The 144,179-nt window shown below is 31.1% G+C and overlaps 12 protein-coding genes, 1 long non-coding RNA gene and 1 other non-coding gene across 19 annotated transcripts; 7 read left to right on the forward strand and 7 right to left on the reverse strand.

The window, feature by feature from the left end:
• The first annotated feature begins 857 nt into the window (after positions 1-857).
• Positions 858-6,990, forward strand: MAP1D (methionine aminopeptidase 1D). 2 transcript variants are annotated; one of them, XM_068611260.2, is made up of 10 exons: positions 858-1,314; positions 1,425-1,494; positions 1,794-2,022; positions 2,391-2,552; positions 2,628-2,669; positions 3,108-3,179; positions 4,573-4,652; positions 5,408-5,505; positions 6,028-6,075; positions 6,769-6,990. In XM_068611260.2, the coding sequence occupies exons 1-10, from the start codon at positions 1,197-1,199 to the stop codon at positions 6,912-6,914; spliced, it is 1,065 nt and encodes a 354-aa protein (XP_068467361.1). In that variant the 5' UTR covers positions 858-1,196; the 3' UTR covers positions 6,915-6,990. The 2 variants fall into 2 exon arrangements, with proteins under 2 accessions (XP_068467361.1, XP_090154184.1); XM_090298058.1 differs by having other exon boundaries at positions 1,108-1,314; positions 2,373-2,552.
• Positions 6,991-7,726: 736 nt separating this feature from the next.
• Positions 7,727-9,885, reverse strand: PLP4 (PATATIN-like protein 4). The gene is made up of 7 exons (XM_068611259.2): positions 9,621-9,885; positions 9,329-9,516; positions 8,976-9,162; positions 8,719-8,883; positions 8,334-8,633; positions 7,986-8,161; positions 7,727-7,899 (listed from the first exon to the last, which is right to left on the reverse strand). Exons 1-7 carry the CDS (start codon positions 9,753-9,755, stop codon positions 7,830-7,832), a joined length of 1,221 nt encoding a protein of 406 aa, XP_068467360.2. The 5' UTR covers positions 9,756-9,885; the 3' UTR covers positions 7,727-7,829.
• A 3,488-nt stretch (positions 9,886-13,373) lies between these two features.
• On the reverse strand, positions 13,374-16,328 carry LOC137810126 (patatin-like protein 3). The gene is made up of 7 exons (XM_068611261.2): positions 16,117-16,328; positions 15,823-16,013; positions 15,157-15,343; positions 14,911-15,075; positions 14,448-14,747; positions 13,732-13,907; positions 13,374-13,643 (listed from the first exon to the last, which is right to left on the reverse strand). The coding sequence occupies exons 1-7, from the start codon at positions 16,246-16,248 to the stop codon at positions 13,586-13,588; spliced, it is 1,209 nt and encodes a 402-aa protein (XP_068467362.2). The 5' UTR covers positions 16,249-16,328; the 3' UTR covers positions 13,374-13,585.
• A 7,370-nt stretch (positions 16,329-23,698) lies between these two features.
• On the forward strand, positions 23,699-28,553 carry LOC137810127 (uncharacterized). Its single transcript, XM_068611262.2, has 6 exons — positions 23,699-24,153; positions 24,947-25,182; positions 25,258-25,516; positions 27,355-27,534; positions 27,609-27,764; positions 28,077-28,553. Exons 1-6 carry the CDS (start codon positions 24,124-24,126, stop codon positions 28,242-28,244), a joined length of 1,029 nt encoding a protein of 342 aa, XP_068467363.2. The 5' UTR covers positions 23,699-24,123; the 3' UTR covers positions 28,245-28,553.
• A 27,093-nt stretch (positions 28,554-55,646) lies between these two features.
• LOC137810129 (uncharacterized) lies at positions 55,647-61,608 on the forward strand. Its single transcript, XM_068611265.2, has 3 exons — positions 55,647-55,932; positions 56,615-58,463; positions 59,583-61,608. Exons 1-3 carry the CDS (start codon positions 55,919-55,921, stop codon positions 61,581-61,583), a joined length of 3,864 nt encoding a protein of 1,287 aa, XP_068467366.2. The 5' UTR covers positions 55,647-55,918; the 3' UTR covers positions 61,584-61,608.
• A 2,472-nt stretch (positions 61,609-64,080) lies between these two features.
• Positions 64,081-65,857, forward strand: LOC137810130 (uncharacterized). The gene is made up of 3 exons (XR_016518336.1): positions 64,081-64,692; positions 64,791-64,907; positions 65,092-65,857. It is a non-coding gene; the product is annotated as an uncharacterized LOC137810130 (transcript).
• On the forward strand, positions 65,857-67,950 carry LOC150028932 (uncharacterized). 2 transcript variants are annotated; one of them, XR_016518337.1, is made up of 3 exons: positions 65,857-66,041; positions 66,620-66,706; positions 67,544-67,896. It is a non-coding gene; the product is annotated as an uncharacterized LOC150028932 (long non-coding RNA). The 2 variants fall into 2 exon arrangements; XR_016518338.1 differs by lacking the exon at positions 65,857-66,041 and having other exon boundaries at positions 66,669-67,130; positions 67,544-67,950.
• On the reverse strand, positions 67,628-86,793 carry LOC137810128 (uncharacterized). Of its 2 annotated transcripts, XR_011080837.2 has the most exons (25): positions 86,484-86,793; positions 85,580-85,689; positions 83,776-83,941; positions 83,570-83,670; positions 83,352-83,424; positions 83,116-83,251; positions 82,788-82,945; positions 82,482-82,606; positions 82,306-82,405; positions 79,813-79,909; positions 77,649-77,700; positions 77,356-77,457; positions 77,119-77,265; positions 75,102-75,264; positions 74,793-75,023; positions 74,190-74,350; positions 73,267-73,395; positions 72,872-72,989; positions 71,753-71,948; positions 71,543-71,654; positions 71,310-71,464; positions 69,837-70,962; positions 69,564-69,748; positions 68,755-68,949; positions 67,779-68,499 (listed from the first exon to the last, which is right to left on the reverse strand). XR_011080837.2 is itself a non-coding variant. In XM_068611264.2 (24 exons), the coding sequence occupies exons 1-24, from the start codon at positions 86,614-86,616 to the stop codon at positions 68,029-68,031; spliced, it is 4,830 nt and encodes a 1,609-aa protein (XP_068467365.2). In that variant the 5' UTR covers positions 86,617-86,793; the 3' UTR covers positions 67,628-68,028. The 2 variants fall into 2 exon arrangements, 1 of the variants encoding a protein (XP_068467365.2); XM_068611264.2 differs by having other exon boundaries at positions 67,628-68,499; positions 69,564-70,962.
• Positions 86,794-87,569: 776 nt separating this feature from the next.
• Positions 87,570-89,146, forward strand: LOC137810131 (uncharacterized). Its single transcript, XM_090298063.1, has 4 exons — positions 87,570-88,186; positions 88,283-88,376; positions 88,466-88,577; positions 88,784-89,146. Exons 2-4 carry the CDS (start codon positions 88,295-88,297, stop codon positions 88,980-88,982), a joined length of 393 nt encoding a protein of 130 aa, XP_090154189.1. The 5' UTR covers positions 87,570-88,186; positions 88,283-88,294; the 3' UTR covers positions 88,983-89,146.
• A 1,940-nt stretch (positions 89,147-91,086) lies between these two features.
• On the reverse strand, positions 91,087-93,743 carry LOC137810132 (SAP domain-containing protein). 2 transcript variants are annotated; one of them, XR_016518331.1, is made up of 8 exons: positions 93,428-93,735; positions 93,222-93,339; positions 92,883-92,944; positions 92,744-92,795; positions 92,416-92,655; positions 92,066-92,164; positions 91,862-91,985; positions 91,087-91,761 (listed from the first exon to the last, which is right to left on the reverse strand). XR_016518331.1 is itself a non-coding variant. In XM_068611268.2 (8 exons), exons 1-8 carry the CDS (start codon positions 93,678-93,680, stop codon positions 91,292-91,294), a joined length of 1,284 nt encoding a protein of 427 aa, XP_068467369.2. In that variant the 5' UTR covers positions 93,681-93,743; the 3' UTR covers positions 91,087-91,291. The 2 variants fall into 2 exon arrangements, 1 of the variants encoding a protein (XP_068467369.2); XM_068611268.2 differs by having other exon boundaries at positions 92,550-92,655; positions 93,428-93,743.
• Positions 93,744-95,734: 1,991 nt separating this feature from the next.
• On the reverse strand, positions 95,735-101,219 carry LOC137810133 (CDPK-related kinase 5). Of its 2 annotated transcripts, none has more exons than XM_068611269.2 (11): positions 100,321-101,219; positions 99,268-99,398; positions 99,061-99,102; positions 98,816-98,924; positions 98,229-98,307; positions 97,852-98,148; positions 97,666-97,775; positions 97,069-97,176; positions 96,931-96,993; positions 96,674-96,841; positions 95,735-96,361 (listed from the first exon to the last, which is right to left on the reverse strand). In XM_068611269.2, exons 1-11 carry the CDS (start codon positions 100,843-100,845, stop codon positions 96,224-96,226), a joined length of 1,770 nt encoding a protein of 589 aa, XP_068467370.2. In that variant the 5' UTR covers positions 100,846-101,219; the 3' UTR covers positions 95,735-96,223. The 2 variants fall into 2 exon arrangements, with proteins under 2 accessions (XP_068467370.2, XP_090154187.1); XM_090298061.1 differs by having other exon boundaries at positions 98,229-98,327; positions 100,321-101,167.
• A 7,525-nt stretch (positions 101,220-108,744) lies between these two features.
• LOC137810138 (peroxidase 10) lies at positions 108,745-114,430 on the reverse strand. Its single transcript, XM_068611282.2, has 5 exons — positions 114,264-114,430; positions 110,186-110,342; positions 109,888-110,079; positions 109,454-109,616; positions 108,745-109,299 (listed from the first exon to the last, which is right to left on the reverse strand). Exons 1-5 carry the CDS (start codon positions 114,332-114,334, stop codon positions 108,890-108,892), a joined length of 993 nt encoding a protein of 330 aa, XP_068467383.2. The 5' UTR covers positions 114,335-114,430; the 3' UTR covers positions 108,745-108,889.
• Positions 114,431-119,121: 4,691 nt separating this feature from the next.
• Positions 119,122-122,923, reverse strand: MAPKKK5 (mitogen-activated protein kinase kinase kinase 5). Its single transcript, XM_090298062.1, is given in 9 exon segments — positions 119,122-119,421; positions 120,003-120,128; positions 120,198-120,257; positions 120,396-120,471; positions 120,633-120,796; positions 120,896-120,958; positions 121,162-121,249; positions 121,362-122,027; positions 122,372-122,923. Coding segments are annotated over 9 exon segments (1,821 nt in total). The 5' UTR covers positions 122,791-122,923; the 3' UTR covers positions 119,122-119,262.
• Positions 122,924-134,623: 11,700 nt separating this feature from the next.
• On the forward strand, positions 134,624-138,262 carry LOC137810135 (protein ASYMMETRIC LEAVES 2). The gene is made up of 3 exons (XM_068611271.2): positions 134,624-134,891; positions 135,421-136,589; positions 137,969-138,262. The coding sequence occupies exon 2, from the start codon at positions 135,632-135,634 to the stop codon at positions 136,529-136,531; it is 900 nt and encodes a 299-aa protein (XP_068467372.1). The 5' UTR covers positions 134,624-134,891; positions 135,421-135,631; the 3' UTR covers positions 136,532-136,589; positions 137,969-138,262.
• Positions 138,263-144,179: the final 5,917 nt, after the last annotated feature.

Here is a 144,179-nt window from a genome sequence, read left to right on the forward strand (position 1 = left end):
CTTCTCATTACAATTAAGTGGTGTTCGTAACAAGGGACGGAGTCAATCAGTCGTCCTATCAGATACCAATTTCTTTATAAACACTTATTCATTAATAATAAATAATATATATCCACCAAACTAGTAAACAAGGTCAGAAACATCCACGCTTTCGCTGAAATATTCTATACAAAAAAATTCGTGACAAACAAAAAAGCTGAGTTGTTCTTGTGTTTATTGGCGTGCACGTGCAAGCCTTTCGCGTCAACAAAATTTTGATATTTTAATTTTGTTAAACTCTAAGAAGTATTTTATATGGGGATTTTCTTTTCATTTCTTTATGTTATGTAGTATATGTTATAGATATTCCTTTTTTAAATCTAGAGGGTCTATAACCCCGACAGAATTTCAGTCTACATTTTTTCATCAATGGGCCACTCTTTAAGGACTTTGGAGCAATTTCTTCCTGTACCTCCATGCTTTCTTCCTGCACCTCCATATAACATGTGAAATAATAATTTTGCCATTTTTTTTAATATTTTTTATTGACATTTCTCTTTTTTATTTTATTCACACATACAATTTTGTATTTCAAATTCTATAATTTAGAATAAATTTTCAAATACAGAAAGTACATCCTGAACTTTAAAATTTTGAAATAGAAAATTGTATTATGAATTATAGAATTTAGAATGTATTCCTTGTATTTTAAATTTTAGAGTTTGAAAGATATAAATTATACAATTCGAAAATAAAGAAAAAACAAATCCTGCATATTTTGGAAATGAAAAATTTGTGAAGATACAGGAAAAAAATTATGGAGTGGAGGAAGAAATTCCCGGAGTTGGATTAAGCCTTGTTTGGGCCTAGACGGTGATAGATAGATTGAGTTTGTGCTTCACGCCTCAACCTCCAGAACAAACTAAACACTCCAAAACATACATCAATACCTAAGTTAATTTTCAGAAAGGTAATTTTGGTATTTTAGAAAATACAGGGTGGATGATGAAATCATGGAAGTGTATGAAGAATTTGCCCATTTTCCTATGAGCATAAGATTAGGGCCCACGGGGAGAACCGAAAATGGTCTGGGCAAACAAAAATAATAAAGATTTAAAATATGGAAAAGAAAATTGAAGGGACCAAAAAATTTACGCTAACGGATAACAAGAATGGAGTGAGAGGAGCAGCAGGGAAGAAACTAGAAAGGAAGAAGAATGACTAGTGGAGTGTCACCGCAACTGCAAATGAGGTTGAAATCCTCCTTCATCGGAGATCGATTCGTACGGTGTTCAAGGCACCAATCACTTCCTCAACTATTCCGTTTCAACCCTGGTTCTCCCTTTTCCCCGACCTTCTGCTTCTTCTTCCATTTTTTTTTCTTCATTTTAGCTTCTAGGTTTTCCTTTTTTTATTTTAACATCGATGTGTATCTATTTTAATAGGAAGCAAGCATGTTTCGATGCAGTTATCTCGAACGCTTTCTGGCTTAACCAATCTCTTTTTCAATAGAAGGTATGTGCGCGTATACGTTTTCTGCAAAAAGAATGGACGCAACTAATGATGTTTGTGTTGTAGTGTAATTTATATTGTTCAAGGATTCTATTCCCTGATGTCAAGTGTTGGTTTACGGCACTGCTATTTTGTTTTTCGATTTCTGTTTCTTTTTTCTGTAGGATTTAAATTGTAATACCTTTCAGAAGTTTATGCCAGTCAATTTATTGAACTCTTGGATGAAAGGATCTTTACATTTTGTCCATTTCACAATGCTTGCCTTTTGGTTATGAAGTTTCTGGTGATGGCTGGCTTTGCAGAAATGTGGATGAAGTGCCTAACAGCAATCGTAAACGACTGAGGCCTGGAAAAGTTTCTCCACCGCGACAGGTGCCGAAGCATATACTGAGGCCTCCTTATGTGGATTCTATGGTTCCTGCAGGGATTGTGAGTGGACCTCAAGTGCATGACAAGAAAGGAATAGAATGCATGAGAGCTTCTGGAAGGCTTGCAGCTCAGGTTCTTCAATATGCTGGCACCCTAGTCAAGGTGAGCTCCTCATTCTTTTGTTTAATAATTGCACATTCTTTAATTGTATACATCCTACATAAAAGCTTGGCTGTTTGCTATGAAATGTTTATGTAAAAAAAAAAGTTTATTCATTCTTTTTGGATGATATATTATCCTTTCCACTCCCTGGTCTCGCTCTTTGCTTATATTATGAGGGTTATAAGTCCAAATTACCTAAGGAAGTTAGGAAGGAAACACTGTCGCTTGTTATTGTTGATTAGTGCAGGATATTATAAGTATACAATTTTTAAAGAGTAGTATAATATAAATCTATGAAATCCTCATCATTTTGTATAGTAATGCCTATTTTATGTTTTTATCCAAAAAAGTTGTACTTCTGTTGACAGCCAGGCATAACAACAGATGAAATTGACCAAGCAGTTCACCAAATGATAGTTGATAATGGTGCATACCCATCTCCTCTTGGCTATGGTGGTTTTCCAAAGAGTGTCTGCACATCTGTAAATGAATGCATCTGCCATGGAATACCAGATTCCCGTCCCCTTGAGGTGCTTTTGGTCAATTTCTTTCCAAATTAAACATCCTGTGTTAACAAAAATTGTTGACGCATTCTTTATTTGCAGGATGGTGATATAATCAACATTGATGTTACTGTTTATCTAAATGTAAGTTTTTTTTTTTTTCCGGGGGTGGGTTATGGGGCTGATTTTGCTTTTGTGAGATGGTGAGAATGGAATGGCCATAAAATTTCATTTGCCATTTGGCTTGTTCCCATTACATTTTTCTTTTCGTTAAGCCATCCTGATGACATCATCAACATCTCTGTTTACTATGTTGATACCCTCTTGTGTATTGTTTGGGGTTGTAGAGGCTGCAATTTATTTATTATGCGCACATAATTAGTTTTTTTTTCAATTAAACTTTGTACTGTATCAATTTTTGTGAAAATTAGAATTCGAGTTGCATCTCATTATTTGAGCTGTTGAGCATACTGCTTTGTCAGTTATTTTGCCATTCTTTATTTGTTTTGCAATTACATCTTTTAATATTTGTACATTTTAAGCTATAGCTTAGTGAATGAAATGTAAAGATTGGAATGGCAGGGCTATCACGGGGACACATCAGCAACTTTCTATTGTGGAGGTGTTGACGATGAGGCTAAAAAACTAGTTCAGGTACTGATTTGTCTTCATGCCACCAATGGCTGTGATTTGTTTCTTCATAATGCATCACACTCTTTATAATTCTGAAATTTATTACTTCAATCTGTTTCTTAATATAATGTACTTCTTTCATTGTTTCTTTCTTCCTTTATTTTTTAAGTATAATTTATGTATTCTTTCCCACCAAGAGTGAAAAAGCTACACAACTATATTTACTATTTATTAGCATGGTAGTAGAATCGAGATACAAGTAGTGTATCGGAGAGCTGATATATGAATCGTAAATCGTTTCGTATCGTGAATCGTAAGATTCATAAACATTAAAAAATTTAATATATACTTAAATATATAAGATATGTATACATGCAAGATACAATAAATTATATATATGTATATATATACCACACAATTTCACCAAAACAACCTCTATGGTGCATACATGTTATTAAACAAATTATCTCTATCTTTTTTTATTTACTCATTTTTTAAAATCCACACTGATTCACACAATACTGAATCGTTTCGTTTCGGGATTCAGCGATTCTTTGTGCGAATCACATGATACAACTAAGATTCAGGGACGAAAAAGATTCTTCACACGATTCGTATCGTGGGAGGGTGAAACCGTATCGTTTCGTAAGATACGTATCGTGAATCGTAAGATACTAACTACTATGTTTATTAGTAGTGGCATGTGAGTTGTGACAAGCAAAAAAGGCTGAAGCTTTCTTTTTTTCGATTCTGGTGTTGCTGGGTTATGGAGGAAATTGGAATTTCAATTTTTAATTTTGAACGGGTTGGCCTGGAATTCTTATTATTTTCTGCTTTGGTTTTCATTCTAGAAAGAAAGGACTGACTGTGAAGTGGCTGGATTTTCTTAGGCATAGATAACTGGTGAAAATAATGTTAAGTTTTGTTTTAGAACTTTGTAATATTAGCAGAGAAAGAGAGCTACTTTATTGAATTTGATGACATTGTTTATGTTACCATAGCAGAGCAGTAACTATAGGTACCAAGATGTAAAGCTATAAGGTAGAATATCCGGTATTAGATTTTTCATATTATTGTTCTTGTTGTATTCAAGATCCATAAGGAAGACTATCCCTATTATTTGTTTATGGCTTTATACTGTCTAATCACATTATGACATGCCACTTATTTATTCCTATAAGTGTTATTTCCCCATAATATTATTTATCTGACCTCTGGTCTACTATTATGAATTTTGTTTATACTTTTCTTTTACAACGTACAGTGTTATGCTTCTAGTTGAATTAAAGTACTGTTCTAGAAGTCTCTTATGTGGCTTTGCTTTTGTGAAATGTTTTATTTTTGTTCTTGAGAATTGAGATATTGTCCTCGTCATTTTTTTTGCTTAATGGGGAATGTTTATTTGTTAATACAGATAACTAAAGAATGCTTAGATAAAGCAATATCAATATGTGCACCGGGAGTGGAATTCAAGACAATTGGCAAAACAATTCAGTAAGATGTCACTCCCCTTTTCCATTTGTTCTCTCCCTTGTTCCCTCATTTTCCCTATACTGCAGAAAGCCAGAAACACTTGAGCAATAAAATTCAATGTAATAAATAGCTTTAGAGTCATGACCCTTAGTTTTCTTTTTACATCTAACTTGTCAGGAATAATTTTAGTTCCCAAAAACCACCTTTTCCACTCTCAGACTCAGTTTAACAAAATTAGCCGATAATCTTATAAACTGCAAGCTAAAAGTTGAGCTAGCTGAGTATTTGGTAAAACTAGTTGAAGTAGGTGATATATGTTAAACGATATAAAAAGACTTATTTATATTTTTTTGTATAAATTGTTATATATTTTCTATGAATTCCCTTCTATATTTTTTATTAATTTTAATTGTTTAAGATCAAATAGCTAGTTTACTAAAACTGTTAGAGCGTAACATAAAAATCATTAAAAAGGTATAAATAGATTTAAATGGTAAGGATAAAAAAGTTGCAAGCATAACAAATGAGTTTACTCCATGTCTTTGTTACATCTTTTATATCTCTGCTAGAAAACGAGAAGCTAGGAGGAGTTTACTTCCTCCATGAATGGCTTCCTCAAGCTATATCCACCTTGAACTGTTTCTTCCTCAAGCAGTATCTAAGCTATTAACTCATTCGTGTCAATATGAGCTAGTATTTTTTGACTGTAACTCAAGTAAAAGTTTATTCTTAATTATATAATGATTCATAATTAACGTCTTCTCTTTTCTTTTTAGTGATCATGCAGATAAATACCGTTATGGTGTTGTCAGAGACTTTGTTGGCCATGGAATTGGACGTGTTTTTCACGCTGATCCAGTTGTTCTCCATTATAGTAATTAACTTTATTCCTTTTGTCATTATTAGCTCTACATAAATTCTATAAAGCAACAAACCTGTGCTTAGTTTTGTGAATATCATTTTGGCTTAAGGAATATTGAAGTCAGTGTGTGTCTCTTAATTTGAAAAGTGATTATCATTAATAATTATTGAAAAATTAAGTTTAGATTTGGGATTTGTCAAATTATATTGTGTATTGATTAATGAATTGAATAAGTCAGAAGTTATTATTTTTCTTCGAAAAAGTTTATTGTAAATAATATAATTAATAAAACATATTATATGTTCTTGTTGCTCCCTTTCTGTAAAACAATTTAACTTTCACTTAACTTCCATTGCTGTTTGCAGATATTACTTAATTTAGCTGTTCAGTTTTAAGTTACTAATTTGTTCATGGAACTATTAGTGTTTCAAAGGTTTTTTTATTGCCACCCTATTTTTTATATTTAAAATGTTAAAAATTTCATCAGCTTTCCTAACTATTGGTGTCTGTAACAATCACTGTTATTTTCTGCAGGAAACAATGGAAGTGGACGAATGGTGCTGAATCAAACCTTTACAATTGGTAATTTTATTTTGTACAACATAGAATGCTATGAAATCTTGAGATTTGTTGTTTGAGGAATTAGAAACTGTGCACACTTTTGCCTCTTGATTATGTTGCATGGAATGGGTTCTAGTATAAAAAAAGTCAATTTTGTTGGCACTGATGAAAATGACTTCAGTTAAAACACTTTTTTCCAGTTCATTTTCCCATTATAGAACTAGTGGAATGAAATTGTGGACCTAAAGTGAAATTGGAGCTCACATCAGTCCACTTCCCAACCACCTCAGATGTTTTCTCTGTTTCACTGGATCTGCTGACCCAAGCTTCTCAACAACTTGAAATTTGCTTGTTTAAATTTATTTATAAAAACTTTCTCGCATTTGTTTCCTTGAGATTTGTCTTTTTAATTTATGTGCAAATTAATTTTAGTTTTATAAAATGTTTATTTTTTAATTTTATTTTCCTGGAAGTGTTTATGGAAAATTTACGTTTATACGGCCAAGTTTCTTGTGATAGGTCTTGTTATAGGAAAAATGTATTTTGACAACTACATTACAAATCCTTTTAATAATAAAATATTAAAATATAAATTAAATTATTCAATAAATGATTGTAAATTGGTGGTATAAAGTTGTATGGTTGGGAACCTATCATCATTCTTTTATTATATCACTATCGGTAACTCTTTTGTGTACATGGTAAATTTTACAGAACCAATGCTGACTATTGGCAGCGTCAATCATGTGACGTGGAATGACGACTGGACAATCGTAACGAAAGATGGAAGCCTTTCCGCACAGTTTGAACACACAATTCTCATAACCCCCGATGGGGCTGAGATTATGACTCAATGCTGACAGATACAACATTTCATAATTGTGTATCACATGTAGAAACTTCATTATTTAGATGCAATTGGTTTAATTACTTCTAGTTCCAGATCAATTGTTTTTTCTGCTGGAACTTACCAGGGCGGGTGGCGAGGGATGTTGGTGCTCTTGGAAAAGCTTATACCAAATGGATTGTTCAATGGCTGTAGGTCTACACACTGGGGTTTCATGGGTTTTGTGCATGCAAGGAGATAAACTATTAAAAAATATACTGGTACAAATGTGGCCAGGATGCATGAAGCTGCTGGCAGAGTGGGCTGGGGTGGGGGTGATGGGAGAGAATGGGTCTAGGAATATTGAGTGATTTTTAAGAAAAGGGTAACCAAATTGATTGTTGATGGTTTTAGAAATAGTAATAGGAAGAATTTAGAAAGAGCTTGATAGTGAAGAAATGAGCAAGATATTAAATTCTATAACATGGGGAGATAATTTTACCATGGCATTTTTTTTAGACATTGAGAACGATTGCAAACATTTAGATGTCTCATGTTCAACAATTTGAAATTTTCAACTACGTTTCAGCAAGTATTCTGAATCACAACTATAAAGCATAATTATTTACAAAAGTTAATTAAGTACAAATTCATGTGCTATTTCCTTAATTAAGATAAATTTATTTAAATGGATTAAAAGTAATATGAAATAGATTTGAAAATTTGGATTTTTTGCGGGTAAAGATATATAACCAACACTTTTAGATTAAGTAAATAAATTATATGACAAATTAAATAATCTTTAACATTATCAACAAATTTAAATTGAATTCTTGTATTCAAGTTTCGAAAGTAGCAATATTTAAGATAGTAGCAGATTTAACACTTATGCTGTAATCTCAGATATTGTAGCAAATCTATGAGAAGCCTCAACCAAGGATGGTCATTATCATGTTTGATGCCCATCTTGTGAGTTGGACTTTTTCTTCTTTCTTACATCCGACAGTGACTTTGCAAATCTGCAAACATCAATCAAATTTGTTTTGATGGGTTGCTTACTGCTACAAAATAAATTAAATTAAAAAAATTTACAAACAAAATGAACCTCTTGAGTGCTTCCTCATTGGTGCCTTTATCTGGAACTGGTTCATAGAGACCTGTATCAAGATTCACTCGCGTAACTCTTTTCTTCAGTAACTGCTTCCCAACATTGACCAGATTATTCAAATTCTCTGTAGTAGCTATATCCACAGATGCTAAATCCCCCTTTAATGTATCGTCCTGATTGCACCAACCGAATTAATTTATTATTACGACCATTATTAAATACACAGACAGCAATAAAACCAGACAAAAGTACTTCAAAAATTTATCTATAAATGCCCTTAATTTAACATTGTACTGCCATAAGATTTAGAGAAAAAACTTGAGCACAGAACTTCATCTAGCTTACTTGAATCCGGAGGTAGTTGTCTTCAGATTGAAGCGCCCTAAAAACCACGCAGTTGTGGTAGTCAACCATATCACTGCTTGCTTCGCTGAAACAATCTATAATGGGCGTTAATCCAGATCTGAATACCCAAGTTAAAATTCCCCATTTTGACACCATTTTGGCGTCGTATTTGTGCTCGTTCTTGTTCGACCCAGTCCCCAATGAGAGAACAAGAAAGCGATCATAGTTCAAAGGGCTGCTACTTATTTCATTTGGCTTCCTTATGATTTGCTTCGTCACTTCTCTAATTGCAACCAAAGTCTGCACAACCATTCATTATATATTATTAGCAGCTATATAGAATAAGCCTTCATTTATCTCTTTTGTTCTGTCTCAAGAGTCTCACCGGATTATTTGCAGCCACACCACCATCAATGAGGTTGAATTCTCTTACGACATTTCCTTGTTCATCTTGTTTTGTAAAATAATGAGCCGGTAAAAAGGTTGGAGCAGCCGAAGTGGCTATACAAATATCTGACAGTCCTACATCCAAAGTTGCCTCCGTGGCAATCTGCACAACATGATTCCATTCACACAATTTCAACAACATAATAAGCTAACTATATATATGTATAACTAAGCATTCAAAATTTCATTAATGACCTTAAACGAGGAAAAGATGGTAGGTTGAAGTGTCTTGATGTCAAAAGTTGGAATAACAACGTTTGTCAAGGTTTGGTGAAACTTTGTGTCCCCTAACTTCTTTCTTATCAACTCATGCAGATACTTCCCATCGTACTTAGGTCCTGTCAATGCTTTCACTATGTTTTTCAGCCACCCAAATAGACCCCTGCATGCACGTGAAATATGAAAGAGTGTAATAACCAAAGGATATGTGTACACGCACACTCATACCATATAATTGTTAAGTCTATGCACTATATATTTACACAACAGTGTCAGTGAATAGGAATTATGTGCATGTGATGATAAGAGTAATATATATATTATTGGACCTTGTCTGAGGGAAAATTTGCGGAGAATTTTGGAGGTAAAATGGCACAATTTCATTGGCAGCAAATAAAGGGTGCTTGTTGGCATTTGGATTGGGAGCTGTTAACATGGCAGCAACGAGACCCCCTGTACTTGTCCCAGCAATCACATCAAAGTAATCTGCAAGCCTTGCATCCTCACCGTCTAACTCCTACACAAGTATATGCATGCATACACATTCAGAAGCATTACTTAGAATTAAACATGTGTGTGTGTGTGTGCTGATCAGTGCCATTTGCTTATGTACATATTAACCTGAAGTTGAGACTCAAGGTAGGCAAGAAGAACACTGGGAATGATTCCTCGGATACCACCACCGTCTATGCTAAGAACCGTAATGAAGTTCTCGTATTTTGAAACCGGAATTTCGGGAGAAGATGGATTTTCCATGGCTCTTTGGAAACTAGAATGGACAAGACTTGAGGAAACTGTACATATCAGTTAAAGAATTTTGCAATTGGGTTTGCTTTGTTTTTGTTTCTTTTCCAGAACTCTGCATTTCAGTTTAGACTTAATCATGTTGTTCTTGATGCAAACTTTTTTTCGGTGTCAAAGTAAACTTCTCCTGAAGAATAAGATGACGTGCTAAATGACAACACATAATAATTCGAGCTGTTATGGCATTCACGTGAATTAAAAGGAACACACTAATCAGACATTCACGCTTTCGTTCCACTCCTATTTCGTTTCCTTTTCTTTATTACAACATTTAATATTTTCTTTTTATATTCTATCTCTTTAACTTATGTGATTTATATAATTAATGTACCTCATGAAAAAACAAGACTCCATAATCAACTTCTGATTAATGATGAGGTGAGGTGGACGTAATATTTAAAGGTTTATCAATACTATAATAAAATCATTACATATAAATCAATTTTCAAAATAAAAAATAAATTTATATTATATTAATTAAATTAGATATTATTTTAGAAATTAAAAAAATTATATTTAGTAATCTTAAAAATTAATTAAATATCAGTTTAGAAACTATTTATTAATAATTGATAACTAATTAAATACTAATTTAAAAACTATTTATTAATAATAGAAACTACTCTATCTACCCATCATTCTTTTAGTCTTTTGAATATTATCTAATTTAGTCAATATAGTGATTAATATTTTTTATCTTTAAAATTAATTTTTATTTAATAATTTTCTTGTATCCATTAGAAATAACCGATAAAGATGTTTAAGTATCTTGTTTAATTATATATATATATATATATAAATAAATAAATAAAATTATTAAAAAAAGATTAATTTTAAAAACAAAAAATAATTAGTTAGTATATTAATTAAATTAGATACTAGAATAACAAATTATTAATATATCTAAAGTGATTTTTATTATTAATAAATAGTTTATAAATTAATTAACTACCAAAGTTTTAGCTACCAACTAATTAAATTCTAAAATTAAATGCTAAAATTTTGATAGGTAATTAAATATCAATTTAAATCTTTTTATTAATAATAAAAATTATTTTAGATATCTAACAATTTTTTTATTTTATAAAAAAAAAATAGTTAATGTAGTGATTAGTTTCTAAAAATTATTTATTTAATGATTTTTTTAATGATTATCCATCATTCGCAGCTAGATGTGGTTTTATTGGTTGTCCGTAGCTTCTTTCTCAAGAAATCAGATATAGCTGAATTCTACCGTGCATATTTTATAATTTCACATGTCTCATTGTTATAGAAATTTTGTGGAACACTATCCTAACATATATATTGTGTAGAATTCAGATGGAAAGACAAAATAAAGAAATAAATAGCACTTATCATTTATTTAGGAACTGTTTGGTGTGATTTTCTTTAATTGTCCCGATTAGAGTGTATGTTAATGACATCCCGAGTACATTATTGAATAAAGAGCATTTTAAAATTTTATATAAGTCAATGGTATATTGAATAATCACATCTCCCTTTTCTAGAATAAAAAAATTAAGTTTTTTAAACTAAAATTAATTTATGTATTAGCTAATTTGTTGAAATATTCTTGTAAAATTTAAATGTATAAACTAATTTTAGTTTATGAAAAAATTTATTTTATATAGGACACGTAACTTAGGTCATCGCATCCTCTTTGAGCTTCTTCATCCCATTTATGCTTACAATTTGTGTCATATTTAATTGCGTTTTTTTAATTTCTAATATTATTGTCGTTTTTCTTCAGACCTCTTAAGTCGCATGACTTCTTTTGCTTCAATATGTAAAGCTGCTCTGACTTGGAGTTTGGCTATGAAATTAACTTTATTCTGAACTAATGATTCACTAAAAGGATTAGTTTGGAGGCCTTTTACAAAGGCATCAACAAAGAAATACTTATTGGACGAGTTTATCTTAACTGATACTTCACAAAAGATAACTCTTCAAAAGCTCACATTCTCCTTATAAAAAAGGTAGGCAATTTTAAGGGATTTCACCTTGTTGGTCGTGATTTGTTCCAAAATATTTTTATGGAACGAGGGAATTGAGTGGTTAGATATGTTGTTAAACCATTGTAGGGCAGTTCCCGCGAAGGCTCTTACAAAAATCCTGCATCGCTATGTGTTTGAACCATTAGAGATAAGCATTTGTGTTTGGAAAGTCTTGAGATAAAGTCCCAATCACCTACTCCGAAAATAGGAATAATTTTATGTACCATGAAACTAGATGAGACCTGTTCATCCATGTTGTTCTGCATGAATGATTTAGGGTCATCCCGTGGGTGAATTTGAAGGGATTCACGGTTCCCTTATCGTACCATGGACTTCCGTACCGAGCTTTGCAACTCATCATAAAACACATTCAAATGAATAATCCCAAATCAGGCTCTTCAGATCTTATTATCAGTGGACCTCATAAAGGATATCACATTAAAAATGGCAGTTCAGAAGAATATTAGTCGTATGTTGAATTATATAATAAATCTGACTTTTTTAACTAGTTTTCAATAGTTTTCGTTTTGTAATACTATTTACTTTTAATTTGAGTACAACTCCTTCTTAAACTATGTATCTGAAGTTCATTCCTATTTAACTTGATTGAATTTTAAGTATCTATAAGCAAGTTTGAACTTTTTTATAAAATGGTCAAAATACCATTTTAAATAGGTATTAATAATACATATAAAAATAACCACCGAAACCGATTTAGTAGCCATATCTACAAAGTTGTTATTTAGCAACTGAAACAAAATCAGTCGTTGTAATTAAAAAAAATATTTAGCCACCAAAATTAAATTTGTCGTTATAGGGGTCTTCATTTAGCCATCGAATTAGTCACAAAAAGTTTTTTTAATTAATTATTTTAATCCACTTGCGATCGAAAATTGTGATCGCAATCACCTTCTATTTTAGCCACTGATTTAGCCATCGATTTTTTTTATAAAAGTTTGGTTGCTAATTTGGTTTTTGAAATTTGGTGACCAATTTTTCTACGATCAATTTAGCTACCGAAATTTCAGTTGCTAATTTTGATTTCTAAATTTTGGTGATCAAATTTTCTACGACTGATTTAGCCACCGAAATTTCGGTTGCAAATTTATGACCACTTTATAATTCAGTCGTTAAATGCTTTGCGACTAAAGTTTTTGTTTCCATCTTTATTTGGTGACGGTTTCGGTCGTAGATATGTTTAGCGACTAATTATAGTGTTATTAGCGACCGAATTTGGTGGTAGCTAAAAGTGATTTATTTTTTAGTGTGATAAGATTTATGATAACAACTTAATAAAAATGTTCCAAATATATAACATTAATAATACATATTTATTTTAAGGTTTTAAAACTAAAAATATTAATAAACCTCATTGAAGTTGATATAAGATTAGAAGGTATATGGAACTGTTGTTTAAAGAATGTTATTTAAACGAAAGGTAGGCTTAAGCAAATTGGTAAATGATAAATTTTACTTTTACTTTTAAGTTTAATTAAGGAGTGATTAATAATATAATAAATTTTATATTTTAATAAAATTATTATACAATTTCTTGTTATACATTTCTCTCTCTATATGACACACAATATATATTATTTAAAGATTAAAAAATACATAAGAGTATAACTGATAAAAAAAATATTAAATGCAAATAAAAATTTTAAAAAAAATATACAACATTGAATATAGTAGAAAATTTAACACTTATATTGTAATTATATAGGAATTATAGTAAATATATGAAAAGCTTGAAGCATGGATTGATTCATTGTTCTCTTCATTCAATTCTCATGTTGTGGAGTTGGACTTTTTGTTCTTTCTTGCATCCGACAGTGATTTTGCAAACCTGCAAACATCAATGAATTTGTTTAGATTTCGCGGTTACTGCTACAAAATAAATGAAATTAAAAACAGATTATACAAATAAAATGAACCTTTTGAGTGCTTCCTCATTGGTGCCTTTATCTGGAGCTGGTTCATAGAGACCTGTATCAAGATTCACTCGCGTCACTGTTTTCTTCAGTAAATTCTCCCCCACTTTCACCAGATTATTCAAATTCTCTGTTGTAGCAATATCCACAGATGCTAAATCTCCCTTTAATGTATTCTCCTGAGACAACCAACCATTACAATTCATTTTAAACAAATTACCACCGTTATTAAATATACAACAGAACCACACAAGTAATGAAAAAAGTAATATGGAAAAAACGCAAGGAAGCAATACATAATCACAAATCAACTGTAAAAATATAAATAACATAGGATTTAAAGTGGTTCGGTCGCTAACTGCAACCTACGTTCACACAGACAACTATTATGTTGGGATCCCACATCGACTAGAGATTAGGACATTTCATCGTATATAAGTGGATGCAACACTCACTCCATGAACCGGTTTTATGAGATTGAATTAGGATTTAAAATCCACTTCTTAACTATCATAGCCATTTTCAAGCCTACTCGCTATTCTGGTTTCATACCCAACAACAACCATACGTACTGTTTCAAATATGATCATCACCTTTTTTCTCTACGAAACTATACAAGAGAAATATAATAGTGACTTCATTTATTTGCTTAATTTTACTGAAGCAAACTCAACACAGAGCCCCTCTACCTAGTAAAGAAAGTGTGCAAGGTAACTTACTTGAATCCGGAGGTAGTTGTCTTCAGATTGAAGCGAACTAAAAACCACAACGTTGTGGTAATCAACCATATCAGTGCTTGCTTCGCTGAAACAATCTATAATGGGTGTTGACCCAGAGTTGAATAACCAAGTTAAAATTCCCCAATTCGAAACCATCTTCGCGTTGTATTTGTGCTCGCTCATGTTTGATCCAGTCCCTAATGAGAGCACAAGAAAACGATCATAGTCCAAAGGGCTAATAGTTGTTTCATCTGGCTTCCTTATGGTTTGCTTCGTCACTTCTCTAATTGCAACCAAAGTCTGCAGATATATATATATATATATATATATATATATATATATATATATGAACAAACATCTTAAGTCTTATATTAATAACATCAACAAAAATTGCTTACTATTATAGTAGTATATATATAGTAATAATTTCTCCCTCCTTTTTGTCTCAACTCAAGAATCTCACCGGATTATTAGCAGCCAAACCACCATCAATGAGGTTGAATTCTTTTATGACTTTCCCTTCTGCATCTTGTTTTGTAAAATAGTGAGCCGGCAGAAAGGTTGGAGCAGCCGAAGTTGCTATGCAAATATCAGACAGTGGTACATCCAAAGCTGGCTCAGTTTCCAACTGCACAACATGACCGAATTTACAACTATTTCAAGGAAAAAACAAGCCAATTATACATAAGAAATAGAATTAACTAATGACCTGATACGAGGAAAAGATGGTAGGTTGAAGTTTCTTGACGTCAAACGTGGGTATAACAACGTTTGTCAACGTTTGGTGCAACATTGTGTCCCCTAAATTCTTTCTTATCAACTCATGGAGATACTTCCCATCGTACTTAGGTCCCATCAATGCTTTCCCTATGTTTACCAGCGGAGTGAATATTCCCCTGCATGCACGTGAAAATATATGAAAGATTACACACAAGGAAATAATAGGTTTTTGAACCTTATGGGGTTATTTTTTATGTTTTTTACCAAAACGGAGTCCGTTTAAAAAGAATTACAAATTTAGACAAGTCGTGTTAATTCGTCATGACTTCATATACACAAATCGTCCCAATTAGACACGACTCTGCCATGTTATACTGAAATCGTGCCAACTCGGCACGACTTCAGTATGACATGGCAGAAGTCGTGTCAGTCGTGTTAAGTTGACACGACTTCAGTATGACAGGACAGAAGTCGTGTCTAATTGGGACAATTTGTGCATATGAAGTCGTGCCGAATTGACACAATTTATCTAAATTTGTAATTTTTTTTAAACGAATCTCATTTTGATAAAAAAAAAAAATCCCATCATGATAAAAACCCGAAATAATAATGTGTAAATATAGCATAATGATCATATGTATGTGACAGTACGTACCTTTTCTGGGGAAAAATTTGTGGAGAATTTTTAAGGTAAAATGGCACTATATCTTTGGCAGAAAACAAAGGTCGATTATTGGCATTTGGATCTGGAGCTGCTAACATGGAAGCAACGAGACCCCCTGTACTTGTTCCAGTCATTACATCAAAGTAATCTGCAAGTCTTGCATTCTTATCATCGTCTAACTCCTGCATATATATTAGTATGGATACACATTCCAAAGCATTAGGAACAAGTTAATGAAGCAGGTGTGTGCTTACTGCAAATATTTGCTTCTACATATACATTAACCTGAAGTTGAGACTCAAGGTACGCAAGAACAACACCGGGAATGATTCCTCGGATACCACCACCGTCAATGCTAAGAACCGTGATGGTATCATATTTTGGCGCCTGAATTTCGGGTGAAGATGGATTTTCCATGGCTGTTTGAAAAACTATGTCAAACTCAGTGATTAACAATATGGATATGTGAAGATGTTCCTTGCAAGATTATGTGTAGACTTTAATAATATATATTTCACGCAAACCATGAGGTAGCTAGTGGCAATTAAAAACCTTCTGAATTTGGTTTACATGGTTTTTGAGTTCAAATTTTATGAAGATACATGTTTATCTGTGTTAGAAATTTCACATCGACTAGAGATAAGAACATTTCATTATTATTGTATATAATATATATAAGTGGTGAATCCTAACAAATATATTAACATAAATAAATATATGTGGAAAAAGAAAATAAGTTAAAGCAGACGTTCTTTCATCTAATTTTTTAAAATTAAAATAAATAAGTATGACTTGTAATAAAATAATTAATTTTATAAAGTATGTACGAAAAACTTTGTCCTGCAAGTTGGAACTAACAGGGATAATTAGTGATGATAAATAATATGAGAGAATGATTATGTGAAGTCATTGACTCTTTAAAAGATTATCCCGTGAAAAAAAAACCCTAAAAATTTCCCAGATCTGTGCTTAAATTAGTAGTATTATATACATACACGCTACCAGCTAGTCTTTCATGTAGCTTAATATGGTTTATCTCAGAGTCAAACAATCGTTTCAAGTATAATTAGCCTCCAGTTTAATAATAATAATAATAATACTTAATTAAATTTAAGGCATTTTATAAGGAAATTTTCAATTAAATTTCTATTGAAAAATTCATTTTAGTAAGTGTTTAAAATATATTTTATTTTCTTCTTGGTATTATGTTGTTTAATTGTTACCGTTAAAGAGATGACCTAATACTTACTTTTTCTATTTCTATCTAAGTCACCAATCATTTTGTTTCTTTCTTTTTCCTAATTTTATTCAAGTAGTAGAAGATTTGATCAGAGGAAATGTGGGAATGTGGATATGCGAAGATGAAAACAATTATTAAATTATCTCATTAACAACAAATTTAAATGTCATATATATACTTTAATAAAAATAAAATTTATTTTGACTATTCAATAAAAATGATATTTAAAAAAAACTTAATTAAAAATACTTCAATTTATAAATTATTTAAAATTTAATTAAGATAACAGATTTGAATAATTCCATTACAAAATATTAGGGATGGATGAAAATGCCTCTCTCAGAAACAAAGATCAGAGTGAATGATCATATCCTATGCCCCAAAGATGTACGAATAACATCTGTTGTTAATTTATAACTAGAATTATAATGTTCATAAGTTTATGACTATAAAAAATTATTAAATAAAAACTAATTTAAAAAATATAAACAATTATTTAAATTAAATACTATTTTAAATTTAAAAATTATTAATATTTAAAATAATTTTTATTATTTATAAAATATATAAATTACTTACCATATCTAATTTAGTCAAAGTAATAATTAATTATTTTTTATTATAAAATTTAATTTTTATTTAATAATTTTCTGTGTTACTTATAATTAATATGTATAACTGAATATTTATAATTCCATTAAACAATTTAAATTGTGATATAAATATCTTTTTAGCTATTCATAATTGTTTTAAAATTTATTGGAATTTAATTTAGAAATAAAGATAAAAGAGGACAAATTGAAAGAAAGTAGTGTGAAAAAAGTCCATTTGTTTAAAAGTTCTTTTTTACAAAAAATAATAATAACATTTTTGTTTATTTTGTGTTTATAACATTTTTTAAATAACCAGAAACATAAAATAATTTCTCACCAAAAAGAGAAACATAAAAGAATTAAAAATGTTATTAATCAGAAGTTATTCAAAGCCGCCTCTCATTAAAATATTTATTTATTTTCTTAAAAAATTTACTTTTGCTTATTGTAAACAAATATGAATTAAATTTTATTATTAAAATCTCCACACAAAAAAAATAACCACTAGTTATTTGATATTTAAATTAATTCTTATTTAATTTTAAGCAAATGGATCCAAAAATGCACCTTCAAAACAACAATATCTAATTAAGAAAATGTAAGGACTCTAAAATATTCATTCTAGTCTATATCAACCAATTTAATATGACATGATCAACCATCATATTTTTATATTTAAAAAGAGGATAAAGAGGTAAACAAATAATTATTTATTGTAAGAATAGTGTCAAATCATAATAAAAAGAAAATGGATGTTGATTAATTATTCAGTAGTTTATCTGAACTTTCTTCTCTAAATTTGGGATGCAGTGGATATAAAAGAAGTATAGCAACTAACAATGTTACACAATGAAAGAACCTCATGAAACAGTTCATCATAAAGTTAATAAAAAAATCTTATGGATTTATGTTTTACATCATATAATTGTCACAACCTACCAAAACAAAATGAGTTGTGTTTGAAATAGTTGTGTTTGGGGAGATATTTTTTTCTGATGTTTTATTAAATTGAACTTATAGAAATAGATGACATTATTAAAATTTATTATATAAGAATTAAAGTATTATTGAAATATTTTTTATTTTATTTTTTTTCTGATAAAGAAAAGAAAACCATATAAAGTTTTAATTGTATGTGGAATATCCTTGATCACCATGTGTATAAGTATATAGTTATAGTAGGATTTACGTGTACCACAAATATAAAAACTATATATATTATTGTTCCTTACTCATCCATTCTGTCTAATCCAAAGTAAATATTAAAGAATTTAGTGGAGAAGGAGACCTTTTTTGTTTACGCTATCTATAAAGGGATATTCTCTCTTTTTTTTTGTTAAGAAGAACATTTCAATTCCATTGTAAAGTTTGGATAATACTTTTTTTTTCAACCCACTTGTTTTCTAGTTTCTACCAGAAGTTATATTATCATGCAAAAATAATAAAAGGAAAAAAAATTAAATTTAACTTACTTTCACAAAACTATTTTAACACGTTCTCATGTTGAGAATATAAAATATAAGTGTACAAAAATATCAATAACAAATAACAAAGTGAATATTTAATAGGATAAACTTAAATAAGACTCTTCCACAAAAATATATATATATTTAGTTTTTAATAGGATAAACTTTAATAAGACTCTTTGATAAATAAATAAAAATATATTTAATTGTAAATAAGAGTTGAATACTTACTTTCAATTTTTAATTTATTACTAAACTATTTTGAGTATTTGACTCACTTCATTGTATACTTTTTATATGTGTAACAAAAGTACACGTTACTCCAAACATTCTAAAGGTGGAGAAGCACAACGCGCGAGACATTATATTTATATATAAAAATTTTATTTTATTTATTATTAAAAGCACAGGAACAAAAAAAAGTAAGAGATAAATTAATATTTATAAAAACATATTAATATTTTATACCATATTAATATAAATTGAGAACATTAATAAGAGGAGGGAAATGCTAGGGTTAAATCAATTGATAAAAAGGTTAGAGTTAGAGTTAGAAAAGTACCTTCAAAAATTATTTTTCAGCTAAAAATTAGATTTATAAAATCATTATGTTGGGATAAATGTATACGTTTAAGACCCAATACATGATGTTATCAATCTAAAATAAAAATTATTCTTTGTTCTATTTTTATATTTCATTAAATCATTTGTAATTTGATAAAACGGTTTATTAAAATTAGAGACTTCTCATTATGGTAAAATATATGATATTGAGAAATATTTTACAGTTGTAATCAAAATGGTTATAAATAAGATGTCAACAAATTGGACAAGTCCACAAAATATACATGTATATAATATGATAATCATAAATATTAAAATAATTTATTTATTAATTTACTTATAGATTATGCACATATAGATGTGATAACTCAATTTCAAAATCTCTAATGATTAATATTATTACAAATTATCAATACAAAATGTAACAATTTATTTTAAATTCAAAGTACCATAACTAATAAATATTTATCATACTTTAATACCACACCTCTAACGTCTTAGTACATTATTCAAATAAAAATTGAATTTTAGTAAAGGCTTATTAAATTAATGATTAGTAAAAGAATCAATCAATATTCTTGTTAATGTGTTTAAGCTTTATAATAAAATTAACAATTGGTCATGACATTAAATAAATAAGTTTTTTAAGCCATGCACTAATCAAATATATTAGGTTAGATTTTATAACAGTATCATATTCTATTGTGAATTTGAAGTTCTAAATAATAGAACAAAAATTATATTATTTGTTATTAGTTTTTGAAGATAAATATCGTAACTATATTATTCTAACGTGACATCTACCTCATTAGTTAATTAATTATTAATTTACTATTGACTTGATATTAAAATTACTGGTAACACAAAAGTCTTAATCTCATGTTTTATTTGATAATTAAATTTAAAAGCTGACTTTTACAAATAAAATTTTAGTACAATATTATTTTTATCCCTTTAAGCTTCTTAAATATAGTGAAAAAAAACCTTGTTCTAGTTTTTTTAGATTAAGTCAAACTGTGTATTTGTCATACTGAACCACTTTAAATTTAATTAATGTTTAAATTCAAAATATTGATCCAACATTTTATTGAGCTGAGGCGTGGATCAAACAAGTTGCTTGCATTTTTTCTCAGACTGTTTTTTTCTTGCACCTTCATAGGTTCTTCTCTCACCTTCATACACAAGGTTAAAATTCTTTTTTAACCTTCTTGTGTCACCCCTATAGAGTAGCTTCTGGATTATGTAATCCGAACACGTATTTGAAAAAAGACTTTCGGATTACATAATCCAAAAATTAATCATACATCTGAAAAAAGTTTCTGGATTACGTAATTCAGAAGCTAATTATGAATTTAAAAAAAGACTTCCAAATTACATAATCCAAAATATTAGAAAGATATTTTTGAAAATATGAAAATTTATGGAGGTGGAAGAAAAATATATGGAGGTGCAAGAAGAAACAGCGTTCTCTCAACCCATGAACAATACCTCCAAAACATTTCTTCTTGCACCCTACTATTTTTTGAAAAGACTATTTTATTCTTTTTTAAAATAACTTACAGCTCACTCTTTTCGAAATGTTTCGGTAGCATACTTTTTTAAACATAATTTTTTTAACATATTTTAATGAATTCTAGATTTATCTCTGAAAGTAAAAAAATATGTTCTGAAAAAATATTTTGAAATGGTTTTTTTATTTTATGAAATTTTTCTTTCAGACACACATTTTGCTTACAAAATTGTATTCAAGAATCACTTAAAACTGTCAAAAATAATTTGAGTATAAGAGTGCAGAAAAAAAAAACATACATACATAGTATAAATACGAAGTCACATAAATATTTAAGCTTTTTTTATCTGTATTTTCATAATTGCTAATTACACTCCCATAATTTTTAAACTAACCTCTTACTTTTTGTAAAAGTGACTTTTTCTAATTACAGATTTTCTATTTTGGGAATTTCCAAAATAATTTTTTTAGAATTTTCAACTGGAACAAAAGTTTTAAAACAGGATTCTTAGAATAAACTTTTTGAAACACATAAAATATATTTTGGAATAAATTTTCCAAAAGTTTTCCGACTATAAATAATACCTTCTCGAATGATTTTTTTTGGAATAAGTTGAAATGCGTTCTAAAACAAATTTGCAAAACAATTTTTTTGGAACATATATCATAACTTCCAGAATGGCTTTTCAGAACGAGATTTTTCTAGAACGAGTTTTATCTTCTTCCTCTCAAACAGTACGTTGGAGAATGGAGGTGCACCAACGATGATGAAAGCGATAGCAGAGACAGCAACATTGGTACGCCAACACTAACTTGGTCCAGTGAGAAAGGATATTTTAGTTTGTCTCTGTTTCTATGTGGATGCATTAGTAATAATATAGGTGCATGAAGTAAAACTCAATATTTATTCATATGAAGTAAAACCAAGAAAAATTAACATGCCAAGACACATGAGCTTCTAAACTTCCAGGAGTTAATAAACAGCCAAACACTGTCCACGGTCTAGACATCACTCAAAAACTATGAAACTGAGACACTCCTCTTAAATGACGTGTTGGTGTCTGATACTCGTATTGGACACCAACACAAACATGTAGGACATGTATCCGTGAAATGTCCAATTCAAAAAGTATTTGTTAGATTTTTTATAATTCTAGTACGGTTTTAACACAATTTTAAAAAGGAAAAATACAATAATTTTCTAAAATATCAAACTTTATTGTATAAATTGTTATTATGATTATAAAAATAAAAAACAAATCCCTGTGAATCAGTCATGAAAAATAACTTTCTGCTCCAAAAAATAATTTGGAACATACTTATGCACATAAATATTTATTATCAATTTATATAATTCATAATTATATAATATATAGATTCGTGTCTCCGTGTCCTACATTTTAAAAAATTTACGTATGTCTGTATCCGTGTCAGTGTATAGTGTGTGTTACATAACTAAAAATGAATATTTCAAATAAACTTATTCAACTCAGTTGGCCCCTTTTTTAGCAAAGATAAATTGAGAGATAGAAATAATTTTAAAATATTGATAAAAATACTGAAAGAGACTAAACAACTTCTAACTGAAAATCAGAATTGGAAAAACTATTTTTAATAAGAACGAGTAAAAATAATTTTAAAATTTATATAAAATGTATCTCAACTCTTTTATTTAAAATATTTCTATACATATCGAAACATATTTCGTTTTAATTTATTTACAGGTCAATCAATCACAAGAAAACTCACCATCCATCACCCTCCAAACGAAGACTAATTATTTGTTGTTTTTTTTTTTTTTTTTGTGTTATTCAACTAACTCGTTTTTCTGACCACTTCTTTTAAAGACTAGTAAATTTATATTTAATGTTTGCTCTGTGTGTCAGCATTTTACGAAGGATTTAATTCCACAGAAGACTTGTGAAAGGATCCATGTGATGTAGTAATATCATTCATATGAAACTAGCACAATAATATTCATACTTTTCTTCATTTTACTTTATAGTAGTTAGGAGCAACACTTATCCACGTAACACCTTTCTACAATAAAGAAGAACACGAAATCCAAATCTACTCAATAGAAATCATTACTTATTTAATACTATATTTCTATTTGGATCAAAATCCCGTCAAAATTAGAATCCAACACGAAATTAACAATAGGGCAAAATAAGAAAAGAAAAAGTAAATTTTGCGCAGAAATCATTGTGAGGAAGCCAAAGTCAAAAGATCTGGTCCGAGTAAGCAAATTTTCTCCTTTTTATTTCTATTTTTAAAATTCAAAATAAAAAGGGTTTTTTTTTTCTAATTATACCCTGTTTTATATTTTTAGAATGTTTCATAAATTATTTAAATAAAAACTGAAAATAAATAAGTAATTTATTTAAGAATATACTAAAAGTAGAAAGTTAAATTTTAATTTAGGTGAGATAGTATTATAAAGAAATAGAGTAACTCTTTCTTCTTTTTCTCTCTCGTTTTCTTCATAATTGACACGCCTCTTGGCTCGCATGTGGGACTCCACCCACCTACCAAACCACCACCGTTATGCACGCCAAATTTGTTACTGATATTTTAACTTGTTAATACTACTAATCATCGCCATCGTCATGATAATAAGATTAGTGAAAGAAGATAAAAGAAAGGAAAGAACGAAGAAGAAGATTAATAAAATAAAAGTATTTTGATTTTGAGAGAGAGAAGAAACAAGACAACAAGCATAGGGAATCGTGAAGAAGGGCACATTGTTGGTGCTGGTATTGTCCTCGTCGTCTGCTTCGCTTGGGTTGGCTTTAGGGCTTTGAATGCCATTTGGGGTTCCGTTCTCAGGCAATCAAGCTCCAAAGCTGACCCCTTTCTCTCACTTCTCACTCACATACCTTCTTCTTCTTCTTCTCTCTCACTCTCTTCAGAACTACAATGGTAGAAGACATCTGTTTGTTCTACAAGGTACTTGCTCTCTAGTTCCGTATTTGCTTCTTTCTACTGTTAAACCCAGATGTACTTTTTGCACAATGTGTTTCTTCTCTTGCTTCTCTTGTTTGCCAATTATTCTAACTTTCTACCATTTTGGGGGGTTTCTCTATGTTAAAAAATTCAACTTAGAGTGTCTTCTGCTACTTTATCCTCTAATTCTGGTACCCTGGGAGTTTGTTGTTACAAGGGGAAGAGGAAATAATCACGCGGGTTCATAGAAGACTGGTTTGAATTCGGGAAAAGAGAAATTCAAAATGATATATGGGTTTAAAGTGGAACACTTTAGCACCAAAAGAAAAGAGGAACACTTTAAGCTCCTTTGTATGTTTCTGGGTTATTATTATCTGGATGTGGGTGCTCATTATACTCTAAAATGTTTATTAATTGTTGGCAAATGCGTGCATCTGTTGTGTCAGGGACTTGCCTTGCTGGATTTTTTTTGCTTCATGCGTTACCGAGACTAATTCTTTATGCCTCTAAAGTTTTCATTGTTGATATTTTTTTGGTTGTTTTCTTTTAATTACTAATATCCTAACAAAGCCAAGAATAATATCTTCTTTTTTTGGAAAAAATCCATCTGGATGGTATTAGACTGGGCACCCTTTTGAGAATATCCAGTGTGTTTTTTTTTCATTTATGTTCTTCTGGGATTTTGAGTGAAGGAAGGAAGAGGCTCCATGAAGTTACCGATTTGACGCCTTTCCTAGCAATGGAAGTTGTCTCATTATTTGCATTTTAGTAACTTTCTCCGTGTATGTGGTTGCAGGAAGTTCTCGTTATGAAGCCTCCAAAGAGATCACCGATGTTGTTAAGGACAGCAGTTGTAATGTTTTCGATGGTTTGTGGCGTTTTTATCTTCTCTGCATGTCTAAAGCAGATAAGCACTCAAGCTAGGACTACATTTGTAGATTTTAAAGTCATTGACAACCATGCTCAGAGTAGATTGAAGCTAATGAATACTCCTCACCTACTACATTATCCTAAACCCTCATCCTTTAGCAGGTAGTGAGAAGCTTCTGTCAATCTTTATCAGTTGGCTTTAGTTAGGTGCTCATAGATTGCCATGTTGTTTGCCAGGAACGAGTGTGCTCATAATCCTGTACTGTTCTTTGCCATATTGTCCAATCAGAGATCAGGTAGTGGGTGGTTTGAGACCCTTTTGAATAGCCACACCAATGTAAGCTCGAATGGGGAGATATTTTCTGTTAGAGAGAGAAGAAAAAATGTGTCTTCAATTTTGCAGACTTTAGATAAAGTTTACAATTTGGACTGGTTCAACAGTGCTTCGAAGAACGAGTGCTCTGCTGCAACTGGATTGAAGTGGATGCTTAATCAGGTATACATACTTTTTGTTAAGTTTTCTTAGTAGTTACTTACAGTTGTCGAAAGATCCACACATTTATTGATTTAGTTAATGGCTTGGGCAAGTTATGTCGTTTTCTTTTCCTGCTATAGATACTGCCACTAAACATTGCCTGATTATCTGTCAAAGGGATTTTGTAAGGTTATGCTGTAGTGTTGTGTTATTTTCTGCAGTTGAACATGTACTGCCCTAAATGTTTGTCTATAAATTTTACAAAACTGTTTTGAAAGTAATTCCCCATTCACCTTAAATCTTACTAGAATCACATGTGAATCCTAAAATATGTTACAATTTATCAACTCATTGGTTAAAAACTGAACTCCTAGAGTCTGTTGAAGTACAATTGAGCTTATGTTTTGTTATAGAAGCTTCAAGAAGAAAAACACTAATAATGCTATTTCTTTTAGTAGGCATAGTTGCCTTGCATTATATGTCACTGGCTTAGATTGTATTTTCTGTCCGGGAGGATTTAAGATAAAGAAAACCTCTGGATACTTTAGCTTCATTACGATTTCACCCTTGGTATCTGGAATTAGCCATTTCTATTGTCACCATGAGCATTGAATAGAAATGGGCTACGTAGTTGCACATGAATATAATCTGAGCTGTGAAATTTGTAATGCAAGTATTACACAGCAGTGACAAGTTTTACTAAAAGGAGATTGAATGAACTCACGAAATCTTGATGATTAATTTTTACATAAATTTGGTTAAATTTAGTTAAATTTGGGTTGATAGACCTGATCAGCTTTATGAAAATATTAATAAAAGTACTTCCAAAAAGATTGGAGACTGCAACATCTTGTTCTTCAAATTTTTCTTACTGGCATTGAATATTAAAATGATTTTACTCATATGTCTGTGCTGCAAACTTGCTTTTTAAATATTTTTGTATACTATTTAAGGAGTGTAGTACAGGTGACCTATCGCCCTATTTTTTTAGAAAGATGAGAATATGCCATTCAAGTATTTCTGGTAGTTATTACCATTGGATGCTTCAAGTGGAATTGTAGCATCTCCTGGATTCCCTAAGACTAAGTTCTACATATTTATCCTCCTTAAGTGCTCTTGTGAATTTGTGTAATGCCAAGAAATAGTATTAAGAATGTTTGGTGTGAAGAATTCTAGTTTCTTTTCTGTTGTATGTTTACTTACATAGTGTTTAGTTGGAGGAAAATGGAGAGGAGGGAAGAGATTATTTTAAACTTGTGTTGTTTGATTCAATTTTCAGAGGGGAGCAAAATCCATCTTCATCTAATTTTTGCTCCTTTCCAATGTTGGGGGCATTTGAAGGGGAGAGGAGGAGGCTTTAAAACATTTCATCTATAATGATTAAAATACCCCTACTTATGTTTTGAAATTTAAAATTGTAAGGATACAAAAGTAAATTATTTTTTAAAATCCGTCTCCTCCTTGTGAACCAACCCGAAACTGACTCTCTCATCTCCCTCCCTTCCTCTCCACCAAACATAATGTTTAAAATTCAAAGTTCCTCTATAGTTTTGTTTTGCTTTACTTATTTCTTTGACCTTGAGTCATCTTGTGTTTAAAATGCACTTCTAGTTCTACAGTTACTTCAGGATCAGGAAACGTAAATGTGAAAGCAATCATCTTTAGGATGAATTTATGGACTGGAGTTTTCTTGTGGCTATGAAATTTGTGGAATTTGGCATATGCTGTCTACCTCACATCTACCTGCTGTCCTGCTCTTTCTCCCCTCCCTATCAGACTCTGTTTATTTCCATCTAGTTTATGTTGATGTTTGATCTGTCTTGAAGTAATAAAAGAACTGAGAAATCTGGATTTTGCAGGGATTGATGGAACACCATGAGGAAATAGCGGAGTATTTCGATCGTAGGCGTATTTCTGTTATATTTCTTTTCCGGAGAAACTTGCTACGCAGGATGGTATCAATGCTAGCCAATTCATATGATCGTTATGCCAAGCTATTGAATGGAACACACAAGGCTCATGTGCACTCTGCAGAAGAGGTCTCTCGATCCATCTTTCATTTGATTTTTCTTATTGTAGTCATGGAATGTGGCTCATATTTGGTTTCTTTTAGGCGGATATTCTTTCAAAGTACAAGCCTATCATAAATTCGACATCCTTGCTGGATGACTTGAAGGATATGGAGATGAGATCTGCTAAAGCTTTAGAATACTTCAACAGCACTCGGCATATTATTGTGTACTATGAGGATCTTATGAGAAATCACACTGTAAGGACCTCATCATAAAATCTTAAATCATTAAAAGGTTGCATAATCCTTTTGGATGTAATGCTATCACAATCTGCCAGTGATAACTTAAAATTTTTAGTTTAGCTAAATACTTATCTATTTTCACAGAACTTTTTTTTCTATTTTTCACTTATTTCTACTCTACCAAGCATCTAAAAATTACATGTTTCAATTTTTTCAACATATTTCTTCTATATGTTTTTCCTCCACCAAACACTGCATTATTCATTTCTTCCTAGTTTTCACTCTTCATTGCATCATGGTGGTATTCACTGTGTGTGTTTCTTGCAGAAACTAAAAGATGTTCAAGGGTTCTTAGGATTGCCACAGATGGAGTTAACGAGCCGTCATGTTAAGATACATAGAGGACCCTTGTCAGACCACATTCAGAACTGGGATGACGTTAACAAAACGCTGAAAGGAACCGTTTATGAGAGTTTTCTTGAAGCTGACTATTAGTGGTAGTCTCTTCTTCTATTCTGACTGCTGGAGAAAGGTGTAAATACCATTACCAACATCGCTCATCTTTTGCCCCAGTAAAGCCTCAGGGTTCAAAAGTTTTGCTTTGGTTTCTGGAACATTACCTCAGTGTTCTGTGCCTATTTTGGTCTCCCCCTCGTGATCTACTAACCTCGTTGATGAAATGAAAGGCTTCTTGTTCCTTTGTAGTCTTTTTTGTTTCTTTCTTCCTCCCTTTCCTCTGTGAAACATGTACATGTCTTTGCCAGCTAATTGATTTAAGTAAAGATCATCATTGTTTTGTTCAAACCTGTGTTCAGTGATTTGTTTGGTTTGTTGTTAATTTTAACCCTCTGAAATGGCAGTTTGGCATCCCATTTTTAGGCTTTTAGCTTCTCAAAGTCACGGGCATCAAGTCCTTTGTAACTCTCTTCTTTTCCACTCACGTCATGTTCCAAGACACTATTCAAAATTAAAAGTTGTTGAATTCTAAGAAAAAATAGTCTATTGATCTTGGTGCTCCTCTATGGGTCTGAACAAGCAAATACCAATCGGGCTTCGTGCTTGATTAAAATATCTTAGTAACGTCACGTGAAACCATTTTTCGTGGGAAAATTTTGAGAAAATCTAATTGTGTATGTAGAATTACATTAGGTCAAGTTCATTAGGTAGTGACCCTAATGACATTGGAACATATGTCAGCAAATGAATACCACCATAGGTGACGTTCATTCTTTATTTTTTGCATGTGAAGATGGTAAAAAAAGTTACAGCAACAACCATGGCTACTTGCAATCATTAACCAACCACAGCACAAATTCTATTTAACAGTTGGAAAGCTGACTCTGAGTGAAATCCTAACGGAGATCCACTCTCCATGTAGGTAAACAAAATTAAACTAAAACACAGAATATACTTTTGCAAAAAATAATACATGTATAATAAATATTATGATTCTATAGTTAACTATGAGTTTAGATACAAAGTTAACATTAATCTTTTTAAAACAAGGTTCATGCAAAAGTTAATTTTAGTTTGTGATTAAATTAATTCTATTTCTTTTAGAAAAGCTTTATAGAAAAGTTGTTCTAAATATATTCTTAAAAGAAAGAAAACTGGAACATTAATAAAACAATAGTAAAAGTAACTATTCGTAATTCGTAGATTTGAATAAAAAAGATACCTAGTAAAGAAACTTGAATGGAAGAAAAGTTGCGTTGAAATATACATCAGCATTGCTTTTGATTCAAAAACCCTGTTATAGTTCTTGTCACAAAAAGTAATTTGCCTCGTCATTAAAACTCATTAAACAACTTAAGAATATACTTATTCAGTTTTATTATATATTGAACCCATGAACAGGTGACAAAATGTAATTAATCATAAAATTAAATAATAAACCCATCAATTTACGTCCCACTTTTCTTCTTTTTATAAAACAATAAATCTATTCAACACCCAAGCTTTATACAGATGTGGCCATGAATATTTAAGTTTTATTAAATATTAAATTAGATAACAATTTTTTATCATGATGCCTATGTTTAATTGTATATATAATTTCTCAATTATTTTTACTCAAATTTTTTTTTTTAATATTACTATCAAATGCTTTTATTTTTATTTTTATTTTTTATTATTACAGCTAAATATTTTTTATATTTTTCCTAAAAATTTGCATTTTGATTTAAAAAATATGAATTAGATGAAGGGAATAAATTCAGACATAGTTATTAAATTATATGTATTTCCCTTCTAAACATAAATATAAACACACACAATTAATGGGCTATAAGTATCTTTGAATTCTCTAAATCTTATTTAATTTCTATTTCAAAAATATCCTTATTTCTAATCCCAAATATTATTTTCAAAAAATAAAATTTGAGGATAATTTAAGAAATACATATCAAAACAAAAACATTCAATGGACTTAACTATTATTCTTAATGTACTTTTTTGAAGGTGGAAAAAAACTACGTCTTTTAAATTTAGAAAATTGATAAATGAAAATTCAATGACCCAAATCACATTTGAAAAAGATAAAAAAAATATAGATTTCATAAGCGTTAGTACTGTGATAAGAAAAAGAAAAAAATATGGATTAGATGTTTAAAAATAATATATATATATATATATATATATATATATATATTATTACTCTTAAATTTATTATGATGTATGAAAATATTCACTGCAGATCAAAAATGTTAATTACTATTATCAACATTTAACCTTCTTTTAAGTTTTTTTAATCATAAAATTAATTAATTATCTTATATTAAATTCTCTGAGAATTTTAAAACACAAACACCATATAATACCATACAATTTTTTTTTCGTATTAAATACAATTTTATAAATCCATAAATGGATTTTGTTCTCCATAATTTTTTGAACTAATAATTTTAATACCTACACAGATTTAATTATAAGTCGTCCAAATTTTAAGATTCAGCCATTCAACTTGATTGTTAATGTTATCCAATTTTTGACAAAAATACTAACATGTAATTATTAATATTTGACGAAATTTAAAATTTAAAAAATTAAATGTATTATTAAATTTTTGTAATGATAAAAAATTTATAATAATTAAAAGTAGATTAAGTCTTTGAAAAATGTAGTTGTAACATTTTTTTCAACAATTAATACCTGAACTATAATTAGTTTCATAATTAAATATGAGTTAAATATGCTTTTTTTTATGTACTATAATAATATGAAAATGATTTTTATTTTATTTTAAACTTTTAGATCATTCAAAGATATCTATAATATAACAATAATTAGAATAGAGTATATGTAAAATAATTATTAGTTTTTTAAAAGATTGTTAATTTTTTTTTTAAAATTTAATATTGTTTTGATTATTTTAATTATTTCATGTTTAATTAGTGTTTAAAATTTATACTAGAAATAAAAATCATTTATATATATAAGAAAAAAATATTTAAACATTAATTTTATAAGATAGTTAAAAAAATAATATTTTTTATTGAATTAAAAATTTATAAAGAATTGCATATATATTTTTATATTAAAAATTAGAAAGTAATAAAAGTTGCAGCATAGTTGGAGAATAACAAAGTGAAGCAGAGGAAGGAGACAAAGTTTGCAACTTGGCATTTTAGTGTTTATTGCTAACACCATACCTTAGCTGCAGTGCACACATTATATTATAATTGTTTGAAGTACAATGTTTCAGTTTTTGTCCCTTTATATTAATGATCTGAACTCAACAGAAGCCTGAACAATGATTACAAAATGGCTTCAATGCCCAAGAACAATAGCTTTTTGCAGTCATGTGATGTAAATTTAAATTTGTGTTGACCCACAAATTAAAGGCAGAAAAGTGTATAACCACCACCACTTAACTGCCACTCACCCATGCATCTGACACCCATTACACCAGTTCTACCAATACATTTATTCCATTCGAATATAGACACAGACGCACTTCTTCCCACTGGAGTTTTCTGGAAATACAAATAAATTTTAATATTTTATAACATAAGTTTTTTTTATTTTTTAAATTAAAAAGTACACATAGTTATTAAAATAAAAGTAAAAAATGTGTTATTCAATTTTATTTTAATCAATGAATTTAAATTTTACTTCTTTCAGCAAAAGTATATTAAATTACAAAAATTAATATTAAATATTAATAAATACTTATTAATAATTATAATTAAATTTTTTATTTATTTATTTTATTATAATATGAAAAGAACTTGAGAAGGTAAAAGTTGAAATTGGAGATAGTTGTTAAAAGAATTTTATCTTTTTCTTCTTGCATTAAAGTTGGTGAGATTTTTTATACATTATTTAATTATAGTTCTTGGTTCATCTGCCATTTAAAACTATCCTTAGTTTAAGGACGAGTTTTTGTAAGTTGTAAGAAAAATTTTGTAGTTGTTTGAAATTTTTTACTTATTTAGATTATTAGATTTGGGTTAAGATATACTTTCTTTTTTTTTATAATGTGTGCGTAATTCTTACTGTAACTAAGTTACTTTTTTTTACCAACTAAATATAAGGAAACAGAATATCTGAGGAATGTTACAATTTGTATAAAAAAAATTAGAAAACTAATCAGTCTCTTAAGCAGTATACAAAATAGATTGAAACTATTTCCATCTCCCGTGATATGTTGATCATGTTCAAAGATTTATTTAACTCACAGTAATTACAATAACATGATTTATTCTTAAGCCATCCCAAAAACATACCAAAAAAAAAAAAAACTCCCCACAAATAACACATAATAACCCTTATATACCACTTTCTGAAATTAGTTATAACTAAGTCTTTTTTTATACCTTCAACGAATTTCATTATAAAAGAAATAAAGAGTAAGACTCATTTAATAAAACTTTCATGATGAAATGAATGGAAAACAGTGTGAGAGTCTTGAAATCCATAATTTATGGCAATATAGTTTGTGATACTTTTAATATTTTTAAAAATGGTTAATTGAAGTGATAGTATTATTCACTAAAAAAAATCATCAAATAAAAACTAATTTTTAGAGACTAAAATAATTAGTTACAATAGTAACTAAATTAGAAACCATTTTAGAAACTAAAAACAAAATTGGTTTCTAAATTAGTTTCTATTATGGTTAAATAGTTTTTAAATTGGTATTTAATTAGCAACCAAAGTTTTAACTATTAATTATTTAGTTTCTAAATTTGGTCTCTAAAATCTTGATTGCTAATTAGATACCAATTTAGAAATTATTTAACAATGAAAACTAATTTAAAAACATTTTTTTTTAATTTTTAAAATGGTATCTAATTTAGTTACTATTGCAACTCATTATTTTTGTCTCTAAAAAATGGTTTTTATTTCATGATTTTCTTGTAGTGATTCTTTTTATCCAACATACAAATAAAATGAACAAATTTTATATTTTTCAATGATTGAAAATCATTAAAAATATATCAGGTGAAATTATTATTATTATTTTTTTTAGCATTTAGAAAAATTATATTTATAAAAATCAATTATTTACAGTATAAAATATTTATATTTCTAATTTTTTTTGGGCTTATTCTCACATATATTTCTTTTTCTTTTTCAGCCCACTTCTTCCTTTATTTATTTTTCTCTCTTAGCAAACACCCTTCGGTTGAGGTGAATTACTTAAGTAGGTGAAAAAACCCTAATTTATAACTATTATACCAAAGACTTTATAATTTTTTTCATTAAATACTTTTACCTTTTTTGTTAATTAATTAGTATTCTTCTATTTAACTTCTCTCATTGGTACATTTTTTTAAATACAGATAGGCTGAAGATGCCTCATTTCTTTATATACATTAAATTAAAATTGTTCAGAAAAACTATATAAAATGTGCTGTTAAAAAATACTTCCTCTTTCTTTCTTCTTCAGAATCTAAAGTAATTAAAAAAATTGCCCACAACAGTAGGAGGCCACAAGTGCAGGCGTAGGTCTCCCGCGCACTGTTCTTTAGCTTGTGAGCTCTATATAAGGCCTCGATTCTGTCAAAGCAACTCAATTCATACATCAAACCCCAAATCATTCTTCAACACTGCTTCTTAATTATTACTTTGGTTTTTAGCCTTCCAAATATGGCACAAAACAAGTTCATGGTGTCTTTCATTTTGCTGGCATTAATAATTTCGTGGCAGGGATTCCAGTCCATTGAAGGAAGGCATCTGAAATCGGAAGAAACCATGCATACACGCATTTTGGCCACAAATGTGGCGCCGCTTGATGCGGATGTTTCTCCACCAACGCCACCCTCTGCGGCGGTTCCAGGTCGCGACGTTGATAGTTTTCGACCCACCGAACCCGGTCACAGCCCCGGAGTTGGACACTCCGTTCACAACTAAATGTATGTGGATGATTTGAATTTCCCTGTTTATTTTTGTTATGAAGAAAGAGAGGGAAATAAAATCTGAAAGCACTGTAGCTAGTAATGGTTAATATATATCTTCGCAGCTTGTGTGGATTAGTGTTAGAGATGCTGTTGTTCTAGATTTAGACATAGCTGCTAAAAATTTATTATTACATATGTACTTAATATTACTAATTTTATAATGTTTAGTATTATTGTCTCACCTTTAATATTTTTTTATATTTTTGTAAGTTTGTTAAATTATTTTTAGAATATATATCACATCTCATAAGACAAAATACAACTATTTTTACAATGATCGAAAACTGCTTCACAATACCAAAATCATCTCTTTCACTCATATATTTATTAGAATTTTTTCCTCCTTAATGTTTTGACACTCCAGTATGTCTTTTTTCCTTTTGTCTAGTCACCCGATTGATGGTATGCCTCTAATAATACTCTCGTGCTATTTTATATAGCACAAACACTGATACAACACGGATACGAAGATATGTAAAATCTAAAAAATATAAGATACGGGGACATGGATCTATATATTATATAATTATGAATTATATAAATTGACAATAAAGATTTATGTGCACAAGTATGTTCTAAATTATTTTTTAGAACAGAAAGATGTTTTTCATGACTGGTTCACAAGAATTTGTTTATTATTTTTATAATTATAATAACAATTTATACAATAAAGAAAATTAATGTATTTTTCCTCTTTAAAATTGTGTTAGAACCGTACTAGAATTGTCAGAAATCTAACAAATACTTTTTGAATTGAACACTTCACGGATACGTATCCTACAAGTATCATACGAATGTCGGTGTCCGATACGAATATCGAACACCGACAGACCATTTAAGAGGAGTGTCCGAGCTTCATAGAGCTCATGTATTAAGATAAGTTAGCAAATAAATAGACAAAGTAATAAAAACATAATAGATATCATAACACTTGGCCTATTTTTAATATTTTAATGATTTTTTTATCTGATTAATTTTCTAACTCATCATAATATTAAATTAACATCTGATTTAGTACTTAAACACCTAACACTAACCTTAAACCTTAATATTAATATAATATTATTGTAGTTTGGATTGTAATTTATAATCATACTCGTTTATAAGGTTGGATATGCATTAAGGAGTGGAAGTATGGAGATTTGAAATAAAAGTTTTAAAAAAATGAGTATGTTTAGATTGAGATATATTAAACGAGATAGGTAAGAAAAAATGATTGAGATTTAAGAGTCACCTCATAATTGTATAGAAATTTTTTAATTTTTTAAAAATATCTAAAATAAAAGTTTACAAATTTACCCTTATCTTTAAAATATTTGAATAACAAAATATAATGTATTTTTTATATATTTAAATTAATTAAAATTTTGCAAATTATTTTCAAATAGCGTTGAATAATTATTTTTAATTAATACATTATTTTCCATATGGTGTAAGAGCTGACTACGGAAAAAAATACGATTTATGTAAAATTATCGAAAAAAAATTATTAGATAAAAATAAAAAATCTTTTAATATTTATAATTATGAAAATTTAATTAAAAAAATTATATTAACTTTAAATGATAATAATATTTAATATTTATTTTTGTAATTAATATAATAATGATTATTTTATTAATAATATTAGTAAATATTTATTAAAATAAAAATAATAATTGTTATTATTTAATCATTATTAATTTATTAATTTATATTTATTATTATTATTTAAAATTTATTTTAATTAATATTATTATTATTTTATAAAATTTAATACATAACACACATCAAAAGGGTCTTGCAAGTGTAATGTTCTGCATAAAACTTTGACTCCATTGAAAATAAAAAAACAAAGCTATATTGTGCAAAGGTTCAAGCAAAGATTTAGAGTAAAGATGTAACTCCACATTGTCTATGTTACTTTCATTGTTTTTCATATGGAAGAAAGAATCATCATAAAGCTACTCACTCACATGTAACTCTTACACCCATGAAAACAAACACCCAACTTACTCTCTCTTCCATCCTTACAAATAATAAAATTATGGAAAGAAACACAATGTAAATGTACATCGATCACAGGTTCAAAGGTTTTTAGGTGTGCTTGATTGGAAGAGGATGAGGATGTGTATGGATTTGAGAAAATAGATGTATTGTGAATGAATTTTGAATTATTTTTTTAAATATGTAAAATATAAGATTATAAATTTATTTTATTTTTAAAAATATTTGAATGATAAGATACGAGATATTTTTGTATTGATTTGAGTTAATTAAAATTTTCTAAATTATTTTTGATACGGTTGAATAACTATTTTCAGATACAATACGAGTTACTTTAAAAAAAATTAGATGTAAAATTATCAATATATGTTAATTTGTAAAAATTTATATAGAAATAAATAATTTAAATGTTTATAAATTTAAAAAATATAATTATAATATAATTTTGTATTATAAATAGTATTATTTATATAATTTATTTAATATAAATAACTATATATGTTTATGTTATATTAAAATTTAATTGTATTATTAATTTTATTAATAATATCATTAAATATTTGTGTTAGTTAAATTTATGTAATAATTAATATTTTATTTAAAAAATTTTAATATTATTTCATTTATATTATATTATGTGTTTTATATATATAATGAAATAATCTGTTTACATGACATTTTTCACAAAGTTCTTTGAATTTGAAGTTCTTTGCATCTGAAGAGGATTTCTAAAACATAAATCTCTACAACCAACATTCAATTAAGAAAAAATAATACTAATATAATTTTATTAAGTTTAGTGTAAAAATATTAATTATTACATCATCAATTATTTTATAAAAAAATTATCAATTCAACTATTGAACTAATATTATGAAAAAAATCATTAAATAAAAATTTATTTTAAAAGTAAAAAACAATTAGTTTTTATATTTATTAAATTAAATATTATCTTAAAGATTAAAAAATTATTGATATCTAAATTAATTTTATTATTAATAAAAAAAAGTATATATTATTATATACATATTTTAAAAAGAAAATATTAATTATCATTAAATACTACAAAAAGTTATATATTGTCGATAACAGTTTTATAGGAAGTCTTTTCCATCCTTAATCAATATTTGTGTTTTATGTCAATAAAGATTGAAATTTGATAACTTTCCAAATATAGTAATATTAAATAATTTAAAAACAATAATCAATCGAACTTATAGGGCCATTTAATTATTACTTTTAGAAAAGAATAATGTAATATTAAAATATCTCATTTATAAAGTAAAATACTTTATGTACTATATATGAATAAATAAATAAGTCATTAGGGTAAGTAGTGGGACAGTGGCATGGTTAATTATAATATTATTTTCTCCTTAACATACTTTACCTAATTATTCGAAAAGAATAGCTGATCCCATGTGTTCTGTTCTGTGGAGAAATATGAGTAAACTAGGAGTTCCCCGGTACGAGGAGCCATCCTTCTCGAAGTTTGTGTCGATTATTTCCCACCATCCGGGATAAATTATATAAATTTTGTTTTGAATGGTAATAAATAAGAGATAAAAAGAAATTTAATTGATCTAAATTAATAGTATTTTTACGGATGAATATTTAATTTATTTCTACAAATTACATTGAAAAATAAAGATAAGTTTTTGAAATATTTTTAAAAAAATGTGAAATGAATTAAGAGTCACAAGCAAATATTTTAACTTCAAAATAATTATCTAATAAAATTAAATGCCATGACTTTTAGAAAAGTATGAAAGTAGACATTTGTGTTCATAACTGATCAAAAGCTACACAATAATGGTATTATTACAAAGTGGACTTCACTTTGTGTATGGAATAAGATGTAATGAGTGGTCTGACGCCTGACAGCGGATGATGATACGATAAGTCCAATAAACACTAATTATGATAGACTTTAAATGACTCTGATACCATATTATAGAGTAGACTTTAAGCCTAACTTAATCTCATAAAATCAATTAATGAAGTAAAATTTACATCCATTTATATACAATGAAATATTCTCATCTCTAATCGATGTACATTAACACGAAAACACTAAAAATACCCAAAGATTCCTGGACCTATCATCATATCATTTCCATTTGCATAAGCCTCACTAAAAAGCCCCTCACAATTACTTCCTTGTTCTCTAATGAACATAGGTGACTTTCAGAGCATGCACAAATATTTTACCATTTTTGTTGTACTAGTTGCCTGCCATGGTTCTCTTTTCAGGCATGGAAGGCACATTAAACCACTGGGACCAACGCTCATTGCTAAACGGAAACCCTACACTGGCCTCACTCAGAGCCACCATTATGTTCCTGTTCCTTCAGAAGATCAACTTACAGTAACTGAGGCACTAATTGCACAGAATTACGAATTTGCTGATGTTGATTGTGGAGGTTCAGGTGCAGACTATGCAAATTCCTCTCGACCCACTACTCCAGGAAAATAGTTCTGGTGTGTTGTTGGTCACAAAAAGGTTGAAGGAAAGGATAATAAAGACGTAAAAGTGACGCGCATATTTGTTCTTGGTCCACATTTAATGTTTCTGTGGCCGAAGGATCATTTGAAAACGATTTAATACCCACAAGGTCACAGTCCTGATGTTGACCATGTTAAAGCCAAACTCATAATTAATTAGTATTACACTCTATTGACTTTTGGATATTTTATTAGAATTTTTATAAGATTTAGTTTGATTTAATATTATTTTTAATATAATATAGATATATTATTTATTTTTGTTAAAAAAATTCAATATTTTACAAATATAATCAATAATTAAAAATTAAATTGTGTTACAATTTATATATATATATATATATATATATATATTTTGTTTATCACAAACAAACAAAATTGTTTTAAAGATAATTTGTGGAGGTGAAAATCTTTGAACTCTCAAATTTGAATGAAGTTAGGATAACAAAAAGCATTAAAAAATTATATAATAAAACGTGTTGTTGTTATGAATATAGTAGATTTAAATTTGCTACAAAATTTAAGGATAGATAGTGTTAATAATTTGTTAAGAATATTATACCAGAATTAAAGATAGAGAAACATGGGGTAAAAAGGTGATAATGTAATGAAATTTGTTATAAACATAAATTACAAAACTCTTCCAACATGTATAATAAGAAGTGTTTTACTATTTTAAGTTTAACAATATAATATAAGAAAATTATGAAATAGAATCCAATTTTTAGATACAAAAAATAATTAGTTGTTATAGTGACTAAATTAGATACCATTTTAGAGACTAATTTTTTTTAAAATTAATTTCTATTATAGTTAAATGGTTTCTAAATTGGTGTCTAATTAGCCATCAAGGTTTTTGCTACCAATTATTTAAATTCTAAAAAAAAGTTAATGTCGTCTGTTGACAATGACTCATTCTAATAGTTTCTTTATTGCAAGTGCTCTCGTGGTCTAAAGTTTCGACTAGAGATGAAAATCAATTTCACGTTATAGTGCAGGTTGAAAAACATATTTAACCATATAAAATGATATTGCTATGTAAACCGACTAGTGACTTTTATTGCTTTTATTGAAAATATGTTGGATAATAAGGTCGACATGCTCTCTTATGACTTCCATGTCATTGCCTACAACAACCAAGGGAACATCGCCATCATTACCAGTGAGGTAGGTGACATCGACAATTTCTTGTTATCTAACACGTTTTCAATAAGAAGTTGTTTTGTTATTGTGTATTAACCGCAATATAATTTATATTCATCACAAAATATCATATTTCTTAAGAAGAGACAATTAAGTAAGATGATGTAATAAGATAACAATCACATCTCAATAAAATTAAAGGATAATAATAAAAGTTTAGATACTCAATAGATATTTTTTTAATAAAAAATCAATTAAAAGTACTAAGTGACCAAAAATGTGAGAGACATATAGTTGTATATATATTTGTGCTAATAGTGAAAGAAAAAAAAAAGAAACTAAGACAAATGACACTATAAGATAAATCATTAAATGGTATCTAATTTGAACACAAAAAATAATTAGTTATATTGACTAAGTTAGGTATTATGTTATAAACGAAAAAAAATATTGGTATCTAAACTAGTTTTTATTATTAATACAATTTTATAAAGTTGTTTCTAAATTGGTATCTAGCATTTTCTACCAATGTTTTAGCTACTAATTACTTTATATTCTAAATTAATCTTTAATTATAAATTAGTGATTAATTTAGAATATAAAATAGTTAGTAGCTAATATTAGATACCAATTTTTTTTATATATAAAAAGCTTTCATGTTAGGCATCACTATGCTACTTGACATCTCAGTTAGGCTAACATCTCAAGTAACAACAATCATTTGTCATCACGTGAAAAAAGTATTATTAAAAAAAAGAAAAAGAAAGAAAATATAAAAATATGGGGGACTAGACCAAAACTCATATGTTAACAAAAACGATACATAGGTAGACTATACCTATTAATAAAGAATTCTAAGAACATACTAGATGGAAGCTTGTTGTACTAATGAAAGAATTCTATATGAACAAATCCTAAATTAGCCAACTTATCAGCACACGCATTCTCTTCACAAAAAATATGAGTAACCTTAAACCTGATTTTTTCACAGTAATTAAGACAAGTATTTCATCGATTATGAAGCATCCAAAGAACATTTGTCCTACCTGTAAACGCAACACAAACCAAGGCAGAGTCACATTTCAGCCAGACATTAGTAAGTCCCAACTTTTGAGCTTCCTCCAAAGCATATATAACTTCATAAAATTCAGCAACTAAAGCAGTTTGAACGTCAAGAAACGCAGAGAAAACTCCAATAAACTCCCCCATACTCCCACAGAAAATACCTCCACAAGTGGTAAGACCTGGATAACCCCTAGTAGCCCCATCAACTTTAATTTTAACCTAGCCTGGTGAAGGAAACTCCCACGTAATAGGAAGAGGACGAAAAACTTTACCAATACGAGTATAAATACTAAAAAACTTAATCCCACTAGAATCCATCATATCATTTTTCATTGAAGCTTTAGACGACTTTCCCACTAGACAAGTTAAATCTTTAATAACTGAAATAGTCCTAGAAACTTCAATCTTATCATGAAAACGAGCATAATTCCTCATACGCCATAGCATCCAAATAGAAAAAGTTATCGCAGCAAGCTCAATCAATTTAACCAAAGGATTACCATCACTCTTAATAAAAGAAAAAAGATAATCCTTATTAGAGAAATGAGAAGCAGGAAAAATCTGTCGAACCCAACTCCAAATATACAAAGCATTAGGGCATTCAAAAAATAAATGATGAATAGATTTCTCATGCTTTTCGCAAAGCGTACTCATGTAACAAATATGGAGACCTTTATTTTGAATATGCTGCTGATATGTAGGAAGCCGCCCATGAAAAACTTTTCAAAGGACAAGAGTTTTGGAATGTGAGATATCTGAAGACCAAATAAATTTACCCCAACCACAGGGAGCTCCTGGTTCCAAGAAAAAAGTCCTAGCCGATTTAAGAGTGAACCAACCACACTCATCTAGAATCCAATTAGGAACATCCTGATCCGCCCTAACCATTATATGACAAAAGATGAGGCATCTGCCGCCGTATAGACAACAGAATATTTCAATTACAACCTGTCCAAAACTAAGAAACTGTATCCGGAATGCTAATACCATAAGATAACCTTGCAATATGTGCTAAAGGAGTAGTAGAACACCATTTATCATTCCAGAAATTAATAGAAGCACTTGTTTTTTTTTTTTATCAACAATAAAGATTGTATAGAAGCACTTGTACCAACAATCCAGGAAGTATAATCAAGTATAGTAGAATAAAACTACTTAATCTTAGGCTAAAAAGACGAGAATCTATAAATCATTTTAAACTCGTATTAGATACCAATTTAAAAACTAATTTAAATATCAATAATAATTTAATTTATAGAATTATTTATTTATTAATTGTTAACATAATTAGGGGTGTGCTCCTCAATCCAGCCATCAAGCTCAAGGGCTGATTGTGTACGGTAATGCATCCCCTTGCTTGCCATAAAAAAAAAGTTTAACAAACTTACAATTAATAAATTAGTTTAGATTTTAAATAATCTTTTATTTAATATCTCACTTTTCAGTTTTAAACAGATTATTTTATTATTTTTTATTGAAATATAATCTCCAACATATGACTAAATCTGTACTATATTTTTAAGATAATATATATATATATATGATTTACTAGTTTCTTATAGAAAAATTTACACGAATAATAATTAAGTTTATACTTCTTCTGATTTTATATCTAGTTTAAATATTTTTTACAAAATAATAATAAGTATAAATTTAAAGAATTTTTTTATTGAGAAGTTAAAAACACGCTGGTCTACATTTTTTTTATGTCTTCACGTATTATTTTTAAACTTTATTTTTTAATTTTTAACTAATATCTTTGAATATTGGTTAAAAAGAGAAATCTGAAAATAGTGATTACTAAAAAAGCAAAAAAATAATTGGTGTAAAATTAAGTAGGGGGTATTGTGGTAACTTGAGCAGCCGCAAATATGAAAGAGTGGATCCTAGTAGCCTATGGTGTAAGCTAGATTCCTTGTTGATTGGTTTAAATATTTGTTGTTTCCGATGGCTTTTGTTTTTTGAGGATGTTCTGATAGCTTAATTTATTGCCCAGTTCTTAATAACACAACACCATGCTAACTTTAAAAAAGGGCGGCTATGTTTCCAAGGACAAAAGGAATCGAAAGAAGGACAGTTGCAGAGCCAAGCTTCGCACCATGCATGTGCACCTCTCATCTTTTCACACTCTCACCATAGCTGCTACGCAACTTGCATCACAAACCTTCCTTTCTGGTTGTATTTAACTGCAGATTCTGCTGTCATATATTCATTTTCTATTTCATTTTTAACTTTAAACACAAACCAGGCCACAGAGAACAAACAAACACATCTTCTGTGTACACTGCCAGAGACTAATCTATATTCTAATTAAAGAATTTTCTAAGTGTAAACTCTCAAAATCTTTGTAAACTTTTCTTTTAATGTATTAAATATCATTATCAATGTTGTGTAACATGATCAACATAACTTTGTCTCTTAAATTAATAAGGATTCAGTGTTTAAATCTGCACGTCATAAAATAAATATCTGCTAAAAAAATTAAATGCCATGTATTTCAGACAATTAGTCATTGGTTGGAGGGATGCACTTGCTTTAACATAAAAAAAGAACACTAATCATAAAGCTAAATATATTTTATGTGCCTATAAAGAAAGAGAGAGATATCTATTTTTGATCCATCTATAGTGTTTAATGTATCATAAATGCACTACTGATACACATAGACTCAAACTTGCTGGAATTTCACCCTGAAGGGTCCAGAATGCAAAATAGGTAGAGCAAAATATATACTGTAGAACCAAATCTAGCTTATCTAGATACGTATGTTTCTTCTGATCTTGAAATATATGAACCACTAGGCAATTAATCACTTACAGTAAACGCAAACGTAAAGAATGGTGTATATTTATTATTCTTCATATATTATCTGGCTATTCTATAGTGTTTGCACAAATAATGGTCCTGCATATGCTTTTTTTGTTAAAATGTTTTCTCTCCATTAAACATGTTATCAACCTTATAGTAACAAAATCCCTTCCACTTCTTCCTGCCAGCAGAGAAAAGAAACACAACCAAATGAAATTTAAATTCTAAACTTGAACTTATTTCTCATCTTACCTTTGCAATGGTGTACTTAATTATCTTTTACTCTTTACTCTTTTTAAACGTTAAAAGTTGTAAAAGTTGCATTAAAAGAAAAAAATTATTAATAAATAAACTTCAACCCTATAAATTTTTTGACTTATAAAATAAAAAATTTCACTTATTTATAAATTATGAAATGGATTAATCACTACTAATTTCCAACAACAAAAACTTGTGGCCATAACTTCATTGCTTTCACCCAACTACCAAGTTTGTTTACTTTATGATGCCTTTCTTTTCGTTGTATTCCCCATAGAATATTATTTATTTAGGCTTGAAGTCACGAATATCAATGGCAATGGAATCTTCCCTAGTTTGATTCCTGGCTCTTCATTTTTTTTTTAGTCTTTCCCTAAGTGTTTGGAGCACATGCTTCCCCTCCCCTTTTCATGGTCTATAAATAAGCACCACTGAAGTAGTGTTCATTCATATATAAACTCCTTCCATTTCTTCTCTTCAAGCAAGCACCTCCTTCTTTAGCCTTCATTCTTTACTTTAACCTGAGTTTGCCATGGCAGATTTGACTCGCACTACTTATTACTTGCTTGTTGTACTACTGTTCCTATCATATGAACTACTTTGCATAGAAGGAAGGGGTTTGAAAGCAACCACAACCACCACGTCCCCAAAATCTGTCTCCGCCGTCAGGGCAACGAGCACTGCAACTAACACTACAAAAGGTGTTGTTGCAAAGCCAAACCAGTTGGAGAGTTTCGCTAAGAGTTTGAATGGCTATGTTGAAGCTTTTCGACCCACTACTCCCGGACATAGCCCTGGTGTTGGTCACTCTATTAACAACTAACGAATAAGTAACATGCAAATGCAACAGATTACAAGTGCTCTTATATATGTTCCTATCCTTGTAATGTTATTTCATTTCAATGTTAGTGTTAGGTAGGCATATTCTGTGGTGGCACCAATCCATATACCTTCTAAGTTTAGTTTCTTATTATGCATGTTTGTATTAATGCAGCTTGTTATAAGCTTTCTCCATGCAGCCACTGGAGATTATCCAAATTGATAATAAAATTCTACAAAAATATCACGTTTCTCTATTATTTTTTCGCTTTCAGCAAATAATAAACTTAATCTTACTACGGTTGCACAGTTTATATTTGTTCTGGGTATTCGGACCTAAGAACGATTACCTTGCTCCTCTTTTTGATTGGTCGTTATCACTCTCAGCTTCCTGCTTCACCTTCCTCTTCTCGATGGTGTGGTAGCACAGGCTGTGATAGTACCTGAAGAAGGCATTCCGGACGTTCAAGTCAGTTAGGGTGTCGACACTCGTTTGTCAGAGTACTATAGATAATGACGTATCTGATTCTTGCAATCTGCACTATTTATATTACCTTAATGGATCTTCGTTAATGGGTCGGATTAGGATGTTGGTTCTCATTTAGGGTTATACTAAACAATTCTTAATTATGGATTAACCCTATTAACTTGGTCAACCTATGATTCGTCATCATGAATTGATCGACCACGTGTCGTTGCGTAACCTTTTTATGGTGATAAGATGGTTTGAGTTTCTAATCGACGATGTTGCCAATAGACTCCCAGTAAAGTATTCTTTAAGAAATACTCAAACAAAATCTTCTGATGTATATACGTTGATTGAAATAGATGAGAGAATTTTTTTGTAGGAACTTATAATCTAGAATAATTAACCATGACCCTTTTTTGTTTCAATAAATATTGGGAAGTGAAGAAATGGGAGGAGCAATATGATATATATCTCCAACAGTTAGCGTATCGATTTTATGGTATGAGTGAGATTTCGATACACGAAAATTTCAACGCAAAGAGCAAAACCTAACAATATCTCATATGCATGTGCTTTGCATGGCATGACAAGATTGTATTTCATTATTCTTCAAAGACAAAGAAAAAAACAATAAGTTAGAGTGTTACAGTGGTAACAAAAACTAAAATTAAAATACGATTCAATCATAATATATAAGCTTTACATAATATTCAAAATTGAATTATAATGTTACATTATATTAAGGAAACTGTTTTTTTTACATCCATGTTTTACCCTATACTTCCATAAATATTAATATTTTAATTTTTAAAATTATTTTAACATTTTATATTTTATTTATATTTTTATTAAAAAGATTTTTTATTTTTTATTTTTTTATAAATATTAATATTTTATTGTAAATGTGTATATAGTAAATTTTTGGAGTGTGCCACGCCCCTTTTACAACAAATCCTAGGTAGTTAGTCCCCCTTTTCTTTTAGCACCATTATTGGTTGGTTATATACACTTTTTATTGTAACTTTAATGAGTTTTAATTTTAATAACAGTTTTTATTTAAAATATTTAAACTTGAAAATTTATTTAAAAAATCAAATTCAAATCCTCTATTTGTACACACTTTTTTGTTTAAGTCTTTATATCTATATAAAAACTTTATATATTACGGTCTCAATGTAATAAAAAATTACAATTTGAATCATTAGCTTGTCAAAACTCTGTTTTTACATATTTAAAATATTTTTTTTTTCTCCACATAAATAATTATTTTATATATTAGTATTTTTTTATTAGTTGCTAAATAATTTAACTTTAGATATTTTAAAATTACTACAATTGAAATTGACGATGTAAAATGATAGTGCCACCATGCATCACCCTGAAAAGCAAATTTGGCAGTAGACTATTACCTCTGTGTTTTGTTTTTTTTTTTCTTCATAACATTCAAGTTAAACTTGTTGTACCCTTTAAAAATCTCCAATAAAAACTCAGGTTGAACAAATTTATGGTCGTTATAAATAATTCAATTTCAAGATTCAAAAATAGCCAATATCAATTCTACATGTAAGAAATGTCTTTATTTTGTACTTTCTTTTAATCTTCAACTCTTAAAAATTCTAGTATAACAAATTGTCAAAAGTTTTATAACAATCTACCTCGTTTATTTTATTTTTATAAAATCAGGTTTAGACCTACTTATATTTTATGATAAATTCTTATTATTTGTAGTAAATGTGAGATCTCTAACACATTTTCTCATATCGAAACTGTCAATTCGTATATGAAATTATACATTCATAATGGTTTAATAGCAACTTATAACAGATAATCCTGATAAGTCTAATAAACTTTCATTAAAATAAATTATAAATAATTATGTTGGAGATCCCATATCGACTAGAGATTATAACCTTTCATTGTATATATGTGGGTGCAAACCTCACCCCATTAAGCCGGTTTTATGGGGTTGAGTTAGGCTTAAAGTCCACTTCGTAATAAATTATGATAGTATACTTTAAATCTAATTCAATTTTATAAAACAAATTTTATACCAAATTATACATATGAGTATAAAGGTTTCTAAGAATTTAAATTAAAATACAGTAGTATCATAAGATACAAATATGCTCATATAAAAAATAAAATGTAGTAGGATTTTATAATGGAAGGGTTTAAAACGAAATATATATACAAACATTAAAAAAATTATTAAACATTAATTTTTAGTATTATATGTCCTTTTCACACTCATATCAATGACGCAACCCGCTAATTAATTCAGAAAGAGAAATGAATCAATGACGCAAGTGAACCAAATTAAAAAGAAATATTTATTTATTATATTTCCCCATTTTCCATCACATTAATCATTTCTTTCAGCTTCACCTATCTTATAACTTTTTTTGTACGAAATCTTTGTACTAGCTAGTGCAATTTTTTTATTGGAAAAGTATATTATTTTGCATAAGCTGATTCATCGTCTTGTTTCATCTGCCTAGACTAGGTTTTTTTATCAGCTCTACCTAGGCTAGGTTACTGTAAAGATATGCAATAGTTTATTAACCCTTTTTCATTAACAGGAATATAGCGTAATTAATAAACTAAGTGGTTGAGGATTTAAATTCTGGGCATAAAAAAATATTGAATTATTCGTATTATGTTTCAAGATAAAAAAATTTATTTAGTGATGAATAATCTGTATTAATACTATAATTAAGAAATGTATTTAATTTTGAACTATAATTTGTTTGTTCAGCAACCAACGGAGAGAAATTATTGAGAGGAAGTGAAGAAGTAAGTAGCTTACTAAACCTAAATTTGAAATGACGTGAGTGATGAGTTGACATGCATGGATCCTATCATCCCATGTTGGTTTGCTGACAATTAATCAACTGTCCCCTTCCTTTTCCTATAACTAACAATAGAGGCTGCAAAAAGTGGTAGACTCAATTTCTTTTATAAAAAAATTAATTGATATAGTGATTAAATTAAAATTATTTTAGAAATTAAAATAAATTTTGGTTTTAAATTAGTTTATATTATTGTTATATAGTTTTTAAATTTGTATCTAATTAACAGTTAAGATTTTAACTACCAATTATTTAGATTCTAAATTTTGTAACAAAAACTTGGTAGCTAATTAGATACCAATTTAAAAATCATTTAACAATAATAGAAATTAATATAAAAATTAAAAAAAATAGTTTCTAAAATGGTTTATAATTTAGTTATTATAACAACTAATTATTTTTTGTCTCTAAATTTGGTTTCTATTTATTGATTTTCTTGTAGTGATGGATATGTGTCTGTTATTCAAGTTTGATGTTTCGTTCCCTTTTAAAAAAATAATTTTAAGTTGGAAATTTGTACAGGTTTATATATTATAAAATAATTCTATTTTAATGTGAAATTTTTAACATAATTTCTACACATCAATATTGTGAAATTCTATGTGAGATTAGATATTTATAAATAAATAATTTTATCATCTAAAATTTAAAAACATCGAAATAGGTGTATTTTTAATAATGAGAGATGACTATATAGAAGTGTTTATGGTGGCTAAAAAAAAATCTAAACTTGGATAATCAGTAAAGAAAAAGATGCAGAGTTCACTTATTCTAATTGGTATTTGGAACCTCTGGTATGTATGGAAACTATGAAATAAAATTTTTTCTTTTACTTTAGTTTGCCTCTATAACTCCTTGTTTAAAAAGGAAGAAGTTGTGTGTTTTGCATAATAGTCTTAAGCATCATTTAGAGTTTTTGTCTCGTTTTTTAGGATTAAGAGACTTTAAGGTAGAGTATATGTGATGTGAAAAGGATTACCTTTGGTTTTTGTTGAGGGTAGTGATTTACAATGTTGTTGTGTTATTTGTCAAGAGAATTTTTATCAGTTCCAAGATTTGTGTTTGGTGGTTTGTGTTTTTTATTTTTTTGGAATTTATTGTGATGATATAGTCTGGTTGTTGTTAAGGATGAGTTCATGTTTACGTGATATTATTTGAATTTATGTTAATCGATATATTTTGTTAGGAGTGAAGAAGCACAGGGAACAGTTTGTGATGTAAACGAAACTCATACTTGTTTTATATATTATATTATATTATAGTATAGAGGAATATTGAATTGAATAAATAAGATTAATGAAGGGTTGGGGTGGTGAACACAGAACCCCATGCAAGTGAAAACAGAATGGCGCATGTGGGCGAAAGCAGTGTCAACAGTGGCCTTTCGAAAAGAAGTGACCCTTCAGATGTATGACGAGAAAAGGTCGTTCTTACGATCAGTAACTAATTTAGGTAAGGCTCATGCTTTAACTCCCATCAAATCAAAAATATATATTTACTTTTTTTTTTCTGGTTTATTTTACTTTTAATTTAAAATTTTAACATATATTATTATATTATTAAAACAAATTGTCAAAATGAACGTAACTTTTTTATGGTGTCAAAAGAACACTTTTCTTTGGGTAACATTTTTTTTCTCTTACATTGATTTAATAATAAAATATTATATTTAATTAATAAAAATAAATATAAATAACATTTTAAAACAAAAATAATAATATTTATGATTTTTAAAAACAATTAATCTTCTTCTCTTCTCGGTCTCTCGCGTTTTTATTTTGATTTTTCAACTATTTTATCTTTTAGATTAAATTTTGATATATGAATTTGGACTGATTATTGATTACGAGTTTTAAAATGAATTTATATATATGATAAATGCATTGTGATATGGTTATGTTATAGGTATATTTGTTTCAACTGTGAAAAGTAGAACAAAAAAATCATTAATAACACATTTAGAATATCCATTAGTTAAGGGAATAGAAAAGGGTTATGGAAAAGAAATTTAAAGGTATAACTGTGTGAGCAAAATCAAGTAGAAAGGTGAATAAAGAAAATAAAAGATGAATGGGTGTATGGTGAAGTTAGAGTGAAGTATATTATCCTATTTAAAAATAGTGAATTAATGGAGCATGTATGTTTGAGCTGAAGCTAGGTGGTAACAGAAGTGTGTATTAGATACCTAATGACAGTTATAGTAGTTTAAGAGTTGAAACCAAACAACTCTAGAATCTGACCCCACAAATCATATTCCTTTTTAACATTCAACACTCAATAAAATGGAAAGAATGATGTCCAAAGTGAAAGGCCAGCTGTTCTCTAGATTTCCCAAATCAGATTTTTTTTTTCCATGTCGAAGAAATTTTAATTACTAAATAAATTTTTGATTTCTAAATCAGTTTCTATTATTATTAAATAATTTTTAAATTGGTATCTAATTACCCATCAAAGTTTTTACTATCAAATTTAGAATTTATATAATTAGTAGTTAAAACCTTAATTGTTAATTAAATACCAATTTATATATTATTTAAACAATAATAAAAATTAATTTAGAAACTATTTTTTTTTAGTTTTTGAGATGGTCTCTAATTTAGTTACTATTGTAATTAATTATTTTGGTATCTAAAAATTGATTTTTATTTCATAATTTTCTTGTAGTGTCCATATAGATTTTCTCCCTTTAGTAAACTACAATTTTACTTCTGTACTATTTTTTAATTATAAAGATATCTTTCACATCTTTCAGTTGGATCATTTTATTAATATTTTTAATTATGATATTAAATATTCACAGAATAACTTTTTTATTAAAGATTTAATTTCAGACTTAGAACTACCTTTATCAGTGTTTAAACAAAAGAGGTTGGTACTAATATTATTGATTACTTTACTAGATTCTTGAGACACTGAGCAAATGTCAAAGGTCTTTATAGGTTTTCTTGTTTGGTTATTATTACATATGTACATCTAATTTTTTAGACTTTCAAGAGCATGAAAGGATCAAAGTTCCCCCTAATCATCATAAACAAGTAATTTAACTTTTAAAATCTTAACTAAAGTGTAGGAATGCTTAAATAATGTTTACATATCTGTACTCTTTTCTGCACATGATGCATTGTGAATCAAAACTACAATTCTGTTTCTATACATTCTTGATTTTCCATTTCATTATTTTAGTTAAGTATGGAAGAATATCCACTGAATATTTTTGGAGCCTGTTTATATAACTTACACTCCACAAAGACGTAATCGGAATAAACACAAATTAGCTAGTCATATACTATAAAAAAAACTATTAAGTAAAAACAAATTTTAGAAAAAAATAATTAATTAATATATTAATTAAATTATATATTATTTTAAATATTAACAAAATTATTAATATTAAGATTAGTTTTTATTATTAATAAATAGTTTCTAAATTGATATCTAATTAATTATTAATTTTGGATGTAAATTTCTAGATGTAAAGATAATGAATCACAAATTAAAAGAATAAGACATTTGTTTTACTTATCTCTATTTGTTTATCTATCTATATATAAAAACGCATTATTTTGATACATAAACTTAATTTAAAATAATAATTAGATATTTAAAAATTTATTCACGTGTTTTAATTAAAATATTATTTTTTTCATTACTATTTAAACGTTTTCAAAGAATAATATTTTGATCATAATATTAAAATGTTAATTATGATTTTAAATTATTTTATAAATAATAATAATGATAATATGAAAAGTAGCTGTATAAATAAATTATAATTTTGTATACTTTGTAAAAAATATAAGTTAGTGATTATAATTTTCTTGCTTTTTTCGTATAATATCCTTATCCTGTTATTTTTTTTTTATATTCTATTATCTCATATCCATCAATAAATGAGAACACATTTCTATAGAGTGTAGATTTGTCGAAAACTTTGGGAAAGTTGGAAGTGAGGCAAGCAAATACAGAGTTGGGAATAGCAAAGCTCCTATGCGTTACTGTGAGATGGGCTTTGAACATAATTAATCTTAATAAAAAGCCCTAATAGTATTGGACTAGAAAAGGAACCTAGTATAGTGTTCGCTATTTGCATAGCACCATAGCTATAGTAATGTCTATTCAAACCGTCACCTTTGCTAACTAGATCACCCCTTCTTTTTTAATTTTCTATTTAAAAAATATACCTATTAATTACTTATTTCACTATAGTAGTCATTCCTCAATAGTCTAAGACCAACTCTTTTAACACCCTCTACTAAGAACACCACCCTCCATTTAACTACATCGGATAGAAGAAATCTAGTGTAAAATCTATTAGTTAATATATAAGTATTGCCATGGTAGGCCATTTTTATTTAGCAAGGTAATTTAGTTTAACATAGTTCTAGAATCAATGAAAAAAATATTTTGAAATTTGAAATAAAAAGTAAACAATTTAGACATACTATCATATGTACATGGTTTATGCAATTCTTCATCCGAATTAAAATTTAACAAAATTATTTATTGTGTAAAACGGTGAAATAAAGAGTTAAATTAAATTAAAAAATAATATGAATAAAATGTCTCTAATATTATTTTTAAAAATAGTTTTTTTAAATAAATATATTAACCTAGTATTAAATAAATACTAAATGTTGGGGAAAAGTTACAACAATGATACTTGACCAGAAAATTATTATGAAAATGGGAAAGTCATAAATGTGAACGACAATTTTCAACAATAAAATTGTCATTTCAAACGACTTTGTTTAAAACTTTAATTAATTCTTTTTTTTTATTTGAAATTGCCATAATGAATGATGTTTGTACACCTAATAGATTGAGAAGTACATAATGTATTCTAATTTTGAAAAAAAAAATGTATTTTTTTATTTAAAAATTTATCTATACAGTAAAATTATCTTTTTAAATGTGTTTTTTTATTAATATAATTTATATTTAATGATTATATTTAATAATTTTATTTTTATACATTTATTTTAACATAAATACATATCTACCATTTTTTATATATTATATAGTTTAATATAATCTATAATTTTATTAACATTCATATTTATTTAATAATGTACAAAATTATACACAAATTATATTTCATTTATCTATAATTATATCAACCCTAATCCACATATCACGCTCACATTGTTTAAATTTTTTGAAATATAACACAAATATTTACAGTTTTAACAATATTTAAAAATAGTATAATATTTTAATTTATCCACAACCTGTTTTTCACTCAATTTATTTTAAAATATTTAAATTTTTTAATATATTAAAACTTAATATAGGGTAAGATTGTTTTTTCTAAAAAAAAGTTATCTTGCATTATTGATTATTGTAAATAAAACAAAAATACATTTTTTAAAATGATAATATATTATGTACTATCTTTTATTAAACAATATATTCCAATTACGAATAATTTTCACCAATGTTGTAACTTTTACGAATGTTGGTTTGAATATGAGTTGAAATTGAAACACATCTTAAATTATGAACAGCAACAACTGCTCCAGATTCCGGAACCTTCTATTAAGGGTCTAAAACGTTTGAGCCAACACGTGCGGTATCAGTGGCTTAGGTGGACCTTTTACTTCAATCCAACGGTGAAGATTGCGGTCAATATGATCTAACGGAGCAGATTGCATAAAGTGATGAGCATCTGTGTGATGGTGACAGCGCCGCCAAGACATTACTTAACAAGTTTTTTCCCACTACAAGAAAACAAATGAAATATTATAAATTCTCCATGTTTCATGACTCAGCTTTGTTTAATGCATTTATTTTAAGAAAATCTCAATTTTCACTTTCTCCCAATTAACCACACTATAAATCTTTTTGCATTCTCTGTCCATAATTTTTTTAAATAGATATTGTAATTTAAAAAAAAAACATTATTAGTAGTCATGTTATGTGAAAAACAGAATATGAAAACTGATTTTTTCAAGTCAACTTTGGTCACTTGTGGTCCTATGTACTAATTTGGTAATCTTGTCGAAATCTATACGTACGATTTTTTTTATTTTTTTTAGAATTAATTTTACTCAAAAGTTTTTTAATATAACATTCAGTATTCACTGCTTAGATTTATTAATTGTTTCATACTTGAAAGTTATGTAATTTTTTTCCCTTTGTGACTTGTGTCATATTTATAAGTTCTTTTAAGTATTTTTTAAAGTTTTATTTGTTACTTTTTAAGCATCTGTTATAATAACTGTTTTTAATCTTATCTTTTGAGAGATCATTCATAACTTCTCTTACTATATATAGCCACAAATACCTTAAGTAAATAATGTACTTTTACATAGAATTCAATCATTGCATAATTTGGTTAATATCTTGAATGATTTAAAATCAATGTATTATCTAAATTTTATGAGTTCACAACAAATAATTGAATGATGCATAATCTTCAAGTTTTGAATCATTTTTAGTATTAAAAACAAATTTTTAAATTGATGGCAATAATCATTTGTATTAAATTACTTGTTTTTGTTTTAATTAGTTGGAAAATAGATTAATATTTTTATTTACTTTGTTGATTTTTTTTCCTTTAATTTTTTGTCTTTATTCTTGTTGAAATCGATAAATAGATGTTCATTATATTTAGAGGTAATAATATATAAGAGGATAATTTATGTGATATTTATAATTTTGAATATTAATAAATGGAAACATTTTATTTTAAAAAAACAAACTTGGAAGACCAATATATGACACTGTTTAGATATTTTGAGTAGCTAATTTTAAGAATTAATATCATAGAATCTTTATACTCCACGCACTTCATTAAAATGTTAAGTTCTAATATAATATCTTAACTAGTTTTCCATTAATCCTTCTATTAAATAACAACTTTCGAATAGAGTGAAATTATATTATATTATGTTATATTATATTGTATATTTATTATATTATATATATTATGTGAATTTATATTGAGAAAAATAGTTATATTACCTATATAATAAAGTATTAATTAGAGTAAAAAAAGTTTTATTAAGATATAATTTTTTTTTAGAGTATGAGTATTTAGTTAATGAAAATATTTTTGTAAATATTGGTTGATATAAATGGTAATAATTTATTTATGTATTTTAATTCTATTTTTGACCAAAAAAATAAAAGAAAGTATTAGAAAACAAATAGAGTGATAATTTCTTTTTCGTAAAATTAAAAGAAATTAATTTTTCATTTAAAAAATAATAAGTAAATAAATTAAAACGAAGTAATTGTGCAGTTAGATATTACCATATTGTCATGGAGAAAGATAATTTAAAAAAAAAATACAACTCTTCCTATTTTCTATACATTTTATTTCTTAAATAATTACTAAGTTTAAATAATCATTATACAATTAAAAATAGAATTATTTTATAAAACAGTATTAACATTATCATATTATTAATATTTTAACAAACATTGTTATTAAGTTATTAGCCAATATATGTCAAATTATTATAATTAAGAATTTAACAATAAATATAATATGTTAAATTGTGAAGTTATTATTAATTAGAAAATTTCCCTAATATATCTTTGAGAATAGTTATTATATATTTAAATTTTCTAGGGTTCATGAATGAATAATAATTTTATAGCAGAAACTATGAAATGCAATCTAATTAAACCCTAGAGAATTGAATTAATTTAGCTAAAAATGGTATATGTGTAGGAGAAGGGTTTGGTTTGTTTCTGCAAATTTGTGTAGAAGCATCGGGTTTGTGTGGACACTAAGAACATCCAAAAATTCGCTCTAACTTGTGTCTGTCGCATGGGTTCCACACCACTTTCTCTTCCCTTCAAACCCTAATCATCAACCCACTCTCACTCTCCTTTTCCCTCTTCATCTCCATCTCCATGTTCCGCCTCCGGTATACTTCCTTTCCATTTTCTATAATTTTCAACTTCATCACTATCTTCTCTCTATTTATCCATTTTATATACTGTGTTCGGTTTCTCTCTATTTTTGGTCTTTCGTTATCCTTCTTCGCATTCTCTTTGAACAGATGTTTCCTATTTGTAGTTTTGAGTGGGAGCACTGTGATTTTTGTAGGTTGAGCACGTGGTGTGTGTGTTTTTATTTATTTATTATTTTTTAACATTTGGGTTAATGGTTCGGGGAAGCTAGATTTAGAATGTTATCCTTAAGTCTTTATTACGTTTTTGTTTATTTTTTTTTTCGCCAAATATTGGCTCTTGCATGGTTGATAACTGTTTAAACTTTTCGCGCAACGCTGCGGATAAGGATCCTTATCTTTTCTATTTCTAGCTTACGAAGGCTGAATTCTAATATTGCTTGATATTGCTTTCTTTGCATATTTGTTTGTTTGGACATTGTTTGATTTCAGTCTAATGTGAAACACAATAAGCTCGTGTCAATAATCTGTAATCAATGCTACAAGGTGTAACTGCGATTGGTTAAATTTGTTCACATGTGTATATGTTTTGTATTTGCACTCAAAGCATTTTCAGTCTTGGTTGTTTGCACATAATTTATGCGTGACGTGGAAAAAGAAAAAAAAATGCTCTAACCAGTTTTTGTGGTTCAACCAGGGGATTGTTGCACAAAACATTCACTTCTTATGTGGTTCTGTTGTGCATCTTGTTCTGGCTCTCTGGATATGGACTGTGCTCTTTGAATGGGATAGAAAATTCACCAGATTATGATGGTTGTGCATCTTTTGAGAAGAGTTATGATTGGGGTTCTTCGGATACCATTGTTAGTGACTCTAGTTTAGGCTATGGGTTCTCATCTTCCCATAATTTTGAAAACGTGTGTCCGAACAGTCATTCGTTCTGCTTTCCATCAATGTTGTCTGAATTTTCTCATAAAGAGAGAATTGTGAAGGAAGCTTCTAAAGGAGAATCTGGCCGTCAATACAACAGTCCATTTTGTGTAGAGTTATCTCAAGATAGCAGGCAGACAAGTAATGAAAGCTGGTTGTCTGAACATGGCGTCTTCAGGTTACTTAATGGAGGGGTTGTCTCGTGTTCTTTGAACTCCAGAGAGGGAGTGGATGAGGTACCACCTCGTCAAACAGAGGTTCCTTGTACAGATGATATTTCTTCCTGTGGAGGTTCTTCCCTTAAGCAAAAGACAACACGCTTTTGGTCAAAGAACTCTGAGGTTTCCAAATCAAATTCTTTTGATGGTTCTGTCTCACCCAATGTAAGGATTGGACCGACTGTACTTGACTGGGGAAAAAAGTACTTGTATTCTTCTTCCGCAGCTTTTTTAACTGTGACAAATACATGCAACGATAGCATATTAAACCTCTATGAGCCATTCAGCACGGACTTACAGTTCTATCCTTGTAACTTCAGTGACATTTCACTGAGACCTGATGAATCAGCTTTAATTTGTTTTGTTTTCTTCCCTAAAAGTCTTGGTTTGTCATCAACTAGCCTGATTTTGCAGACAAGTTCTGGTGGATTCATAGTAGAAGCTAAAGGATATGCTACAGAGTCTCCTTTTGGAATTCAACCCTTATCAGGTATGCAAATTTCTCCTGGTGGAAGGGTGAGCAAGAATTTTTCACTGTTCAATCCCTTTGATGAGACCCTCTATGTGGAGGAAATAACTGCCTGGATATCAATTTCTTCAGGGCATTATTCTGTTGAAACCGAAGCAATTTGTAGGATAAATGATTTTCAGGTTTTTGATGCTTGGCTCTTCCCAACTATTAAGGATCGGTTGGTTGCGAATACTGGCCAAGTTGGTTCACCAATTGTAGCGATCAGACCCCATAGGAATTGGAGTATTGCTCCACATGGCTCTGAAACTCTCATGGAGATGGATATAATGGTTGGATTTGAGGGAAAAATCCTTGGTGCATTTTGTTTGCATCTACTGAGGCCCTCACAAGACACATCTGATATTATTATGGTTCCCATTGAAGCTGAAGTGGATAGTCATTCTGCCTATGATACTGCTGGCATATTCATTTCAGCAACTCTTGAGGGTCTAGCCTCATGTGATAGTGGTGAAATTGCTATCACTATCTCTCTTAGAAATGATGCTCCTAATATTTTAAGTTTTGTTAAGGTCATAGAAGTTTCTGACACCGAGCTTTTCCGTATTAAGTTCAAAGAAGGTTTACTGCTTTTCCCTGGTACTGTTACTAAAGTTGGCATTATTTACTGTAGTCACCTGCACTTGGAGTTACATGACTTTTCACCTAAGTCCAGCTTGCAAGAGAACTGCAAACTTCTGATTCTTACTAATGACTCAAGTAGTCCCTTGATTGAGATTCCATGTGAGGACATATTATATATCTGCTTTGAACATCAAAGGAAAATATATTCATCTGTTCAAGTAGAAGGCAAGTCCAAGCATACCCAACCCGACAATATGGGAACAGGGTATATGGGCAGAAGCATGCACTTGCAACCAAATGTCAAGGTAAGTTGGTTCAGCTCTTGCTGTCTGTATTCTGTTTGAACACAAAGGTTTTTGAACTGTTTATTTTGCAAATAAAAGTTGGAACCACTGAGTGATGAATATTGTCTATTATTTATTTATTCACTGATTTTTTAACAATGGGGGGCTTCAGTTAAATCTAGCGGCATATTTTGTAAATGCCTTGGAAGTATTTTTCGTTGATTATTTTTTAGTTTTTCATCTGGTATTCTAGTGCATAAAATACTGAACTTGATAATTACGCTCATCTATATGCTTATATTGTTGCATGTTAATTATGTGGCATGGGGAATTTTAATTTAAATCAATTGTGGGCATTATTAATATGTCTTTTAATGTTTTTGTTTTTGCGATTTGTCCCTCCACTCCTTTGAGAATTTAGTTTGACAGGTTTGAGAGTTGAGAAATAAAATGGTGAGGTTGCTCTAGGATAAAGATTTTAAATAATAATTTCAATAGAATTAACCAATTAGTTTTTAGGCATGGGAAAAAGTTGAGACAATAAACAAGCTTATCTCTTTTACATTACCCCATGATACATATAAATGGATATCTCTCTCATCAACTTGTACAGTATGCAGAAATAGTTTGTATCAAATAGTAGGGTGGTGCCCTTCTTTACCATTGTTTGAAATTTCTTTCTAACGTATTCTTCCCCTACTCTGTTTTCTTCATTACTACTTTTCTTTCCATTTGTCTTTCCATAATTAGCTGTGTACAAGCAATTTTGGTCATTATATACAGTAACAGATACTATTGGAAACAATTTTACTTGGTTTTCTTTAAATTAACCCATTTTTGGATAAATTACTCCATAAGCAATTATAGGAGAAAAATAAGAAGGTAAATAAAATAAATTGAGCTCCCGTGAACTATCTGATGCACTTTAGCTTTTTAGAGAAGTTAGACGAGAAAAAAACTTCTATGAAAGTTAAGTGCATAAGTTGATTTTTATCTTACGAAAGAAGTTCAATTCCTTATTTTTCCTAGTAGCATGGAGAAGTTTATTTAAGCAAGGCCTTAGCATACTTGATTATCGATACTTATTTCTAATTTCAAATAGCCATTACAGTGAAGTCTTTCTACTACTTTTCTTTGAAGGTTTTAGAGACAGAAGATGTAGATGAACTGGTTCTTGCAAACTGGAAGTCTCAAGGAACCATGGGTGGCATGTCTGTGCTTGAAGACCGTGAAGTGTTATTTCCGATGATTCAGGTTGGAAATTATGTCTCTAGGTGGATCACTGTAAAGAATCCCAGTGAACATCCTGTTGTGATGCAGCTTGTCTTGAACTCAGGAGAAATAATTAATCAATGTAAGGGTTTAGGTGATTTATTACACCCTTCTTCATCTAGTCACTTGGTTCTTGAGGAAGGTGCTACTCCAAAAAGGTATGGGTTCTCTGTACCAGAGAATGCGCTAACAGACGCATATGTGCAACCTCATGATCATGTAACTTTGGGGCCAATAATTTTTTATCCATCTGATCGATGTGGGTGGAGTGGTTCAGCATTGATAAGAAACAATCTTTCAGGTGTTGAGTGGATACCTTTAAAGGGTTATGGAGGGTTGCATTCTCTAGTTTTGCTGGAGAGGTCTGAACATGTTGACAGTGTAGATTTTGATTTTAAAATGCCCAAGGTGCTCAACTTTTCTCTTCCATATAATTTACTTCACATGAAAGAGATAACTTCTGCCTGTTCACCACATTTAGTGAAAGAGTTGTATGCCAAAAATACTGGAGACTTGCCATTAGAGGTTAAAAGTATCAGAGTTTCTGGGAGAGAATGTGGATTGGATGGTTTTAAGATTCCATTTTGTAAGGGTTTTACTCTTGAGCCAGGGGAATCAACTAAACTTCTGATTTCACATCAAACCGATTTTTCTGCAGCTGTGGTGCATCGAGATCTTGAACTAGTCTTGGCTACTGGCATTTTTCTGTTACCTATGAAAGCAAGTTTCCCTTATGATATGCTAGGTATCTGCAAGAGATCCATGTATTGGATGAGAGTGAAGAGATCCCTTCTTGGATTCATTCTTATTGCATCCTTAATATTTCTGATATTTTGTTTCATATTTCCTCAAACAACTGTGTCAGGCTTCTTGGATTTATCTTGCCAGAGTGATGATAACTTGGTCCACGCCACCATAAATAGTGCTGGAAAAGCCAGTTTGTTACGGCATGACCAGAGAAAGAGTAAGCTCTCTATGTCTAGTAAGATGAATCATCTAATGGAGGCCTCCAGTGGGAAATATCCGTATGGTCAAGAAAATCCAACTAAATTGGAAATTTCTCATAATTTGATACAGACTCCTGAAAGTCATGAACAGACTAGTAGTCATGCATTTGATATTCAAAGTGAAAGAAAGTTGGCATCCACAGATGGTCAGAGCTTTGATCCAACGAAAACATCTCAGTTGGATTATCTCACAGTCAAAACTGGTAAAGAAAAGGGTAGAAGAAAAAAGAGGAAGGGTCTCGGTGCCAAACTGGCGGCACTGTCTGAAGTTTCAAGTAGCCAAAGTGGGAATTCTACACCCTCATCACCTTTATCTCCCTCTCTCTGTGTTACATCTAAATGTAACTGGTCACTGTCTATGGATGTGGAGCAACCTTCCGAGGCTCTTAGTCCAATGACACAAGTGGCTGCCCGACATTCTTCCATTGATCAAGCTTCTGCCCTAGCTGCTGAGTCAAATATATTGAAGCCTGCCTTTTCACAAAGATGCAGCAATAGTACGTCTTCCCTAGTGCCACATTCAGCTTCAAGAAGTGTTACAAGATTACCTGTTCAGATACATTGTTCTACTTCTGCCATTCCTGCTAACTCTTTTCCGTCTCCCTTGGGGTCAAAATCTACTGTTAACTTGCATGCTCGAGCTCCTGGAGCCCAACTTCACAACCAAACAGCTGTTCACTCACGGGAGGCTGGGCTTGCGAGTGAGTATACATATGATATATGGGGTGATCATTTTTCTGGACTTCACTTGTTAGTTCCAAAAAATGTTACCTCCATGAATTCAAGTCTCGTGGAAAATAATTTCGACAGCTTTTTTGTAAGAGGTCCACAAACCCTTGTGACAAATTCTCAAGAAGGCTAATAAGTTGAAAAACGACTTTATTTAACGTTTTCTTGCCTCCACTCCGGACCTATGTTAGTAAGAAAAATAAAGGTCTGGATAAAGCCGTCGCAGCTGCACACGTGCACACTCACTTTGAACCAGTAGTGTAACAATACTTCTAATTTTGTGAATATTATAACAAAATTAATGAATGAAAGTTCTACAACAATTATGCTGGTTAAGGGGAAAATAAAATAACGAAAATCACGTGTCTGGTCTGAATTTGATGTGTGGTACGTGCTGATAATGGTAGTATCCATCCATGCCATAAGATAATAAAAACTGTGCTTCTAGTGCCTTCAGAATTTATCGAGGTTACTTTTTTAGTGTTGCAAGAAATGCACCCGATCTTTCTTCGTTAACTGTAAACGTGCGTTTCTTTTTAGCTTGAGAGAGCACGGAGAATTTTTTTCAAAATAGCACGTTTTACATTCCAAAGGCCTTATTTAGTATTCAAATTTATGGAAAACCGAATTCTAAAGATATTTACTCAGGAACACAAAAATGGTTAAAGAAATAAATTAGAAAGGGAAAATGGATATTTAAAAAGATTGGGAGTGTAAGAGGAAAAGATGGAGATGCAAAATATAATTGGCATTGAATAAAGGTAGCAAGAGGTGGTCCAAATTCCAGTTGTGGACCATTTTCCACACCATTCCAACATCACAACAATGAGTATTAGAGTAATACTTCCAACACATTTCTTCACTTTAACATTATATACGCACAGATAACTTCCTTTTTTTTTATAATTTTTATTGGTGCACTTATACCAAAAAACTGCAACTAGAGTTCATATGGGCTTTCTTTCTTTTATCCCTTTAGAAGCATCCAAAAGATCCAAAAGATATAGAAGCATCCAAAAGATCTAATATTATATAAACAATATATAGAGACATTTATTTTGGCAAATTTTCTTTGGAACCCCTTATTTTTTTTTAAAATTCTAACAATAATCTTCCAAGTATGGTGAAAATTTGTGGTTAAGGTAAGTTTTATGATATTTTTACTAGTGGTGATTGTTTTTGTTTGCCTATACTTTTTCATTATTTTAAAAGTCACAAAGCACACAAAAAAATCAACGAGGTGTAAAAGTAAAGTATAGAACTACAAAAAAAATTATCTTCACATTGAGAAACATAAAATATAATGAATTTTCTTGTCAACTCTTTCACATACAATCAAATTATGGAACTGTTATGTCAAACATGACTGAAAAATAATGTAAGTATTGCAGATGGAAAGGAGGTATGAGGGTACGAGGTGCAATGAAATTATTTAAAAAAATGAAATTATGTTTCATTTAGGATTATTTAAATTTTTTACAAAGGTTAAAACTCACTTCTAACAATTGATATGAATGTGAGGTGAAAGTGAAAGTATAAGTATGAAGGTGGAGGAAAAATTTACTAAATACATAATATTACATTATTTAATTTATATACAACTTAATGACTTAACTCAAACTTGATGGAGGTTTGAGTTTGGACTAGAGTTAAGTATCCATAAAAGTGAAAACGTAGATTTGGAAAAGAAGTTATTGGGCGGTGGCAATGTCCCACCAAAAATGGTTTCTTGGGATGACAGCAAGTATGGTGAGTGCGTAGGCTTTGAGGTTCATTATTGTGTTCCAATGGTTGAGCACAGCACTGATATCAGGGTACATAACCTCGTAGGTTTTGGTTGATGAAGATATAGAGCAAGGCAAGTTCCATTTATAAATCAAAGGCAGAAAGACACACAAAAAAACCAACAATATCGACAATTATATGAAGCCTATTTCTTCATGCACCCTTTCGGAATGTAAAATCTCGTTAATTGTATTTCTTTTTAAAGTTTGAATTAAGTAGTTTAAAAAGTAAAATGTATGCATATTTGAGCTATTTCAAAAAGTAAAAGTTCCATTGTTTGATTTTGTCTTGTTTACAGAACTTGTGATTAATGTTTTAAAATGCTTGAGTTTGATCCTTATATGTCTGGTACAGTATAATTTTAACATTTCACCTTGCTCTTGTATTAAACATAGCAAATTAAAACTTCAACCACATTTATGCTGCATCAAATTGGTTAGCACAGATATACAAGTCGTTGAATATTTTTTGCTTTTCTTCCCTCAAATCTTCACATTTCCTGTGCATTCTGATCATAACTGGTGAGCTTTCAAAAAATGCTTCCAGATTTCTGCAAAAAAGAACGGAGAGGAATTAAAATGCGAACTGTCGGACAAAATGGTAAGGTACAGAGATGATAATAACTTAGTTTAGCTTCCATGGAAAAAAAGTTTTGTGGAAAACTCCAAATATAATGAGAGGCATTTTTAAACACTTACTTAGTGCTTTAGTGTTATGATGTGGGGTGGCAAATTTCATTTTCACATATCAGATTAGGAATAAGAGAACGAAGGATTTGCAGACAACAATCACATCCATTGGGTATGTTTAGGAATGCATAAAAATGTCCATGACCACTTCAAAGGAGCAAATTAAAATTTCCTATTTAGTAACAAAACATCTGAAAAACCCAGATACATTGAAGATGAAGCTCAGATAGCAACAGTGACTCCACTTTTTATTCTCTAGAAGCATCTTTAATTGGACAGAATCTAATAAATACTACTACATATAAAACATAAATTTCCAATTTCGCATGAAGCTCATATCTAAATTCCAACATAAATGTATTTAGTTACATGTCACAGTCTGTGACATGTAACACAGTCCACAAAGATTCTCTCTCTCTTCCATGTCTGTCAACAACGTTTATTTGTCTGCAATATGAATGTTGAATGGTAGAAAAAAATATCATTAACCAAATCAGATCAGATTTGGTTTTCATATGAAGTTGGTATTTGGAACAACTGGAACATTTACATTGGTCCGTGGATGAGGCAACGAGCTTAAAGCCTCGTCCTTTTCTTCCTTTTCTTTTTTCCTGCATACAGTTTGCATAACAGATTTGGTGTATCACTGAATGTGGAAGGCAGGATAAGATGGAAACTCGAGGGAGTAAGAAAATGGTGGCAATGGAGACAACCATAAAAAATGGGCGTAGGTCCAATAGAGAAAGGAAAATGGGTTTGATACAAGATGTATGTGAATGATATTCATAATCCTTTTATGCTTTAATTCCCCAATTGTTTTTTCTACAACCCCTTTGATGGTGTGGTTATGTGTTAAAACTATGCAGGTTGACGAGTTGAAGAGAAAGCTTAGACACGAAGAGAATGTTCACAGAGCGTTAGAAAGAGCGTTTACAAGACCTCTGGGATCCCTTCCTCGCCTTCCTCCTTATCTCCCCCCACATGTTAGTACCTGTCCTCACCTTTTCCTTGTGTGCATAGGTGGAACCCAGAAGTGGGCAACGAATGAACATGTTTTTCTTTTTCACAGATTGAAGTGTTTCAAGCGATTAATTTAGGAAAACCTCAGATGAAGTCATCTATCGATTGTATTTCAATTGTAATAAACTTTTATACATGGAATTTTAGATACTAGAGCTTGTGGCTGAGGTAGCAGTATTGGAGGAGGAGGTGGTTAGACTAGAAGAACGGGCTGTGAATTTCAGGTTAGCTCTATATCAGGAAGCTGTCTACATTTCCTCTAACTGGAATGCAGAGAATTTGAGGGACTCAATGGACCAGAACTCCATCAAAACCTCCAAATATCAAACATCAAAATCTTTTTCCCAAAGTGAGCTTAATTCAACTACCTAGGCCAAGCCTCAGCTTTCTCTTGCTAAAAGTGATTACAGTAGAAAATTGTTATCTGACATTGTCACTGATTACTCTGGCAAGCTAGTGAACAGCAATTGCTCATAAAACAAGAGTCGCTATCATCAATCCCAGAAGAGGGATGGCGAAAGAGAAACCACTGTTTTATAGCTCTCTGAAGGATAAGCAATCACTGGAAAAGAAAATGGCCAAATTCATTACCACACCGAAGAAGTCTCTGATCGAACAAGAATTAGCTGATATGTGTGTAGATCACTTGAAGTTACAAGCATGCAACGGTGTCCAATTATTGCTGTTCGTCTGTTTTGCTTGTTCAGATGGAGAGGATATTTGTAGATCAAGAAAGAGCTCTGAGTTCCTCAAGTTCATTAGATGTTAAGGAGTCAGAGGATATTGTCAAGTGCTTCTGTAGAATATTTATGATAATAGGCACATTCAATGACAAATTAGGGGAATAAAAAATAACTTCCAGTTCTACATCTGCTTGCAGAAAGGAAAAGGACCAGTCGTGTGATCCCTACGGTATCTGTTCAGAATCCAAAGTGAGGGATATTGGTAGATACAATAGTTTGTGTGAGATTAAAGCTTCCAATTCTCAATCGAAGAGGAAGTGTAGTGTTTCAGATCCATAGATTAAAGTAAGTTTTTACCGGTAATTAAGCCGATGGTTGATACTATGGGTGTCTATCTAACCACATATTTGCAAGGTAAGATACCTTTCTATCACTGATTTTCTACTTATCACTACAACTTAAGACCGAAGAGTTGGGCCTTTGTTTGAGGATTTGATTTGAATTTGATATCATCTTAGTTTGCCTAACATGTTGAGGGTAGCCACAACACAATTATTTGGGTGTATATTTTAGGCATTGAGAATCCTTAAATGATTGTGGCGCTAATGCAGAAGGTACAATATTCTCTATATCTATCTTTTAAGAACAAGTATTCAAAGAACCAAAAACATTGCTCGTTGCTTGGTCCTTCTCAATCAATCCGTGCTGCCATCCCATGCTGAAATGAGTGATTTTCTCTGTACACTTTTTTATCTGAACTTCTAATGACTTGTTTGTGCTGCTAGAATTTAAGAAAATACTAATGAGAAAGGAAAATGAAATAAAAACATCAAATCACTATTCTAGGTATTTTATGGCAGATTGAGCTAACGTGTACACGATCGCCCACATACACACACCACAACAATATTAAGCATTTAGTATCCTGTCAAAATGAAACTCTAAATAAAGACTGATATGGCTAAAACTTGGCAATTCTTGTGCTGTGTCAGGCAAGGCAACAATAAAAGTGGGGGCAGCTGCTAAATGTAATCACAATAGAGCACTTCATCTTGAGACTTCCTTATCACCTGATGTTTGTAAGTACATGGTCTACTCTCTTTATCATGCTTAGTAGATTACAATGCTTATAGCATTCCAATACGAGAACGGTGCTAGTTAGAATATGATGTCTAGCTTATGCAGCAAACATTATCTACCTATTGCTTCTGGAGTAGTGTTTGTTCATCTCTTTATTCTTGGAGATTCTTAATGTGGTTTGGTTTATGTAAAAGGGTTGGGATATCCTTTTGTATCTCAATTTAATTTCATTATTTGCTGATAAAAAAAAAATCTTAGTAGATTACAATTCTTCCATCGATTTTCTTCTTTGCCTTCCTGCGACCGACTTGCTCAAAAGCTGCGAAAAATGATGACATGAAAGTGCGAAGCATGTTTGGCTTGGAATGGTCAGAGCTTTTGGTTACATTTGCACTTTCCTGTGGAAGCTGGTCTTCACCTGCGGTATCTGTTTCTCAAATTAGACAATACTGTTGTTACGTGGACAATGACTTATGCTTTCCTTAACTGTAACTTGGTTTGTGATCAATTATTTGTCTGACAATTTATGACCAAACCAAAGCTGTCATGCAATTTGAAAACAATTTTACTTGAATCAAAATTGGATTTATTTTTTCAGAAAAAATCTCATATCTGGGATAGGAACTGAACAAACATGCATGGATAAGCTAGGAGATTAACGAGATCATTTTATAATGCAAAATTAAAAGCTTGACACTAGACTCTAAACCCTAATCCCTTAAACGTTACATGCTAAATTTCTTTCTTGACGTGGATAAAATCTTTTTTATGTATCTGCCTGATTTGTTGAATTGATGGAACGCATATGTTTTTTATTATATGATGGTTATATACAGCTTTGCAAGTTGACAATGAGTTAGAAGCATCAAAGAAGGATTACTTACAGGCAGCAGTTGGCAATACAAAGACAAACAAGTTGATAATCCCAAAATCACTACTGGTATTTATTTGACTTTGTAAAGGACTTGGAGTCTTTGTTGTATTGGGTAGGCCTCCAACTACCCATTTAACTGAGAAATGAAGCAGTTGAATGGCTTGAAGGAAGAGGAAGACAGCCCTTTGCACAGCTGGTGCAAATGAATTGTGTTTCTATCTTCATAAATGGTCAATATATGTAACAAAATTATTGGAAAACAACATTATGTAATTACACAGAAAGCGTCCCCTTGAGGGAAATTGAAAAAACAAAGGGAAAACTGAAAAGCCGTGTGCCAAAAATGTAGAAATTATAGTTTTCCTAGATCCATACAATGGAGTTGCTTCTCTCTATACAACATCATCGCAAGGAAACACATGGTACAAGCAAATAAATCTTAGCGACTCAACCAAAAGGAGAAGGAACTGGTCCTGCGACTGCATCTGATCTCTTGATGATGCCCATTCCACAGATGATGCATCCAGGTGCTGTGACAGCTGAAAATTTAGATCCACAGAGATCACAGACATCGTATCCAATGGTCGACAGCCTGCTTAATGTGGCAGCACAAAATTGTGATGGATCTTCCAACGGATTAATGGACTTGTTAGTCAAACCCCTCTGAACACACAAGTCAATAAGGCTCCTAAATTCCTCCTGCTTGCTTGGAGGTGCTTTAGAAAATAGTAGTTCTAACATTTGCTTCGAATATGCATAATTTTGCACCTCTATATTTCGTTTTATGGCAGTTCGAATGCAATTTATTCTGTGCTTTGCGAGCAGAGGCAATGAGCCTAGATGGCGTGAAAGTCTAGCCATCTCATCTTTTGCGCTAATTGCACTTGGACCATGAACTCTTTGCAAACGTACAATTTCCTGCAGTCAAGAAGACAAATTTAAAGTAATAAAGAAATAAAGAATTTCAATGCAACAATAAATACAGTTTCAAGAGAGCTGCCACTGGTTATTTAGCTACGCAACAAATATTCAGAGTATGGAAAATCTGTAACTACAGATTTACGACAACGCTGCATTATGACCAAGAGAAACAGAAGTTCAACTACCTAATTTACTTGTTGGTCAGAGTCCATTCTATCCATGCCATTAGCAATTGAAGCATAGTAGTAGTACCTGAAGCAGAGTGACTGTTATCTTGTATTGAGCACAGATTGTTGCTTGAGATTTTATATCACTTCCACGAGATTGTTCTTTAGCTAATGCAAGAAAAGCTTCATCAAAGCAAGACAAAGCATCTGAAAGATGATTTAGCTCAAGGTGAGCAAGTCCAGTCTTGAAACATACAGCAGCAGCAGCTTCTCGGGGAACCTGTCATAGGAGCCATAAGACTGGGAACCGAAAAATAATACAAACTATGAAATAGGAAACAGGAGCTAGAACACAGTTTTTATTGAAGGAATTTCCACAAGGTCCTTCAGCTTCTGGTATTAGTGTCATATTAGGATTTGTATAAAATTAAATATCAAAGATAAAGACTCAAACATAAGAAAAATGACAGAGGTTCTTAGACTTTTCAAGGGCTAACAGAATCAGGTCACTTTCCCACCTGCAATCTGTGCAATTGTTACAATACACTCTTCCAAATTTATCCCCTCTTATGTCATCCATTATCCCAACATCCTTCTAATTCCCTGCTGTCCTTGCCTTTCTTCCTAAAATACACCATAGTTATATGTGACTCACTAGGTTCAGTAAAGTTGACTGTTTGGCTGCGACATTATTAGAAGTAATCACTGTTTATAAGCACACCAGTTCAATCAGACTTTTTTTTCCTGACAAGCCTATTTAATATACAAAATGATTAAAGGAAAAACCATAAAATGAGCATTTATGTTTCTGTATTCCCATATCTTTAATACTATGTTTAGAAAGCATTACTTATCCACGTGTAAATGAATTGGCATGCACATATGTATTTATACCTGTCCCGGTCGTACAGAGGATGATGGAGAAACAGCTTGTGGAGGCTTTCCAGAATCAGAAGTATTTGGTACTCCAAATATACTAAGATCAAGAGGTTGGCTAGAAATTGGTGCCTGAAGCTGTGATGGGGACATGACTGCAGCCTGATCTGAGGATTGTGGTGGGATACCGCCGTCAGGAAGTCCTACAGACTCGATAGGAGACACAGGTTGTTGAACAGCTTGAGGAGAAACATCACCTTGAAGACTAACATCAGATTCGGAAGCACTAACCTGGTTTTGAGTTGCTTTGCCACTTTCAGCTCCTGCAGTAAATCTAGAGAGATAACTCCCAGCAGGAGCCAGTGAAGCAGCAACCTGAAGAGATGGAATTGTATTCTGAAAGAAGTCCTCTGGAATAGGTCCTACTTTAGTTCCCGAATTTGTAACCCCAGTAGTTGGCTGTGAAATTGATTTTGGTTGAGTCAAGGCACTTGTACCAAACAGGTCACCTGGACTTGAAACAGTATGAGCAGCCACTCCAGTAGCTGCAGGTGGCTGAGATAGGCCAAGATCTTGGGATCCACTAGTAAATGACATGCTCCTTGTCGGAGTTAACCCTTCACTTAGTTTAAATTTACTAGTGGCTTCTTTAATCTTATTAACATCCACAATAGAAGAGGTAACTGGCTTCTCTCGTATTCTAACACGTATTTTTTTGGTTTTTGATACTCCTTCCTCATCACTGCTGCTATCAGAAGCAGCAGCTCCATACATGGATTTCTTAAATTCTTCTTCTGCTTTAGCCTGTTCATCACTTGAGGAACTCGCAGGCTTTTTGTTAAGACTTGCCAGACCCATTAATGGAACACCTTGCGAATTACCAACCCCTGCATTAGATATGGGTTTAAGTGAAGATACTTCAAGACCAGTTGCTTTAAAATCGTTAGATGCAGGGATGAAGGATTTAACCAAGCTATCTTCCATGACCTCAACAACATTGCCTCTTCCTTTAATTAAGCCTAAATAGACACCTATATGATCTATAATAATGGATGGAATTGCACCATCATCAGTCTTCATATATGGCGTTACCTCTGCAGCAAGCTCCCAGTGAGGTATATCCTTTGCATTAGTAGGGGTTTTGATTTCCCAGTTTCCACCACCCCATTCAGGTCCTTTAGGAACCATACTTTCTGCAGCGAAGTTGGCAAATATTCCTTGAGTCCATCCACTAGATCGAATCCGTAAAATCCTTTCACTATATCGCCTCAATTCTGAGTCAAGAGCTTCTTCTTCTAATTTCTGAGCAAGACGCCTCATGGCACTAGGATTAAGGTGGCATATAAATAGATCAAGCAAGCTTTCGTAATCTGCAGTAACTTCAAAGGTTTCTTTTGCACTATCAAACTGACCGAACCTGCAAGTGATATTAAATTACAGAAGTAAACAAACTTTTAAATAACACTAATGCTTTCTTTGGGTATAGTCAACATCACCAGATACAAATGAGTATAGTCAATCAATTGAAACATCCACTAAAAAGGTTAATAAAAAAATCTACAGTTTTCATATATAATATAGAATTTTAGATACATAATAACTTAGCCATTGGCTGGGATAAGAGAGTAAAACATTATCAATATAACAAGTACATTAACGAAAATCAATAATGAGGGAACACGCAATCATCATATTTCAACAGTTCCATTAGACACAATGGCAACATCATAAGTTCAATGAAGTTTCATAGTAACTGTTACCAACCTGATACAGGAATAACCCAACTGTCTAAACCTTTGAAATAAATGAGATGTAGGAGGACATTGTGGATAATCTCTTGAGCGCAGAAATTCGTCTTTTAGAACAGACAAAGCAGTGGAAAAACGAAGAGCTTTCACAGCATAGACACCCCGCATCACCTGATGTTAAAACTAAACATCCTTAGAAGATCAAATTGATCAAAACTAAATGCTGAGACGGAGAATTTTAGCACTTACTTGGGTGAAATGTGGACCTGATTGAGATAATGACACAGCTAAGTCTCCACAAACTGGAGAACCTCTAGCAAGGATGTCCAGAGACCTAGGTGTTATGCGCAAGCTGTCAAACCTTCATTCAAATAAGAATTTACAAAGACACCGTGTCAGCTGTTACAAAGCTTTAACATAAATAAAGAAATGTGAGATTTTTCTGATAGCAAAAGACACCTTGATGTTATTTGGTAGAGTATTTCTGATAGGTCAAGCTTCTGCTCAAAACTTTGTTGCATTGTGGCAAATCCAATAAGAAGAGGCTCAAGAAGACCAACAAGACAACTTTTGACCTGAAACCCCCTCCTCTGTTTGGGATTTATTTCTGTAGGGCTAGCAAGCAATAATCGATCATTCAGAGCACCAATCAAGACTGCATAAGGAATTTATAAAAACATATTAGTAGGACAATACACAGAAAAAAAAATCTTAAGAGCACAAGTTAATTAGTTTTTAATTTCCCCTTTTCTGTTTTTACTTGTACAGATTTGTTTCCCTGTAGTGAGTTTCCCTTTAATTGTGATAGACAAATTTTCTTATGTAAATACAAAGTCAGAAGTAATTAGTCAATATATATTTTTGTCTTGAGATGCAGACTATGACTCCAGAAAAAAGACCCACTTCAGGATATATATGTTCTTGAAAGTGCTAGAAGTAAAATGTAGTAAAAAGATCAAGTGTTCAAGGAAGAATCTCGGGCCATATCCTAAGGGGTTTATGAGTTATTGTGGATGGAAACCATTCTTGATCTTAAAGTATGAGGTCCCTGTGGCACTTTTCTGTGACAACAAATATGCCATTAGCATTTGTTAGATTTAGAGAATAGTTGAGAGAAAATTTCTACTCCGAAAATATCATTCAACCCAACTGAAACAATTATACAAGAGGTGTTTATATACTATATACTGCACTCCAAATAACCGACAGTTAGTTCGAGTCTACAGCTGTCGAAAGTAAAGAGCTGCAATATCATTGTTGTACAAGAAGTAAAAGCACGTATTGATTAATCCTTAAGCTTTTCCCGTTTCTGTTTTTATTTGTACAAATTTGTTTCTCTGTAATTAGTTTCCATTTTATATCCTGAAACTATGATATCAAGATTCTCCATTCATGTAAATACTAGGTTAGAACTAAGACTCACTTAGTACATATCTGTATTCAGCTTTGTACACAATAGTGGGGGAAAAATATTCATCTTTTCCTCGTATCTCAAGTAAAAAAATTGTTTCGAAAATAGAACCCTTAACACAGATGGCTAAGATATTGTGATATCCAACATGCAGTTAGATAATTTACCTGCATTAGGCACACTGACTGACAAGATAGTCCTTACTTTTCCATCCCAGCCGAGTATACTAATGGCAGTGGCAGTAGAAAAAAGAAAGGCAGGTCCTATCCATAAGATTGATCTAAAGTAGACATCAGTTAAGGCCTTAAAATGAAAAATATATCCAACTAAAATATGAAATTAATGGCCGTTTTGGCTAAGGAGGTGTGGAAAATGGGAAGGTGGTTATAGAGAATTGAGTGAGAATGGTTTTCAACCGAAGTTACAGCTTTGAGTAAAAGTGAGTGTAGAATTTATGTTCACCTCCTCATCTCCCATATTTGCTACCTGATCAATCAAGTGTATGATTAATAGGAATAAATGGTTCCTTGATATTAATAGAAAAATAATAATCTAAGGATATTGAAGGAAGCCCATTGTCAAAATTTGTCGAAGTGCCTGCAAGTATGTCAAGTGCTGCTGAAACAATAAGTACTCGATGTGTTGTTAAAATTCCTGCAACGTGTCCCCTGAGAGTCTCTTGCCAGTAAACCTGCCCATTTTGAGAAAAAAAAAACATGTATTTGTTACCAAGAAGAACCATATAAAGTCATTCAATATTATTTCTACAAACAAGGAACCTAAACTAATGAGTAATAATGACTTTTACCAAAGGAGAGGCATGTCTATAAGCCTTAGTTTTTCTTTGTGGATGCTAAGAAAGGCCTTCGGTTATACCCATATTACAAGGGAACAATTGGCTAAATAAACTTACATGCAAGTGACTTAACACAATAAAAAATGTGAACAGTGTGTGTATAACACACAATTACAAGTTATCAGTTGGAGATTTTACATGAACTAAAGATATAATCAAATTATAACCTTACAAGCTAGTTTCAAGACGTTAAGTTAAAAGTAGTATTAGAGCATGTGCTAACAAGATTTGTTAGATCTATCTTATCATCTTCTATCTAACTGCTGTCATGATCTATCCACAAATACACAGTCTTACGTTCAAGATGTCCAATTCCATGATGAGGTATGCGGTTTAAAGTTCACTTTCTAAGATAATCTTCAATTGTATCAATACACAACTTATTTTCAGTTTATTATTTTCTTTTCCAATTTTGTCTTCTCTCTTTATATCAAATAATTATTCTTTAAAATTTATGGTTGATATTTTTTTCTCCAAAAAAAGAAGGAATTAAATAACCACACTTCCATTTGAGTCTCCACCTTTTTTTTACTCACTCATCCCTGTTTTTTTTTACCTACTTAATTACAGGGAGAAGGTGTGCACCACTACTCTAGTCATAATTAAATAAGCACACGATTGAATGATACCTGAAGTACAATCTCATTTCTCTTCAACTTGATTGACTTTTTGCCCTCGCCCTTGGTTGATATATAATGCCCATTGGAAGATGAAGTGGTAAGGCGATACCCTTGTATGAGCTTTACTAGTCCAATTTGGCTCCCATGAGAAGCAAACATCAAAGTTGAATCTGCGACCAAAACAATAAATCAATACTTGTACTGCTAGTAAAATAATGGCCAGGTGCAAAAAGATGTGTTGGGGTGTAAGGGAAAGGATCAAAGGTTGCCAGTTTAATTAGAACTTTATCTCATTAAACTTGGTTATTTTTTCTACAAAATTATATTGACCAATCCAACCTTTGAATATAGTAGATATTATCTAAAACTTACAATGTAAATATCAGAGAAGTTCAATTAGAAAAAGTTACAGAGAACGGTAGATGTTTCCATTTGTTTGAAAACTCATGGAGTGCAAAAGGTCTGTAATGTTTTTATGAGAATTACACTCTGTAGGAAGTAATTTATTTTGAGGAAGATTGATTTTATTTACTCCAGTATCAATGAGCCCCATCACTACAAATGTAAGCAAAAACAAACAGTGACCAAGTAAATATGTATGTATTGAAGCACCTAAAGGAGTTGAATAGATACGATCAACTTCAGTTTCAAACATAAATGGCGTTGGGCCACGAATTGAACCATCTTCAGTTTCTGTAGGTTGATTTTCTTCAAAAAGTTTATCATTGTCCTTTGTTTCTTGTGAGGCTCCTCCTGGTAGTGTATATACTGCCAGCCCTGTCTTGTCATCATCAAGAATAGCAAACTGATTTTCATTCGGACCAATAAATGCTGCATCACGACCTGTAGACAATTACTAGAATTATTTATAGCAACAATGCATGGCCAAACTCGGGAAGAAGGATTGCATATAAAGAATACCTTTCACTGTGCTGCTTTTACTACTTGATGTCATTGCATCAGTATTTTCCCGGTAAAGTACGACTTCATTTGTAGTACCACTAAATTCATAAACCGCAAGAAATAGGTGTTGTTTTATACTGTAAATCAAATATTTTGCTTGATACTCCACACTCCGAGGAATCTATACAAAGTTGCTGACATTAGAAGGTTGAATATTGTTTTCTCTTGTAAAATAAAAATAGTTATAACTTGTCAATTGTCGACAGCTGCATGTGCTTTTATTTCAAAATTTCGAATAAGAGTTTTAGAATATTTAGATAGTTACAATCAAGATTGGATTATTCAAATCTGATCTCTTCTTATTCTTCCTTATTTTTCTCCTTATGATCCTTATATTTATTTTCTGATGAGAGTGGTTAAGATCTCCCAAAGCCAGTTTCCTCAATAACTCATGTAATTCTGATCAATCAGTAATACAAATGTCATTTTCTTCTAAAGTTAAATGGCATCAAAGCTTCCGTTCCGTTCCTATGTTCTCCCATAATGTCTTCCATGAATTCTGTCAGCAACAAAGTTGCACCATCATTAGTGGCCAATGCTCTTTTCTTCAGTTTTATTTAACAGATTATAATCCAACTTCTGAATGGAGAAGGGTGATTTGAAGCCTCAAATGGAGAAAATATGGAGTAGAAGGGAAAGTCTCTTACTTTCATTAAGGAACAATTAGAACACTTGTAGAAGTTCTTTTCAACTCAAATGTCTGTTAGTGCCAAAATGGGATTTCGTTTTCTACTGTTTTTTAGTACAACACAAAATTCTAAAACCCTTAGATGTTGGAGTTACTGACCACATGACAAATTGTTCTTAGCTAATTATCCACATATTGTCCTTGTGCAAATCATAATAGGATAGCATTTCACTTGTATAGAGTACTCTGATCATATCACTCATTGATGTGGAATTTCTAACTCATCCTCTCCGGATGATCCAATGATGAATTGCAAATGACCCAATTGGTCCAAAAACAATTGATTGACTCTATATGATTTTATAATTTAGTTTAAGCCTAATCAATCCCTCAAAATCAGCTAGTAAAATGAGGATTTCTCCAATTATATACGTTACTTTGGGCTTGTCATTAGTTAATACGGAGTCTCTAACATATTGCCAATAGAAAGGGCATAAAATCATATGTACAAAACATCCTATTTCAAATTTTGTCACTTGAAAACTTATCCCCTTCCTTTAAGGCTTGTAAATAAAAAATTCACAAAAAACATAAATTCTAAAAGGTATACAAGTTTCAGAGTTCTTGAATGGAATGAATATGTCTTGGAAAAGATGATAGCAGTAGAGAAGCAAACTTGGAAAAGCTGACTTAGTGTTAGAGTTCTTTTGTCATTAGTTACCAATTTAGATTGATCATTACAACATGAATGCATCTCCAGGTTTTGAATCACATTATTTAATGAACACCTCCCATGATGTGGTAGCTTTCAGTAAATTTTAACCAATAAGAGTGTTTTAAAGAGTGTATTCCTAACACTCGTCTTAATAAAAAAAGTATGCAGTCTTTAGCAATGAAACAATTATCTAGAGCTTGGTATGAGGTTTGCCTAATTTGTTAATAGGCTAGTGTATGTTCATTTTGAAAGAAATCATACAACATAAAACAATATTCTAGAGGAAGAATTTGCTGGACAACCAAATTTGTAAGCCATTTCTGTCTACTTCACAGCAAGTGGCACACCTTATCTTATGATTGCTTGGATCAAGTTTTGAACATAATCTCTAATGATCCCTTAATTTACGACCTATCTTATCCTTATATTTATTTTATACTCAAGGTGATTAGGATCTCTCCTAGAAAACTCTACCAATACAACTCTCTAATGCAATTGTGGTCAATCAATAATAAGAAATATCATTTTCTTTCTCTTGAAATTTCGTCAATATTAAGCAAATGATAAATTCTATAGAAAAAAGACAATATTATATTTGTTTAACTTACTACTCTTTATAGTCTCTACATTACCGAATTATAAAGCTTCTTGTAGATACCCTCAGATCCAGATAATATATTATATGCCATAAGATTAGGTCCATCCACATAAAAAGCCCTGACAGGATAGTGAAGAACTCGATTCTCTTTATTGAAGAAATTTAGCTCCAAATGAAATGGCTGGTAATGCATAAAAGGTATCAGATGATTGAATAAAAATGTACTAGGAAAACAAACCAATCTCAAACTCAAATGTTAAAGGAATCTTGCCTGTATAACTGGAATGTCCTTCAAGTGATGCTTGGTATCTAGAACAGTGATGAGAGGCAAGCGAGATATTGGAGCAACTTTTGTATTGCCTTCCATAAAATGCTATAAGAAAAATGTAGAAGTACAGAATATGGGTCAAGAGTGAGAAGATTATAAAATATTCTAAGGAGATTAAACTTAGGGCTATAAGGAAATTTGATCCATCCAAATTGGTGGTCAAGCATTAGAGTCACATCTAAGCCATTGCATCATTCATCCTTTTAGGTAAAAGAAAATACAAGAAAGAAATATACACTGTAAAGAAAAGCCTTCCTTGCAATGTCTAGTATTGTAAGATGATTGTGGCTGCAAGGAAGAGAGTAGACAATTAACAAGGGAATAGGATAATTATGAAGTGGAAATAATTACACGTACTGGATAACAAACTGCAGGATAAAATAGTCAAAAGTAATGAGTACCAAAGATATTTGAACATTACAAGCTTCAAATTGCTTAATTTAAGATTAATCTCAGAAAATGTTTTCTCAAAATAAGTTTATTATCATGCAGTAGATTATCTATGACCATTAGAATTGTAGCAGGAAAAAATCGACTGCACAACATCATCTCCATCTCATAATAACAATAGTATAAAAGCATTTTCAATATCTATATACTTAGACAGTATAGTTTATATATCTAATGATGTCATCTTTGAAAAGCTTTGATTTCGGTATTCAAATCTCTTTCCCAACCAATCTCCCTCCTCTCCTCAATTTGCTCTCTTTCTATACATTTTATAATTCAACATTTCGCCCTTTAGGTCCCTCAGGTCACTTCATCCCCAACCTCATTGTCTACTACCTCTATAACTGTTTTTATGTCTTGTTCTTCACCATGTTCTCACCTTATTCCACATTTGTCTCCCTCCCTTTCTCATTCCAGTCCTTCTCCTCCTACAAGTGAATTATGACAAATTTAAGATAAACACGGTATAGTAAAACCCTGTCTCCATCTCCTTTTACTACTCACTCATGGAACCTAAACCTATCAAACAGGTCATGCATCCTACTTGGCTAAAAGCTGCTAAAGCTTAACATATGTTGTACTTAGTAACAGTACTTGGTCAAATCACTCTACCATTGGCTGTGAGTGTTTCTGGATAAAGACACCGGTTGAGAATCAAATTACAATATTTTGATATGAATATCTCATTCAAGGGAAATAAAATATCCTCTAATCATGTCTAATGAATGCAATAAGCCCATATAATCATGCTTCTGTGGTGTATTCTAACACATAGTTTTACGCTCAATGCGCCTCTATTTTATCTCATGTAACTTGGTATATAATACCCTGTTTTTCTTTCATATGAAATTTGTAAATTAGTTTGGAGTGTGTCACAACTATATGCATATATAAAGATCTAATGACTCTTTTAGCCCCACAATGCCTTCATGGCCCTGTGGTTGCTTATATTGGGCGAGTTCATGCAGCTCTCCATGAATTCAATGATCTCCTGCCACCAGCTACTTTTATCCCCACCGAGGTGAGGAAGGAATTGGAGAATCAAAGTACTTTTTTCATGACTTTGGCTTTCTATGATGGATTGCCTCAGGAATATTCTGTCCTTTTCCCCATTCACATCTTTATGTTTCCTCCTTGTGTCTTTAGTTCCACCTACTTTCTTCATAACCTTACCTTACCTTAGGCCTTGTCAAATTTGCACCGAAAACATATAAATGTGTCTTATGAGGGTAAATTGATCACAAAAGGATCAATGAGTCTATGACGCTATGAGCAATGTGTCTCTCTTGCTTACAATCTTATTCTTCATGGCCACACCAAGCACATGCAATTGGATCTCCTTTTTTTTTTCTGCAAAAGAGTAATTAACAACAACTGCAAGTTGTGCATATCCTTCGTTCTTATTAATTTCCCGATATTTGATCAATGATCTAACTCCAACTTGGTTTGTTGCTCTTAAAGACCAACATTGGAGTAGTTGAGTCTCTAGCTTATTCTATTCATGAGCTTGTGGAGGGTATTAATATAAGAGCAAAATTTACTTTGTAAACAGATTTTTGTATGACTATTGTTATTCTATTTGTGACAAATGTACTCTATAACTAACTCTTGGTTACAATATATTAGTCAGCTAGTCTCTTGGTGTTGTACATCTACATATAATTGATCTCTTACCTGTTGTAATCAATTAATTCAATTTTTTAAAATACTAAGATTATTCTTCTCATTTTCTCTCTGCTACTTAATATGCAAGTATACATATTGAGTGTAATTTCATAATTCAAAATATAATATAGTAGTACCTAGTCAAGATTCAAGACTAAAAACTCAGCACAAATAATAGAGAGATTTTGAATTACAACAGCATAATAATACAACGGTTTCTAACCACCAGTTTTCCATAAAATACTAGTTAAATTTTCCTCTACTCAGTTGTAGATTTGAACTCACCCTTTCAAATGATGTTCTTGTAATTGAGCTTGTAGTTGATGGTCTGCTAACACTCCAGATGAACCCAAGGTTGATAATTTTTCTTTTATAATAGATGCTGCATAGCATCTTTATCTTTAGCATAGATCTCATTATAAAGATCTTCATCATTAAAACAACAATTATCATGCAAATATGACATGAATGACACTAATATAGGCAATGAAGTGAAAAGACTCAACATTACGCAGTAATAAGTATCAAAATACGCACAAAATAAAGAGTATGTTAAGAAAATAAAAAGATAGATCAAAATAACAATCTTGTCCAAAACTCCAATTAAAGACTCTCAGAGTACATAAACTTAAAAGAATTTTTCGTGGGCTAATTGTTGTATTGCTTTTCTTTCTCAACTCAATGAGTTATTTGAGCCTTTACTTGTTAGGACCAATACTTTTAGTTAGTCACTGTATATCTGCACGGAAAACCTAAATTTTTACTTCAACAAATTTCAGCTTCTTATTCTTAGAGAATTCAATTGCAAGGTTTTCTAAATTCTTTCAAGGTATCTACAGCTGGTACAAATCCTAGGGCCCAATTCTCTCTTCTCTTTTCCCACCTATGTTGCATTTTTGCACGAGTTAGCCTCCTCTTCTTCTCTTTGATTCTTGTTTTACCTTCTTCTCATCTACATATGACGGTCTTTTTCATGAAAGGTACATCTTTCAAGAGAGGCTAAGGGCACTAACCGCCACTAACCGCTATCTTACAAACCACTAACCGCTACTTTATAAATCATTAACCGCTACCTTTCCATTTATTCCTTACATTTTTCCTATAATATACCTTCCAAGTCCTATCCTATTTTTTCTCCTAACAAAAAGTCATGTAAAATCTGCTATTTTACGCATTCTAAAAAGCCTGTGTGGGAGTAGGTTCTCCTAGTCTAAACCTATCATGTCAATCTTCTCTTGTACTCTTTTATGCAATCTATACATATACTATTGTTGCTAAGTTAAATACTCACTCAAGCATTCTTCCTCTAATCAAATATTTAAGTTGATTTCAGAGCAGGTTCAATCACTCTGATCTCATTTCCATTGTTGCTAACTAATACTATTCTCAGTTGCTTGCCAATTGTTGTCAACAAGCACCACCTACTACCACTTTCCACCTCCAACCACCACTTTTCAGTGAATTTTCAGAAAACCTCAAATTTGATTTACCTTCTCAAGTCTCACACTCACAAGGTCCAAGAGTTGTCTTGTTGAAAACTATCCTCTTGTTTCTGCAAATGACATCTGCAGACCCAATTTTTTCAATTTTCGGAAATAAACGGTAAGAATTATTTGTCACAGGCTGCCTCTGTAGAGTTGTGTCTCCTAAGTCAAAGATACCATGATAATCTTGAAATAGAATTTAAATTAAGTGTCTATTGAGGAATAATGAAAGAAACTTGACTTCCAATTGTGTGCATGTGGCAGTCAATGGAACCAAATATATTGGAGACTCTCAAAACCTTCAAGACATGTTGCTCATTTTAGAGGAGGGTTCAAAGTGTTTTTGCTAATAACATTCAACGATAGTATGGCTGATAAAAAAAAAATTCATAGTATGACTCTACAAAAAAAGTTTGTCTCTCTTAAACAAATTGATCATGATATCATATCATACATTGCTCAACCCCAATCAGTTGTATTAGAACTTAAATGTTCGTAGAGGCTAACTCATTAGAAAAGGTGAAGAAGAAACTTAGCAAATTATACATGATACTGGTTCTTCGTTGTTTGAATCAAGACTTTGATCACGTTCGTGGCCAGATTCTTACTAGTGAAGAGATTCCTTCAATGAAAAGTTTTAACAGCAAGGCTTCTTCATAACCCTTCTCTGAAAAAAAGGGGAGGTACTCCTGAGTCTGTTGAATCTTCGACAATGATATCTACTTATAGAAGGGGAGGTCGTGGAAACCAAAGAGGATGTGGTGTGTTTACTCCTTACATGAATTGCCTTAGAGAACAGAAAATGTTTTTAATTTCTAGACTATTGTGATTTTAAGATTTTAATCTCCTAATTTCTAATTGGATACTTCAAGTTTTCTCCTTCCATCTCGATTTCGTTCAGTATTTTAGCCATTAGTTTCTTCAAAGTGAGAAGACATTTCTTTTGTTGTTCATTGATGTCAAAAAACAAAAACTCACACACAAGCATCGTGATAATGACAATTTTGTCAATACAGTAAATGTACCTTTTTAGGTTATAGAAGTACAAGCATTTTGTGTTTTAGCTTGTCTATTGCATTTACACTCTTAAGATTTTAGAATAGAGACCATGACACTGTGAACGATCTTAATATAGTTTTCTTTCAGGTTGATCACTCACTACACATCGCTATCCGAGACTGATATCGATGGAATGATGGAAAATAGAAGCACAAATTGGCAGATGTTAATTGAAATAGAAAATATCTTACATACTAAAGGATCTTTAGATTCTAGCTAAATAAAAATCAATCACCTGATGATCCCCGTGCACTTTGCAAAACTGAATAAAGTTTCTTTCTCCTTTCTCTATTGTATGTGGTCTTATTTCTCGAAGTTTCTCCACTTGTTACATTCTATTAAAATAAACAACAAATTCATAAATCCAATATTCACAGGCAAAGGTATAAATAATGGAAGGTTTCACGTAACTGCAAATACGAGTGCTGCTAAATTAGATTTTGGATGAAATTCTAAAGCTTTAATTCGTGGTAAGGGATACACAGCTTCTCCACCCTTTTGAGAAAGGATGCGAGGGATATCAAGTGCTTCAATTGCTGTATCGAATGTCAAAAGTATTAGCCAACAATGTTTAGTGAAATGAATAAAAGAGTGAAGCAAGATGATTGCTGGAATTATCCTTCTCTCTATCTTTCTATATTCTAAAGCATTCTATACAAGAGAAACAAACTGTCAAAAACCAACAGAAAATTTAGAGTAGAGTCAAAGTTAGCTAACCAGCAGGCTCAAAAAAACTTGCTGGCGTAGGAGGTGTGTTAAGATTAACTATAACCCGTGTTTTCCAAACTTGCAGTCCATCCCTTGATAGGGTTACAAGTAAGTTCAAAGTAGTTAGCCAAGCAACTGATGTTATTGGTTGTGATCCAACTTGAGTTCTGAAAATGAAATAATATAACCATCAGAACCCAACACAAACAAGCCTCAACATGAGTATTCCAACAATTGACTGCAAGAAAACAACAAATTCAAAATACATATATAACCACGATACAAGGTCTCTAAGTTAGAGAAAAGGGAAATCTCAACCATAGCCACAGTTACTCACAATCCAATCATACTAGGTCTCTCAGTTGATACATCCCATGCCAATAGAGTACCACGTCGATCACCAATAAATATCCATTCTAGAGTTGGGTGAAATGCAAAAGCACCGGCACCATTAAGCTTTATAGTATTGTCAACTGAATAGGAAACAAAATATAAATAACAGTATAAGGATATGACTCACAAGAAAATATAAACCATCTCATCAAGAATAGAATGTGTCGGGAGTCATCTCACTTTGAAGTGTGTAATGAACAGCATAGGTGTGAATGTTATATGCTCGAATCAAACCTTCTGCATAAGCTACGTACTAGGACAGAAAAGCAACGGAGTCAAAAGGACAGAGCTGAAGTATCATTAGAGGAGAGACCTGAAACTAAGTCTTTATTGCAACACAAATATGCATAGCAGGAACCTGCTAAAAGTGATTACAAACAAATATATTAAATAAATACCAGAACGGGAAGGCGAGGATGACAAGCAAGATTCACAATAGGCTTCTTCAAGTCTGTCTTGATTTTTGTGGGTGCTCTTCCGCCTTCAACAGTTCCAACAACTTCATTCATACAAAAACAAATATAGACCAAAAATATTAATATTAGTAGTCAAATTGGAGACAATAACACATCTAACTTCACATGTGAAAAACCAGACATCCAACCTGTCACACTCATCCGTCTATGGAATCCAAAAAACACAATAGGTAGGCGTGAGGTCAATGCCAGATGAACTTCTGCCTCAGAAGAAATTTGCTCACTCTTCTTCTCTGCTGAATGCAATACACATGTTTGCTCTAAGTCAAAATCACAAGATCGTATTGTACAATCCTGCGGATGGAAAAGCAACAGTTGTATTCAGTATAGAAGATCTTTGCTGTCACAACTCAAAACATAAACCAATAAAAACAGGACTTAGGAACATTACATTCACAAAAAACCTTTGGATTTAAAGTTCCTTTCACGAAGATCATGTATACAAAATTTTATTTTAATCCAAAATTATTTGATCCTTTATTCATGTAGATCAAATTTTACATAAGTATAAAAGATCAAAGATTATTTGGTCTTTAAAAATATACTAAAATATGAATTATATAGTTACTTTTTTCTTCTTGTTCAATATTGAAAAAATTTGACATAAACAATCAAGATGATATAAAATTATAATTTAATGAACAGACAAAAATCAATTTTTATCTAAAGTTATTGATGGTGTAGTGGTTGAAATAAGTTACATCGGTATAATATGATCTCTCCCCATTAACTAATGGTAACATCAAAATAAAATTATTAGATAAATAATACACCAAGCTCATAAGAAATACCTTTGCATAAAAGAGACTCAAAAAAGGGAGAATGACACCCTAACCAAATATCAAGGTATAAATAGAAAAATGAATTAGTAAATTATCTTCCCAAACAATTCGAGTACGTGAAACCTCTCAACATGCCTATCTCAGTTACCCTAAAATCAGAAGAAATATTTACTACAGCAAGACTTTCTTAACAAGCACAATTTTTTCTTATTTTGAAGGATAAAAGGAGGAAATTCAACCAAATTGCAGTCCAAATCTTATGTCATAAATCCTTTATGTCCATTTTATTGCTAAATATTCCACACGTATATAATTTCCAGTATTTTTCCTAAAATTGTTTTTTTTTCTGAACTGATCTTAACCATGTAAATGCAGCTACATCCTAGAATCTTCTCCTCATTATTCTAAGGAAAATGTTTCTTTGACACTCTCGAAAAATTACATTCACTTCACAATCCACTTTAGTAATATATGTTAGAATTTTAAATTAAAAAATAAAACAAATAATATTATTTAGGGATGTTTAGTGTTTTTAATTTGATGGGTGTTAAAGTATCATCCCCTTATCTTAAATATACCAACGAGGACCTGTTTTGCATTTATTTTTCATATATAGCCAAAATACAAAAACACATTTCTGAAAATTTATCAACTGTTAGGAGAAGAACTCGATAGGCTATAACATATTAACCATAAGTATAATATTTGTAATATTTTTCCCTTCCACAGTCCATACTTAATGGGAGAAGAAGTTTCACAAGTTCTGGGAACTGAAGCATTAGAAAAACAAATGTTACCACAGTGTCATAAATTGGAGACATTTGATCACACAATGTCATTGAGCTCAAGTAAGACCAAATCCTCATAGATGTGTTCATCATGAGATCCCTCTGAACAATTTCCTTCATTGCCTTACTTTGGTCTCCCACTTCCCTTTTTCGTAAAACTAAAATCCATGCAATTTACTCTCCTCACTAGTACTTCCAGTACTCTTCTTATGTCAAACCACTTTCACCGATTTCCTAACATCATTTCTTCATCCAGTTTCCAATCAATATCTCCTCAAATACTTGCATTTTGAATACTAAAGAAGGTATTACCTTAAACTACAAAAGAAAATTGCACATAATGGAAGTCCGGTAGGTCCAACCTGGAGAACTGCAATCACAGTATGCCCTCTTGTTGGATTGTATAACATTCGGACAACTGGAGCACCAATGTTAAGAGTAGAAATCTTGCTTCCTGTTAATGCATCAAATTCTGCATACATGGAAACAGACTAAGTAGGAACACATTTGCCAAAAATATGTCAAAAAGAAAATAATGCAGCAAAAAAAATTGGCAGATCTACCCAAACGGTTGATTCCCAAGTGCATCAAGTTAAATTTTTTTATCAGTTAAATAAAAGAGAGCATTTGAGATGACACAATCCATATACAAAATGTAAAGATTAACAAGTTGGAACAAGACAACAAACCAACAAAAACAAGAGAACAAACATGTGAATACTTAAAAACGTAAAAACATGAAGCAAATACCCTTCATAAGTTTTCCAGTACCCAATTCCTCATTTTACCAAAAATTAGTAGAAAATCCAAACCAAAACTAAACAAAACACATAAGCTCCAACATTTGTTTGGATACCACCCCCAAGAGAGCTCCTAAGGCTAGGTGCATGAAAACTCGGATATAATGGATCAACAATGAGGACTGCTTTTATCAGTACATTCCTTTGGAAATGAAAGCTTCAAGATAAGTTAAGCAATGTTTAGCAGGCATTACGCTATGGTGGTTTACAGAATTATTTAGTTAGGATTTTCTTATTTTAGACGGGCTTTTTACTTATTATTAGTGAACAAAGACTTTAAATGTATCATTGTTTTAAGTTTAGTTATGAATGAGCTAACCAATTCTTCCATCAAAATAATGGTTCATACTTTGCCTTGTTGCATTGCTTCTCACATGTTATAAGTAATGATACAGACGCATCGTGTATTCGTTTCCCAAATCTAATAATATCCCAAGAGAGAGTGACAATACAGTAAGGTACTCACCAACTATGAAGGTTCCGATGGCGACGGCGACGAGTGCCTGATGAGGATGGAAGGTAGCAGCATGTGGCTGCAGAGGTCTCACGCCAAGCCCAACATGGCGCAGATCAAGATGCTGCAATGTTGTCCACTCCATGGACACGGTTCCACCTACGATTTCATCCTTACCTTTGGAGTTTAGAATACCGAATGGAGAAGAGGATGCAGACCTTGATCGGGTTCAGAAAAGGCTAGAATGGTAGCAAGAACAACTCGTAACTGTAAAATGGATATCCAACAGTAATGAACTGCAAAATAGCGCCACCCAACGACCAGGTCCTATTTAAAAAGTTTCCATCAAATTTATAAAATCCATTATTTTTATTGATTTTTATAATTTTATATTTGGTAATTTTTTTATTTAGGAAGTTAATTGAATTTAAAAGAGAAAAAAATTATATGAAAAAATAGTTACAAAATATAGTATGATTTTGTGTATTCCAATTAGCTTTAGAGTATGTTTGGATTGAGAGATATGATGTTTGAGGATTTGACGGAGTGAATGTCTAAGGATATTATGTGGAAAAAGTGAAGTTATTTCGATCCGGTGTGTTAGAATGAATGCGTGATAAATGTTTATGAAGTTTGTGAGTGATGGAATAACCGTAAGAGAATTTATTAAAAAATAAACAACTTTCACATATTCATAGATTTAAAAATTATAATTAAAAAATAAATTAAATATAAATAGGTATATAATTAACATTAAAGAAAAAGTAAAGAAAAAATGCATTTTCACTATGTTATGGATTTAGGTGGTGTTGTAAAATTATATATTTGAAGTTTTGAAAGTATGGGGATAAGTGATGAAGTGGATGTGGATCTAACAAAAGAAAGCATATTGTGAGTGAGAGAGGCATGTGTTAGAAGGCCCCATGTCTCTCTGTACTTCCAGCTACAATTATAGTTTGGGCCATATCCATTATTAAAGTACACTCTCTCTTCTTTTTCTTTCCACTAATGGAATTCTCCACACCCTTCACATTTCATACTAATAAAGGAATGTTACGTAACCTCCTGAAAATGACAAACCCCCCACTCTTCTTCTCCATCTTCCTTTTCAGGATAAAGACATCCATATATATCTTGCTTAAAGCTTAAACAACAAACTCAAAAACAAATATTCTAACTCTTCCTTTCATTAACAAAACTTAGCATATAGTTGGTTGAAGATGATAAGAAGCACCGCAAACTCTACCTCCTCCCGAGGCATTGCTGCTATAGTCGGTGTGGGTCCCAAGCTGGGTCGTTCCATCGCCCGCAACTTCGCTCACCATGGCTACACTGTTGCCATTCTCGCTCGCGATCTAGGCTCGTTCATATTATTATTATTAATATTCCATATATATAAACTCTGGTATCATGTATAAATAGTATGGTGATGATGATGATGTATATGTACAGGTAGATTGTCGAGAGTGGCGGAAGAAATAGCGAGGGAAGAGAAAGCACAGGTGTTTGCCATACGCATAGATTGTTCCGACTCCAAAAGCGTGAGGGATGCATTCGAAGGAGTTCACTCTCTCGGATTCGTGGAGGTTCTTGTCTATAATGCTAACTACCAACCCCTCTCTCCCCACCCCGTCTCCTTCCATCACATCCATCTCGACACTTTCCAAAATTCAGTGGCGGTTTCCGCCGTCGGTGCCTTCCACTGCGCTCAACAGGTTCTCTTCTCTTCCTTGGCCCTGACAAATTAGCTAGGTTTGTCCTATATACCAGTGGTGTTTAAGATTTTTGAGGCGGTGGAACGAATGAATCAGGTGTTGAAGGGGATGGTGGAAAGAGGGAAGGGCACGATCCTTTTCAGTGGGTGTTCTGCCTCAGTAAATGCCATAGCTGGATACTCCCAAATATGTAAATGAACAAGCATATGTGAATTTGATTGTTAGCACCAAATCCAGTTGTTTTGATAAATTGAATGAATGAATATAATGTTGGGACAGGCTGTGGGAAGTTCGCGTTGAGAGCACTAGCACAATGCTTGGCGAGGGAATTTCAACCCCAGGGAGTGCACATAGCACATGTAATCATTGACGGTGTTGTTGCCCCACCCAGGTTCGTTTTTGTTCTTCATCGGTCAATATATTCCCATATTCAACTCCTGCTTTTCCCATCTTTATGCATGCATGCGTCAACATATAACATCCCTCCGCCCCAAAAAGGAAACATATCTATGCATGAATATATATTGAATCGATGAATAATGCTACAGAGTTTGTATAAGGTTTAATTAATCGCATGTTGTGGTCGTGCATGTATAGTTATTGTCGGAGAAAATCAGGTTCAGTTGGGGATGAAAGCATAAGCAGTAGAGAGGATGAGGGCACAGTGGACCCAGATGCCGTGGCTCAAACATTTTGGCACTTGCACATTCAGGACCGAACCGCTTGGACCCAAGAAATGGACCTGCGTTCCAACACTGCTACATTCTTCCAAGCTTCTTCCTCTGTTGTACAATGAATTATTAAGGACCAATTTCCCATTTTTAATGTTTCATTTTCTCCTAATTGTTCTTTAGGAGAACGTATATGATATTTCTTTGTAGCTCTAATAAGAGAAGCTTTTTGCTTTTGGCACTGTACTAAACTTTGATTATAATGATCATCAGGTAATCATTACTGTTATATTTGCATGGTGAGATATGTAATTAAAGAAGGAAGAAATTAAGATTTAGATATACAAATGATTTTGGTGCTGTCGAACCCAATGATTATATCGAGAAAAGGGTCGATAATAATGGATCCAGTTGCAGCAGAAGTGGTGGAGCATGGTATGGGCCCAGCATTGGAAAAGGGTGCATGGATAGAAGCACCGCTTCGTGTTCTTTCCTACCACACATAAACTCTATTCACAATTAAAGAAGTAAAATGCATTCACTATACAATATTAATATTTTAATTAAATTTATTTTATTTTTTGACTTAAAATACCAACATATATTATTATGTTATTAAAATAGTTATTAAAAGGGTGTAATTTTTTGGGGTGGGTGTGACAGTATAGTTTTTCTTTAGCTTAACATTAAGAACTCCAAAAAGAATAATTAGCCTCTTAGATTCCCCTATCAAAACAAGGTTAACGTACATTATGTATAGAAATGGTTGAAATTAGTTTTAGAAAAATGATTATTGATTCTTAAAATGGATAGAAAAAAGAAATATATTGTTGAGTGGCATAAAAATGGAAAAATATGTTTGTTTACTTATCTGTTTGTTGGAGAAAAGAGAGGGAGAGAGAGACGTGACAGTGGAGCGGTGACAGTGGAAGGGTGACAGCGTCATAAATGTTGCATAGCATGCACCGCCAGCTGGCATTTGTAAGGCATAACTACTACTTCATCAATTAGATGACGTGAAGGACATAACCACCACACCCTATATCATGATTCCTGTGTTTAGCAATTTAAAAAAGGAATATATGAAAGTAAATAAAGGAAATCAATATATATATATATATAATTAAAAATACTCAAATAAAATATATTTATGTAATATCAAAGATGGCTAATTTTATTTAACTTTTTTAAGAAGAGTTAAAACGAAAAAAAAAGTTTATTATAAAAAACTGATTATTTTATCAAAGACAATCTATTGTAAATGAAAATAATTGATTGATTTTTTTAGGAAATGTAATTCTGTTCATTTCATTGGATACATATATCTTAATCGTAGTGGAACTTTTACCTTTTTTTTTTTTTTTTTTTTTTTAATTTGAGTTGATAGTCATGTTTGGGCTGCTTCTTCCTGCACCTCCATACATTTTTGTGCTACCCCATAAGTTTTTCATATTTCAAAAACACCCTTCTCAATATTTCGGATTACATAATTCGAAAGTCTCCAGAATTAGCTTCTGGATTATATAATCTGGAAGTCTTTTTGTGATTAGCTTCCAGATTACATAATCTGGAAGTCTTTTCTATACATAAGATTAGCTTCCGGATTATGTTATCCGGAAGCTTTTTTTTTCAGATATGTTATTAGCTTTCGGATTACATAATCTGGAAGTCTTTTCTAAATATGAAATTGACTTTCGGATTATGTAATCCAGAATATATCTGGATTACATAATCCATAGGCTTATTATTTCAAATCCAAGGGGTGGAAAAAAAAGGATAGAATGGTATTTTCACATTTAGTATGGGGTGGTATTTTCACATTTAGTATGGGGGTGGCACAAGAAGGTATTTAGTATGGGGGTGGCACAAGAAGGTATGGAGGTGTAGGAAAAGAAGGTATGGAGGTGTAGGAAGAAAGAGTCCATGTTTGGCCACCCGTGGATACAATGAAAGGTTCCAGAAAGCTAATAGGCCTGTCCAAGAATACTTTCATAACTTCAATTTTTCATTCTCATTTACATAACTGACTCAAAACACCCTTCACATTTTTACTTTTAAACAATCACTAAAACATGTTTTAGTACAGAGAATAAGTTACGTCACATCTTATTTCTATCAATGTTTAGAACTTAAAAATAAATTACTTAATAACATTACTTTCTTGTTTTGTATAAATATGAAAAATATGAATATTTTTCACGCAACCAAGAATCAAACTTACGCACCTACCTATTTGCCAAATGAATCCAGTTTTGTTGATTGATATTTGAATTATATGAAGTTTTAAGAGAATATATCAGTTCAGCAACTATGATGAAGTATCTGTACATCCTAAAAATCCTAACGCAAACCCCACGTTTCAGACCATGCCACTGTTAACAGGCAAAATCAAACTGGTTTAAGTCTGAGTCTTCCAAATGAAAAATAGATCACATCATATACCGTACTTTCTCCCTCCATAATTCTTCAATTCGAAGTCGTATAGGTTTGTCTGGGCATGACGATTATCGTTGAATACCAGGTGTTGCGATCTAGTTGTGAATTCACCAACACGAGGCCGGGAAGGTGGAATTAGACCTCTGTTGTGATAAAAGAATTCGCTTGGCACGTTCCTGCTTTGAAAATTTACATGATAACGGTATGCACTTTGTGGATAACTATCATATAATGGATAAACTGGAACTTGGTAACGGTCAAATTCATCAGAATGATGACTTCCCCAAGTATATCTGGACGCTCTTGATGATGCATTCTCCTTCCGTGTTTCTTGAGTTGATGAAGTGGCCTTTCGAGGTCGAAAGTTATTTGCTTTTCTGGAGCCATCTTGGTGCCTGACCTTGTCTACGCAGGATCTTCCTGATTTTGACCGTTTTTTATTGTGGATTTCATGCGGCCGTTTTGAATCTAATAATTGCAAGAGTTGGATTGGATGACAAGTAACCACCAATACTGTGAAAAACTATAGGATAGTGCAACAAACTCGTCTGCTGAAATTCAAAATTACCTTTGGATTCATTCGCAAAACAGCTTCTCTTTTTGTTCTTCAATGCTCTCTTAGATCTCGCTGCTGCACCGCGTTTGTGCTTCTCATTAAGTACTTCGATTCTATCAGCTTCATTTTTCCATCTCTATACCATGAAGGATAATGAAAGTAACAAACTGTAACTTGGAAGAGATAACATTGATAAAGGCTTGCACACACTGATACCTGTCTGTAAGTTTTCTGTTTGTAGAGATTCCGTCCCTTTACGAGCAAAGGGGAAAGTGGAGGCAATTTCCTAACCCCGGTACTCCAGAACACCTCCACCTGCAAGACATAGATGAAGAATTTGAATTTTATTAATTTGAAGAGTGGCTAGTAATTTTGTTAGGTATAACATGCAACTAAAAAACCAATTATGTTATTTTTTATTTACCTTTCTCCATTCTCAACTACAAGAAAATGGCTATTGACTTATAAAACAAAAGTACCAACACTAATACAAGATTAAATATAAAAGCAAAGTGAAATTCTCAAGACAAAATTTGAGAGAGAAACCAGAACTCTACTTTACTAACCAAGATAGCCATAGCACTGCTCCGTTTTACAAGAGCATATATCATCCAGTAACGGGTGTCCATATAAAAGACCAAAGTGTAATACAGAACTCTTTTTCATGCATCCAACTAATTGCAGCAAAACTTAGACTCACAGTGAAGGTATGCTGTTGTTTAGCTGCACCATAGCTCTCCTTCACAACCCTGCCAGCAACAGTTCTGTTTCCTAGAATTTTTCCATGCCTAGTCACCTTACTAAACCTGGCAAAACGTATTAACTAAGTTGTAAAGGAACAATTCAGGGATAGGAAAAAATCATTGATTAAAAATAACCAGAAAAACTAATTACTTTTCATAAACCTTCTGCCTGAACATGACAACATCTCCCGTGCAGACATCACCTGAGGAAAGCGAGAAAACAAGTATTTATCCAGAGAACGATAAAAAGTAAGGCAAATGATAGCAAAAAAAGGTAAAAAATAATTTACCAGTACAATTAATGGTAAAGGATGATTGTGGGTAGAGCGTGTATCCACTTCCATATTTTAACCTGATATATTAAAATGTTTTAAGTACAGCAACTCAAAACCAAAAACTATAAAGCCTTATAAAGAAAGAATCATTGTATTACTGGATATGGCAAAATAATTTCTTTGGTTCAAACAAACTCAAGCAAAACTCATTGACACGAAAAAATTTCTTTCTCAGAAGAAAATAAAGACAACCACAAACGATTATTAGGTTTGTAATTTCATACAAAACTTCCGTGTCTTGAAGTTGCTTCTAACTCAATAGTCAAATAGGCTTCTCGAATTGGAAACACTTACCTCCAATGCTCCCTTATCCTGGCAACACAAACATGTCTATTTCCCGCGATCCTCAGGCCATGATTCCGTAGATACGCTTTGCATTTCTTTAGTTTCAAAGATTCAATATCCTTTCCTTCTGGCAAAATCAACCATAAAACGTAGAATTCAATGGTACTGATCAAACACGCCATTAATAAATTCGTTACCATTAGTAAAATTAAAACCTCGAAGTAGGGTGACGACTTTGTCGGAGAGAGAGGAATCATCAACGTCATTGTCATCGGATTCGGATTCGGACGCTTCATCGCAATCGCTATCTTCGCAATCGCTATCTTCGTAATCGTTATCTTCGCAATCGCTATCTTCGTAATCGCTATCTTCGCAATCGCTTTCTTCGCTATGGCTTGCTTCGCCTTCTTCTTCTTCTTCCGAAGAAGAGGAAACCATGACAATGGTTTTGCCTCTCATCTGATCCATTTCCTGAAACTGCGTTCAGGACTGGCCCGTAGGAGTTGGGACAAAAAGAAAGGTACGAAAACTGAATCGAAAGAAACAAAACGCGGAACTGGGCCTTTGGGCCTGGGCTCCATTGTGATTGTTTTCATCAATGGCCCGACACTGGCCGAATTTCGAACTTTTTCAAGGACAGATTTTTTATTTTAAGTTTAAAAAAAATAATCTTAATATATTTTAAAATATATATTTTGAATTTTTGAGAAAAATAAGTGAAATGATATTTTCAAAAAATATACATTATCATTATAAACACGTCTTCTATAGAAAAACAATTTTCATTTTCATAGCAAAAATACGAATAAATGGCTTATACTTAATAGTGACAATAGGAACTAGATTCAACATGAATCCATTAAATTATTTGTAATGAATAAGGTTTTTAACGACGGTGTCTAAAGTGGTATCGTCCAACTCCATTCGCATCCGCATAATATATATTTATAATTTTAAAGTACATTTGGTTTAAGCAACTATTTTAAAGTATATATGTTTTGTATGAATTCGAAAGATCTTGATCTTCTTAAGAATTTTTGGTGTTGAACTCGCTTAAGTTTTAGTCTACAATTTTGGTGGAAGACAATATACCTGAAAAAGATATTCTGATGCTTAAATCAATATTCAAAATATAGTGGTTGAAAGTAATAAATACAAATGAATACGTACATTTATCTTAGTTGGAGTACATATTTATAGGGTCGTAGTAAGCCTCTAACATTGAACCTAGATTAGCATGAGTCATTAGGCTAATATCGATGTTATGTTGTACCGTGATTATATTAATTATGAAGATGCTCATTTCTTTTACGATGGTTGATTTCAGTCATGTCACCCCTGGGGTATTCGATCATAGGTATCGACAATACACTACCCCTCCACCCCAAACTCGTAAAGCCCTTGTTTTTTATTAAAAAATAATAAATTATCAAATTATACGTAATTATTGTATGTAATATTGTACAATATTGTACCCAATTATATGCAATTAATTTAATAATGATAGAATCTCATGATGTGTGGATCCCTGTAAGTTGGGAGAGAAAGTCTCCCTACACTAGTATATATTTCTTATACATGAAGTGATTTATATACACACATAAGAGAATAAAATATTATAGATATAACCGAATTTGTACCGATAGGGACTACACGACCGAAACTATGACTCTACATCCGATCCAAATTGACCTACATGACGACAACGAGAGTGATTAATGATCCAATGTTTGTTAATCTCTTTTTATTAGGCTCATTAATGAAAATGGACCTACAATAATTGTATAAATTAGTACAGATACCAAAGGTTCAGGTACGCAATCATCTAATCTTAAATATGAGTGACAAGTGTTGAACTCTAACTTGAGTGTTGGAGTACCTTTTGTAGGTATCATCCGAGTCCGAAAGCTAGCAAGGAGGAGAAGTAAAAGAGCAAGTGTGAGAGTTTAGCTGAGAAGAGGAAGTAAAGTGCAGACCGACCGATCAAGGAATAATTTAAATCGTTTTCTTGGTTCTAATCCGGGTTCGAAAACAGAATTTTGTACTTTGTACCTTAATCTTTCCATCAAAGTGCTTGATCTAATTTGCAAAATATTCCAATCACATCCCTCTATTTTGAGATATTGAAGTTTTAATCTTCTTTTCTTTCTGTAATTTTTTGTTTAGTAGAAATTTCTTTCCAAATTTATTCATTTATAAGCTAAATATACTGTTGGTGAGAGAAATGATGATAACATGTATCTAATTGAAACTAAAGAGTAGATTATATCACAATTTGTCAATTTAATATCACATTAATTATATTAATCGAATCATTTTATTAAATATAAACACATAATACTGATAACATATTATTATATTATATTTAAAAATATTATTCAAATTAAAGATTACCCTTAAAACACAGATTCTTAATACCAGTATATATTTTTTCTCATTACCATTGACAGTCTGGCTTTCTGTAATACGAGATACATTTAGTAACATCTATAACTTTATTGCAACAGTCAACAGCAAACAGGTTACCGAGATAAGGGTTTTCGTGAATTTAGAACCCGATCATCAACATGATCAGCACCTTTAAATGATGAGAAAACCATCCTAAAAAAATCAAATTACAATTTCCCAAAAGCTTATAATAATGTTGAAAGCCCAAAAGAGCCTTAAAGCCTCTTTCCTTCAGCTCTGGATATAAGGCAATGAATTTGCATGTGGACAAGATCACAAGAATGATACACCTCCATTGTGAATCTTCTAACATGTTACAGATTAGAGATTAGCCTTTCAATACACTACAACTTTACAGTGGAAAATACAAACGCCTGTAGCAGGTTTGCCTCCTGCGTGAAGAACGAGATAATTCTAAAAAGGTATATGCTGAGCCACAATGTGAAATAAGAAAACCACCTGAAGATACGGTTGTGATGATTGCGTTAGCAATTATAAAGCCAGATAGATCATCATAAGGTTTAGCCAAGCACCCTTGGATATTTGTTAAGCTTCATAGATCTCTATTGAGCTTTTGCAAGACTTCTAGATGGGCCATGCAACAGTTTGACAAACCCAAGGAAACTTAATTTTCCATCAGTGTGCCGAATCCAATCATGGAGAACAGCATGAACAGGGACAGATGGACCAAGACCAAGCTCCTGGTTATTTAGATAAAACTAAGTCAAATCACTGTTCAACTGAACCCAAGTTAAATCAAATTATCACATAATAAATAGGCAAACATGGACATTACATCAACTGAAACTAGTTTCATGACTTACACCTACACTTATATTGAAATTGCTGTTCTATTGATTCAGAAAAAACTAGGCCTTAACGTAAATATAACTCATTATCATGAGGAATGGAGAAAATTAATATATTAAAATCACAGTGCAACACCGTTAAAGTTTGAAATAGGTATGTAAGCATAAACTATCTTCAATTCATCATAGTCAAATACAACATACCGAAGCTAGTTCGTCAATGACTATGGCCTTGTTTCCGTCCTTCTCAAAAAGTTCGTAAGCATAACGTGCACGTTGCTCCCACTGGTCATGTGTTTCAAGTTGATGAACACTAAGGGCAGCCGCACAGAACTCATCAAAATCCATCCTTCTAAATTGTAATGCATTAAGCTGCCACCCATATTATATTCGTATCAATAACCACTAGAGGTACAAAATGCCATTTGAATAATTTCTATGGCTAAAACATAGTACTTAACTGATGTCAGAAAGTCAGGTACGCGTGACTCGTTCATAGCATCTGTTGCATTCACCATCAAGACCTGGGCCAGCCCAAAGTTGTGAGATGACAAATACCTTCCCTTAATATCTTAAAAAATAATTGAAACAAAACCCACCGCTTTGATATTTTCCAAGCTAATGGAGCCATTTTTGCTTGGCTCTAAAAGTGCAAACTGCTCCCTTAAATAAAATAACTCGTCCACAGTTAACGTCTTGGACAGAGCCTGATCCAATACCCGGGAAGAAAAATTCCAGTAAGTTATTCACAATCAAATATAGTGTGATCAATAAAAAAATGCAGCAGGAACAATCAAAATAACGAAAGAACCAATGTTCTTTAGTGACGCCATACATTTTAGAAAGGAAACTGTAACAGTTATCAAACAGTTTCCAAAACACATTTCATCCATGAAAAAACCTGTGTCTTCCTAGTTTGATTGAAACACTGTAAAATAATTGACAGGGTTGCTACTGAGATGATTTGGTGAATAATAAAATCGCTTATCCAGAAACATTTACTTTAAAACAAACTCTTAGATAAGTAGTATATCTATTGATAGGTGAATATGAGACCATGGAGAACAAAGTCATAGAAGTGAAAACCAATAGAGATAATGACAAAGGAAAATGGGACATACAGTTTAACAAGAGGCTCTATTTTTTATCAATATCAGCTTTTAAAAGCAGACATAATTTTACATAAATAGACATACCCTTAAAGCCGCTTTCCGTAAAGATGAGGAACGCATGTATGCCTTCATGAGCTTGAATATTAGAATATCCAGAGGTACTTTCACATCCTTGTTTTTAATCCATGGATGACCTACAGTGCCATTTGTTGTGAGTAAGAAATATAAATACAGACACAAGAACCAGCAATCATTGCTTAGACAACTCACTTAACGCCTGTGCTGCAGACATTCTTTTACGTGGATCTTTATTTAGTAATCGCATAACAAAATTTGTTGCCTCATCTGTCAGAGAAGGCCAAGGAGGTTCATCAAAACTTGGATCAGCTTTTAATACCGCATGGAAGATACCAGACTCAGTCCGGGCCCAAAAGGGACGACTGCCACATAATAAAATATATGCAATCACTCCAATACTCCAGACATCAGCTTCTGTACCGTAAGCTCTATGTAGAACTTCGGGAGCCACATAATATGCACTGCCAACAATATCATTAAGTCTTTCATCTGTAAAGGAACGAAAAGTCAAGAAATAAAGCAACTCCAAGATAATAAATAGCACAATATATTTAAAAGGAAATATATACCCGGTTTAACAAAATCTGACAACCCAAAGTCTATGGCCTTCAGGTTTGAGTTCTCGTCCATGGATGTGAACAAGAAGTTCTGATCCAAAAATTAGCCATCTTCAAAAGTTGTTCTTGATAAGAATCAGAAGACAAGTCCCATATGCCAAATCAATCAAAATCGCAGGCATCTTATTGCCTATTTGTACTAGATGATTATGAACACAAACCAATGTTGAGTAAAAGGAAGAGTATGCTAGCTCCTTCTCACAAATAACATCCAAAAGCTAGGAATGGCACATCAAAATTTGAATTATCCCCTTTTGCATTTGTTTTGAAATCTTAAACAAACACAAGATAAATGAGTAAAAGATTATATTTACAGAAAATACAAGCTTTCCCATAACTTCCATTTTGTTTTTTTTCCTACCCCTTACTCCCCAAAAATATAAATTTTCAATCATAAAAGTAAAAGGTCGTTCTTTAATGCAAAAGATACTCCATACATCTGACTACTTAGGGTGGTAAGCAGCTGAGTTCAATATTGTGAAACAGAAAAGGGTGGGGTGGGGAGAAGAAATCTCAAAAGAACTACACATATACTTCACCTCAGGTTTAAGATCACGATGCACGACACCCTGAAGATGGCAAAAGGCAACAACATTCAGTATTTGTCTCAGGACAACTTTTGCTTCTTCCTCTGTGTACTTCCCACCTCTGAAAGAGCAAAGAGATATCTTATACTCATTAAACTCAATATTTTTGCCCCTAATAATTTCCATTCATCCCCAATTGGCATCAGTGGCATCCAAATTTTAAACATTCACATGTACATTTTAAAAAAAATGAATACCTTGACAATATTCTGTCTAACAGTTCTCCTCCTTCACACAACCTAGAAGATGCATAACAGTTTAAAGAAAAAACTGTCAATACAAAACTCATTACTCTTGTCCTTGCTTAATCATTCAATAAACGAGGAGAGATTATCTTCATATTATAAATCAAATTGCAATAACTAAAGCATTTAACTTAAACAAGCAACGTAATTGAAGCTTACTCCATTACAATATAGACATTATTATGGTCTTCATATGCATCATAGAATTGTACTAGATTCTTGTGCCCAGTCAAAGCTCTCAATATTTTTACCTCCCTTCTCACATCTTCAATAGCAATTGCAGTGGTCATCTACAATTAAAATAAACTATTATGTACATTTAATAAGTAAATATGTGTGATACTTTGCTTTATTCTCATAAAAAAAAGTGTATTATATAATTCAAAGAGGTCAGAGAGGTTTACATCAATAAATTACAAGTAAAAGGAATATAGACAACATAGATCACAAATTCTGTGAGAGATTGGACATGGATAGATCCATTCCCATTAAAGATCCAAAAATCACGGAACTGTGTCAGTAACAAAGTAGCTTAAAGGAAAATAATGAAACAAAGATAAGAATAAATGTAAGAACTTTACTCAACTCAAGTGTAGCAAAAACAACAGATCCATACTTGACTATAAGCTATGCAACCATTCAAATGGAAGTCTCTTTAACATCCCAAATCCAAACTAGCATTGGATAATTTCAGCCGGTCATTTTCTTTGCCTCGGCATTTTATCATATTTGTTTAGAAATCAGTACTGTTTTAGACAGCATAAACTGCTACATCACCCTTCCATGACACAATTTTCCCCGTGGCATGGAGAAGTATAAATGCATGAACCGAAAAGCCCCATGCAACCGGTCAAATCCACAATACTAACTAACCAAACTAAATCACGTATTCACAATACAAACATCAATAAAACTAACATTTAGGAACAAGGTTTTAGAAAACGGTCCCCAACCATGATTTCAGCCACAAGGTTTTTGGATTCTCTACAAGCACAACTGCATCAGCCACATTTGTCCGCAATTTCCCATATTGTCAAGGATAGCGACATAATTCAAAACCTTAGCTAGGAATGACAATTCAACCACAATTTTCAAAAACTAGCAGTGAAAAGCTGAAAATCATTAAGGGTAATAAAAAGATAACCGTAACTAAGCTGATAAAAAAAACATAACTAATATACTCATGAATTGCATGTGAATTTTGGTGGACACCTTGGCTTTCGGAATGACTTTAACGGCCACTTGTTGTCCCTTCAGCTCTCCTTTTTTCACCTTAGCAACAGAAGTGTATCCAAAATGCCCTCTCCCAACTTCATCTCCAACTTCATACTTATTTCCCAAATGTTTGGAGAATCCGAAGTTCTTGTCGAGCCCCGCGACCGCCTCCGCCTCCGGTATGGCAGCCTCGTTGGGTTTCACCGACCCGTGCCGCCGCGCCAGCGCCGCCCTTATGTGTTTCGCCGGCGAGGGCGACAGAAACGATCGCTTGAAGAAGCGGCGCGGTGAGACGGGGAACACGTAGCGGCCCGGACTCGGACTGTAGAATGGGAAGAAAGGAGATCTCTTACCGTTCTCCAGCTCCTTAGGGTTTTCGCTCTCGCCATTGGTGCTGTGCACGTGAGGTTCGGCGCTGTGACTGTCAGTGATTGCGACAGCCCCGTTTTGAGAAGGTCGCACGGGGGAGTGAGTGGTGGATTGGGGAGAGGAGAGAGTGGGTTTGGAAGTGCAGAGACCCATTCGGTTTTCCTTGGTTACGAAGAGAACACGCACTGTGGTGATGTAGTGAGTCGAGGTCAAAGCATTGCATGAGATAGTGGTGGGGAATGGATCGTGGATGAGGTTGAATTGGGAAGTTCTTCCTTCAGTGATCTTCGAGTTCAATTGAAATGTGGAGTTTGTGAGAATTAAAGTTTGTTCGGTTCGTTGATGGTGGAGACTGTTCGTTTAACAATGGTGGTGGGGACTGGTGTGAAGGAGAAGAAGAAGAAAACAGAGAGAGAGAGTCTCGTACAAACAAATTGAAACGCCGAAAATTTCGTTTTCTTTCCCACTTGATTTTGCTCTCGGTTAACAGTAAAATTAAATTAAATAATTTGTGATACAAACCTATAATTAATTACCACACCTATGTAGCAGGTTAAGCACAATCACATGTATAATATCTGTGTGCAAAAAGTATGTTTTAAATTTTTTTTGAAGCAGGAAAATTTCCATGACTAATTCAAAAATTTTATAATTATAATAAAAATTTATATAATAAATTTGACTTTTTAAAAAGTTATTATATTTATATTTTTTTAAATTGTGTTAAAGTCGTGCTAAAACTTTCAAAAATTTAATAAATATTTTTTTAAATTGAACACTTCACCAATAAGTATACTATGAATGTGGCACGAGTGTCAACATAAATATATGTTATACGTTATTTAAGAGAAGGATTTGAGACTTATATATTACCACATTATAATTATATTCCAACAAAGAATAATAAAAACAGGGGTTAAAATCCAAGTGGTCCTCCTTCTCTTATTTACCCTTCTGTCTGATGTATTGGTCCTATGTTCAGCATATTTTTATCACGTCCCCACACACTGTGCTCACTTATTTATAAATTTACTTAAAATATGAAAATAAAAGTATTCTTTAAGATTTTTAATTTTTATATATAATCAATATGAAGATTTTTACCCTTTTAAGTAGTAAAAAAAATCATCACTCATTTGACTTTAAAATAGTTATTATAAAAATAGTAAACTTTTCCGTAACCTAATAATATTGAGTTGTTAACAATATGACAATATACAAAGGTTGTGTATGATATTATGGTTTAAGTAACACTAAAAAAAGTTCTCATACACTAAATAAAGTGCTTAAATGAATAATGAGATTGAATCTGATTGTAGTTTAGATTGTTATACTATGTACACTTTTATTGCTTAATATATATATTACTATATTTCAGAGAGAAAGAAAAGTTTTGCTTCAAAATAATAAATACGATTATATTAAAACACCTGTATAAAATAAACTTGATAACTTACAATTTACGGTTAGAGTATAGAAGAAAGAAAGTTTTCAATTATTTTGTGGTGTACATAACATTTAGATATGTCAAATATCTGTTTATTTATTTTTACCCAACGATATTATGTTATCCTGTGATGTCTTATTTGTGAAGAAAAAGATTTTAAGGGATGATTTGGTTTTAATATTTTATATTATAATTTTAACTATAAAATGATACTTTTCATTCTCAAAATTCGTGTAAAAAGAGTTAAATAACAATTATTGTAAAATGGTGAATAAAAAGAACATGTACTTTTTTTTTAATGCACAATAAACAAAATAAAAAAGCATTTTATGTATATGAATTCATCCCTGTGTCGAATGTGCATTATCCACCACATAAATGAGATTTGATTGCTTCCATAGCAACAGGAACCATTGATAACTAATATATATATATATATATATATATATATATATATATATATATAAAGCGCTGTTTCATGATGTAACTTCACATCCTGAAAGAAGTTTATAGTTTTCGTCTGAATCTGAAATTCGATGGAATGAATCATCCTTTCGGTATAAATGCCAAACAGAATAATCCATTCAGCCATTAATTTCAATAAATAGCCATTTTTTTTAACAAATAAGAACCATAGTTTTTCTGCAAGATACCAAATGCAACTAAAAATAATATAATGAGTTATATGGTGATGCCACGTCAACACTCATAAAAATTGTGACATTAGTTAATGAAGTTTAGTTTATTATTTTTTTTTATAAAGTTTTCGTGTTAAGCATTCAACTTGACATCAGCTGACACCTCAAATAATAATAATCATCTGCCATCACATGAAAAAAAAAATATTATTAAAAAAAAGAAAAAAAAAATACAAAAATATGTGTGTTGATAAGTTTAGTTTATTATTTATTATTATTCGTTGTGACAAATGAACATAGTAGTGGTCAGATGAATGTATTTGGTTTCTGCAAGATAATAAAAATTATTTTTCCTAGGGAGAGAGATCTAGAGAGTTTTTCTTCTTTCTTCTTCTTATCAGACAATTGATTTATGTCTCAACTTTTTTTTCAAGACTTTTTGCTATTCCTTTGAGTTTCAGTTATTCGATCATTCGGTCTTCTAGGAAACACCGAATGTGATACCTGCAGAAGACACTCTGACGCTCAAGTCAGCAAAAGAGATTCGACATTCAAATGTCAGAGTATAATAATTAACGACGTACCTACTTCTTGAAATGTGCACTATCTATATTATTTTAATGCGCTTATATTGTTGGACCAGATTAATAAGATAGATTATACTTAGAAGTATATTAATTAATTCTTAATGATGATTTAACTTTACTAACCTTAATTGAGCATAATGGGTTGAAGGTATCGGTCGTCCCACACGGACATCACGGACATGTGTTGTTTGGTCGGTTCGGCTAAGTCATTGTATTGACCGGCCATACCAATAAAAAATAATGATAATAAATGTGTATACTAAAAATAGATAATGATTATTGCGTTATGTTGCTTTGGTTTTGAATGGAACCTCGTGGGAAGAAGAGTGGTTACAGAAGCATTATGTTCTTGCTGCCCACTCACGACGGCATCAACATGATTCAGCCCCCCACGTACATAAAATGTTTCTCTGCAATTTCATTTTACTTTAAGCACACAAAAGTAGCATCACCTATGTTATGTCTGACTCCAACCCTATGTTTTAGCACTGGATGATGATCACCTAGTATTACTATCATTATTGGAACATGTTGTTTTTCCTAATTGCAGTTCTCTTGAGGTCGAAATTCACTATAATGAAGAGGTTGATTAATTAAAGATGAAGTAAGAAACTCATTCATTTGTCTCTAATCATTACTTTCGACTAATTACCTTCTGATAATCACCTCAACAGGGAAAAAACCAACGTAGTTAAGAAAACTCAAATCTATATTGATTATGCTAGAAACTGATTATGGCTCACTCTATGCATTCTGATGCTTTGGAAATGAGTAGAGTCAAGAAAAAAAACTACAGTTTCTAATCAAATTCAAATTGGAGGGAACAAAGTGTGAAGAACTACTCCCATCCAAAAATCAACAACTTTTTGAAAATGACAGAAATCAAATAGAGAAAATGAGTGAAATGAAAAGATGAGGACCATTTATCGTGATGTGATATGACTTAAGATGCACATAATACAATAAAACCATTCCTGATTACTACAACATTTTGATAGCTAGTTTCCCTGTCACTAATTCATTACATTGTTCGACAGTCACTTTCTTCATTACTCTGAAAGAAAGTTGCAACAAATTGGTACTTCTGATTTTCTCATTCACGCTGGCACCATTCCGTGGTGTTTGGTATTTGCTCGTGAAAGGGATGTTGTTGAGTTATGGAACTTGGATAGATTTTGGTCATTTAGGTAGGATGTCGATGTAAATGAATAATGTAAAGAAAATAGTATAGGACGATGATTTAGATTAATTAGTATTAATCAGACAGTAAAGAGATAATCATAACGGCAGACACAGGTTAAGACTAATTTCATATATATTATGTAAAATCTCACAGATAGACAGATCACAAATTAGATTAAGAGCACACTTGCTCTTGACTACCTTCTGGATTTAGGTCTCCAATTGACCTGTCTAGAACAGATGTTAAGTTAATTGATTCCTAACAAGATAATTAAACTTAGTGCAAATTCTTCTTTATAAAGTTGAACTGAATTAATAATGATGATGCATGTTATGTAATAGGAGGAGTAATTAAATTGTAATGATGGTAATAGAAGTGTTTGATGAAAGTGATGAAGAGGTGGTGGTTGACGCATTGATGAGTAGCTACCTCAGAAATTCATATGAGAGAGCCCCACTATTGATGCGCATGCTTACCCTCTTTGTCCCCAACAAACAACAAAAGGAACTAAAATTAAGTATTCCCTCAATTTTTCTATCTATCTATCTTTCTCACCGTCATTTTCCTAACCACAAATTCTATCTATTTCTTTATTTAAACTGCAGGTAAAGAAAAGAGAGATAGCGAAATGAAGATTAGTTCTTTGTCAGTATTCATCCCATTCATTCCGATTCCTTCTTCTGATAAATCACCGTCACAAATTCAAAAAGTAACTAAATCACATGTCAGTTTTAATCTATGGGCTCATAAAATATCTAAACTGCAACTTTAACTTTAGAGCTACCACGTGTCAATGATTCAATAAAATAAAAAACACGTAATAGTTTGGAACCCAAATCACTAGATATTTCAAAAACAATTATTTAATTTAACAATAATCAATAACCCGAAATTATGTGTTATGTATAAATTATTAAAGGCCATGTTATTCTCATGTAATAGCTTTTTGAGGGTATTTGTCACTACATTTTTTTCTTGCATTTCTATATTTATTCAAATATTTAAATTATTCTAGATAGTTTTAGGTGATTCTAGAATAGGGATATTTTATAAGAAAAGTGCTTTTGAAATAAGAAATCGAAAAAAATCATTTTAAAATATGTTTTTTGGAATATATTTTTTTATTTCTGGAAAGGTAAATCGAAAATTCATTAAATGTATTTGGAAAAGTATGTTCCAAAAATATTTTAAAATCAATAATCCAAAAATTATTTTTAAAAGGGTAAAAGAGATTTTAAGAAAATGATGGGTGGAGGAAGAGTTTTATTGGCGTGAAGGAAGAAACACCTCTCTTCTGAATGTGATATTGTAATCTGAAAGATTCTATGGGCTTACCAGCCCAACTAATGTGCAATAGTTAGTTTTTGACTTTGGAAATTGCTTCCTGCATCCGATTAATTAGGACTGGCATCGGACGAATTTTTAAAATTCCTATTGTGTTCTTCTCTTCTTCATTTTGAAAAATAGTGTATAGTGAGGTAGAGGAAGTTCATTGTTGTGGTGAAGCTTTGCTTTCAGCTGCAGAAGAGGAGGTTTACATTCATTGTTGTGAACGGACGTTCAGTGTAAGGTGTGATTGCCAAGTTAATGAGGTAAGTAGTCATTTGAACTCATTTTTGGTGTTTCATTCGAATTGAGCTGGTTCCGGATATCGGCATTCGAAAGTCTGATTTTTGCATTATGGATATCAAAATCTAGAAGCCTGGTTTGTTGCTTCCGGACGCCCATGTCCGTAGCTGAAAATTGGCTTACGGATGTACATATCCGGGATTGTTTTATGCAATCCGAATGTACATATCCAGAAGCTAAGTGTTGATTTTTTTTGTCTTATGGATTTATTTATCCGGAAACTAAGTATTAATTTTTTTTTCAGCAACCCAATGGATACAGCAGAGTCATACATGGGAGTTTTAGAGGAGATTGATGTCTGGGATGAATTAGATGATATTGATCTTGAGCAGTCAATAAGTTATAACACATTAGATCATGAACATAAGGCACATGAGTGTATCGAGGCATTTTCTACAAATGAGGTATGGTCAATGTTAGGGTTGTAAATGCTTTTTTTATGAATTGTTTTAAAATTTGGCATATGTTATTGTAGGTATTTCGTGATCGAGATGAGCTGTTAGAGTGGGCGAGAAGTGTTGGGTATAGTTCTGGACTCCAAAATAACATTCAATCCAACATATATAAAAATTATAACACATATAGTATAAAAGAACAAATGAAAATTTCCATAGGAGCCAAGTGCCCTAACTACCTAACACTAATACGGATATTAATATCCGCAGAACAACAAATTCCAAATAAAAATTTCCGCTAGTCAAAAGTCCATTACGGATAAAAATATCCACAAGTCAAAAGTTCATTACGGATAAAAATATCCACAAGTCGAAAGTCCATTATGGATAAAAATATCTGGAAGCCACTAATCAACTACGGATAAAAATATCCGGAAGGCAATAATGAACTACGGATAAAAATATCTGGAAGGCAAAAATGAACTACGGATAAAAATATCTGGAAGGCATGTCAGTGTACCTTGACTTCTTCGACAATGGTTCTTTCTTCGACTTCCGAAGCTGACAGTGGCGACTGCTGCTCTGCCTGCGATGATGAAGGTAACTAACGGTGAAGCAAACAAACGGAGACGAAGGTGGCTGACGGTGATGGTTGCGCCTGCGGCTGCTGGTTCACGAATAAATGAAGAAGAAGAATAGGGTTGGGTGCATGACATTGGTTGCAGGTCACACTTAAGGTATTTTCAAATTCATTAAGGGTAGTTTAGTATTTTTTATATGCGATTGGGTGCCAGTTCAAAATGATCGGATGCAAAAAGAATCAGCCTTTGACTTTTGCTTCTTGCACTATATAATTTGTTTGAAAACTGTTTCTTCCTGCACCTTCATATGTTCTTCTCTCACCTCCATAAATTTTTGTATTTTTAAAAATATCCTTATGTAATATTTCGGATTATGTAATCTGAAAGTTTTTTTTTTTCAAATTCATAATTAATTTCTGAATTACATAATTCGAAAGCCTTTTTTCAAATGCATGATTAATTTATGGATTATGTAATCCGAAAGTCATATATTTTAACTTCCAGATTATATAATTCGAAAGTTTTTTTTCAAAAGCATGTCTAGATTACATAATCCGGAACTACTCTATGGAGGTAAAAGAAGAAGAAAAAAGGTATTTTATGTTTTATATGGAATGGTAGAAGAACATAAAACACTCTTGTTTGAAATGTCCAAATTGTTTTTGGAATTTTTATTTGAAAAGGAGTGTGAAGGTAGGTATTAGGTGTTGGTGAACTGCAATGGAGGTGAAATAAGGTTGAAGTCCGAGAAGGTGTATTGGAAGGAGTGATTGTAATTGAAAGTTTGAGTTAAGTGATTTAAGTAAGAATATATGAATAAATATGGATGAAATGGTGAAGGTAGTGCCTTCCATAAATCAGATTTCGGAAAAGACTTTATAAAGAAGTAATTTGTAGGTATTTTTTAGTTCAAGAAAAAATTATTCCGGAAATCATACTCCGAAAGAAGGTTATCCAGAGATGATGGTGGTGGAAAATCTATTTTGAAATACTAATTATAAATTTTGAAATGCCTAAATCCAGATTTCAGAAACTTATTCCTAAATATTAATACAGAAGCGTGGGAAAACTGCAAATCAAATTCCGAAAGTCAATAAAAACTAAACATCACCTTTCTTTTCTCCACAAAATGAGAGGAACCATTTGAATTTTTTTTGTAAATACACCTATGAACGAAGAACAAGTCTCAGGATCCAGTAATATAGTGCAAGTAGCAAATAATGTAGTGATCTAATACGGAAGCAAAAGCCTTAATTTTCTGTTGTGGGCCTCTTGCTGTCTTTGGAATAAAAAAATGAGAAAAACTCTAAATATGTGCGCCACTGTACTCTCATTACTTTTCAAAAAGAGTCAACCACTCTGTTGACATCTCAGAATACGTGACGTAATTGCATGCCATTAAGTCTAGTTGCTGCACATTCAAAGAAAAATGTTTTTGCCAATGGCATCATCATATCATCATTTCAGTATCAAAATGAACACATTTACTCAATTTCTCCCTGCTTACATTATTTTGTCAATTTCATTATATCCTTTTGAAGTTAGGGTATTTATTAGTCCTATAAAGAAGGTGTCTTCCCTTATATATATACCTTTTGATAATTGAATTAACTGCACATTTTTATAGAAAGCTGCATACATTACTTAAATTTGAATACAAACAGGGTACTAGAATTTATTATACATTTGTAAAAGCAAATCTGCAAAGGTTTTCAAAAGGCAAGAGCAATAAGATATTCAGTTCAGAGCCCTGCAGTTTGCCCTTATTTGGCCTTGTTGTCCTGTAAGGGCACCTATGCGTCCCATTTTCTCCATAGATACTGCAAAGTCTCTAAAGAACAGAAGAGGCCACTTGCTATAGTTGTTGACCAATGAAGCAGTTGTATTATCACCCAAAAGAGCCTGGTCTGACTGAAGTAACCCCGAGTTGTTCACAATATTTTTGTAGTAAGTGTTATCAAATGTGTTAGTAGTCACAGGATCCAAGGGAGCCAAATTGGTGTCAGAATCAGCTTGGTTTGGACACACTTTTTGTAAACTCTGCAGAACTGAGTCATCTAGTGCCGGATCAGATTTACCTGACCCACCAAAGTTGAAGAGTCTTGGCTTGAATGTGAAGCATTGAGCAAACCCAAAAGTGTGTGCACCTGCATTCATTACATATATAAACATCAATATTCTAACTAAAAAGGTTTCTTTTGTTAATTTTTTTCATTTGTGTTTAACATCTATGCAATGTCAGCGTAAAAAGTTTTACACTGATTTGACATAATGGTTGGTAAAATTTTGAAGGAGACAAACCTGAGAGTACTGCAACATCCTTCTTTTCTAAACCCTTGGATATAAACTTGGTCGTGATGTCTTCTATAGGTTCAAAGGGCGATGGCAAGTTATTTGCCTCGCTCTCACTTGCTGTTGTACCATCTCTACGACCCAGAGGCACAGACCAAAATGGACCTCTGCTCTGAAAAAATTACCAAACTCTTTAATTTCAATACGTTTGATGTATATATACACACATTCTATAACAGGTTAATGTTCATGCATGACTGAATCATCTTACTCCGGATCTAAGAAAAAGTTTTTAGCCATAAGTTAAGAGTTATTAAATTGATAAAAACATTCATCTCTTCACGGATAGTTTATTTATTATGATCAAATAAGTAATTGTGAAGTGTAATATAGTTTATTATGTTAAACATTATATTCCAAATAGTGAAAATTTGGTCTCTTACAAGATAAACAGCCTCTCTTGCTGCTAGAGTTAGTATATCAGCACATGACACAGTGGAGGGACAAGCCTTCTCCAAGTTAGCCTTGATTGTGTCAATGACTTCAAATCCTCTGAGTGAATTTTTATTAGGCAGTGCATTTTTCTCTCCCTTTAGAGTATCCGTGTCATCTAGTAGCACCGATGCATCACATCCCTGGGTGACCAAAAAGAAAGAAACAGCACATGTGGGGTCAGTTTGAATGAGAACGTAAAAAATTCTTTGAAACATTTTCCAACTGAAACTGAGACAAATTACTTACAAGAACGAAACAATCATGAAAATGAAGGCGTAAGAGAGAAGCAGCAATCCTTGCGTCCTTGGCCATAGCTGACCACACGTTGTATCGAACAATGCCGGTCAGATTTGGACAAGTTGACTCATAAAAGTTATAGTAAAGTTGAGAGCACACCAGAGGACTGAGAAACACAAGCCAAAACATTGAAACAAAAGGAAGCTTATTAGAGGCAAATGACTCCATAAGTTGACACCAGAATATGACAACAGTAGAAATTAGTTAATTCAACTAGAATTGCTTGTGACATTAAGCTGCAAACTACAACCATTTATAGGAAAAAAACACACTCACTAGCTTAGTTTTTATGGAGAGTGGCATAACCACTATCCTTGTCTCTATCACTAAAGTTTGGTACAAGTCCAAATTGTCTGCTCCTTTTGTTTTGGTATAACAATTGAGTCCGCATTTGGTTAATGGAGAGAATTTGCAGAGACCTACCTCATAGTTAACAATTGCTCTAAGTGGCTTGATGATGTAATGTGATAATGCATGTATCTCTGATAAAAAAATTACCAGCTTCGAAGAGTACACAAAGAAGAAAGTAAACTACATTCCACACCTCACGTCTCCAAGGCTTGTTTTCCTTTTATCTTAGTTGTCTTTAGTTAAATATTACAAACAGTTATTTCAAAAACACATTTTATATCATTTATAAAACTTACGGTACCGTTTTAAGAGAGTGTCCAAAAATATCCCTAAACCCTAAATCCTAAACCCAAAAATCTCCCTTAACTCAGTTTAGAGATTTATCATAATCTTATAAATAATCACGACAACCAAAATAAAGTTATGTATTAAACAATATTTATTGCACTCAATTTTTTCATATCAAACGCAGACTTATATATCAAAGTACATGTACACCACTTATATCGATTGAAGATCACACTACATTCTCAACCAAAATTAGAACCCGGTTAAGAAGTTTAAGAGATTCAACCCTTTTGTAAGTAAAAAAATATTAACTTCTTGTCATTCTTTCTTCTCTCATTCATGCTTTCTATTCTCTATTATGATTTTAACCCTTATTTTCAATAATATTTGATGGTGTTGTATATATATAGAAAAAAATAGTAGATTTAGTGACCAATATAAATGTATGTGCTCAATTTATATAAACTCCCATAATATTGTCTTGATAATTCAAAAATCATTAATCACGTACCAAATCATTGAAAAAATATTTTATAATAAATTGAATCGGTATTTTAAAAGATAAATTTATTATAAAATAGAACAAAGATAAACAAAAGAGAACAAAGATGAAAGAAGGAAGGCAAATGATATGAAAATGAATATCTATTCTATTATTTCATTAAAATCAAAAGAAATAGTATGAATATATACAAGCAGTACACTAGAATCAATCAATAAATACTATAATCACAATAGATAAAGAAAAAATAAAGGTTATTCACCTCTATAAAGAGAAACAACTAAGAATTAGAAAATACATAATTAATATTAACATCCTTCTATATGTGGGTGTTGGAAATCTCACATCGACTAAAGATAGAAAACTTCATAGTATATGTGGGTGCAAACTTCAACTTATAAGCCGATTTTATGAGATTGAGTTAAGCTTAAAGTCGACTTTTTAATATGGTATCAGAGTCATTTCGAGTATATTCTAGCGAAAGTTTGTTAGACTTATAAAGTCACCCGTTATCAAGCCGTTTTCGGACTACCCAAAATATGTTGTTCCACGTACGAGCTGTCACTCTCAACGAAATTTTTTTTTAAAATAGATATATATACCTTTTACACAAATTGTCAAATAAAATAAAAATTAATTCAAAGCTATTTGTAAAATGTTTTGGTAACATGAAAAGATTGCCCTTTTGAGGATAAAGTCGTAGGCATTGTGGGAGTAGGAGAATTTTGAAAGCAGAAGAGAATGTTATAATATATACCGAAAGTGCCTTACATTTGACTATGTTCTTTGGATATGTGATAGGGTGGACTATGAGTGTACAGTCATGATAAGAGCTAACAAAATAGGAGATAATAACCACTCATTTTGTGATCAACTTCATGTTACCATACCATGCTATAATCTAAAATACTATATATATTTTAGTTTACACAAACTACTCTAACTTAACCTTTTTTATTAGACCACTTGTTGGATTTAATATTTTGTTTCCTTCACAAATTTGTAATAGATGATTGTGTGATTTGACACTTGCTTGTAGAAGCAACACTCTCTCTAAACACTCCTTTAACAACAAAACTCTTCTGAAAAAATAAAGTAATCTTTAAATGATAATGTTATTTAGTAATCGCCTATGTAAAATAGCTCTCATAAAATTCATAACCAAACATCTAATTCATATCTTAGAACTGTTTTTGGAAAAATAATTAAATTTATGAAACGTTATAGTATACAGATTATAAATAACAGTTTTAAATCTGAAAGCATATTTTTGTTGCATAAATTAGTTTTTTTTTATGAAAACCACATCACTCCAAATATTCAATGCACTTGCATGGAAAGAGGTAGGAGTCAAATTCAAAAACACAATTAAATTACAATAAATTCAGGTCAGTTAATCCATACATTCAATGATATTACAGAAACTTGTCTAACATTTATGAAAGTTGCTTTTAAAAAATTGCTAAAAATAAGTTAATACTCTTTAAGAAGCTAATTAAAAATAATAACCTAAGAAAAAAATTCCTAGAAACTTAATCCCATTATCTCTTTTTTTTAAGTAAAAATAATGCGCCAAATAAACAAATGGAAGGATATGAATATTCCCTTTAAAGGATCTTCACACCTTAAGGTTGATGGTTATATAAAGACAGGTCTCATCTGGTGACTCAGATTCTATCACATTTTACTGTCCCAGAAAAATTAAATATGTTAAATATTAATTACTTTTATTTTAATTTGTTTAATATTGTAACTGTTTTAAATTAAATAAATCAATTTAAATTAACTCACAAAAAAGTTTTTTAAACAATAATTATGTTTTTCAAAAAAATTATTATTGATGTTAATTTCTAGTTAAGGTTGTTCTTTTATTAACATCGATTGAAATTTAGGTCTCTTAATGAATAAGTATTGTATGTTGTCAAGTGTTAAATAGTGCTGAGCAAAAAAAAAAAACGTGATAAATAGTGCTGAGAAAAAAAAAGTGATAAATAGTATTGAGAATAAAAACTTCAATAATTTATATGCCAAAAAGAAATTTATCATAAAATATTTTAAATTTTTTATTAAAATAAATTACCAACTAAAAATTCTCCATCCAATATTAGTGTGCAGAGTCTCAAAAAGTTTTTTTCGCATTTTCATTACCAATAATTTGAATTCCTCTTTATCTTTTAATTATGCATCAAATGCGCATTATTCATTAATGTGACAGCAGAAAATTGATTAGTTTGAATTTAAAACAAATTTGTGGTTGGAGTTACATTACTTAATCCCATTACCACCATGCTCAGTTGTTAGTATAGTATGATTATCATAAGATTTGCCAGAAAAACGTGTTGTGATTCTCTTGCAGTAAAGGAATTGCTTCTGCAGACCCACACCACTTTATGGTAACAGGATCCTCTGCTAGTAAAAAAACAAAGAAAATCCCAAACCATTTGCATAGTATAATAAACTCAGATTCTAGGATTATTCTAATTTTAGTGTGATGTTTGTAACAAAAATCTGAAACTCAGTTGGCAAAGGCATCCGAAAAGACACAGAAAGGAAGAATGTTGTATCAGTATATGATTAAAAAGCAGAGTTTTTTCTTAGTTAATTCAGATCATACATCAATCAGCTGATAAAGGGGTAGAGAAAAGGAAGATCTTGATGGTCCCCATGAATTACATATTATCTAATAGTATGAAATAACAGTATTCCAAGACTTTTAACAAAAGTTACAGCACAAGAAATCGAAGAGACCCTGTGTGCAGTCATAGCAGCAAGAACAACTACGTACACCCAGAAAACATAGCAAAACAGTAGTTAGATTATTCAAGAATCAAAGATGTTGTCTATTTAGAAATTTACAAGGCGATTGAAGAAAGAAAAGAGGATTACCACTCGTTGATGACCTTGTCTTGTGCATCGTCCCCAGCAATCTGAATGGATTGTGATGGAGGAGGTTCCATGGCGTGTTCACCTACTCCCTCTAGGAATAGGAATAGGAATAAGAATAGGAACAGGAATATGAAGATGAATATGAGGAATAAGGTTAAGCACTGAAAGTGAAATAAATAATTGCACGTGAATGATCCTAGTGGTCACCAAGTCACGCCGTTACAAAAGACGAAAGAATCAAATGAGATGCCCAGGCCCAAATCCATTGTCACACTCACGCTTTGTTACTCCTTTTTCTTTCAACATTAACACCCTATGAATTTCATACTCTTATTTTAAATGATGTGTCGGTGTCGGATACTCATATCACACACCGACATTCGTATGACACTTGTAGAACACGTATCTGTAAAAATGTCTAACTCAAAAAATATTTGTTGAATTTCTTACAATTATAATACGGTTCTAACACAATTTTAAATATGAAAAATATATTAATTTTTTAAAAACTTAAATTTATTGTATAAATTATTATTAAAGATTATAAAAATAAGAAACAAATCATTTTGAATCCTGACAAAACATTTTTCTACTTCACAAAATAAAATAACCTGAAACATAACTTGCGCACATAAATATTTATTATTAATTTATATAATTCATAATTATATAATATATAAATTTGTGTTCCGTATCTATATTTTTGTGTCTTAATAATGTCTGTGTTCGTGTGTATGACACCTCCTGTTTTCACAAAATGTTTATCCCTCTCTTAATTGAAGATTTTATTTCAACTACCAGAGTGTGGATACTTTAGTGATTGATCATTGAAGAATTTTTTTAGAATTTTTTTTTTCGAAATAAAATCTGAAATCAAAATCTCATTACAGAAAAGTAATTTTGGAATAAAAAAATACATTCTAAAAAATTAATTCTAAAAGATAAAATACAGAAATGCATTTTAGAAAAAAATTCTGAAAATCAGAAAAATGTTTAAAAATTCAAATCTAAAATCGAATCCAGAAAGAAAATCCTAAATATATTTGTATTCACTCTCTCGTCTTAGACATCTTTATCATTTTACGTGAACATTATCGGGTGTAGGACGTAACTCCCTTTAGTTAACATATTAGTTTTTTTAATGAAAATATAAACGTTAACGTCATTAGTTAAATGCGACCGTTATAAACTGTTTGTGGGTTATTGAAAAAGTTTGTTTTAATATTTAAGTTTTTTTATTAAAATATTGACTTTTTTTCAACAATATTTCATTCATTTAGACTTTTAATTGGGTCCTTAAATTTTTTTTATTAATATTTAATATATTTTTTTTTGTCAAAACATTAGTTTTCATTTCAATAATCTATTAACATAACCGTCTTTGACTAGAGGATTTGGATTTCTATCTCATTTACTGCCCCCTCAATTCTGGATCAAAGAAGTTCAATTTCCAATTGAACTGGAAGACCTTTTAATGTGATGGTCGAGTGAGAAACCATGGAAAAGTCTCAAAGACTTGTTCTCATACAAGTCATTAGTATTAGCAACTGTTATGTGAAAAAGCCTCAAAATTTAGCGTATCATCCATCGTGTAGTGAATGAATAAATATTTTTTATTTGTGTTTTTTTTATTTGTTTATGTGAATGGTTATTAATTAATATTTATATGTTATTTAATAATTATTACTTATGGATATGTACCATGACAATTGTGTTAGTCAAGAAAGATGTATCATAACTAGAACATGTAGTTGAGCCTCCTAATCACAAGCATAAACTATTGGCGCTAATAATTTCATAATCATCAATTCTAAAGATTAAGATCGTTTCACCAAATGAATAGGTTTGACTCATGCCTCACAACTCCCTAACCTCACGTATAAGCTAATGAGACTAATAAGTTTATTGGTATTGCTTGATCGATCTCTAACCTATCATCTGGGCTTGTGTCCTCGTGCATTTTATTGAAACTTGCACTCCCATCATTACTTATGCCACACATTTTCTCAAGCATTAAATTGTTCTCTTTCCACATGTCCACCACTGATTGGTTGAATTTAATCTGTCAGTTATCATTTCATGCTCGTACACATTCCACCTTTCAACCTTTCATCTGCAATGCATCAAATTAATGATCCACATCGTGTTAAATTAAAAATTAATTTGGCACCACATCAAGTTAAGACTTGTACATGATTTTTCTTCATGTCAAATTAAGACATATAGGTGACCTCAATAAACTGGACCGAGTAATAACTCGACACCACATCAAGTTAAGACTTGTACATGATTTTTCTTCACGTCAAGTTAAGACCTATACGTGACCTTCAATAAACTAAACCGAGTAATAGCTCGGCACCACATCAAGTTAAGACTTGTACATGGTTTTTCTTCGTGTTAAGTTAAGACTTGTACATGGTTTTTCTTCATGTCAAGTTAAGAGTTGTACGTGCCCTTCAATAAACTGGACCGAGTAATAGCTCGACACCATATCAAGTTAAGACTTGTACATTGATACAAACCAAAGCAACCAACAAATGACTAAGGCCACATCAAGCACTTCACAAAAAGATCAGTCATCTCAGTATACAAAGTCGGGTCCCACCAAACCTCGAGAAAGCTAATTTGTAAATTTGTAATACCATATATATAATATTCAAAATTAACCATTTCACGGTTTAAAATTTCAATCAATAGCTACTTCAATAAAAAACAAACAATCATGCAAAAAAATTGGAATTGGTGATCACGTCACCACACATTCAGATCTTCTAACCTAAGATTCTATTGAAAATTTAAACTAGCTTCCCTTACCTGGGAAGAAGTAGATATGCTCACAAAGAGCTTCAATCCTACAAAGCTCAATGGTAACTTAACCTGCACCACAAAATTCTAATCAAAGATTTAACTATATCAATGGAACTCTGAACCAACATGAACTAATCCTAAAGCTAAAAACACCACATGCAAAACATCTACCAAAAACAAACCTAAAAAGTTCAAAACTAACTCAAAAAAAAAAAAAAAAAAATTTACTCTAACTAAGATTTTGATCGGCTAGTGTTGTAGTATTTGTTGTCAAGAGTCAAATGAGAAACTCCGGTGACCGTTTGATGAAAAATGTGTTTATAAAATTAGAGAGAAAGCAAATGAAAGAAGAAGAGAAAGTTTAGAAAATTAGTATTTCATTTAAAAATAAAAACCTAAATAACTTACTTTTCTATTTATATACTTTTTTTATTTTTATAATAAAATATTTAGATATCATTTAAAATATATCACTACTAATCGTTATTTTCTAAATACTTAGTCTTAACCATTATTTTATTTTAATAATTATTACAATAGTTACATTTGTTTGATTGTATTCACTGTTTTTCACTATCATACAATATGTAGAAATATTGGTTAAATAACATCTGTGCTTCACTAATAGATTATAAAATAAATATATACGTAGGCAGTTTTGTTTTTTTAAACAAATTTACGAAATTTAATAATAACTAATATTGAAGAATATGATCAAACACTTTTAATTAGATATTTTTCTCTCAATTGTATTCTTTTATCCATATAGCTTAAAACTAAAAGCTTTGTTTAAAAGAGTTTAAATTGTTTATTATTTTGGTTTAAAATACATGTAAAATGTTTAGAAAAAGAGATTGTTTTATGAATCAGGGTTTGTGACAATTGATTCTATATGAAGAAATTGGACGTGAAGCTTCGTCAATTCAACAAAAAAATCCATGACATGAGTGTTTTTATTTATTGCAATTTAATTTTATTTACTTTACTTAAAATTAGTAGGCTGACTCCTAGTTCACCCACACTTTAATTATCTTCAATTTTTGTAATTTTAAACAAAAATTGGATTAATTTGACGTTGCAAATAAATTATAATCTGTAAAATTTTGAAAAAAATGCACGTTGCTTTTAACTTGTCAGACAAAGTTAGATCGACTAGTTTGACAGATGTATCATCAAGTACCTCAACAACAAATGTATAAAAAAAAGTCTATAAAGAAAAAATTGAATGTCAAAAAATGTAACACGGAGTTATTTGTCGGACTAATTTAGTGAAATTAAATCATTATAAACAGTAAATATGAGTAATACTATGTAATAGCAAGACCATTTAAAAAAATTCAAAAGTAAAAAAAAAAAGATGGATTCCTGGAATGAAAGTAGTTTTGGAAACAAGTGCTACTAATTCATCCAAAAGTAGATGCCATATGGAGCTACCTTTCACCTCCTTTATTATACATTCTTTTTGTTCAAAAACAAAATATAATGGTGTTATTTGATCAGTATGTAATGAATAAATGATCCAATTTAATGTAAAAATTCATTGCTGTTACTGTTAAAATTTACAGGACTGTGTCGCTTTCTGGATCACTAATATTATACAAAATTTGCTTCTAGAGTCTCATGCTGTTAACTCCATGGTGAAACACTGAACAAGCTTGTTACTTACAGGGGGCATCAGTGACAATCCCTGGAAAGAACCTGCAACATCTGCAGGTGGAAGATCACCTTAAACAAGTCCAGATGAACTCACGTCATTGGCATAATGTATGAGAACGTACTTCTCCCAGCACAAGTCATTATTTTCCAATAGCCTTATTTGACACCGACACAGAAATCTCATCGAAAGTGTTGCAGGCACTTCAACAGTAGAGCGAGTAGGGCACTGAGATGCCACTGTAACGTATCCCATCTCAATTCCCCAGCAGAGAAAAGGAATAATGGCAAGAAAATAATAATGGGAAATCCTCACCTCGCAGTGGCTATTTCCCCTCAGCAATATGTGCACTGGAAATGGAAATGTGATGAAATCTATTGTCAGATAGCTCTCGGGGACTATGGATATCCTGCCAAGTCAACAATTGATAAATTTAACACCAAACACCTTGGTTTGATAAAAGCAAAGGGGACACATTTATATTACCATAAAGGGTGTTCCATTATACAGATGCGTGGAACACGAAACATCTGGTTGTCATAAGTTTTTCAGAAATCTATGATCTAATAACATTGAAGCACTTGGTCGCTCGGCTGGATTTCTTATAAAGCAAAGCCTCAAGAAATCTTTACCTTCAGCTGACAATGTTTCTGGTATAGGAGGTGTATCTTTCATAACCTTAAACATAGCTGCGGCCTGCATAAGTAAATGAGAACTTCAAGCCTAGTTAATAAATGAAGAAAACATGTATAGATACAGCATCTCTTGACAAATCCACAGGCTGCGCAGAAAAGAAGTTGCATCAAGGTGCTTTAACCTGATTGTTAAACCTGAGTTTATCAATTAAATATACATTGTCCATGAGCAAACTTCAGCATCTTACTTCAGATCATATAACCATGCTTATATGAATTTATCATTGTTGTTTCTTAACCAATAAAGATTATTTTATAATGAATATTTCGGTACTTTCATCAACCAGATGAGAAATGATATCAGTATGTCAATTCTCTAAACCCTTTTTGTTACAGTCATTTGTATTTGTTGAGAATCATGTACGCCTCATTAAATATGTGGATATTATTTCTAAGATATATAGCAGTGCACCTATTTCTAAACTAGGGGAATCTACGCAAATTTTAACTAATAGGATAGAAAAGTGTGTTAAAAAAAGAATGTTAAAAAGAGAATTCTAATATATATACTACACCTTGTGGGTATTGTTCTGAACAACAAATTGATAACAAAACGAGAAGAAAATTTCTGTAGATGCTTACTCCTTCGTACTCACTCCAAGGAGGCTTTCCCGTAAACATTTCAATAATTGTACAACCCAAACTCCAAATATCAACAGCAAAAGCTACTTCAGTGCTATTCCCTTTTTGCACAACTGCTTGCATAAGCTGCACAAGGAACGAGTATCAATAGAGAACAACCGAGACGCTACGGAGTAACATTTAGTTAGAATATACCTCTGGAGCCATCCAATATGGACTTCCCTTCAAAGAAAGTTCTGCAACGTGTCCAGTTAGCTGTGGACACAGAAATCCCAAAAGTATTATTATAAGGGGCACCAAAAGGACTACTAGCCGCAATGGTGCTGGTGAAACCAACGAGTAAATTTCCAAATAAAACATAACTGTACTTCGTAAAAAACTCAGACAACTTACATGTTTGGCCATCCCAAAGTCAGCAAGCTTAACAACACCAGCAGAATCAACAAGCAAGTTAGCCCCTTTGATGTCCCTACAAAAGAAAAAAATACATCATCAGATCTTCCAAATGCAAACTAAATCAGGAGTTTCTGAAAAGAAAATTATAGTATTTATGCAAATATTTCATATCGATTTGATACACTAGTTGGACAAATCTCATGCTATGCAACACGTCAAGCATGTGACCAGTACCTATGAATTGTTTTTTTGCTATGCAAGTAAGCCAACCCCGAAAGAATATGGCGCGTGAAACTCCGAACAACACATTCGGTTATTGCACCACAATGTTCACGAACGTATTTATTCATTGAACCAGGATGTACATATTCCAAATAGATATAAAACCTGTCTTCTACCTAGTCAGAACACAACCCAAATATGTCAGAAGTTTTTGCGGGCAGTTCTAGAAGTAATCATTAATCTTGGACAACTAATCATGAATAAGAACTCCTTACTATTTCGCTACCAAAATACTGCACAATGTTTGGATGTTTCAGTTGGCTAAGAACTTTAATTTCCTGAAAAAAAGCGTGAAAATTTGTAATGAGAATATATAAAGTGAAATATAAAAAAGAAAATAGTTTTGGATAAGTAAAACATTACAGATAACTAAAGTCGGATAATCTTAATCACAAAGGACAACATCGGCAGATAGTGTATTGTACAATCACAAAATTCGTACAGCACATACAGTTAACAAATAACTAAAGAGGTTAGCAACCTGCTCTAACTGCCTTATACACTCTGCAGATTTTGGATAATCGGAAAAGACTTCTGCTTCCTTCATTGCACACAATGCTCCAGTTTTTCTGCGAGGAACAAAAATGTTTTTAAGACGAGCTTGTAAGAAAGAGAGAATGGAAGAGGTTAAAATAATGAATGCTTCCGAAACATAAACATGCGTGTAGCGGTAGTACATACCTATTGGTGGCAACATAAACAGATCCAAAAGTACCTCGGCCAATAAGTTTCCCCTTTTGCCACTGGTTTTTCATTGGCAAGGATTCTGATTTAGCAACAGGAGGGGAAAAGGTAGCAGATGGTGAAAGCAAGGGAGCCACAGGCCCAGCCCAAGGAGGCAAAGGTAAGGGGTGGACAAATTGAGGAGGAGTGATTTCCCGACGTGCCATTGAGATGTCAAGGGATAACTTGGGGGGTATGGATGGAGAAGAAAAAGAAGAATGGGCATTGGGGCTTTTGGGGTGTTGGGTGGGGCTTTTTCCCGGTGGGCTTTGATGGGGAGAAAGGATGGTATCAGTGCGCAGTGCTGATAAATCAAAGAAAGCAGGAGGTGGGTGCCCAGCTGAAGGGTCGGATGTTGGCATCTCTGGTGCTGACCAGAACTGGTTGGCTTTGGGTGACACATAATAGTACGGGACAAAATCATCGGTTTTGGTAGTGTTTGGGATGATTCTGGGACTGGCAAAAGGACTCGTTGGAGCACTTCTTGCAGGGACACTCAACCAGAAGTTATTTCCTTGGGCTCTTGTACTTGCACAACCGCTCGTGTCTTGCTGAGGCACCACCCCTGGTGACCTTGTCTCCACGTGCTCCGTATTATTTCTATTCTCTTGCCTCGCGAATACGCTGTACACACCACAAATCCCTATGTCAGAACACAAATTATATTACTAATCCCTAATTTAAAACTACACATTTTTGCTTAAAACAAAGAAGAAAGACAAGAACATTGCAAACAAATTATCACATTCGACATGCACTATTATAATCCTGAACCATTATAATCTTATCCAGATATATCTGTGTAGATCCAATTAAGTTCTATTAAATATTTTTTTCCAGATTTCAAACTCTAATTAATGACATTAAAATATAACAAAGCACAATTAAGAATTTAAATTAAAATGCTATACAGTACGTAAGGAAACGGAAACAACGAGTTCTGAAGTTGAGCCAAGGATTTGAATTACCTGCGCATTTGAAAACCAGCGGGGAGGGTAAAATCGACGACGGTGTTGGGTTTGTCGGCGGCATCTTTGGGAGAGGGTAAACGGGAGTCGATGGCTCTGGGCAAGGGTAACGGCTGAGGTTCAGCGGAAGAGGTAGAGGAACGATCGAAGGTGCTGGTGGAGCGAGACAAGGGGGTGATGACGACAGCGTCTATGTCCGCCACATGGCTCAGCTTCCTGGAGCGCGTCGACCTTCTGGTGCCGCCAAAGAACTAGGCGGAGCGGGTGTTCCTGCCGGTGTGGGACACGGATGATGACGTGGAAGCGGAAGATTTGAGAGTGGCCAAAGAAGACGTCGGCGTTGACGACGACGATGGTGACGGTGATGGTGAAGAGGATGAATTAGAATGAGAGAAGATGATGGTGGGGAACCAGCGCATGTCGATGGTTGCAATAATCTAGAACGCTTCATTGTGGGCACGTGATCGCCATTGTTAGCAATTGCTGCGCAGACATGCAATGGAATTTCAAAGAAGGGAAGAGAAATGAGAAATTAGACGGAATGGTGTTCCTCTCTTAATTATCTCCATCATGTGTTTTTTGTTGTGTTCCATGCTTCTGCACACAACAACATTACGCGCTTTTACAACGCCAAATCCGGTGCTGCTTCTGGTGCTGCCAGATGTGCAACCCTTCCTATATCATTGCTGAGTCGTCATAATAACAACATTAATACCCATAATCACATTATGCACACCATTTCATTATTTAAAATAATAATATATATATTATCATATACTATTTTTTTCTACATTTCCCTTACAGTTAACAATAGTATTATTTTAATATTTTTTTCATATAATTTAATTATAAATTTATCTTTTATTATATATATTATATATGTATTTTACTTTTTTAAAACCATCATATTATATGTTTCAATATATTTTGGACTTAAGACTATGAGGCTTCCCGGGCCATATAATTGGGCCTTGAAACTGGGCCTCAATTGAACATGAAGCAGCTTGTAGTTTACCTTACGGGTAGTTTTATCCATTGTTGGTTTGAGTTTGAACGCTTAGATTTGTGTAAGAACTACAGTTTATGTATTAAAAAAAGTAGAATCCTGAACTCAAATGCTAATGCTTTTTGTTTCGTACCACCCGCCGCACACGCTACCGTGCGTGCCATGCGAAAACTCCAAAATGTTTTGCTTGCAGAGCAATAATGACCTTTTGTTTATGAATATCTAAAGAGTGAGACACACTAGTTTTTCCTTTTTAACCAACAAAATACTGTAAAAAAAAAACTTACGTAACTTGTCTACTTTCTTTGGATTGTGCAATAATAACAATTCACACTCATCGCTTTCTGCTTAGCCATCTCATTCTAGTGTGTGTGTATTAATTTGTACCTTTTTACACTTTTGAAGGGTGAAATCATGTTGACAATGACTGTGAAAACCTACCCTCTTCAAACACGATTGCGCTTTTTACTCTAATAGCCTAATAATACCTTTTCTGTTTTTCAACTTCAACCTGCTTTCGTTTTCAACCCAAATAACTCATGCTTCATTTTCAGCTTCCCACATTATGCGGTGTTTTCTATTTTTCTTGCTGGAAACCATTCCTTACTTTTAATAACCAAAAAAAACAAAATTCATATAAAATGAAATCATTTTTTTTAGTTCCTATGACAAAAATTTGCTTTTGGTCCTATCTCAAGTTTATCTTTAGTTCAATAAAAGAAAAACTGTTTTTTACTCCCTATAATATTTCTACATAAACATATGGGTTTTTTTCATAGTAAACCATATTATTTCTTTAAAATATTGGAATTGAAAATATCCTAAATTTTTCTATTGGAAGAAATCTAATACATATTTTACCCTGTTTTTAAATTGTATATGCAAAATGATTAAATAGTAAATAAACAATAAAAGAACCAATTACTTAATATATTTAAATACTACCAATATCGGACATAATAATTATAGACTTTAAAAACATTGGATTTTGTTTCTGTTGTTGTCTTCTCTCTCTTAATCTAGTGTTGAAATTTGATGGAGATGATGGTTCTTCCAAAAAAATATTGAAAAAGCCAAAAATAAGTGCAGCATGTGTTTCTCATTAAAGTTTCATAAAATTCAATAATAGTGGTCCTTCCACACATCATTCATGAATGGCTTCCCCTCCCCTGCAATGTTCTTCGTTTTCCATCACCACATGCAAAGACTCATTTGGCCCCATCCCACACCACTCTCACTCCGACCACCTCCATTCCCTCACCTCGCCACCACCCCGTCACGCCGGAATAAAAAACTGCACGCATTTTGTTAACCTTTCTATCTTAGTCGCATACATTATGAGTGAACCTGTTCCCCTAACTCACCACATTATAAGGACATGTTTGACAAATAAGTTTTGACTAAGTCTAAGATGGCGTTTTATATGTTCTGACACTGTAGGAATTTTCTTATCATAGTAATAGTAAGATCATAAATTCACCACTGTTTATTAATAAAGTGAGCTTAACCTTGTTATTTGAACTGGTTCCCAAATCCTCTTTTCCCATTGTAAGTCCATGGTATGTATGATTATATAATGTTAGTAGCTTTGTCTCCTAGAATTATTAAATGATTAAAAATAAAGTTAGAATTAGATAGGCTATTTGGGGGAGAAGATTGAAATTAATAAAAGTTGATTGTGTGAAAGTGAAAGTAGGTAAAAAAAAATGTAAGAAGAAGAGAAGAGGGTGTGGATGAGAATGAGTGGGGGCATTTGTTGGGTGAGAGGACAAAAAGGTAGTAAAATCAGACAACACAACAGAGCAGACCAGGGGACGTTATTGATGGCATCAGAATATTCATGTCATCCATTTAATAGTAATAATAATGACAATAAAGTTTCCTTGGTATTCATTCCATCATGTCAAATCCATGCACGTGATGGACTCACCCCTCCCCAGTTTAGCTTAGCTTCTCCAATTTCTAAGTCAACAGCGACAAAAAGCATTAGCAAAAAGCAAATATGACAAAGGAACAAGGAGTAGTAGGAGAATTCAACTTTGGACCTTTGCAAAACAATAATAATAATAATTCACTTCCATTCCACCCATATGAGACAAAACCCAGTGCTGTGAGTGAATGTTGCTGCAGGGTCACCTCCTCATTTTTCATGCAATTAAATCTCCTCTCTCTCATTTTACTTCTTCAATCATTCATTTTTTCAAATACATACACTTTGTTCTTTGTTGCTGTGTGTATGTATCTCTAGTCCTTTAGATATGTATCAACTTAGATTAGTTTACACCAATTAATACATACACCTCATTCAACCGTACTCTGACTTTTAAAAGTTGAAACTGACATCTCCTTTAACCATGTTTTTTCTCTCATTTACTACAGTTGCTTAATTAATACCACTTCCTTTTCTATTCTCTTTCTTTAATGTCTGTTTTGTTTTTCTTAGTATGTTTTCAAATAGACTACTGCTTTCTAGACTAGTTTAAAAACAAATAATTTACATTTAAAAGTTTTTATATTGAAAGTAAGTACTAAAAATCAATATATAGCTTTTATCCAACAAAAAAATTTATTTAAAGTTGCTTAAATTTGATTAATTTCAGAAGTAGAAAAATTTATTCAATTTAGTATAAAATATGTAAAGAATTTTTTTTCATAAAACCATATTATTTTCTTAATCTATATCTTAATACTAATTTATTCAAATTTAATTTAACTCGCATGCAGAGAAAACACTAATGATGACTTTTTACAGTAAAAGTTGTATCAATATTTTTTTTAATTGATTAACAGTATAAAACAACTTTACATGATAATTACACTCGAAGAAAAAAAAAATAGTTATAATGAGAGTAACGAATGGTAACATACTCATTTTCTTATACATTTATTTAAGCACACTGTATAAGTGTTTTTGAAAAATATAAAAAGAAATGATTAACTTATCACACATATAAATTTTTGATAAATATTTTATGAAGATATTAGAAAGTGATGTATAGTTGGAGTCCAACCTGGTAATCTCATGCATAATAATTCCTTTGAATGAAGTAGTGTGGTTAGAGTGAGATTGAATAGGTTTTGTTTTGGAACAGAAAAGAGAGAGGAAAGACAAAGATTGAAGTTAGTAAGTATGAAGAGGAAAGAAAAAGTTGTAGGTGAGGGAATACATTAATGAGAAGAGTGACTCTGTACGCAATTGCACACCAACACATTGAGTCACTGCAACCCTTCTGCCTCTGCTCTGCTACTCCTGCTACCTACACTCACTGCCACTCACCACCATCATTCTCCTACCCTTTTGCCCCCCTCCCCTGAGAATCAATGCCAATCGGATCCTCCTATTCCTATTCCTCTTAACCCTTTTTACCCTTCCTTAATATCCATGCATCATTACTCATACTAATCTCTTCCTCTATCCCACTTAAAACTCAGTTATCTTCTCTCATTCATCCTTCTCCTCAAACAATGCTATGAACTTTCCTACTTTTTTCATACCCATATAGTTCAACCTAAATCTAAAACTTTCATTACTCTATTATTCTTGAAAACAAAGTCACACATATACATATATAAATATATATTATGTACTATATAACACTAAAATCTACCTCAGAGATATAATAAAACCAGGTGTTACATAATATATTGTTAACTAACTCCTTTTCAATAAACAATTTCACCAAAACAATCAATTTGTAATCAAATGTTTTTCAAATCTACTTATTTTGAAAATGGTAAGAAATCATCTTAAAAAATAAAACATTAATTAACTATTATAACTGATGGTGTTCCAATTATCGTATTTAAATGCTTTATCATAATTTATTATAATTTAACATAATTAATTCATTATTTTGTTGTTATTCAACAAAAATAATTTTTTTTAAAAATATATATTTTGAATTAAGATAATTATAATAAACTAATGCACAAATTTCAAAATAATTAAATTATAAACACCCATGAAAAATAATAACACCTGACTATAAAAGTTGTACATTATTAAAACAACTTTAAACCCTAAATCTTTATAATTAACCGTTAATATAAAAACATAATCATTTAATAAAAAATATTAATTGATATAACTTTAAATCAACAGACATATTGATTTATTGTTTGTTCTATACTATTGATGTAGTTTTTTTCATAGAAAACAAAAAAAATTGAACTAATTATAAGTTAAACTCAGATAAATCACTATAAATTTAAAGGGTTTTCCATCTATTGTTTTACATCAATAATTAAGAAAACTACATTTAAAATGTTCGATCTAGCATTTATATCGATAATACATCTTGCTTTAACTTTAATTTTACTTTTTTTATAAAAATACAATTTTTTTATTATAGATTTAAAAAATACTGATAAATGACTTAAAAAATATCCTAACACTACAATTGCTTTGGAAAAATAAAATAATATGTTAAAAATATATTTTTATTATCTTATTAGTCCTACTTCCAAAGATTAATCCCAACTTATTTTTCAAAATAAATCTAATACTTTATCCAATAGTATAAAATACGCTAAACGAGATAGAAGAAAAAGTTATATTCTCAACATTTTTCCAAATTTCATGTTAAATATGAATTTAAATACATACAAAATTAGTAGAATTCTGATTTTAAATATATAATTTGTTTTTTTATTCCTATAAGATTTAAAATTACTTTTTTAAATTCTTACAGAATATGTGAATTTTAACTTTAACAGTGTATTTTTTTTAAATTCTTTTTAGGTGATAGTTATAACACTGATATTCATTAGTGTGTGTTAAATAAGTGACTATTTAACATTTTATTTAAACATAGTCAATTAGTGTAATATAATAACCAAAAATAAAATTTTACTTATTTTACAATATTTAAGCATAAAACATATTTAAGCATTGTATTATTATTATTTTCATATTCTACTCCATCTATGGTGTAATTTACTATATCTCACCTAATATCATACATTACAAGAAAATCATAAAATAGAAACCAATTTTTAGAAATCTAAATAATTAGTTGCATTAATAACTAAATTAGAGACCATTTTAGAAACTAAAAAAAATAATTTTTAAATTAGTTTTTTTTATTGTTAAATAATTTTTAAATTGGTATCTAATTAGCAACGAAGATTTTAACTACCAGTTATTTAGTTTCTAAATTTGATAGCAAAAACCTTGGTTATTAATTAGATACCAATTTAAAAATTATTTAACAATAATAAAAATTAATTTAAAATTTATAAAATGATCTCTAATTTAATTACTATTGTAATTAATTATTTTAGTTTTTTAAAATTGGTTTCTATTTTATAATTTTTCTGTGTAACAGTGATAACATGTAAATTGAGAAAAATATTGAATGATGTCTAAATTGTTTTGTAATTAACTTAAAATAAGTAAATAAAGTTTCATTTGGAAGAGAATGATATATAATATGAAACCAGGGAAAATTCAACTATGAAGATGGAAAACCTTATGATAGAAGCATTGCAAAACAATGAGTGGATCACAATTCACACAATTAGGAAGAATATGTATTGCGATTTACGAGGGAAGATAACGAAAGGTAATACATACTGGTTTTCAAATTATATGGATGACTATGTCATTTTCTCACACGCGTGAATTTCAATGCATAATCATAAATCACTCTTCACTCATTTATATATATGATCAAATCTGATATAACGTTATAGCCATGTTTAACCAGTTAAGTAAAAAATAAATCTTATAAATTATAAATTAAATTTTTAAAAAAAAACTATATTAGTTTATTTATGCATAAACTAATTTTATTTTTTTAAAATGAATTTAGTAAAATTTGATCTAAACATATTTATAAGTATAATTTACAATTATACATTAGTACATGGGTAGGTGTAAATAAGAGTATATTATAAAGTAAATTGCACGTGGCATGATCTCACCAATATATGGGATCGCGCAGTTTCTGACGTAAAACCACAAGATTGAAACTTCAAGCCTGGGAAACCTAAAGAGAAAATAAAGGCTCCTTTATCACAAAGTTAAGATAACTTAGCAATCATATCATACCATATACATTAAAAAAATTACGAATCCTATTTTCTTTCAAAATTCCACTCTCAAAACATATTTAATACTTGTACAAGTGTATATGAGTTTATTATTTCCAACTCATTAAAATATTTGTTTTCTTGGATTTAATTTTCGTATTTTTTTAATTAATCCAACATAATTCAATATACTAACTCAGTAATGAGATAATCAGGTAGATGTTTCGTGATAGAAATACGATAAGATGTTTTGCTTTTTATAAAAGTTGAACCATTCCTAAAATGGTTCTCATTTATTTATTTTTTATTACTGATAAAAAATATAACTAAAAGTTGGTTTGAATTGTAGCAATCGAGATTACACTGTAAAAAATTTAAAATTATAAACATAAATGTAAAAATAGTAATTAAACAAGAAAAATGTTCGTTAGGCAGCTAGCTTGGCTTGTAGGTTTAAAAATAAAAATAAAATATATAAAGGTAAAATTTGTTTGTGATTACAATACGTTATGTTTTTTTGGACCACCTAATAATTTATCAATAAACAACCCTAATCACCATGTCAAGTACACAATAACCATTATTAATTTTTTTAAGTATTATAACTTTTTAAGAAAACTTCAATGGATTCAAAGATACTCTTCCATCCCATTTTGTTTAGTATTTAAGGTCTTAGTATCATAATTCAGAAACGTAATTAATATTTTAGATTTCACTGAAAAATGTTATGATTTTTTGATACATCCCTCTCTCAGCTATACCGTCTTTATTTTCTCATATAGTAGTTAATGACATATTTTTTCTTCTTCAGAAAAATGTTTTATCATAGTTATAGTTTCTTTAAATATATGCAAATAATATTTGTTATGTATACGTTATCTTAAACGACGATCATAGTTCGAACCAGTGGAGGTATTAAATATAAATTGTAATTTAGTAATGCAAGTTGAATTCAGATACACACGCAAGTTTCCATGGTGTTGAATGTGAATTACTTTATAATATTATTATATATTCTAGTAATAATTTTTTTATCAGCATATATATATATTCTAGTAATATAATAACATGTCTCTATAATTATGTGTTGTATATATTTTCGAGTGCAAGAGGTGAGAAGAGTTCTAAAATTATATATATACGTTTGATTAATTAATACTGTGTTAATTAATTTTGACTTTAACTTATTTAATCAGACTGTTATCAATACATGAATATTGTGATTGCGAGTGTGTTTATATTCAAATTTTCAAATAAGCTTTCGAAATTTAAGGGTAAATACGAGGATTAAAAGGAAGCATTTTTAATCTGATCGTCATTAGATATTCATATGAATCGCGATAACAGAACAAAGTTTCGAAGTAAAACTGAAATTAAATAACCCTTTCAAAATTATTAATTAGGTTATTTTAAGGTAATTAGTTATAACAGCATTGGGTTTATTTAGTTTGTGACACTTATTTTATTAAAGTGGGTTAATTAATAGATAATTAGGTATGTATGTAAGTATATGGGTTTATGAACATCATGGAGTTATTTTTTTTTTTTGCTTTTTACCAAAATGGGGTAGTTTTAAAAAAAATACAAATTTAGGCAAGTCGTGTCAATTCGACATGACTTTATATGCACAAATTGTTCTAATTAGGCAGGATTTCTGTCTTGTCATACTGAAGTCGTGTTAATTTTGTACGACTTCTGTCACGTCATAATGAATCTTTTATATTTTTATTTTATATCTTGTAATGAATCTTACGTATTCTGTAAAATCATTACTTCTCAAGCTTTTTATTTTGCAAATTCACAACAATAATTCTCTATTTATTTTCCAAATACAATAAATTTTCATTTATCTATTTATTTTCAAAATTCAATAACAATTTTCTTCATTTTTTAATTAATCAAATAATCAAGTTATTGTATTACAATGCCGTCAAACATGATTCATACACAATTATCCAATTTTTTATTCCTTAAAACTAACACTCTTAGAAAATTATGTATCAAATTAATTTTTAACATTACATAACTTACTACCTAATATATAAACAATAAAATTAAAAAAATAAAGATTCATTATGACGTGGCAGAAATCGTGCCAAATTGACACGACTTCAGTATGACAAAGCAGAATTCATGTCAAGTTAAGACGATTTGTGTATATGAATTTTTTTTTAATCAGATGGCTCAATTCCCTATCTAGCACCATTTACATCTTTATTTCCCTATCTAGCACCCTTTTGTTTTTATTTCCCTATCTAGCACTCTTTTATTTTTTATTTCCCTATCTAGCACCATTTTAAAAATAAATAAATAAATAAATAATAAATTATTATTTCTTAATAATTTTAATTTTGAATGCATTAAAAAATAAATATTTTTAATGTTTAAAATAATTAGAAATATAATTAATGAATAAATAAATGAGTTTTTACAAAATAAAAACAAAAAATTAATAAATTAAAAATGTTTAGTTTAAAATTATTATTTTTTTAAATGAAAAAAATAAAAAATTAAACTCTACAACAACATAAAAGTTGAATCTATAAACATACATTAGTATTTATTTTTATTATTATTGATGATGTAATCATGTTAATTTCAAGTAAAAAATACAAGACACATTTATAAAAAAAAACAAAGTCAATTAATATTAATTAACAGTGGACACATAAATAATATTGAAGTGTTTACCTAAATGCAAAATTCTAAAAAAAACTAATACACATGTTACACTTAAGGTAATAAAAAGATTCATTATGACGTGGCAGAAATCGTGCCAAATTGACACGACTTCAGTATGACAAAGCAGAATTCATGCCAAGTTAAGACGATTTGTGTATATGAATTTTTTTTTTAATCAGATACCATTTTGATTAAAAAAAAAAAAAACCCATCATGTTAAAAAATCCACGTATATGTGTATGTATGAAAAGTTGAGAATAAAATGGAGTATGTATGGGTTATGTGAAATGCAAATGAAAGATGGCACATGGGCGTAGACCTAAGTAGGAGTAGGCGAAAGTTATACATACTGGAATTGGTAGACGCGTAGAGGTATGAGTGTATTTGAAATATTAAATGAGTTGATAATAATAATTATAAGAAAAAGAAGAAGAAGAAGAAAAAGAAAAACCTGAGCAGTGACGGCTGAGTTGGGATGGGAGGGGAATGCGTTGTGGGAACAGAACAGTTATTTGCGGGGGAGGAAGCTTAAGGTTTTGTCACTTCAGGAAAGTAAATGAATGAGTGAAAATACCAAAAGCTGGTAAGGGGTCAATCAAAACGACTGTGCAGCATGTGCGCAGTAGTCAGTAGTAGGAGGGAGCTGAAGTCAGGGAGGAAGAAAGGAGGGAAAGGAATAAGACCCACTCTCATCTCATCACTCTTCTTTTGGGTACGGACTTTGACCGGGAATAGCAGGTCACCTCTCGTACCTTGTGCACGCCTGCTTCCACTTCTTTTCTTTTCGCTTTGAAGGAAGGAGGAGATTACGGAAATGACCCTGCCTCTCCTGCACAACACCAGCTACAGGAGGGAGCGGTGACAATAGCAATAGGGTTGACGCGCACGGTACACGGACGTGTGCTGCAGTCTGCACTGCATAAAGAAAAAATACAATCATCATTGCGTTTCGCAGCAAAAAGCCTGATCTTCAATTTAATTATCAAACTTTCTCCCTCCCACTCTCCCACCCTCTTTAACATTTTACCTTTTTAACACTTTTCTTTTTTTACTTCCATAATCATAACTACTTCAATTTTCTTTTAACATCTTATATTTCCAATAAATAACAACACATCTTTTAATTTTCCACATAATACTTAACATCCACGTACTCTCTGGAATATAGCCATATGGAGTTGCTGTATATCACTTATACTCAAAAAATAACTTGAAGTAAAAGATTAACACATTACCACATCTCAGATTGATCATCTCGAACAACACTATCCTATTTTCGATAAAAAAAACATTAATTTTAGATCCACAATTAATCTCCAAATCATACCCTTAAAAGTCAATGGAAGTAGGAGAATTTTGTTTTTTGTTAACCAATGTATAATACAATGTTTATATTTGAATTTATTAAAAAGTTATTTTAATTTTTACTTATCCTCACAAAACTAATAGCTTGTAAGTTGAGAATCATTTCACCTTATATTTAATTGATGTATTTTTTTTTTATCAAATTCCTTTTATTTAAGTTGGGATATGAATACCTAATACATAAGATTATATATTTATAATGATATGATAGCGGATACTACAATACACTCAATAAATTGTATTAGAATAGATTTTAATAATATATTAGAAACAAAATTTACATTTAATTTATTCTCACAAAACTAACTTGCAAATAATAATTATATATTATAATTTAACTTTATTTCTAAATATATTGAAAATTATAACGAGTATGTCATATCTTTTTAGGAGGTAATCTTGCTCCAATATTTGCCAAAAATTAAAAAAAAAAAAGAAAGTGGTTTAATTCTAAATTCAAATATTTTTTTTTTGTAACAAATGAGCAAATATTATTTAATGCACACGTAACCCGTTGAGTTCAGTTAAAGTGTTTAAAAAGAGCAATATGATTATAATTAGTATTTGAGAAAGAAGGTTCCATAAACCAGTATTGATCAATTAGTCAATTCCACGTTCTAAAGTAGTGTAGAAAAAACCGCGGACGGAGATGGAGCGGGAAAAAACTGTTGTACAAATAGCAGCTCTATTTAGTGACATATAATTTTATTTACAATTCACATGCATTTTGGAATTACGAATTTAATGCATAGAGGAGTACACCACTGTCATCTAAGATGTTATGTATGACACACATGCATGACGATTAATTGTGGAAGAAATTGAAGATGGAAACAGATCTGGGCGAACTAAGGTTTTATATGAAAGTTTTAAATAGCATGAGCGTCAGAAAAAAAGTTAGAAATGATTTGGTGGTAGAAAAAGAAGAATGAAAAGCATATTATGACATGAATAATGTAGAATTTGATGAAGGCAGGAAAATGTGGTTTTTGTTTGTTGATTTTAAGTTGGTCTGTGTGTGATGAGACCACCAACTCCTCCCCATTAAGAAATATTAAAAGTGTAAAAATGTTTAGGAAATATATGGTGTGGGAGATAATAAATAATAAAGAATGCTAAAAAAGAGAAGGCAGTTAAGAAAATAATGATAGTGACTGTAAATAAGAATGATAGTGGTGGGACTAAATGGGATTTAGTAAGATAGATTTATGAAGAAGGGAAGGGTAGCTGGTCTTGAAAGCTCTTGCGCTTGTGGAAGTAGTGCTCAAGAAACAAGAAACAAACACAAACCCTTCGCTTCTATATATCCTTCACATCTCTTTTATTTCCTTCGCCTCTCTCTCTCTCACTCTCTCTCTCTCTTTTCTCAACCTCACCAACACACCACAGCCTCGTGTGAATTGCGCCGATCTATTCACACCAACACAGGTCACAGTAAGTTCTCTCTCTCTCTCTTCATATGCACAGCCTTGTTGCTAATGGATCTCATCGTCTCTTCGATTTATCTTACTTACCTACAAACTTCACCGCCACGCAAACAACGTTATATCCAGATCTACCGGTGCAACTTTCGTTTTTCTTTTTCAGTTTCTTGTTTCGAGATTTTCGACGTCCTTCTTATTGCTAACCCATTGTTATTCGTTTTCGTTTACCATTTTTTTTGGGATTGCATCTTTTTTTGACTCGTTTTATGGATGGTAAAAAAAAAGGAACGATTTGGAGACGCTTTTAATGACCTAGATTACTTTATTAATATCACGTTTGAAATGGTTTAATAAATCCGCGATCACGAATCGGAACATGAAGCTTCGTTGAATATTAATACGTTTTGTTTTTCTCTATGATTCCTCAATTTCCATGTCTTGTATTTATTTATTTACAGCTATCAAGATTTAATTATTATTATTATTGTTATCTCCATTTGACTCTCTCTTTCTCTCTCTCTGTGTTTGTTTGTTTGTAGAAAATTAAAAATCAGGTTCTGCAGGCTGTGAAAGCTAGATACTAATTAGATCGCTCGTTCGAAGAAAGAGAAACCGTAGTAGCAGTACAAATTTTATTAGGGATTTGATCTAATATAATATGATTTGACGATTTAATTAACCGCAGAAGTTGCCTTGGAGTGTGAGGGACAAGAAAGAGAGAAAGAAAAGGAGAGAGAGGGATCGGAAAAGATGTCATCATCATCGAATTCGCCGTGCGCGGCGTGCAAGTGTCTGAGGCGAAAGTGCACGCAGGAGTGCGTGTTCGCGCCGTACTTTCCGCCGGACAACCCTCAGAGGTTCGCTTACGTGCACAAGGTTTTCGGGGCTAGCAACGTCGCCAAGCTTCTCAATGAACTCAGCGCCTCGCAGCGAGACGACGCCGTAAAGTCCCTCGCTTACGAGGCCGAGGCTCGTCTCAGGGACCCCGTCTACGGCTGCGTGGGCCTCATCTCCGTCCTCCAACACAAGCTCCGGCAGATCCAGATGGAACTCAACAATGCAAAGAAGGAACTGGCAACATACATCGGTCCCCAAGCTTTTCAAGGCTTACCGGCCCCCATTCTTCAACAGCAGCCCAACAACCTTTTTTCCGGTTCGCTGTATGGCAACATGGCGGGCGTGACGGCAGCTACTCACGGCGGGCAGCTGGTGATTCGCGAAGCCCAGTCGCCACAGCAGCATCAGATCTTGGAGGCCCAGCAGTTGGCCGCGGCTGTGGCGGCCAGGGAGCAGCAGGAGATGTTCAGGAGTTACGAACATCAACAGCAGCAGGAGTTTCTGCGGTTCAGTGGTGGGTTCGATGTGGGTTCGGCTTCTGCTGGTGGGTTCAGCCAGATATCCCCAGTTGCTGCATCCGCCGATCAGTTGTCTCCTTCGTTGGCTTTGGGATCCTTCGATAACGCTTATCACATGCAGCAACCACAAGTTGCAGAGCCTCATCCTCATCCTCACAACATTCCTTTTGAGGCTCAGCTTCTTCTCCCTCCACAACAGAAGCAAACACAGCAACAAACACAGCAGTCCCAACTTCCCCTTCACCAGCCACAGTCTGAAAGCGAGGAGTGTAGGAGTCTTGGTCCAACCTGTTGATTTCCAATTTTGTAGCTCCGCGCCTCTGTGCTTTTTCCTCCAACAATTTTCAGCCTAGGTATTTTTTCTTCTTCATTTCCATGGTCCACTATAGGTTTTCCATTTTTGTTTTGTATTCCCCCCTTCTGTTATTTTATCATGCCTCTCGATGAAGCCCTGCTCACGTAGGATTTTTTTAAAATACTTGGTGATATGTGTTTATGAATGATTATTTCTATGCTTTTCTGTGTTTGCGATTGTAATTATTAGCTAGCTTTTTCATTGCGAGGGCAATCTAGTTTGGTGGCAGGAGAAAGCTAATCAGTCCTCGTGGTAGGAAGCAGAGGGTCTGTTAGGGGAAAGGTCTTGTCAAAGTGAGAGACGTATGATCTGGTTCATCAATTATCACAACTTACAACAGTAGCCAAATTGTTGAGTCTAGATAAGTAGGGGAAGGATGAGACAGATTCAAACAAAATAAAAAACAAACTCATAGACTTTAAATCTCATGAAAAATCACAAGAGACATAAGCAGATGAAAAATGAAAGGAATAATTATTCCAGTCAAAGTTTAATTTTATTTTTAAATTAAATAATTTTTTATTTATTTTTTCTTTAAAATTTGTGTAACAATAAAAATAAACCCATTTTTATAAAAACTTAAAACACTTAAAAAGTAAAAATAAGATAATATTTTATAATTAAAAGTAAATAAAAAATATAAATATTTTTTTAAAGCAGCCAGTACCTTAAACTTGTCATTGGTCAGGTCAAAACATTTTGGTGAAGAAAGTTTGCATATTAAAATGTTTCTAGAAAACCTATTATATGCTCTGAATTTAAGGTATCTGTGGGGGTGTTACAGGAATTTGACAATCCCTCAATTCAAGTCCTTTGCATTTGTAATCAGATTGCCTATTTTTTGTGTGAATAATTGCATTAGCCTCCTTTTGATTGCTGATTTCTACCTAATGAAAGAGATTAGGAGCTAATATTCTTGAAAGGAGAATTGTGGGAGTCGACATGTGAGCCGAAAAACATATTGGTATAAAATACAAGATACATCCCAATCCCAGCAATAGGTTTGGCCTGCTTTTGGAATCCTTACATAATAATTACAGCATTCTTACTTTTTATATATTGAGATCTTGAATATACTATGAGAATGAAAAACAGTTGCATCTTAATTTGCCATGAAATTTGTTGTTTCAAACAAGTTCACCTTTGTCTTGTTGAAAAAAAAAAGAAAGAATATAGTCCATTATTGTTCTTAAACAAATGGACAATTGTAGAAAAGAGGTAACCTTTATGGCCATGCATTGACTTGCAAACATGCACGTAGATAGTCTTGAGTTGAGTTGCTATGATAACCCATTGATTAGAATTAGAATTTGGAAGATATGAATTACAAGTCATTCCTAGATATCTATTAATGTTTTTTTTCTTTCTCTTCTTCAGTCATTATCTGCGGATATAAATGGATAGCAAGAGAAATAGAGAAATGCAAAGCAGACATGTGAGATAGCGAGATTCATAATCCGCTTCGGTTTGCTTGGCTTTGAAAGGAGACTACCAAACTAGACACAATTTAAAATGTAAGATCTTTATTGATCTTTATATGTTGTTTTTTTTTTTTTCCTTTCTTTCTTTTTCAAAACAAATTAAAAGCCGTAGCTACATTTATTTTCTTTTTGTCAAAAAACTAAATTGTAAATCAGAAATTCAGAGAATGTTTTTTTTTTAAAGGTCTCATATATGGTGTTTGTCAAATCATTTTTATCAGTTAGATTTATTGTGATTTTGATATGGAAGAAATATTTGAAGCACAATAGCTATTGGATACATTTGAGTATAATCTACACATTTTACATTTAAAGTTTTTCATTTTCTAACTTATATAGAAGTGATCCGTAATCTTTTGAAAAACAACTATAAATATTTGTTTGATTTCAGAAGTTGAAGATAAAGAATTTAAATTTATGAGTAACAAATATTCCATTAACTTTAAGTTATATTTAAAAGTAATTGCACCTCAATTTTGTAGAATTATAGGTTAGCTTTCATCATTTCTAATTCTTAACCAATACTTTAAAATTTATTGATCATTTAGGTTTAAGAATTGACAGTAGTAGTAGCATTTTGTATGGACATTTTATTTGATGAAATTAACCTAATCATAGAAACATATTCAATTTGGAAATAAGAGAATATGTACTTACTAAGTTTTAAATTTATCCAACTTTACATATTGAAGCAATTGACCAATCCAGTATGAATTATTCTAAATTTTATTGGATTAGTTAGTTTGAATTCAACAAAAAAGGAAATCTTTTAAAAATAAACTCAAACTAATTCATCTCCATTCATTTTGTTGGATCATTAATAGCATATTAAAACATTTTTTGTCATTAGATATATTATAATTTTATTTTAATTTGCTATTACACACTTAAAATTTGTAGTGAATAATAATTTTGAATCTATAAAGACATTTTATTTTGTGATAGTTAATTTATGTTGATATAATATTTTTAATTGTTGATAATTTAATTAATAATAACTATTATTTTATATCCTGAGGAGATTCATATAGTTTACATATTAAATTTGGACAATCATATTGAATAAGTTGAGTCATGGTTAGAATAATTTAGAAAATATAAAATATACAATTTAAAAAAAATTAAAAACTTGCAATTCTTCTATATTTATACAATTTTGTTTAAAATTGTGCACTAAAGTTCCATAAGGTAATCAAAGGTTATAATATTTCTATTATTTTTTATATTAAAAACACACTACATTCTATAAGAATTTTTTTAAATAATAATTAATTTAAAAAATAATTAATTATTTTATTAACTAAATTAAATACTATTTTATAAATTAAAATCATTAGTTTCATAATTTTTATTTTCTCGCACAACTTAAAACTCTCTAATAAAAAAATGTTAAGTTTTACTTTTAAATCTAAGATTTTTTTCCACAATGAACTTTATTCATCTTTCAATGGGTTTTCTCATTTTTTTTTTTTTAATTCTTCTTCTGTTGTGTGAAGATAAATTATATTTCTGGTAATATATTCAAGTAGATAAAATATTAAGATACTCTTATTTAATGATTGAGTTAACATTAAATCTAATTAAAACAAAGTTTCAAGTAAGAGACTTTGAAGATAAATGCTTTAAATATAAATATATAAAATATTTATTAGCTTCATATATCATATTAAATTTTTGAACTCACATTGCATACTAATTTAAATCATACTTATTTACAACATTAATCAATTCTCACAAATTATCTCACATGAAGAATATAAACATAATTCCATTACAATAAATTATGTTAATGAATATCAAATTTATTTAAATAAAATAAATCAATAATATTCAATATGGTTTTCACATCATATATTTTTTCAACTTGTTTTATTATATTATTATTGCATCAAAATTAAAAAAAATAATTAATTAATCATAAAATTTTGTGTAAATAAATATAACTTATAAGAAAGTTAAGGAGATAACCTAAAACTATTATGAATAATTAAAATTAAAAAAAAATACTTAGTTTAAAGGTTTAAAAACACTACAATAAAATCATCAAATAGAAACCAATTTTTAGATACCAAAATAATTAGTTGCAATAGTAACTAAATTAGAAACCATTTTAGAAATAAAAAAAAAAATGGTTTCTAAATTAGTTTCTATTCTTGTTAAATAGTTTCTAAATTGGTAGTAAAAACTTTGGTTGTTCATGACTCATTAGTGTTGAATCTTTCCAACATTTCTCTTTGCAAAAATTCAACAAATACAATATTATCAAATCATTCACACTAAATTTTGAATCCACATGCATATAATTCCAAGAAATGGTCATTATTTAAATGTATCTAAAATGGTATAGTCATACATACAACCACATTTTCTTTCCTATACAAAAAATAATATTCAATTTTATATTCCAAGCCATTTCTATGCATTATATTTCTACCCTACCAACAAATACACATGCATCCATCTACAAATCTTGAAACCACCACATTCAACACAACAATAAATGATGCAAAAAAATCATACAAACGAATAATGCAACGAAGATAAACACTCATAATCGATTGTTCACCAACATAATTGATTAACTTGGAAAAAAAATTCATAATCGATTATCCTTTACTCCATATCAATTATAACTAAAAATAACTCATAACGAATTTTCATCCTCGTGCATTAACCACCGTGATACCACCTCGACGACTACCAAAGCCAACCACAAATGCAAATCAAACACCACTTCTACCACCCCCAACATTGAAAAAACCACACTTGACATAGATAAAGCAAGACCAATTTCGTAATTTCACATGTTATGTATTTTTGCTTCTTTTTTAAGTGGTGAGTGATCACTACTAGAAAATCATTATAGAAACCACTTTTAGAGACAACAAATTATTAGTTTCTATAATAACTAAATTAGATATTATTTTAGAGACTCTAAAAACTATTGGTATCTAAATTAGTTTCTAAATTGATATTTAATTAGTTATCTAAGTGTTAGCTACCAATTATTTAGATTCAAAAGTTTGTATATAAAACTTTGATATCTAATTAAATATCAATTTAAAAATTATTTATTAATAATAGAAACTAATTTAAATACCAATAATTTTTTAATCTATAAAATAATATTTAATTTTATCAATATAGCAACTAATTCTTTTTTATCTCTAAAATTGAATTTTACTTAATATTGTTAATATTGTTGTGGTAGATAGTTTCATATATCAACTTCCACGTTTTTCCTCACCTCCCTTTCATCTCAAAGCAACTGATTCAAACATAGTGTGTTCCTACAATTCCATCTTCGTATGTACAGTACATCATCTGAAATAACACAACATAAATAAATAAAAAAAAGATTGATAAATATTATTCTTTTGTCTACTAGCTTCTGTATGGTAGACTCAAAATTTAAAAAATAAAATGAACTATTAATTCAAAATCGAGATAGAAGACAAAGAAAAATTATTTTAAAAATGTGATAGTTTTCATAAAACAAAATTTAAATAGTTAATTTATTCATAAAAAAATTGAAGTTAAATAATAAAATATTAAAATTTCATTTTATTTTAACAATTTATAGTCATTACAAAATAAATATAACCTGATTCTTACAATACTTATTTATATATATAACCTGATTCTAGAACACAATTTTTGTAAGACTAAACATTAAGTAGCTTATTTCCTCTACTCCCAACTTCAGCTCTCAAACATTGAAACTAGTTATAACTTATAAGTAGATTTTTTTTCATCTTCTTTTCATTCCATTTTTATTTTCATTTTATCTCTACATTCATTATCACATTTAATATCACTCTTTCTATCTCCTTATGTTCCTTTTATTTACCTCGTCAACCCAAAATGGGGGTGAATATTACACATTACCCTAAATATTTTGTCTTAGTTTTTTGTACTATTCTACATTCTGTTTTCTTATATTTTTTTTTTCCTTAAGATCATACAACACAATTAAGTGTTAGTCAGTAAAAAATTACACAACACATGTATTAGCGTGTGGTATTAAAAAGAAATCAAATAGCGTAAGAAAATACCTTGTAGTTATTTTTACTTCGTAGGTGTAACACTTGTTTATAATCCATTTTCATAAATTAATAAATTTTTCATAAAAAAATTATTAATTTATGAATGAAATTTGTTAATTATTCCGCTGCGCAAAACCCAGAAGATTCTGCATGCATAAGAACTGTTTTCAGAATTAAATTTCGACTGTTATATATTCTGAGCTCCATCATTTGTCTGAATTATCATTTTATATTTCTATATAATGTGAATGTATCTCGATAATATTTCATATTTTTACTGGTCTAAAATTCAAACCTATGCACTGCAAATTATTCTGCACAACACAGACTCCTAAATTAGAAAGAAAAAGAAAATGTCTGTGTAAATTTTTGACATATCTCTAAAGAATACGAACACTTAACACATACTAGTTCTGGTTTATGATTGGTGTTTTTTGCAAGTATGGTAAAATCCACATTTCTAATCCCATTTCGTCATAGCAATCTTTTGCTCCATCTTCCACGGTTTCTCAAAACCATTTTCTATCTTTATTATAGTTGTTATTGTGTTGCACGAGATACACAAAGTCAAAAATGGCACATAAACGCTTCAAAGAAATACAGCTTTGAACAGAGTGATTAGTGCACAACCGACACCTTTTTGCAATGAACGTTTTCATGGTAAGTTGACCACTCAAAAATTATAATTTTCTTTTCTTTTCTCAAAGATTGCATCAAGTCAATTAATAGTCCATTTATTTGTAGATACCGTTTTGGAATATGTTACCAGTCACCGATTTCGTTAGTTGACTTTAATGCTGCATGTGCTTGGGGCCAATAAAATATAATAGTAATATTATTTTATACATCAAAATCTTACTATGAATTCTTAGCCAGGGAAAAAAGAAAAGGGATATAGAAATTGTTTTGAAAAAAATGAGAAATGATGCAAATGCTACTGTACTGTCTCGGGTAGGTATTTGGTCGAGTTCATTGAAGACCCATTTGAAAAAAGTGACAGTATAAGAGCTTAGCATGGGTCGTGAATCGACCTAACAGGCCCCAAAACACAACTAGTTTTGACTTCAGTCCAAATCGCGCAACGTCAATGAACAATTCCACTTAAAGAAAATGTAACGTTTTTCTGCAGACACATATTTTTTATACCATAAATAAAAATAAATACCATCCGATAGCGTAATGAATATAAATACCATATCCCTAAACGTAATAAATATTATCTTCAATATCTTGATTACGCTGTTTAACTATTTCGATTTATATACTTCATATCCAAATTTGATAGAAAATTACTGTCATATGACACATTAATGCCTAGAGGGATCAGGGTCAGAAATCAAAGTCCATGAAAACTTACAAATAGACAATCATCCATAAAGAGTATCTCAACTTAGATCTTTGAAATATATTTTACCATTCAGACTATATTTTGTGTTTCGTGTTCTCACTTACTTCAACTTCCAAAAAAGTGTATTTATTAAGAGAAACTGAAATTCATATATGTATTGTTTTACAATGTGAACATAATATGATTGAAGTAAAAATATATTTGGAAGTAAAGTGGCGAGGTTCTGGCAGCAGGTGAATTCTGATGTAAACAAAAATGGAGAGAATATTGGTGTGTGTTCGATAAATAAAGGAAACAATGATGAAGGATCTTACGCTTCCTTATTCATGTATCTATCATGTGTCTTCTATTGTCTTATTCTATAGTCAAAGGTATAAATTAGATTCAAAAGTGAAAAAAAAAATCATAAAATTCTTTATCATAACACTAACATAGCAAGTGTAGCCCCACAAGAGGGTCACATATATACATATATGTACACATATATATAATAATATATATATATATATATATATATATATATATATATATACCTAAAGTACGTACTGAATATTATAACAACTTACACGTTTATACACATCGAGGTTAATTATCAAGCATTCTGCTTCGTGGGGTCTCTTGATCTGACACCAACATAATTTTTAGCTTCTTATATGTATATAATATTATTCATCATTTCACTACTTATATAGTTATAAAGTTTGTCTAAAAAA

The sequence above is a fragment of the Phaseolus vulgaris genome, chromosome 2, assembly GCF_051622355.1.
Source record: "Phaseolus vulgaris cultivar YP4 chromosome 2, ASM5162235v1, whole genome shotgun sequence".
In the NCBI taxonomy this organism is placed as follows: domain Eukaryota; kingdom Viridiplantae; phylum Streptophyta; class Magnoliopsida; order Fabales; family Fabaceae; genus Phaseolus; species Phaseolus vulgaris.

Excerpts from the sequence above, each read along its gene's own strand:
- LOC137810128 (XM_068611264.2), bottom strand. The coding sequence starts at position 86,616 with ATGGAGTGGACAACATTGCAGCATCTTGATCTGCGCCATGTTGGGCTT. Across the intron at positions 77,266-77,355 it reads AGGACATTCCAGTTATACAG|CCATTTCATTTGGAGCTAAA; the intron begins GCAAGATTCCTT and ends ATGCATTACCAG. Across the intron at positions 75,265-77,118 it reads ACAAGAAGCTTTATAATTCG|ATTCCTCGGAGTGTGGAGTA; the intron begins GTAATGTAGAGA and ends AACTTTGTATAG.
- LOC137810132 (XM_068611268.2), bottom strand. The coding sequence starts at position 93,680 with ATGGATCAGATGAGAGGCAAAACCATTGTCATGGTTTCCTCTTCTTCG. Across the intron at positions 92,945-93,221 it reads AGGATAAGGGAGCATTGGAG|GTTAAAATATGGAAGTGGAT; the intron begins GTAAGTGTTTCC and ends TTAATATATCAG. Across the intron at positions 91,986-92,065 it reads AACAGAAAACTTACAGACAG|AGATGGAAAAATGAAGCTGA; the intron begins GTATCAGTGTGT and ends TTCATGGTATAG.
- LOC137810138 (XM_068611282.2), bottom strand. The coding sequence starts at position 114,334 with ATGGAACCTCCTCCATCACAATCCATTCAGATTGCTGGGGACGATGCA. Across the intron at positions 109,617-109,887 it reads CAAGAGAGGCTGTTTATCTT|AGCAGAGGTCCATTTTGGTC; the intron begins GTAAGAGACCAA and ends TAATTTTTTCAG. Across the intron at positions 109,300-109,453 it reads GGATGTTGCAGTACTCTCAG|GTGCACACACTTTTGGGTTT; the intron begins GTTTGTCTCCTT and ends TAATGAATGCAG.
- LOC137810131 (XM_090298063.1), top strand. The coding sequence starts at position 88,295 with ATGGTGGAAAGAGGGAAGGGCACGATCCTTTTCAGTGGGTGTTCTGCC. Across the intron at positions 88,377-88,465 it reads AGCTGGATACTCCCAAATAT|GCTGTGGGAAGTTCGCGTTG; the intron begins GTAAATGAACAA and ends ATGTTGGGACAG. Across the intron at positions 88,578-88,783 it reads GGTGTTGTTGCCCCACCCAG|TTATTGTCGGAGAAAATCAG; the intron begins GTTCGTTTTTGT and ends GTGCATGTATAG.
- LOC137810135 (XM_068611271.2), top strand. The coding sequence starts at position 135,632 with ATGTCATCATCATCGAATTCGCCGTGCGCGGCGTGCAAGTGTCTGAGG.
- LOC137810126 (XM_068611261.2), bottom strand. The coding sequence starts at position 16,248 with ATGGAAAATCCATCTTCACCCGAAATTCAGGCGCCAAAATATGATACC. Across the intron at positions 16,014-16,116 it reads ACCTTGAGTCTCAACTTCAG|GAGTTAGACGATGATAAGAA; the intron begins GTTAATGTATAT and ends ATATATATGCAG. Across the intron at positions 15,344-15,822 it reads CAAATTTTTCCCCAGAAAAG|GGGAATATTCACTCCGCTGG; the intron begins GTACGTACTGTC and ends ACGTGCATGCAG.
- MAP1D (XM_068611260.2), top strand. The coding sequence starts at position 1,197 with ATGACTAGTGGAGTGTCACCGCAACTGCAAATGAGGTTGAAATCCTCC. Across the intron at positions 2,023-2,390 it reads ATGCTGGCACCCTAGTCAAG|CCAGGCATAACAACAGATGA; the intron begins GTGAGCTCCTCA and ends TTCTGTTGACAG. Across the intron at positions 2,670-3,107 it reads ATGTTACTGTTTATCTAAAT|GGCTATCACGGGGACACATC; the intron begins GTAAGTTTTTTT and ends TTGGAATGGCAG.
- PLP4 (XM_068611259.2), bottom strand. The coding sequence starts at position 9,755 with ATGGAAAATCCATCTTCTCCCGAAATTCCGGTTTCAAAATACGAGAAC. Across the intron at positions 8,634-8,718 it reads GTGTGGCTGCAAATAATCCG|ACTTTGGTTGCAATTAGAGA; the intron begins GTGAGACTCTTG and ends ATGGTTGTGCAG. Across the intron at positions 7,900-7,985 it reads AATGAGGAAGCACTCAAGAG|ATTTGCAAAGTCACTGTCGG; the intron begins GTTCATTTTGTT and ends TGATGTTTGCAG.
- LOC137810133 (XM_068611269.2), bottom strand. The coding sequence starts at position 100,845 with ATGGGTCTCTGCACTTCCAAACCCACTCTCTCCTCTCCCCAATCCACC. Across the intron at positions 98,925-99,060 it reads TTAGACAGAATATTGTCAAG|AGGTGGGAAGTACACAGAGG; the intron begins GTATTCATTTTT and ends TTGCTCTTTCAG. Across the intron at positions 97,776-97,851 it reads GTCTGCAGCACAGGCGTTAA|GTCATCCATGGATTAAAAAC; the intron begins GTGAGTTGTCTA and ends ATGGCACTGTAG.
- LOC137810129 (XM_068611265.2), top strand. Across the intron at positions 58,464-59,582 it reads ACTTGCAACCAAATGTCAAG|GTTTTAGAGACAGAAGATGT; the intron begins GTAAGTTGGTTC and ends TTTTCTTTGAAG.
- LOC137810127 (XM_068611262.2), top strand. The coding sequence starts at position 24,124 with ATGGTAGAAGACATCTGTTTGTTCTACAAG. Across the intron at positions 24,154-24,946 it reads ACATCTGTTTGTTCTACAAG|GAAGTTCTCGTTATGAAGCC; the intron begins GTACTTGCTCTC and ends ATGTGGTTGCAG. Across the intron at positions 25,183-25,257 it reads AAACCCTCATCCTTTAGCAG|GAACGAGTGTGCTCATAATC; the intron begins GTAGTGAGAAGC and ends GTTGTTTGCCAG.